This window comes from Pseudopipra pipra, chromosome 10, assembly GCF_036250125.1.
Source record: "Pseudopipra pipra isolate bDixPip1 chromosome 10, bDixPip1.hap1, whole genome shotgun sequence".
Lineage (NCBI taxonomy): Eukaryota > Metazoa > Chordata > Aves > Passeriformes > Pipridae > Pseudopipra > Pseudopipra pipra.
In genome coordinates, this window is record NC_087558.1 from 13,439,899 (window position 1) to 13,584,077 (window position 144,179).

The 144,179-nt window shown below is 37.7% G+C and overlaps 3 long non-coding RNA genes across 9 annotated transcripts; 1 reads left to right on the plus strand and 2 right to left on the minus strand.

Annotated features, from left to right (window-relative positions):
* The first annotated feature begins 5,880 nt into the window (after window positions 1-5,880).
* On the plus strand, window positions 5,881-80,867 carry LOC135419672 (uncharacterized). Its single transcript, XR_010433088.1, has 4 exons — window positions 5,881-6,092; window positions 53,682-53,840; window positions 55,228-55,312; window positions 77,503-80,867. It is a non-coding gene; the product is annotated as an uncharacterized LOC135419672 (long non-coding RNA).
* On the minus strand, window positions 28,671-33,317 carry LOC135419671 (uncharacterized). Its single transcript, XR_010433087.1, has 2 exons — window positions 31,819-33,317; window positions 28,671-29,482 (listed from the first exon to the last, which is right to left on the minus strand). It is a non-coding gene; the product is annotated as an uncharacterized LOC135419671 (long non-coding RNA).
* Window positions 41,307-88,490, minus strand: LOC135419670 (uncharacterized). Of its 7 annotated transcripts, none has more exons than XR_010433082.1 (9): window positions 88,329-88,490; window positions 84,638-84,789; window positions 81,935-82,105; window positions 74,335-74,404; window positions 58,231-58,292; window positions 54,544-54,643; window positions 46,606-46,741; window positions 46,093-46,242; window positions 41,307-45,997 (listed from the first exon to the last, which is right to left on the minus strand). It is a non-coding gene; the product is annotated as an uncharacterized LOC135419670 (long non-coding RNA). The 7 variants fall into 7 exon arrangements; XR_010433080.1 differs by having other exon boundaries at window positions 41,307-45,986; window positions 88,329-88,489; XR_010433083.1 differs by lacking the exon at window positions 84,638-84,789 and having other exon boundaries at window positions 41,307-45,986; window positions 88,329-88,488.
* Between the last annotated feature and the right edge of the window lie 55,689 nt (window positions 88,491-144,179).

Consider the following 144,179-nt stretch of genomic DNA (forward strand, 5'->3'; position numbering starts at 1 on the left):
TGCTGATCTGTAATCTTAAGGGACTAAGAGCAACAGTGAGCCTTGGTGTTCAAGTTTTTGAGGGAACTTTTAGCTGCTGCTGTGTTTAGTGAGATTTGCATATTGGATTGGTCCCATAGTGCATTCTCTAGTCTGTGGATCCTAAGTCAAAGCACTGACCTGCCCAGAGTGAAGAGACAAGTTTTAAGGTGTTCCTAGGACACTTGCAGGCAAAACACATCAGTGCTTACAGGGACTTGGAGGGATTTTCTGGATTGCACTTCAGAGCTGTGTCCCTCCATACCATGGAGTGCAGGAGTGTTCAGCTGCCTCCATGTAGCAGTCCAGTACCATTTAAGAAGCCTTACTGTGTTCTGCTATTCCAGAAAGTTCTCGTGTCTGCCTGCCCTATATCATCTGCCATCTTCTGCTGCCTTTTTATTGCTAAATAGTTAAATATCCATTTAATACTTGATGCCTGGAAAGCTGTAGAAATCTCGATGCTGTGGTCTTTGAAGTCTTACTCTTTCCCACTGCTTTTCTTTTAAAACACTCAGTTGTCTTTCACAGAGGACACACAGACTGGAGCCAGAAACAGCAAAAATCCTAAGAAAGATACAACTAAATTGATTAACATTTTTTGTTCCGTGGTGACTTTTATCCTCTCCTTTCTGTTATATTTCATGTATCAAGTCAATCTTGCTAAGCAGTTAATATTAAAAAGTAGATTTAGTTCTACTAATATTGATAAAATTAGTTTCGCAATTACTGACTTTGGATTTCGCACATTTGCAGGATGAGACTGTAACACAATGCACTTGTCAGAGCAAGGGATTCTCTCCTGCTTTTGGTTTATTGCATAAATACTAGAGGTATCATCCATGTTCTTCTATTGATTTTTTTTTAAAAGAACTTATTATGGAAACTATATATATTGGGGGTTACTTGATAGAATCAAATATGATCAATGAATCTCTACTGGAGAAGTTTTATAATGTCTATTTTTTATAGATTTACACTGTTAGCTGCTAATATAGCATTTCAAGTTTTCATAATGTGCAGCTCCTGTCTGTTTGGAAAAGGCTATTAAATGAAGTAAGCAATGTACTCTGATTGATATTTGAAAAAAAATAAAAAGTCTGTTTTTTGGTTTTGGTTGGTTGTTTTTTGTGAGACATCTCTAGAATCTGAAATGCATTTGGGAGCTTGAGAGGTGCCTGAAATGCAATGGTTTTAAGAAGAATTACTGAGTTCTCAGCATTAGTCCTGTCTCAGGTTAGTTTATTATATTTGAAGTTTGGAATTTAAACAATATATTATCATATTTTGATGATTCCCACAGTAGAATGAAAATAAAAAGTACTTAAAAACAAACATATACTTAAATTTTGGCAGATAAGTCCTTCTTAGTTAACACTTCACAGAAATTGCTTGTATGTACTTGACAACAGCATACATTTTTCATAAATCTGATCCTTGTGTTCTCAGGGAAAATATAAGGAAAGAAGAGCAAAAAGGAATATGACAAAGATGACATCTTGGCAAACTCACCAAACTTATTATCATCTACAGTAAAAACCCAGAATATCAATCAGGAATGTAACTTCGGGTCATTCTGTACTACTCTTTCTTTTGATCTTTAGACTAGACCAAATGTGACAATTTTTTTCTTTAAATACATGAGTAAGGTAGTCCATCGGATCTGCCCACTGAGCCTAGTTTAAATTCCTGTTACCCATAACACAAGTAATAGCAGTGCCACTGAAATGAGCCTTTATGTCTTTCCAATTACCAGAAATACTGGTGCTGGTACCAGTACCAACCTCCCTCTTCTGAATCATAGTGCTCTCTGCTCATGGTTTATGTTATTAAATTCAGGGTGTTTTGCTTCTATTTTCAAGTCCTCACTGCTGGTTCCACTATGAATGGTCACTTAGATCCTTTTCTTGCAGTACATAAAGGACGTCCCTGTGTGTAGTTAGTGCACTAAGCATAATTTTGTTTTCCTCTGGTCTTATTTGCAAATAAGACATTACCCAAATGGCTCTGACGGTAAAATGACCTCTGGTATTGTGTTGTTGTCCAGGGTGCATTGCTGCTGCAATTCAAATTGTTGGCAGGCACCATGTCCTCCTTCTAACCAGGGGGAAAGCTGCTTCTCTTAGTAGTCTGTAGTCTGCTAAACTGACTATGGAAATAACCCAGAATCCAGCATGTGAGAGTGAGGAACAATTTGTATGTGACTCCTGAGGGAGCCCAGTAACAGGGACAAATAGGAGAAAAGACAGGTAATGGGGGCAGGTCTTTCCATGTTGTTTCATGTGCCAGGACACACTGAATGTTGTACTGCTAAGCATGCAAAAGGATCATCTTGCAGCAGCCATGGTGAAGGTATCCTCACTTCTCAGTTTAAAGAGCTCTCTACATTTGCACCCTCTTCTTTGTGATGATGTCCAGCTGTGGTTTAGGGTGCTTATTTTATGAAAGTGTTGGCATTTAACAGGTGTGGTATAACCAGCACTGTGTACCATGCTTCAGGTAGTCTGAATCTTATAATGAATATCACACAAATAGCGAATACTACACATCAGAAAACAATTTCCATGTATCTGTTGCATTTGGGTAATATCAGTTTTTGCTGAGTTTATTCTGTTTGTTGCCTAACTTTTTGTAGCACAAAATTTACATGTTATGTAGGCATTTCAAAACATCTGAATTTGTTTTAGTTTTGTTTTATTTAAAAGCTATTTCAGATTGCCCAGACATATTTTTGTCCCATATCACCAGCAGGACTCTTAAGCTCAGAATATATTATTGTTTTCTTGATGTGTTATGTGTTATCTGACATCTGCTTTCTTTGTCATGCCAAATCCTCCAAGCAATATTTTGAAAGACCTGAAAGATATTTTTAGTAAACATCTTCTGGCAATAATGTTTAATTTCATCACTACTCTTAAAAATTTTGTCTGCATGATAATTGCTTCTTAGTTTCCATACGGTCTCTCCATTAGTATTTAGGATATTTTTTTCCTTTTTACTACACACCTCATGTAGCCGATGCCATAACTTTTAGAAAGATAGTTATAAAAAGGTAATAATCTCTGTGATTTCCATTCCCTTCAGGCCAACCTCCTGAACAGAAGAAAAACTAAACTGTTGATGCATGAGAAAACAAATACAGTGCTTTTATATGTACTGTAGTTTGAGTTTTTCTCTATAGCACTCCCTTAAAACACTATTGCATAGTTATCCTAATTACATGGTTGCTGTCTGGCCAGCAAAAGAAGAGTTCAACAAAATAAGCTTCAGCAATTCTCTGAAGACTGCATTGGACTTTGGTATTATTTTCTCTAGTTCTGACCTTAACCTGGGACTGAAGGTTATATGAAGACAAAAATAGACTCAGTGCTGTCTACTCCAAATTTCCTGCAGTAATAAATGTTGGTATGTTTGTGCTAAGACTTCATTTTCTACAGAGCCAGCCGGAGTTTCTGTCCAGGACCTCAGTTTTCGCATTCATAAACAGGGTTACTCACTGATTTGAGATCTGTGGATGCCGTGTGCGTGTAAAAGTTATCCAGCATCATTGCTCATGTGTTTCTTTCAGGGTTTAAAGGGTGCCATCTTCTACCAGCCTTTGCTTGGAAGTACTTAGCTATGCAAGACTGTGCTTTTCATGAAGCTCACAAGTGGAGCTATAGGTCATTGTGGAACAGGATGCTCTGATGTCTTCCTCACACCAGGGCAGAACAATCCTCTTGACTGGAGGACCCATTTCAGCCAACTGTGGGCAGTCCTGCTTCCAGACCCTGGTCCAGCTATACAAGAAAGACCAAGTGAGCTCAAACAAGGTGGCAGCATCTGCTGATCAGCTTATTTGTCTTTTCTTTCATTTCAGCTTCCCAGAAAATCTTGGCTGGCATCAGATGCTGATTTTTTTTTTTCTTTTCCTGTTTTTAGCATGTCACAGACAGGGAAAAAACTAAAAATGAATATTTGGGATGTAGCTATGTGATCTTTGGGGCATAAGCAAGAGACTGTCCCTGTGCTTTAGGACAAGCAGGATCTGTGAATATATGAAAGATAGGGACAAGTGTGAGCTATTACTCTGTCTCTCAGCTGGACACACTAGTGTGAGCTCAATACCATGCTACCATTCGGACTACTCAGAGTATGGGCAAACCTTACTCTGCTACAAAAACAAGCAGAGACTTGCCTTGTAGTCTGAGGGGAAACCAAAAATCTATTCATGTAAATTAAACTTTCATATTTTTCCTTTCAAGTAGACAACAATTCAGAGAACTCCAGAATCCAGACAGTTCAGTTTTCTTCCAGAATATAGTTTTTCATTTCTCTGGATTTCTTTATCACTTTATCAAAAAATAGCCAGGAAGCGTGTGAGAAGACAAAAGCAAAATTTTCAGGAAGAAATGATACTCATGAAAAACATTCTGATAAATATAAGTAAAGCTGGACTGCCTCACTTCAAACCAGCTTCTGAGACAATGGACGTAACAAGCATCTCTCTCTCCTCAGGGGAACTGTAGGCTGCAAAGTGAGAATGGGCTGTGTGGTTATGTGTGTGCTGGAATCGAGGTAGTGAGAAAAGAGAGAGATGCCTTGTTTAATAAACATATGCCTGAAGTGTGAAAGCTGCAGTAATTTGGTTTCTAAGCCCTACCCACATCTCCAATTCACAAATTGTCTCTTTCATATGGATATAGAGTTGACCTTGCAGGCTATTAGGCTTCAAGTGAACAGGGTCACTCCGGGCCCAAGCCACCACTCAACCTCCCCCACACATACCCCAGTTATATCTTTTTACTATCTCTGCTGGACACCGCACCTTTCTGTAATTATAAATGTCTGCTTTCTGTCACTTCAAAGGTTTCCCAGCACTGGGAGTCCTTCTTCAAAGACTTTACATCGCTGAAGAACCTCTGTCATTGACAGGAGGTCCGTCTTTGAAGTTTTTCATGCCATTTATTGATTTCCCCTTTTTAGGATGTTCATATTAGAAAATATTTCACCATGTTTGAAAATCTGTATATTTTTATGTTGTTGAGGGGCTACCTCTTTGAAGAAACAACACCGTTGGAGCAGTGCCTCCATATGAAGAAATCTGATAGTGTATCTGCTGCCTGCTTTATGTCCCTTCAAGCTTTCACTTAAAGGAACTTCCTGTCTTTGTTTCTTTTCTAATTGTATGTACTATTTTAAGTACTTAAGTCAGTGGGAAATTCACATATTACCTGTGTGAATAGGCCTAATCTGATCGTCCTATACACGTGCTTTAAACTTTTCATGTGCTTAATATCCTATTGACTTAGCAATGAAAAAAATTAAAATAATAATTTTGGTTTGAGCAAATGAAAACAATTTATGCATATTTAAGTGAGAGCTGTTTGGAAGTATTGTACTGTTGTTCACATAAGTCTGAGTTTTCTTAAGGTATATATACATAAAGGTATAAAATTCTGCAATTTGAAATGGGAGGATGCCTTGGTTACTTTCAGGTAACCATCATTAACTCTTTGCTAAGTTGCCAAAAGGACTTGGGTGAACACTCGCTGTCAGCTTCAGTATAAACTTATCCACTAAGCATAAACTGCTTGGAGAGTGATGTGAGCAGGCTGAACATTGGTAAGTTCATGGAAGCTGCTCAGACAATTCAGCTGAGGCAAAAAATGAACACCTGATGGGTGGAAAGGTCTTCAATGCTTCAGCTATTTCTGAAGCACTCTCTGATTTTGTTCTAATGGGCAATTTTGATAGCTCACATTTTTGGATACCCAAGTCATATTAATTTTTTAGAAGTATCTGACCATTGGGGCTTTTTTTTTTGTTTGGTGGGAGGGGTGGAGGGGGGTTTGTTGTTTTTTCTTTTCCTTGAGGCTTAACTTGAACCCCTTTCTTTATTTCAAGGGTGCAGGCTTTTTTTGTATATACCAACGGGACTTTTGTCTTTGAAAATGAAGGAAGTTTGGACATTTCAAAGGAGAAATCCCTTAAACCAGCTGCCACTTTGCTCATTTCAACCTTTGACACTATGAAGAGTTTCAAGGACTTGTCTTCTGAAAGTGTTTACCTTGTGAGGTGGCTTCCTGGGTACGGTAAGTTCACATTGCTCATATATTCTTAGGGGGAAACTTTTGACCTTGGATTACTTCAAAGGTCTGCCAGATTCTCTCTCTCCCCCACTCCCGCCCCTCCCATTTTGTCAGCTCTCCTGTCTTTGCACATAGGTTAATGCTGGCCTTTTGTTCTTCAGGATCAAAAGCTAGTATTGCCTTATTCTTTGTATGCCCTAAAATACCATCATCTGGTCTGATCCATTGAAAAACAATGAAAATAAATGACTGAATAGAACATTCTTGAAGAGTCATAGTGTGTTTGAGAACAGAAAAGTGCTTTCCCCTAATGATAAGGTTGACTTTAGGCAGGTTTAAAGGCTATCCTCCACTGTGTCACTGTGCAAGATTGCAGTGGTTCATTGTGCCTCAGAGATGTTCTGTTAGCATGGAGCTGATCCTTGTGTGCACAAGAGATCTCACAATTCTGTAGTTCTCACACGCTTGTGGACTGGCCCTGCATCACATACAGTGTGAATCTTTTGTAGTGAGGAAGCATCAGGTCTGTCATGGCTGTAGGTTATATGCAGAGAACACGCTGACAGTGTGTTGCACAGATTAGATGTATAATATATGCTTAGCAGGACCATCTTGCCTACTCCATGTTCTGTATTCCTGTGCAGTAGATGCAAGCAATGCAGAGCAGGCATTGCCCTTGGCTGTAGACTTTTGTTCATGCTCCCAGGAAACTGCAGGCTTAGTTGGGCTGTGTGACACAGGAACTGGTGGGTGAATGACTGAAGTTGTACATTTACCCAAAACTCATTGCAGAAGTATATGTGTTACCAAAACACTTAGAGCTGTCACATATATTTAAGAGAACACACAGCTTTGAGAATGCAGAAAGATATCTTTTATGATTCATACAATACCTTGGCAAAGATCCAAATAATTCTGGCTTTTTTTTTTCCCATTAAGTTTTAACAGATCCATTTAAAATATGGCAAAACCTCAGGTAAACTGACTGAGGGGATAAGTGGCACAGAGTACCCACATACAAGCATGTCATAAGGATAATAAAAAATAAGCCTCAGTCAGAAACCCTGAAGTTAATGTCCTCATACTGTGGCAATTATGGTCCAAGTCTGTATTCCATGGCTGCAACACTCCTATTTAGAGTCACAATACCATGGTCTCACATTCCTTTTGTGATATGAAAAAGTTGTAAAGTTACTGATGGGATTTCAGTTTATGTGTAAGCCACCTTCTGCTACAGTGACTCAAGAAAGAAATTCTAGAGGTATGTCGGTAAATGAAAAATCTGGCTCCTCTACTGGAACAACAGGAACCTAGAACAGGAAACATATATCATCATGTTATTAGGAGAAGTTAGTTCAGACTAAGAACCTGATGTTGCCTTGGCCAAATAAATTTTACTTTTCCTGGGGTCACAGCTAGAGAATAACCTGACTTCATGCTCAGAGACAGGAGGTTACTGTTCACCATAGCAGCTTTAGGTGCTTCCTATCTCTACAGGCTTAATTTGACAGCCTCTGCTGAAAGTACCTGCAAAGTTGCTGTTCCTGAAGTTATCCTGATTTCCAGCTCTGCCTTACTATGACTTCTTTCGTAGCCATCTGGAGCTGTCTTCTGTTGTTCATATACCAAGTTGAGCTGACACTGTGGCAGACAGGCAAACAGTAGCATTGTACATGTTTGACATGTTCCAGCTGAGACTTCCCCAACTACATTTTCTGAATATTATCTAAAATAGTTTGGCAGTTTATGGAATTGTTACTGCTTTACTGCTACTCTTCCTAATTAAAGTTATCCATAATACTTGATAAGACTTTTACTCCTTTAGTGTCACCATCTGGATACAAAAGGACTCTTCCCCCTTCAATTAATTTTTGGGGCTTGTGTAGTACACAAGTGCTTGGTACTGCTATATAAAAGAAATGACCAACCTTTCTGTGGCATCAATCTTTTTATAAGCTTTTAACAAAGAAGGAAATTTATGTAAATGAGATTAATGTTTTTTTCCTTCTAGTAAGTTGTCATTGACATTTCTTGAATATTAAGTAAAGAGGAAGAAAAAAAGTTTGGGGTATATTATTTATCCCATATGTTTACAGTTTGCATAGAATAATTACATAAAGGATGGCTGCTTGTAGTGCTCTTCTCTGTGCATCATTAATGCGATAACTCTTGGCACTAGATTTAAACTGTAGCATTGTAAGACAAACATCCCCCTTCAGCTGCTTCCATTATACTGCATACTATTATAACATGAAAGGGGGATGTTGTACTTTATCTCTTTATATATTATAAATATAATGAAGAGGATAATTATCAAGGCTGTAGTGCAATTTCATGGCATTGCTGTCAGTTACAAACTGCTTGAGCTGCATTCCTTTGGTATAAAATGTCAAGAAAACCACATGATTGAAATATAGTCATCTAATTAATTTCCCTCTATTATTACTTTCATGGGCTGTGTCTGTGCAGAACACTCACTGATGGTTAATAAAAAGAGAATGAAATGTAGACAGTCCAGTTTTAGCTTTTAAGTTCTGAGTATCTTTCCAGCCCAAACCTTCATTATGCTGATAAACACAAATTAACAGACTTTAAAAAAAAAAAAAGCTGAAACTTTGTCTGGCATTGTGTAAAGAGCCTTTGCTGAGTGTCTGTTTTATCATCTCTTTCTTCACTAGTTCAATTCAAAGCTGAGTGTTTGTATTTGAAACCTTATGAGTCTTGCCAGTTTCTTGATTTGGACCGTTTCTGCCACAGCCATAAGGCACCATGTTCTCTCAAGCACTCTTCCTTCTTGCACTGATGGCCTTAACATTTGTTAGCTTTTTACAATCCCAGAGATGTCACTGGGCCTATATATACACCAGTAGGAACAGTGCTGTTTGTATGAATGCCAGCCACCTTTTTGATTCTTACTCACTGAAATTGTATTAGGAAAAATGCAGAGAGAGCTCTGTCCAGATTTATCACCTTATTTTGCTTCTAATATTCAAAAGCAGGCTGTTTAGATGTTGCCAGTGACTGATAGGTAGCTCCAGCCTGAAGGCGAGTGCTGGCTTCTACTTAAATATCTTGCTACTAAGAAATTCCAGTGCAGCCTGTGCAAATTTGTGCAAAGAACTGAGAGCATGCACACTATAAAAGTAGAAGCTAAAAGATGGGCTACAGTTTTACTTGAAGGAAAAAAATTTGAGGGTAAACCGTCATGTTTCAAAACCAATGGCAGCCTTCCCAGTTTTACCCTTGTCCAGATGTTCTTGCTAAACTTCTTGCCATTTTGCATTTCTTGTTTTTTAAGAGAAATCATAGTTTTTCAAAATCCCTGCAAAAGTTCATTAGCATTGATAAGTTCTGGTTTCCACACATGACACTGCCTCCTGCAGGCTAAGCTAGAAGTACCAAATATAATTATGGCAGACCATAAATAATGAATGTACCTATCAAGGCTTTGCAGAATTGCTTGTGTCGTGAACATAAAACATTCTGAGAATAGGAGAGGCAATTGCTTGGTATCTGTTGTTTAATTGTCTGATTTATAGAAAGGGAGCTGAAACTATGCTTGGGCCATGCAGGACATTACTTAATTCTGGAGGTCTGTGGTTTTAAGTCATCTGGGATAGCCTTTTGTGCAAAGAAATCAAATGCTGGATTTGTTCCTCTGCTGCTGTTGCTGCTGTGCAGCAAATCCTCTGAGTTCTTCTGAAATCACTGAAATAGCCAGCTGTGTACCTAGAATGGTTGGCAGCATGGCAGGGAGCTGCTGCCAGGTATTCCTGGTACGTTTGGCAGCTCAAATGAGGAATGAGTTAATATCTTTTTCCAGGGCTCAGTGTTGCATTTAAGCAGAACCCTGCACTGGAGGGAGCCGCATCCCTTCAGTCATATTGCCTCAAGGAATCATGTCTCAAAATGCATAAGTCCTACTAGGTGTCCTGGCAGCCCAAAGTAGTTGTCACTTAGCTGCTCCCCTTCAGGGGAGGAGAAATCTTTCTGTTAGTATTGTCAGCCAGTTTTGGTAGCCAAAACACTGGGTGAATTTCAGCCAAGGTCCTGCTTTTCCATCTCCTCTTCTGTCCTGCATTTGTGTACCACAGTAGAAGGGCATAACAATGGATACTGTTCCCTTCCTATTCTTTGATGGTATTAAAGCTGTGGGACATCTGGACGTCAGCTGGTCTTCAATTTGGAGTGTGCAAAGAATAGTGAAAAAGCTATTAGATACCAATTGGAAGAACATAATTTTACAAGGTCATTGTCTTGCTAGGTCCATAAATGAAAATGGAAATGCGTAAGTATCCATGTTATTTCCTTTTTATTTTACATGTGGTCCACTTAGTCCAATGACTGGGAGGAACCAGAAGCATCTGTTTCAGAGGGAAGGAAAATAACTCTATCATCAATAGTTAGAAAATAAACTGACCTCAGAGAATGTTTTTCTCTGACATTCAGGAGGCAGAACTGAGATTTCTGTATGAAGCTTGTATCTTTCTCAAACTTATTATCACAGTCTAGATGCATCTTCATATTGCATCTGTTATGTTCAACAAACATTTCAAAATACATTTTAAGAGGGTGACTTGAACTACCTAATTTTCTAAAGGCCAAGTGTTTGTCTTGGTTAAGCTAGTGGGTGCCTGGAGTCACGCTCTTGCAGTGGCTTGAGTTACTGTGTTTGAAGATGCTACTTACACTTGAGTGGTTGGAAAAAAAATTAAAAAGCCCCTCATCACAATAGTGAAAATTAAAGCCCCTTTAAATCTCAGACAGGGAACTGGGTTTTGGTAAGAAACTCAAAAAGAAAAGGAGTCCAGCATGTAAATAGAGATTACATTAGGGTCTGATTTGAAGGTGCATTTGGAAATTCACCATATAGGCCATCATAAAACAAATCCCCAAATCAGTGAGGTTATACGGAATGATTCCCTAATCTGAGCATGGTATGATGTTTGTAAATGACCGTTTTGTGTATTGTGCTTTGCCAAGCTCATTTTGTATGATCTTCAGTGTTACAGGCTTGAAGTGCTTGGTCATTATTTTTATCTCAGGGAGTCTGTGGATTTTATGATCTGCATTCCCCTTATGAACTCTCCAAGTCTAATTTCTTTGCTTACCTTCAACTGAGGCATTTCATAGTTATACAAATATGTGTTTATCTCTTTCTCTGCTTGAGGCTGTCCTAAACTGCCAGAATCTCGTGGATGGCTAATTTCAGTGATGTGAATGCATCTGCAAAGGTGGCAAGGGATAGAACAGGGAAAGCATTCTGTAATACTTTCGGGAGTGAAGGGAATACCAGTGAAGAACAGGAACAAGAATGTCAGAAAAGCCAAAGATGTCATCCACCTCTGACAAATTCAGCATAAATTTCTATACAGACTCCCTGTTGTCCTGGAATGAAAAGCTGGTTATTTGCAGGACTTGCTCTGTGTATGGAATTTATAACAAAAGTCACTGTCTAAACAGCTCTCCTGGACCTATTTCACTTTCTTTGGATCTTGGCTTACAGAGTGATTCTCTTTGTGGATATGTTTTGCAGTTGTCCATTTCATTAATTCTATTTTCCCTTTTCCCAGAAATTGGGTGCTTTTTCTTTCAGATATCATTAAATGTCTTTCCTTGAGAATGTTGGCTGCTTTCAATGTGCCGTTGGATCCAATAGCCAATACCCTAGCTCACCATCTGGCACTTGATTTTTTCCTGCCCTTGTGTTCATGAAAGAATAGTTTGTCAAAAAATGAAAATAAAAAGAAAGAATTTGATGTGTTATGGATACGTTTTCTGGAATCTCCGTGTGAGCAACTGGCGAGACAGTTGATCTGGTTTTGTTTATATTGCTTTGGAACAATCTCTAAGTATCATTTAGCTCTCTTACTTATTATTTAGGACTAGTTTAGAGAAGTAAATAATCCCTTTGACCTCAGTGTTACAATTAAAATAGGTGTATAATATTTGGCTTTACATTATTAGGTACTCAAACGGGTAAGCAGTAGCAGGTAGGAGCAGATTTTCCCTCTCTTCCATGCATACATACATGGAGTGCTTAACAACAACAAAAATTAAATAGAAAAAATAAATAATGCTGTGGCTTCCTTTCGATGCACCAGAATGTCCAATGGAGTTATTTATAGTGTAAAACCAAGTCAATGCTTGTCTTCATTCTGGAACCTTTGTAATAAAAAGTAATATACTTTGTATTTTTGTCTTTGCTCTTTGGGATGCAATAGTCAGAAAACCAGCTATAACTTGCAGTTTCTGTGAACTAAATTAAAGAAGCAATTTAAAACACTGAGGCAAAGTTTGAGTACAAAGGTCAGTATAGATATAAGGAAGAAAGAGTATCATCACATAGTTTTCATTTTGAAATTATTGTTGTGTTGAAAAAGAAATGAGAACAATGCAGTACATAAGCAATAGGATGGTGATATTACCCAAACATGTGAATTTTCGGCATGCCTTCATACAGTGATGAAGCTCATATCCAGAGTCTGTATTCACACTTGGATGGTTATGACAATCAGACCAAGAAATTTGATATGAAACTTCCTCATAAGAATGACTTTAAAAGCACAGTGCTAGCTGTAGGATAGCTGCAGATGGGGAAGGATGTCTCTCTCCAAGTCCAGCGATGTTTTAATACTAAACATGTTTTTTCTCTCTACCTCACTCAGCTGTATCCTCTGTGCCGTTATGTTTGAGTTGGCCTTAATAAATACAAATAAAATAAAATTAGACCCTTGCCTGTAAAATCTGAGAAAACTGTAAAACTGAAATGTAGCTGCATGGCTCTTACCTGCTGGAAATGAGAAAGGAATAATTAAAAATTTCTTAGTGTTTCCATTCTGATTCTAATGAAAACCTTCAAGATAGAAGAATGTTGGTGTTTGGGGTTTTTTTTTGTCCCAGATATTTTGAAACATTACAAAATACAAAGCTGGAGCCTGGCATTTCTGCAGTCCAGGTAAAACAGCAGGAGCTATTGTAATACAGTGAGAAGGATTCAATAAATCTGAAACTGTTACAGCAACAGTGGGGTACTTTCAACATAATTCCCATTTCTCTGGGAACAATTTTGTAATTGAAAGTATTTATTTATAAAGTAACTACAGAAAGAAGTAAGAGTGGCAGTGTTTTCAGTTCTTAACTAGTAATCATAATCTAGTTCAATTGAGTGTAGAGCAGCTACAGTAGCACATCAGAAACACAAGATAATAAAAGAGTTTGAGCTGAGAATGCTGAACATCTTGTTTTTCTAATTGCATTCATCTCGTAAATGAACAGAAACTTTAATTGAGGAAAAAACTTATGATGGGAATCACAAAAAGCTGTCTTATGAGCCTTAAATAGACAAATGTTATTTGTCACAAATCAAATTTATTTTATTAGATTGGTAAAGTGAAAATAAATCCATCAGCAGAGCTTTTTGAAGCTACAGATGTGTTGAACTTTGATATTTTCTTCTGGTAAGGAGCTGTTTAATGACAATTTTTTTCTATGCAGATTTCTGTATTTAAGATATAAAATCAATGTACTTTATTTCATTTTTAAAATATTACAGAAAAATTTTAGTAGTGAATTTGGAGCAGTTATTGGATAATAATATATCTTGGATTAAATAAACTTCAAGATCAAAGGCTGAGGAATTGATAGCAAAAAAATACTGTGAGCAGGGTCTGCATGTTTCAAGACAATTATGTCTTTTGAGAAATATTAGACAACTTCCTAGATCCTAGCCAGACACAGGAGAGATTGGTAAAACCTTAGCAAATCATATCCCATGACCATTGCAAATGTTATTGAAAATATATGCTAAGCAATGATGCCACTTATTTTGAAATATACTCCAAATTGATTTTGATTCCTCTCTAGTGAGACAAAGACAGAGGTTGAATGGTGGGACAGTGCTACCCACGTGAAACATGGAAATGGAAAAGAGTATTGTTTATTGCGCGTAAATATCTTGTATCCAATTTCACAAAGTAGGATATTACAGCCTTGCTATCTGCAGTTCTCAAATATTGGGCAAGATCACGTGTGCAGTGAGAGCAAAAGGGTTTTATCCCCTTGTTCTGCTGTTATTCTGCCATTTTCTGAGCAGAAAGGAGGGAACTGGTTTTTCAGATATGGTTATACTTCCATTGATAAAATGGAAAGATTTAAAAAAAACAAACCAAAAAACAACAAAAACCAAACAAAAAAATCAACATCAAACCCCAACAAAACAAGAGAAACAGAAAGAGACAGAAATAGAGGTTTGAATCTGCCTCTGTAATTTTCTCTGCAAAGTTGATATGCTGGGCTGCTGAAAGGAAGGCAGTAGGTAGACTAGAGAACTGGGATTCTCCTTCCAGTTCAGGAAGATCTAACATCACCATTTCCATCCTTTATTTTAAAAGGTTTTTAACAGTGTTGTGGGGTCACTATCTAGGCATATTGGTCCTTAGTTTAATTACATTGCATCACAAAAACCTGAGAGATGAGTGATGTTTCCAAACACACAGACTGGATAAAGCTACCCCATCAAATTAGCTAATTACACTATGTGCTTATCCAATTTCAGCATTTCACACTTTGCAGAAGAGTAGGCAAAGTCTCATCTACCATGTCAGCCTCTACACGCTACAATCCTTAAATCCAGTAATAAGCTTGGATGCAAATGTGACTAAAATAATATTATAAAGAAAAAGCTCTTACAAGAAGAGCTTACTCATTGCATACAGCTGAATCCTGTTTTCACAACAAATCTATGTGTTCACTTACTTTTAAAAAAACATCCTGAACGATGTGAGAATTGGAACTTCTCTATAGGTTGATTTGTTCCTGGATTCTGGGTACAGTTATTCCAACAGCACGGATTATGCCCTTTTTACACATGGAAATTGAGCAGAGGAGCACAAGCTATTTAACAATAGCTCCCCTTGTGGACAAATTGTTTTGGAATAAAAGATACTTTAGTCTGGAATAATTAGTGCAGCGATTATTCTAGAACAGAATAAGTGCACTAATTATTCCTACAGTGTCTACACAGGGACAAACAGAAAGCTATTGAATAATGGCTTATTCTGCAATAGCTATTTTGGCCCATTTCCTCATATAGGCAAATCCTGTTGGTGTTGTCAGCAGGTAATGAGCGCATAGATGGAGAATGTGGATGGATTGCATTAATGATCTCTTCCCATTAGTGTTTCTTTGTGCTTCACTTTTGTGTGTTTGCAGAGTTAATTGCTTAAAACTCCCTCTTAACTCAGACACATTTCTAATCCTAACGTCCTAGTTCTTATACAGAGACCCTCCAAACTCTTTTGTGGGTGATCCACCACCAGCCAGCTGAGCGAATCAGTGCCCATATCTGACTGTAAAATTGTTGGTTTTCACTGGAATGTATTTGTTTTTCTGGTAGGTGTTAAAGGTTATGCTGCATTAAAGACCATTTATACATTTTTACCCAGATTGCTTTGCAGAATAGTTTCATAATCCTTTGAAAAGCTACTAGAAAATTCACCCATGTGATTACTGTTTCAAGAAGACAGAAGATCCACCTGTGTGAAGAGCTGAGGGAGTTACTGGTGAAAGGGTAAGAGAAATGTCTGTTAGATCCCAAACTGTATTTCTCCCTTATATTAAATTAACGCTCGACATCTAGGTAGCACTTCATATCTTAATTTCTGAACTAAGCACGTTTTCACCCAGGTCACATAACCATCAGTATCAATATTAATGTCTTTGGCTTACTCTTCATGAGCATGTTAAGTTTAGAAGATCATATTTTCCTAGAAGAAAGAGTTGTTCCTGTACTGGTGTGTGATGTGCAGGGCACAGCTCTCACTTGTTCTCTTGCTGACAGGTGGGACAGGGAGGAGAGTGGGCTCACGAACTGACATCAGGGACTTCAGCATCTTGGTCTCACCAGGCACCCAGAGAAACTAGTATTTACTTTCAAATTGAAAATGAGGACAGTTTTAGAGAAAGTTTTCAAAAATGTCACCTAATTAAGCACCTAGTTTAAGCACCTTGTATGGTGATCTCAAACTGTACCGATAAGGTACAAATAATTTCTGTCCATTTAAAAAAGAATTGCCAGGCAAACACAGCAGACTTTGTCTAAGCTCTGTATAGGTTCTGTTTATATTATTGTAGAAACTGTGGCCTAAGTGTAGAACTGGAAGGAAAATAAGCCTCGTTTTTCCATTCTCACACTAAGTTACTGTATAAGCTTAGGCACCTCAATCAGCCTTTTGGGGCCTCAGTTCTGCATGTATGCAGTGAGATGAAGATAAAAGCCATAGTTGAAGCGTTGCATTATAAAGGGTTTAATAGATTTACAATCAGATCTGTTATGGAGAAGTTTAGCACTTGAAAAGCAGGAAGGTTGCAACATGAGATGAGTGAGAAACAGAGTGGGATATAAGGACTGAGGCCTGCATGCAGTCTATGCACGTGGGTAAATGCTTATTTCATTACAAAAAACTGTTTGAGGAGTACTATTATTAAGGCCTATGAAAAGATAGTCTGAAAGATAGGGATGTCTTTGTTCTGCTGGACAGTATGGCTTTTAAAAACGTTTCCCTCAATGACTAAATATCCCTGCTAAATTGACTACTACATTCGCAGTTAAAATCAAGTTTCACTGTTCATAACCTTCTCTTTCTAATACTGCATCATAAAACTGTAATTTAGGTGATACTAGTTTGCAAACATGAGTTTAACAACGTGCCCATACTATAATTTCAATAGAGCAAATTCATCACTGGTGAAGTGCAGCCTCTCAAATGACGTGGTAAGTGATAATATTTAGAAATCCGTTTTCATGTTAAAAGAGGGGGGAATATTAGGAGTAATGTCTTTGTCCCTCTGTTATCGTGCAATTCTGCTTCTCTTTGCTTATTGCAGAAATGGTGGAATAGGATGTAGATGGGTCCATAACTGGAAACATTCTAAAAATACTCTACTGGTGCCAAACACTGGAAAAAATACCTTATTTCTCTTCATTTAGAAGTAGAGAAATGAGCTGTTTGGTTCAACAGAAATTCAGGCAAGAGAAAACTAATTTTTTATTACTCAAATGATCTGAATAAAATATTATACCATAGCAATATAATGTCTTAAGGTTACAATACTACTTTGTCATGAAAAACTTTAGGCACTATACATGTTTGCAGCTGCAAAAGTGCTCATAATTTGTCCAGCTGAAATAACATTCTGAAATACAGCAAACCAACAGATTCTCTGGTGAAATGCCTCCTCTGATTTGCAACAGTAAACAAAAAATCCAAACAACTGGAGACTGGCTTGAATTGCATCCAGAAGATTAAATTGCAATCCAGACCTGGCCTGATCTTTTGTACTCTCTTTTCTTACGAATCTTTTATGATGCCCAAGGAACAATCTCTTTCTATGTTTTTGTCATTACATGCACCCAAATCCAATCTAGGCAAGTGAGTGGGTTTCAGCTTTCTCTGTAGAACCTCACTGAGTGAGATGGAAGAATTTTGCAGTTCCCTGTGCAGTCAGACATATCAGAAATTTTCGTGGTTGGGATCCTCACTGTTTTTGGGGCAGCTCTGGCAGAAGAGGGAGCTAATTTAACTCTTCCCCTACAAGAGTTTGCCATGTGACATTTTTTGTCCTAAAGTGTTCCAGATGCTATAAGTTAATCCACGTACTTAAAAGATTAAAGATAGGAGTGTTTAGATGGTATTGCAGCATGGACAAGGGAACAGAAGGTGGCTGACAGGAGAAGGAAGGAAAAGATGCATCCTCATTATTTATAATGTAGAAAAAAGCTGCAAATTTAACCAAGTGTTTTCTATCCCATGTGTTCTCTTTTTATTGCTCTCTAAGTGCAAAAATGTCTATAGTTGGGTCCCCATCTGGAACATTATTTAAGATCTCAGAGAAGAGATGAGGGTCTGACTCTATGATATTCACAGGTGTGAAACTCTCTTCACACATGCCTCATAGGTGGGAAGCCTTACCAAGCAGTCATGGGAATGTTTTCCCACTCCCCTTTCTTGGTAACATCACACATTTTTATACAATCAGGCCTTAGGGTGCCACAGATTCCTCCTTCAAGACACTGCTGAGCTCAGCAGTGCTGTTTTGTTCTGCATGAGTTTTAACTTGGAGAGAGTGAGGCTGCAGAACAGAAACAAAAGTGACTTAGAGCATCATGAGCCTTGTGGGAAACTTCTTTCCAAAGAGTTGCAAATTATCAAAAGATCAGAAGTTTGCTTTACCTTCCTAATGATCTGTAGAGTCTGGAACTATGGAAGAGAGGGAATTTTCTCCTTGCAGAACAGAGATCTTTATTTGAAGTGATAAAAGCTCTGGATGTGTTTGCTTTACTGTGGGCAGCACTGGTGGGCATGCCAATGTTGCCTTTCTTTGGATTTATAGGGTTTGTACTACCTTTTAAAATAACTATCAGTTATGGAAATAAAACATGGGGAGATTTGTTTGTGGGGATTTTTTGTGTGTTTAGGGGGGGAAAAAAGGAAAAGGAAAAGTCTGTTCTGGACTGAGCAGAGACAAGTCACATTATGCAGCTCCGGGAATGTGGACCTCATCCAATTTAGGTAACAATCTCAAAAGTTGCTTGGGTTTTGACAGATCCAGAAATTTAAAGCAAGGTGGGGGTCAAACTTTCAAAATTTCATAAATTATTGTCTTATTTTCACAGAAATTCTCAAGGTCTTTGTGGAAACTTATTCCATACACTAGACACTTATCATTCTTGCTGAAAGCTTGTTGACCAGGTTTTAACATGGTTTCAATAGAGATCCCATTAAAAATTATTGAATATATTTTGTGTAAACTGGTGAGCACAGTTTGAATCCTCCCAGCCTTTGAACTCTGTTGCTGAAGAGATTTGCTGCTGTGCCACTGCAGTTCCATCTCTCATGAAATAAACATGCCCTGTTGAGTCCCCCAGATGCTGGGCAGCGAATGAGCCCAGTGTCCTCCCACCCCAATAGCGCTGCCTGCAGGACAACCAGCATTCCCTGCCCTTTGCCACCATGGCTGGAGTGCAAACAGCATACAGGCTGTAAGAAGGACTGCAGATATGGAGGCCAAAGACTCTCGTTCTGCAAGGATCACCAGCACAAAATTCTGTGGTCACAGATATGTGATTTTTCTGTCTCTGAGACTTATTTTTCCAATCTTTAAAATAAGAAACATACCCAGAGCATATTCACAACAGTTGCAGTAGTTTGCTTCTTTTCAGCTATTTCTGAACCTCAGCTAGAACCTGACTTGGGAACAGCCCCAGTGCAGTTCAGGGCAGAGGCAAGCAGACCAGATTAAACCACCTCCAGCAGTTTTAGCAGACTGACAGTAGATCTGAAAGCTAATCCCTTTGACTTGGCCCTGCTACGGTCTAGGAAGTAGCACATCTCAGATAACAAGCTGATAGGGGATATTTTTTACTGTAACAGTTTGTGCTGCACATAAATACACTCTGGGAGTGTTTTTATGGATGCCACTGGAATTTGTCATAAAACAAGGTGAGACAGTATCAGGAAGGCTGAGAAAACGTGACCTTATACAAAATGGTGGTGAATGGTACTAATGCATCCCAGTGCTTTACTTATTTTTTCCTAATACAAACATCTTATTTTTTTAGAGTTACATTTAGATCATTTAAATTCATAGCTTTGGGCCAGACCTGTGAACAGTTCTCTTTGTGTTCAGGCAAAATTCTTTGTGTCTGTATTTTTAGGGCAGCATTTCTCGCTTATAATCCAAACTAAAAGGACAGATTCTGCTTTAACTTGCATTGGCTTAGACTTAGAAATGCTCTGCCAAAGGTAGTACAGTTGCTCCAGTTTTATGCTGGTGCAAACGTGCTGAAGTCAGTTCATAAATAACTTAGCTTTGTGTGATATTTTCTGAAGAATTCATTGGTATAATAGTCTACATCTACGCAAGGAACCTGGGAACCTGTCCATGGCCACATCCCAGCTCCTCACTGGAGCAAGACCTTGGTACTTGCTGTCCTTTCTCCCCTCCTTTTCCTTGGACGAGAAAGCTGGGGAATGTGTGCTGGATGGAGCTGAGGCGCATTTCGACAGCTGCTTGGTTTGATGAAGAAACACTGAAGACCTCAGGGCACAGGATGGCACACAATGGCACACACTCAGAAATGCAGCCATACAATGACAGCTTGTGGTAAAACTTTGTGTGAAGTGTATGGTCTATGAAGTGCAGAAAGCTTGGCCATTGTGTTTCTTTTAAAGCCTCTGTAGCAACTGGACAACATCAGCACTCTGAAAGAGTGAAGGTGGGAGAGGAAATTTGACCACACAAGCTCTGACCTTCCTTTCTGAGCTTTTCATTGTGGCAACAATTCCCTGGTGACTGGTAATTTACTACAGAAGATTCCTCACCTGCTGTCATCCTAGCCAGGGAACAAGTAGTGCCTTTAGGTATAACTGACTATGCCAAGCAGTTCAGGCTCAGTGCAATTATGGACAAACCTTGTAAATAGACATTTAGAAAGTTATTAAGTGCATAACCTCATATAGAGTGTAGAATTCAATGGTGACTAAAAATGTATTTTAGGTTACCTGAATTGTCTAGAAGTGAACTTACCAGTTGAATACAGATCGTGCAGGGGGTTGTGTAGCTGGCAGGAATAAGAGATCTTGGCAAGTTATGGGAAAAGAAAAATGAAAACATAATGGTGAAAGGCAAGCAAAGAGTTTGGCTGTGATACAGCATGAGGATGCTCCCTCTCACTTGGAAAACAAAGGTTAGGCTAACTCCACTTCCCCAGTCCCAAGGCTGGAAAATGGATGAGTCTGTATTTCAAGTGATCTTCCCAATGATGTCATGTCTTGATTTCTCTCCCTACCACTTAAATGTAAGACATTTTAGGGAGAATATGACTGCTTTAATGTGTTTCATTTTCTCAGTATTGAATAATTTTCCAAAGACTCAACTTTGTTAATGTATCCTCAAAGCATCTCCTGATTTCAAAGGCCCACTAACTCTAGATCAGTACAGGGTAGGCTGAGATCTGCATGGGTTTCACACTGTCCTAAGTGCAAATGATTCCTGTTAGACTTAACAAAGAAAACTTTGAGTTTGGGATTCTGATCATAAAACACGTTTTATTCCATAGGCATGAACAAAAGTTCACTGGAACTTAATTTGTGGCAAGCCATTTTTTTAATGGAAAGTGGAGATATTCTGTTGTTTTTGAAAGAGAGCAGAATGCTGTACCAACTTGGGAGAGTAGCTTGCTCTTTCACTTTCATGCTCATTAGGGAACTGGGCTGTTTCTTGTGTGAATGTAGATAACCTGAATACAGATGACAGATCTCAGTTCTTATACTTCTGATGTTCACATTTTCTTGTCTCTGAGGGGTCACCTGAAGTACTTCGGAAATATGATTGCTTCAGTGGAGAGGGAGACTTCCGTAAATGTGAGGAAGACATTTATTGTGTTTATCTAGTAAATAGTTCTCTCTCATGCATAAGGTAAAGCTTTGCAAATGTAGGGAATGTATACTTTCAATAGCAAAATGTCCTAATTATTTTGGCATCATCAAGGTGTATTTTATGAAGGTGGATATTGTTCCAATTCTTAACTCTCTTTGGTTTAATTCCAGGAGACACACAGTCTGTGTCTTTTTGAATTTCAGTGTTACTCTTTCCTTTTCATAGCCAACTTTTTTTCCCTTTCTGAAATGTGTAGCTTGGAAACGAGGTCCTTTTAATGAAGCTTTTGAGTCTCACAAAATATGATTAATCTGATTAGTGGTTCAGACTCTTTTTATGCTTACATTAACTAACACAAAGAGCCCCCCTACAGGTTAAAGTTTAAATGTGGATTACCAGATAAAGCTAGTCCTGACGAGGTTTCTATGGTGCAAGGAAAAATTGAATTTGCCTTTCACCTCATTTCAGCCTTTGTCATCCTGGTTTTTGCCCCACTCCCTCATTCACAGTGAGGATATTAATTTTGCAGTAAAATCTTTAAGCAATTATGCAGATAGCTTGGAAAAAAAACAACATACAAACACAATATGAAAAGCTTAACTGAAAAATGGACCCCAGATATTCATTAAAACCAGATGGCAACATTCCTAGCAGCATAACTTTGGATGTTTGGACTAAATTTGTATTAATGTGTTACAACCAGACGACAAAAATGAACCAGTGTCATATGTTTGTACGTATGTATGTATTTACAAAGTACTAAAGTATAGTACCTAGTCCATGAATGTCCTTTTTGATAAACAGCTAAGAAAGACTATCCTTTCACACACAAACACATCCATCTTTAGATAGCATTCCTCTGTGGGAGGCTTCCCTTCAATTTAACAGATAATGAACTTCTTCAGATGAATCAGAAAATTGATAGTGAAATGAAGTTTAGTGTTTTGCAGTGCAGCATCTACCAATACAAGGATGTTTATAGTTTCAAAATGTAGTTTATTAAAAACGCTCATTTTTAGAAAAATTTCTCATCAGTCTAGTAACCCTAGCTAATTTTTATCCCTAATCATTTCATTTTGCAGATTATTTTTGTTATTTCTCTTTCATAAATGGCTATAGGAAATTGGAGAGACATAGCACCTGCAAATGGAACTTAATTAAAAGCATGATTGTGTGCAGAGGCTTCCTATATATTTCTCTCTGAACAATGAAGGTGGAAAGGTGTTTTTTCTTTCCTTATATGGCGTGCTCCATATGATCCAATAAGGCACAACTAACATAGCTCACCAGCCAGGGTAGACTACAGTTTCCCCTCAGTGCACACACATAATTCCCATTACTGCTAATGGGAGATGCATGTCCCTACACAGAGGCAAGAGGGATCTTATATGTACATGTCATACATATGAAAATATCTGGCATGAAAAGAGGTGTCTAGTCCTGACAAATTGCCAGGAGGCATTTTTTTTTCTGTTAATTATAGTAATTATTTATCATGCATTAAAATAGTGCCCTAAATTTGCATGGCACTATGTGCAACACAAATAAGCTGTATTCATTGCTGAAAGGAACATACAATGAAAAACTGACAAACATGCACAATGTGAGGGACCGGTGCATCATCTGGAGTTACAAGAAGTAGTGATCCCCTTCCTGGAGATCAGGATTTTAAGAGATTGGAAAGGCCAGAGCACTTTCTTGGGACAGGGGGCAGTGTGAGCCCAGCTGAAGAGCCCTCATCTGCCAGAAGCAAGGTGAGGGGCTCTAAGCAGCCCAGTGAACTGAAATCAGAGGCAGGGGAGGGTCTGCCTGCCCTCCTGGGAGTGGTGGCATGGACTGTGAATGCCATCACTGATGAGAATTAGCAAGGGGATCAGAAGAGGCGATGTGCCTGCAGTGCAGGGAGAAGGTGAGCTCAGCAGCAGCTGAAAGGCAGGGCTGAAAGAGAGAAAGCAGCAGCATACAAGGTAAAAGATGAAAGAGCTTTGGCTAAACCTGATGGAAAGGCAGACAAGTCCTGTGGAGGGCAGCTTAGCCAGGAGTCAGAGGAAAAGGTCTTTCTGTGACCAAGAGAAAGGGTTCACCACTGAGTCTTGTATTAGTCCTTGTGTACGTAGTCTTGGCCTTTCCCTGTCATTGGTTCTGTCTACGTCCAAAGAAATATAGTTTTTATCCTGTTTGTAAATATGTTTTATATGCTCACATATTTCTGCATTTTATGTCTGTGTCAGTCTGTGCACTATAGGTAGTGAATGTGCTGACCAGTTGCTATAGGTTTTGTGGAAACTGGTAGCAAGGGAAGATGTGCTGTTGTTCCCACTGAGGGAAAGGTATCAGGAGTCCTCACAGGACAGAGATTGTCCCAACTGGGGCAACTTTCCATTGGAGCTTTGCAGTCCCTGAAGTCCCAGGGAATCTAACTACGAGCACAAAGCCAGGGGAGAACAGGCATCCTTCATTCTGCCGTTCATGGAAGTGCTTGTATTGTAATTGAAATTTAATCTGAGTTCATGAAATGTTTATGAACCTGGAACAATTGTATAAAGTTTCAGTCAGTTGCACTGCAATTTGATTTGCATATTTGTTTTTGGAAAGGAGCATGGGCCTTCAAAAACTGCAAAAGAGAATTTTTTTTCTTTATTTTTGAATTTTGAGTTGATCTAAGGTAGGTTACTGGAATCTCTTGGGTAATCCCCAGGATTAAGAGGAGCTATTTGGACTCCATTTTCTCAAAAGAAGTAGCTACAAGCTTTCAGCTGTTGTGTTACCTTTGAATCAGTTGAAAAATAACTGATGGCAATAAGCAGTGGCAGGCCTCCCAGATTGTCAGCTGAGGGCTTCGTTATGTATTCTTTCCCCCAAAAGGATTACCCAGGAGAGTGCAAGGGAGAGTGCAACTGCCTGAGTGCTGCTCTAGAGACGCTGGAATGTGTTTAATTCAGCAGAAGCTGAAGGCAGTTAGAATATTACACATTCGTTTCCATAAGGAAAAAAAAACATCAGAGAGAGATACTATCTGAAGACTTTAGATTATGTGGCTTTTTGAGCTACTCCGGAGATGTAGGTAGTTTAGAAAAATCTCTTGACCTTTTCAGGCTTCCTCCGCCATGATGGTTAGACGTAGCTGTGTAAAATGATAGGTAGTTTACAGCTTGCCTTCCCTGGGGTGAAGCTGATTTACAACATGCTTTGTATGTAATTTGGCTGTAGAGAGACAGCTTTACACCCAGCTTTTGCGTTTTGGCTATGATGAGGACTGTAAAAATGCTGTAATCCTGGAATGTGCATGTTCTTAAATTGTTTCTTCTTGGAGATGCAGGACTTGCTGAGGCTGGTGGTAGGCTGAGGTAACCCACTGACCTAATATCTAGACCTAGACTGATTAGATAATCTTCTGAATGAATGCATAATTATTTTCCTGAGTCAATGGAGTTATTGTGTCTGAGCCAGTCCTGACTTCCACTCAAAGGAAAGATTGGGCAGCTGCTTCCCTTCCTCCTCCTCCTCCTTCTTCTTCCTTGAGATCACTAATTCTTCAACTTAATCATGCCTTGAGTGATCCTGAAGTAGCAGGCCTTGCAGAGATCTTAATTATTTTCTGGAAGGTGGGGAGGTACACATCCTTTTTTATAAGCATTGACAAACTGTTGCTGTTGAGTTGTTGTGACGGTCAAGAAAGACACAAGCAGTCTGGTTTGGAGCAAAATCCCACAGCAGTGGTGCTCTTGGTGCTGGGCTGTCTATGCTTGTCCTCTGCTGGGTGCTCTAACCCCTTGCAGCCTGGCCCTCAGCTGAAAGCCTGGCAGCTGCTCACCCCACTGGCAGCAACACTGTCATATTCTGGGGACTGAGTCCACATGATAGCTCCCAGCAGCCACCTGTAATCAACATCCATTATCCTCTTACCTGGTAGGACAGAGTGCTGGTGCTGGGCTAAGCACTCATGTTTTGGACCATTTGGTTGTCAAGGTTAGAAAACATGGGCTATGAAGTCCCACATCTCATGAGATCAGGATGATCTCATGAGCTGAGTATAGGACAGCTTGATTTGTAGGAAGGCTTGGAGTAGGATCACCCTCCACCATGGACCAAGGGGGACCAGGACTCAAAAAGGCTGACTGCTTCTCTTTTCTTCACAAATACCTTCCATTCACCAAAATTTTTAAATATCTGCCCAGAGAATTGACATGTTGGTGCCTCGTGGACTACCCCTAAGAATCCGAGCTGGCAAAAGTAATTACAGCATATGTTATTATTGTGCTTAAATTCTAATATCTGTTTTTAAAAAAATAATGATAAGGGCCTGCTTATTAACAGGTATTGCAGAACAGCAAAAAGCCAATTTTGGAAAACAACTCCAGCATAACACTGATGCTAAGTATATTTGCAAAAGCCTAAGCCTACTACCCTAAATATTCATTAAATTATTGCCTCAGTGCATTTGAATAATGAATTACATACTTGAAATAGAAAAGAAAGTACTGTATTAGCTATGTTTTCCTTTCTGTTTCACATATATATATCTATATATATATATATTTTTTTTGTGTGTTACAACAAAATATCTTATCTATACATGGAGAACGTGTGTGTCTGTCTTCCTGTTTCAGATGAGAAAACTGTCTGTAGGTTCATTCATCCTCTCCTGATTCTTAATTTAATAGAAAAGTCAACCTGGCCTTTAAAAAATAATTTGCAATATAATTGTTTTTAGAGGGGATTTTTTAGATGACTTTGAAAACAAGCTGTTTAAACCTCTTTGAATCTGTCAGAGTTAGTCAGGATAATTGATGTTGATATTACTTGTAATGTTTTCAATAATGTTTTATAGAAAAATGGACACATGTTTTATATTTGTGATTGCATATATTTACAGTTAAAGAGGTGGGGAGCAGAATTTGAAATTTTAGCATTAGAAGTGAAAAAAATTAACTCAGTTATGGGAAATTTTGTCCAAACAAACTTTACTGCTGGCGAGTTAGCAGTGTATCTTTCATTCCCCTCCCCCAATCTGTTGATTTTATTTTTTTCCTGTCTTGGCTTTTTTTTTCTTTCAGTTTGTTATGTGTTCACATTTCTGGGCTGATGTTTCTTATTAAATTACAGACACATGTTGAGCTGAATCATTTAATCTTGCAAGCTGGAGTCCAGTTTTCTTGCATAAGAAAAATCTCTTCAGATTCTTTAGGACAAAAAGCATCATGTCTTTAAGTTCTCCGAGAGCATTTAATAAAGCATGAAAAGATATGACATCAATCCCACTAAAACACAAGGGCAAATGAATGATGTTACTGTAAATCTTTACATCAATCACGCCCAGGACTTTCGAAACAATATAGTTTTGTTTGCATTTCAGAAGTGACAAACAACTCTTCTGACTGGCTTAACATAGTCACTTTCCATTAGTCAAGACCAGAAGCAAGTCAGAATTAAAATGTGGCCCTTGGTTGCCAGGCAGCCGAGTTGTCTTGACATGGTGGTTAGTTTCCTTTTCATCGAGTGACAACAGTGAAATGAAAGAAGTTTTGAAAAACTTGATAATGGTTTTCAAAGGAGGAGGATAATTGGTGGGGCTAGCTTGTGCAGCTCTGTGTGGAAACTTTCGTCTGTGGTAAGGGAAGACTGTCACTAAAAATTTAAACTCTTGTACACAAACTTGACCTGGAATCTTCTCCAGGTTTTCACTGGTTCATTTGTAGAACACTTCTCTCAGCCCAAGGGGTGCTGGGATGAAAGCGTTAGGACAGATGGGTAAAGCCCCAAAGGAAGAAAAGAATCAATAGTTGTGATTTAATCCATCAGTGAAAGGGAGGAATTAAGTAAAATCCTTAAAATGGGGAATTTGTAAAAGATCTTTTGATAGTACCTATAGCTGAAAATAATTTATCATCTGATTGCTGTTGAAAGTTAATGGCATTTGGACTTAGAAAAGCATATTTTTGACACATTTTGCCAGATAGTAAGCAATTTTCCTGCTGTTATTTTTGATATTCTTTAGACAATAGATAATTTAATTCAAACAAATTTCCCCAAGATGACAAAAACCTAAAGCATAACAGGATGATTGCAAGATAAGCTTTTGCTGCTGATGTTAATAATGCAAAAGCTAATGGGACATTAATATTAATAATAATATAAATTGATGTGAAGTAATATTTGTGTTAAACTGTTATAAAAGTCAAATGTATGCATAGCTGTCCATATCATTCATTTGTTAAAAGAAAAAAGGGGGGGGGGGAAGCTCAGCAAAATGTACCCATAATGAAAGAAGGGACCAATTAGGATTGGATTAACATTCATGGTTATTTACAGTTGTTTTTGTACTTGTTCTTGTGCTCTGACTTCCTAAAATTTCACAACCCAAAGATTTAGAAAAATGGGGTTGTTTAGACGCGAGGTGCAATGAAGTGGCTGCAGCCATTGTGCAGACACCACCTCTCTCATTATACCCTCTCAATCAACACTCGGCACACAGGAAACCGCAATAAAGCCCATCTGCCACGGTTAATCTGCAGGCAAACCCACACCCATGTCTGTGCCCGTTACTCTCCAGCCTTATTATTCTCAGATCCAAAGCTTCATAAGGGATCAGCCAAAGTCCATTAAAGTAAATAATAGCTAGAAATGACAGGCTTAGCAAGGATTGGGAGGAAGTTGAAGACCAATCTGAGCTGTGAGCTCTGATTAATAGAGAAAAGCATTAGGAGAAAAGGGGAGAAAAATGACCTCAGCCTGCTCCAAAGAATTCCTGAACCTTGGTTGTTAGGGCAAGTGCTACCATCTGAGACGTTAGTGATCCTTGAATTTCCTTCACTTTGATGCAGCTCAAATGGGAAAATTTTGAAGGTTCAGCAAGGCCCCAGACCTCAGCTGGAAAGCCGTCTGGAGTCAACCCTGTCAAAATTCTCTTGTGGAAAAGAAAGCCTTTATTAGCTAGATTGCAACAAAAACTCCACTGCCTCTAATAAGAGAATGCATGCTATAGATTGCATATACATTAATTATTAGAGGGCCTTTAATTGTTCTCATCTGTATCCAAATGTGTGCAAAAGATTTTTTAAAACCAGCCAGTATGTGTTTAAAAAAAAAGAAAAAAAAGGCACAAAACCAAAAAACAAAACCAAACACCTTCTCATACCGTTTTTCTTTGTTCAACTCAGTTTTTAATAGAAGATTCAGTTCATTGACAAGTGAGAGGATACCCTGCCTGGGAGGACTGGTAGATAAAGTTGATGCTTGCAAGGATGTTGCATGTAATGCTTGCTCTCCATTATGTACATGAGCATATTATACAGAAAACAGCACCAAGTCAACCCTGAGCAAAGATTTCTTTTTCAAGTGCTGAAGAAAATTACTGCTCTAAAACCAGGAACTTGGGCAGTTGGAAAATATTTTCTGCTGTTTCTTAGCGTATATTACCTATCTCTCTTCCAAGCATATGGTTGGAATATGTTTTATTTTGGTTACTGGAGAGAATGAACAGTCATTTACTATGCATCAGAGTATTTACTTTTACTGCTTTTTAAAAATCCATTGTGCAATTAAGAAAGTGCATGTGCCACTGCGCTTTTGCAACTTCAGCTGAGCAAAGCCCTAACAATAAGGAGCTTGTAAATGATTTTAGATCTAGTAGCTAAGGAATAGCATTGAACTGATCAATATCAGACAGCAACACAAGCAGAACTATTAAGAAACATCTGGTGCAGCTGTACAGGTGTTTCTCTGTCCCTGATGAATTTTTGGGGGAAGATATTAATGATCTGAATGAGGGCTTCTTGTCAGGGCAGCTCTTGTAATGATACATTCCTTCTGAAAGTTTATGTTACAGTATGCAATTTTCATAAACAAGATGAAGAGGATGCTGGAGAAAACGATGACGCTGCTGTGATAGTGCTGATCACTTGGCTGAAGCTCCACTCATGTGCACGTGATGCAATTTTCATATTTTAATCCTAAGTAGAACCAAAAATGACAATTATGAAAAGACAAAATAGATACCACCAACAGCTGTAATTGCTATCTACACTGCTCAAGGATGGGCAAAAGATACAGTAAATCAATATTAAGATCTCTACATGTTCAGGTATCACAAGGCCATAATATAACATCATTATAAGGAAATCCTAATAAAATTTGGACAGTTATTTCGAAGTATACAGAGTGAACATGGAGTGTGTGTGCAGCTAACTAGTTCTCTGTAGTTTCAGATGGTGTCTTAAGAGAAAAAAAAGTCTGCCTTTATAAAAGTATAAGTGTGTTTCTATAGGAAAAAAACAAACGTATTTTAGAAAAAAACTTTTTTTTTTTTAATAGATGGATACTAGTGACAGCTTCAATATTTTTCTGTTGGTCATGTTGGAATGATAAGATTGTGAAGGATGAAGTGTCACTGGCATTCTTTTAAAGTACATAAGATACAATGCCTTTTTTTGTCCTGAAACAGAGGTGACATATTTTATTTGGAACATTGGGCCTAACTACTGAAACTGTGTGCCTTCTCAGAGAATTCCATATTAAAAATGAAAAATATCTCCATGTTCAAGAAAATGTACATGATTTTCGGTGGAGTGGAAGCAAAGAATATTACAATGTGGCTTATGCATAAGGTTTTGTAGTAATTAAAAGACAATGAAATATGAAAATGTTGAATGTAAGCAGGATCTGTATGCCACTAAATATTCAAGACACTGAATATATTGTTCAGATAACTGAACAAAAAAAAGCAGTAAACAAACTGTATGTGAACAGAGAAAGCAAGCTATTAAAAGGAACAAATAATCTCCTTTGCTTTTTTTTAATTATTCTAAAATAGGCACTACGATATTGCATAGAAAGCCTGCATATAGAGTCTGACTTTAGCAACAACCTTTTAAGATGTCTTTACACCACTATCAACTTTTCTGCTTAATATAAAACAGAGTGAGCCTGTCATTTATCTCTTGGCATATATGTGATGCTGTCCAAGATATGTTTCCTTTTGACCATGCTCAGTGCTATCAAACAGAGTTTTCTGTACTCCTCTCACAGTATTGAAAGCAAGGGTCTTGTACCTTTGGGTACCTTGGTTAGTTTTCTGTCCTTTGTTTCACTGAAACAAATGCATTTTCACATATACTTTTTCTCTTGTTTCCAAGTACAAGGCTGGCTAGTACTAATGATATGTACAATAACCTCCTCTCAGAGCTCAGCCTCACACTGGAGATACATTTGGGTTTTAATATAGACCCTGTCCAGTGCATAAGGAGAAGCTGAACTCTTTAGCAATAATGTTTGCTGTTTGTTTAATGAAGGTATAAATAATACTATAAATTTGAATGGGTTTTGGAATTCATTAATTTACACAGAAATAGAAATAATAATCTCTCAGCAACATTTGGTCAAGTAATCCATCAATCAAAAGAGTACATAGCTGAAGTCAAACACCTTTCTGTCTGTGAGAATTAAAAAAAACCCAAATACAAACAAGAAAACAGATTGTGGCATTGAATCCATATTTCTCTCTTTATTATACAGGAACTCCAGTTTACAATTTCCTCTTATGTTATTGGTTAGCCTCCCTTGGATATTTCTTAAATATATCTGCAGCTCACAAATATTCTTATAAATTTTGTTTATTTTACTCTAAGCTCCTTATTCCTTACTAGAAAGAATATTTTTAGTGACACATTTAGTGTAGGCTTGCTGCTTATAAACATGAAGTTGTGCATGCAGAGACAGATTTGCCCAGTTTCCAAATATAAAGACAATAACAACTTATACTCTTCTGTCATTTTCTGTTAAGTTCACCAAAAAGCAGTGAGTTTTTTCCCTGTAGATCACCAGGAGATTGTATTTTCTATAGTCCAATCCACAGAATGATGTCACCTCATGTTTTGTTTAACACCTGGCATGTTGCACAGTCCTATATATGTTCCACATAACTGGACAGTTTTAACGAGTGACTGTCTGAGTGTGTTTCAGTGGTGCAAATGTGCAAACTGCAATTCTTGTTAAAGTTACTTCTCTTAGTGAATTTCTGCAGGAAAAAAAAAAAAAAAACAGCCTATGCTGGTAAGATGATAGTGCTGTATATTTGTAATAGAAACTGCAGTGAATAGATACTGCAAGAGAATGAAAATCTCTCAGTTCTAACCAAGAGCTAATGGTAAAATTTTCTGGTCATCCTTTGGCATAATTTGGGGAAGTTGGGGCCAATTCACTTGCCATAAGGCATCTCTGGCCTTTAGGTCCACTAGCATTTTTGACACCCATCACCTTAGGGAGCCAGTTCTCACTTTGCCTTATTTACTTGTGGCAAAAGCCCCATTTCTCATTCTATTACACTGCAAGGAGTAAGTGCAAAGCCCTTCTCTTCCTCTTTTTCTCCCATTCATTGTCATGTCCCATAGCAAAGAGCTTGTGCAGGGCACTATTGCTAGAACCATCGGGAACTTTTGCATCTGCTGCCTTCCTGAAATAGAAGGAAAATATAAATATTTGGCCCCAAGATAATTTATTTATATGGGAACAGAAATTCTTTTTAGAGAATCCATGTCAAGGACTCCCGTGAGTCTTTTAGACTCCCCAGGATTACCTCCAAGAGAGCAGGGACTTCATTTCTACTGTAAACACGCTTGCAGTTCACCACAAACATGTCAATAATGGTAACAAATGGCCCCACGATGTGTCGTACATCGGGAGCCAGGGGAAGCGCGTGCAAAAGCTATTTTTAGAGATGAAGCAGGAAGGCTCATTTTACTTCATGAGTAACACAAAGATTAAAACAACTAAATTTTTAAAAAATTGTACCCAGGTTTGTGGGGTAGTGTATAAAAAAATCTGTGGGAGGAAAGGGGGAGAAATAGGAGAAATGAAGTGCTATTTATCCTGTCATTATCTTACCAGTCTGTGTTTCTTTGGACAGTAATCACGGGACCCAGATGCTACGGGTAAGTGATATTTTCCCACAAGCAGTTACTGGCTCGTTGGCAGCTTTTGTAGGCAGTTGTGTTGGCAGCCTTGGAGCTGCCTCTGGCTCTGTTTTGTGGCTTTGCTCTTGATGGGCTGCCTGGGCTGCCCTGTGCTGCTGGATGCCATTTCCCCATGTCAGCCCATGGGCTTTCTGGAGCTTTACACTGCGCAAATCCCCCGTGAAATAGATAAATGGGTTCTTCTGAGGCAGAAAGGGAATCTGTTTCCTGGCTGTTGTAGACATTAGGTGAATTACTGCTTCAGGTACTTGGGGAAACTTTGTCCGTTTTGCAATTTTTGGCTTCCCTAAGCTGTAATATTAGTCACAAAGGCACAGCCAGGTACAAGCCCAGGTGTTAGTCCTTGCTTGTTCCACTCCTCTCAACCACACCCCGTTGGGGGGGGGGGGGGGGGGGAATGTTTCTTTTTTAACTGTCTTTTATCTCTGCTGCTGTATTTGTGGTCTTTTTAATTGTACCCTATTTATGATATATTAACAACACCACACCATCAGAAAGTAAATACAGTATCTCAAATATGACTATAAGAGTGAAAAAAAAGATGAGTTCTGTACTTGGCAGCAATGGCAGATTCCACCCCCACCCCACCCCCACTTTACCACTTTACCTGTAACTTGATCATGCTTTAAAATATAAAGGTATATAAAATACACTGTTTGTAAGTAATTCTGCATATTCTGTCTGGAACTTGTAGATACAACTATCTTAAAATGTTTTTAAACATTATTCCGTCTTTTAGATACATGTGTGGCTGTGCAGCCAATATACAATATTTCTTTTACATATGTATTATTGAACAGAATTGGAATAATTATATTTATAAGTAAGACTCCTGGGCTTTTTAATAAATCAGGTAATAATACTGTACATGTTTTTGTATTGTTTCCCTTTTTTTCCCTGGTTTGATCTACTTCATTTGCAGCTGAATTGAAAAAAGTACATTTCTTGAGTACGTTAACTTCTCCTTTGTGGATTTCTAGTTTCCAGCTTATTAATTTTGGATTTCTTTTAATAATTAGTAAATTGCGTATTTGTCCAATTATGACAAATAAAATGCAGAAAATTCTATTGCAGCTTCACCTGCAAAAGCAGATCTGTAGAGGTTTTTTTTTTCCCCTGAGTTCTCTGTGTGCTTTCTAGTCTGCTAGTTCCCAGAAAGCTGTCAGATCACTTGTTAGATTTGACTGGAATTGTGTATCATTTTGAGATTACTTCTGTCCATGGAATCATTTCCTGGAAATTCGTATACTGAAAATGTTTATTAATTGGTTGTTCATATCCTGTTTGTTTGGATTTTTAAATAGAAATAATGAACTCACTAGAAATAAGAAAACAAAAACCCTCTCAACCAATTTGTGTGAGCTCTTTTACACTTTGATGTCACCAAATCTGTGTAATTCTATCTGTGTCAGGAAATTACCACATGCCAGAGATTCCTCAATGAAATGCTGACAGTCCATATTCCTAAAAATGTATGATTCTTAAAATTTATTTTTATTAGTCTGACATCAAAGACCACTGTGGATTTCTTGGCCATTGTGAACTGATTGGCAATATTTTTGTTCAACATTAGTTCTGCAAAAATCTAAAGGAAAAAATTAATCCACATGCAAAAGGGTGCTCTTGAGTTAAATTTGCAAATTTTTTTTTTCTCTTTCAAGTCAGACACCAGTAAAGGCTATTCTAAATCCAGACATATTTAGAATATGTTTTTCCTACAATCTGGTATTATCAATTTTCTTTCAGGACACTGTGGTTTGTGACAAAATCTCTTTGTGGTAACCAGTCCTTACTGGGTTTCTGCGGTTCAAAGATTTGTGCCCATTACCTAGAGTTTGCAGAACTGGACATGTAGATTATAGACTATTTGTCCCATAGTATTTAGAAGTTTGGTTTGAAATGCTGTGAGATCAGTGGAAACTGTCATTTAAAATGTTTCCAGCTTTTCTGCATAGGTGAGCTTATACTACACAAAACCAAATTAAACAAACAAACAAAGAAATTGACAAACAAAAAACCAAACCAGCAACCCCCACCAAACCAAACAAATAAACAAAACCTGCTAAAAGCAAGAAAGCCACAGGGTCTACTGTTCACCCTGCACTGTGGGCGCAGTTGTTGGACATATCCCTAAACTATTTCTGGATCACTACTTTCCAAACTGAATCCCCCTTTTTTTTAATGAAGTACCTGAAGGATAATATTAGTGTTTCATATTGTCCATCCACATGGCTGCTGGCTCCTGTGCTTTCCTCACTAAACTGATGTAATTAAACAGGGTTGTTCATTTTCTTCCCTGCAGTGCTTCAGTCCTGAAAAGTTTCTTCAAAGAAACTCTCGGCCTGGGACTGGAGCAGCTCTGCAGACTGGAGCTCTCACTGTACTTCAAAGCAGAGAAAGTCTCGCAGCTGCCTGGAGCCCGCTTGCCCCAGGAGGTGTCACTGTTGGGACTAGCAGGGCAAGCTCCAGAGCTGCTGTTTATTTTTTAAAGGCTACATTGACCATGAGGTAGGAATTGACCTGTATTACACCTCCTTCCCTACGCTCAGCCTTCCTAGTGAAAGCTAATCACAGGTAAAATTAGCTGGTGGCTTATATGGCATGATGGACAAATAAAAATTTTACAAAAAGACAGTGAATGCTGGGTACTGTAAGAAATACAAGCTAATCTAGGCTTGTTAAAGTATGATTTTTCTTTCCTATTCTTTCAGTGCTTGTAAATTATACTGGAGAAATTGTAATGATATAACTTTTTTTTTTTTTCATTTTAATAGTCTTCGAGGTGAAAGACAGATGAATTTATGTGATGTGAGATTTATTGTGTATATGTTAAGATCTTCCTAGATAAGGCTCTTAGGATATTTGGTACTTATTAAATCCTTTTCTATTTAGGAAAAAAAAAAGTATATTTATAGATCACCCAAGGGTTGAAAATTTTCTAACCATAAGTATAATGCAAATAATCTGTGTGACTTCCTAAGGATTTATTAGAGACTGTAGACTTTAAAAAAAGAAAAATAATTAGGAATTACTATGATGTGTATTCTACACACACACACACACACACACACACACACACACACACACACACACACACACACACACACACACTCAAAAGTCTTAGTAAATTAAGCTAAGGTTTTGGAGCAGCCTACCACAATCTGAGGTGAGTTGCTTCCCTGGTAATTATATTTGCCATCAACATTTTGCACTTTATTTCTAGAATCAGTTCTTCTTTCAGCCTTCAACTTTGGGATTTATTTCACCAGATCTGTCAGTTTGCCCATTCTCCGTGGGTTTTTAGAAGTTTCCTATCTACACAGTAATAAGTTAAAACCTAGTGAGTTGCATTCTCTGCCTAGTAGATATTTCTTGTTCCTGTGGTTTGTGGTTAATAAGTAGAATAACAAGAATTAAAGGAAGAGAGTCAATTTAGTTTTAAGTATCTTCAAACTCACGCTTTATATTTTCATTTAAAGGATACAACAGAAACTTTTTTTTTCCCAGACAAAACTGCTGATATTAGCATAAAGCACACCGACCACTGCCTGAAACATTAGATTTTACCTGAATGGGGGATTTTGAAGTTCTTTGTCTTTATGTTGTCACTGTGAAAAGCCCAGAGAAGCAGGGTTCCTTTATCATTCAATAACTTCTTTTTCTTGTGCTCTTGATTTAATTTCTCTGACCTTTGATGTATGTTTTAGTCCAGTTGTGAGAAATGCATACATAAAATGCCACATGCATATGAGAATTCCAAATGTAAATGGATTTAAGCCCCAACTTTAAGGGGAGCCCCGTCCACAAAAGGAAAATGATTACCCATTAATTTTTACACCTATAATCTTAAAATGTCTCAAAATGTCATAGAGGCAAACACATCACAGCTGGGATAAATCTTGCTAGTCTTCTTACTTTCTTTTAAAGAGCAAAGTTATACCTTACATGATGGCTTCAAAAAAGCACAATTTTCCTATGTTTTGCACCATATATTTATCAGTAATCCGTTCTGTGTGCAACTTTAAGATAAAAGCTTGTAGCTACTCCACTGCTTGCTTTTCCAAGTCACTTAAAAATGGAAAAATTGCAGCTGGAGAGGCTGGCCAGTAGAGGCCTCTCTAGATTTGCCTTACGATTAAGGACTCTGACTGCCTGGAATCAGTAGCAGTGAGCAAAAGTACTTGAAAAGATTCTGTGGTGTGTGTGGGGGGAAAGATCACTTTTTAATGCCCTTTTAAGTTGCAAGATGTTGATTAATGTTGCCCTTTACATTAATGATGTTTCAAGTAAAAGAAAACAAATTTAAAATGGATAAATTCTATTGAGGATGCATTAATTAAACAGAGACTTTACCATATGCTGTGGCTGGAGTGCTTGCTGGCCTTTCTGTTGTTGTTACCTGTGTAAAATCCACCCCATCCTCTACATGAATGCCCAAGCTGAATAGCCATTTGAATGCAAGCTTTAGTTTGATTCGCCATACAAGGGGTACTGTGTCACTGTGTTTTCTTTCTAGGAGTCACTAAGTGATTTCTATATCTGTTGTCATGGTGATATAGCAAAGCAGGGGAAAATGGGGGCAACTCCAGGCTTTCTCTACACCCTCTGCACTAAGAACTAAGATGTTGTTAGCAGGCCTATAAAACATTGGGCTTTATCTGGGCCTTCTTTTTGTTCTCTGATTGTCAATAAAACTCATTTTAAGGGTAACAAGGACATCTAAATGTCATCTGTCACAGTGTTAGAGAGATTAAGTTTGTTTAGGAACTTGTGCTGGACAAAAGGCCACTATTTGTTCGGCAGATACAAAGCAATGTTGGCCATCAGCAATCGTGATTTAGAAGGAGGCTGTGTGGAGCATCCAGGAAAGATCAGCTCAGTTGCAGGTGATATAAGAGGCTCCTTGACATGACAGCATTTAAAACAACACCAAAACAAATATGGTTTTGAGTTAGGAGTGGTTTTATCAGGGTTTTGTTCTCTTGGGCTGTTTTTTATTTGTTACTTATCAACATTGTGGACCACATGTTACTAGAGTAGCTACATAGACCTGAGGGAAGAAAACAGCCATTGACAGTGGACAGCCTGTTTAAAAACATGACACACACACCTGATAGTCCTTGAATGAATAAAAAAAGAAGAGGGAAAGGAGGTTTTTCATGGAAAATCCAACAATAATAGGTGCTGCATTAACTCAGCATTTACTTAATAATGAGGCTAAATGGAAAGTACAGATTAATGAAGACATTGGTGTTATTAAAATCAAATCCTGCGGTTCATATGCTTTTCCTAATAATGAACATTGTGGCTATTGGAGAGGAAGAACAGGATTTTTTCTATTAATTTGGCACACATCCCAGATCTCATTCAACCAGAACCTATCCTGTGCAAAATGCAACCCATGGCCTTTATGTTCCACAGTCTTGCCATTTAATATTTGCGTTAATCCAGAAAAAAAGCTTTTCTTTTTCCAAATTAAAGAAAAGCAAAGGGTGATCTTTAAGCCTAGACAATAATTAAGTAACACAGACCAGCCATGTTGATTTTAGCACAAAAGTTGGTTGAAAAATGTCCCTAGAAAGGAGATGTGATGGTGTTAATTGAACTACAACTACATGTGATTCTAACATTTGTGTTTGGTTAGTAATATGGTGTATAATGCTGACTGAAATATTTTGTGGGTTGTTGTGTATTTAGTGAGACATAAGGGAGAATATTCAGGACATTTATCTTGACAGGTAAAAATATTTCAGTCTCATTCAATGAGATTACTATAGTTCGAACACCAAACAAGCAGGATTTGAGATGCAGCTGAACAATGGAATTGGCAAAGCTGAGTGCTCATTTTGCAATATGCTCAATGTGAAACGTTAGTTTGACATGTGGAAGGAAGCTGCATAACCTACTCGGTGGTGGGTTGTGTGCATCGTGGCAGTTACCAGCTCCCTACTGAAGTATTTCTCATTATGATGACCCAGCCATGCTCCCTGAGGGTCTGCAGGCTAAATGGAGGAGGCATACAGCGTGGCACAGGAATGGGGGTATGACCCATGGGAAGGGGTCCTTGTCCTCTTGGGTAGGCCAGAAAGGAAAAGCATGACAGAATGTGGCTTCTCAGTGAATTAGGCCTTTCTCTCTAAAAAGCTGCTCCAGATCAACCCATCGGCTCAGTTCTTCATGTGGATATGAGTAACTCTGGCTGAAGAAGTAAGAGCCCCCAGAGCATGCTGTCTTGTCTTCTGTTTTCCCCATATCACAAATGTGCATTCATAGTGAAATTAAATGCAAACACCACAGTAAATGCCCTAGAAGTAAACCTTGTCTGATATGGGAAGTATATTGTCTCATCCCCTCTCTGGGTATGTGACAGTAAAAATTTATCATGTGCAACCAGGTGTACAGTAAAACTCACTACAACATTTTCAGCCTTTGGACTGTTTAAAACAATTTCTTACCTAATTGCTGAAAAGTTGTGTAGAGGTTGTTGCTATAGAGGGCAGAAACCACTCTCACTATTTACTTGAGGCCTGACATCCATCCCTGCTTCAGAGGGCAGCCAAAGGATGCTCAACGGGAGAAGATCAGCATTGCTCTCTTGTCTCTTTGTGTATCACTATGTCCAGGGAATGTAAAATTGTGGCAGAGAACCTCTCTACCACCTACAGCTTCCTCCTGTGAAGGAGGCTTTCCCATCCAAGCAATTTGCATGGTTTTCTGACCTCTCTGTGACCAGGCTCTTGCAAATTACTTATTCTCAGGAGAGCAGAACCCAGGCTTTAGTATTCAGTATTGGAATCTGTTGACAGCAAAAAAAAAAAAAAGAAAACACCATACTGCAACGGTATTCTGAGAAAAAAAAGAGTGGGTTTTTTCATTTTCAGATTTCTTTGTGTTCATGACCTGCCACTCTCCTGTTTTCTATTATTTTAGGTATGTAGTCTGCTATTCATTCAGCTTCTCTCCACAGTCTGCACTGACCTTCAAGACCAGACTTGGTCCAGAAGTCAGGAGATCCTGTCTCACTCCTCCCTGCTCTAATTCCACTTGCTTTGAAGAAGACATCTCATTTTTTTCTCTCTACAGCAGGTGTAGCATTTATGAAATGTTCATGAGACCTTGTTGGACCCTTGTGCAAAGGGCAGTTTTGTGATGTGAAATGCCCTCTTACTGTGGAGCAAGCTAAGACAAAGGAATGAGTGAGTGATGCTTGACTCAGGTATTTGATCCTTGCCCACTTATCTTTACGTGTAAATTTAGTTTTTACATTTTCTTTCTCTGCCTCTGCAGTGAAAATTCTGTGCAAGCTGTCACCTTGGCATCACTGGGACAGTTAAGTGCTACTCAGTGTGAGAAAGGGCTGCAGAATTAGGCCTCAGTTAGGAAATGTTTTAGGGGCATCAAAAGCCTGACCCCTTCTCTGACTTCAAAGAAGTTATTGCTAAGTACTATTAGACTGTTCAAACTGGGACACTCGTAATAGTGCCGGGAGCAGAAAGTGCACCAGGTTCAATACACGTTTCACATCGGTGGGGTCTCCAGGAGCAAGGCAGCAGCCTTTGAGCTTCTCGTGAGCTGTTGGGAATAAGTGGGCAAAGGTGCCTGTGAGTCTTCAGGTGCACGAAACTGCTTCATCAAGGCCTGGAGGCAGATTCCCTTCCCTGAACTGAGAAGCACCTGGTGTCATTCAATGTATTTTTTTTGATGTGAAGTAAAGCCCAGGAGAATCAGCCCCACTGGTTGGTGGGTGCCTTCAGCACCCACTAAGTGGTCAGGAGCAGAGGGCATTTGCCCATAGTTGGCAAACACAGACCTCTAGTTTTAAGTTGAGAAATTGTTTGGTTGTACACAGCAACTTGAATGTCGTGGGAACATTTTAGATGTTATTAGAGAAACTACTCAGAAATGAAAAGGGAAATAATAAAATTACATTTTGTTCTTACCTGACACAGCTATTATATATGATTATATTTGGTAAGATGATTTCTTTGGTGGCACTTGTTTCCATGTTATTCCTGCTTGTGGTTTAAGTAGTAAAAGAACAATGAATTAACTTTCTACACTGAAAGGAGAAAAATGTGTCACCTTCTACTGTAATAGCGGGGAGTCAGAAAATATTTTTATTATTATGACAATGATTATATGACTGAGGGATATGTGACTGTTCAAATTCCCTTAGTAATGAGTTTAATGTTACGTTTACAGAACCATCCCAGTTAAAGAAGTTATTGCTGTTTAAAGTGAATTATTACAAATAATAAGAAAACATTAGCAAGACAGCAAAAATGAGTTTTACTATGGTTTTATAACTGTTCAGTTACTGTGAATTGCTAAGATTTGTAAAGATCTTTGAAGATGAAAAGCTCTGTGTAATATTATTATACTGGCTGGGAGAAAGTAAAAGGAAAAAACCCAGTTCATCCTGTTATAATCCTTTTAGAAATTTTAACAAATCCAACAGCTTTCAAGTAGTGGAAATATTTCAGAAAGTGCTACCACCACTACTGCTGTTGCTCCAGGCTATATTATCATATACCATAGTGTGCATGCAAGCAAAGCTTAACTAAGGTCATTCTAATGAATTTTGAACAGTTACATGGACCTAATTTAGCTTTCTGTCCTGTATGAAAGGCAACCTCTTCATGCTGCAGCACCCAGAAGAAACCCCTGAGTCGTCTTATCAACCTCATCTGCATTTTTCATCATCTGAAAGAGCTGCAAGTAATGCTCAGTCTATGAACTCAGTGCACATGTGTGCTTTTTCCATCTTCAGCATAGGGGCTGAACAATAGATTTTTTTCAGCCTGAAAAGAACTGAAAATGTATTTTATTCTGCTATCTCCACTTCTGGCTCCAGTTTCATTCTTTCGTTTTTGTTACCAGATTTGAGTTCTTGGGTACAAAAGGACAACGTTTCACCAAATTCCTTTGATATCAGCTCTCTGCTCCATTCACAAGAGAGCTGCAAGGCTTCAGCAGCGTTCCAGGGAGCCCTTTCCCTGTTGTTGATAGAGAAGACAGGTTGAAATCTTGATCTCATGAGTTCACATCAGCACTACATGGCTGGGGAGCTGGTCTAGCTGGGCCATGAGCCCACTGCACTGCACTCAATGCAGAAACCTTTCTACCCGGATGAAGCTTCTTCCAGCCTCACTTCCTTCCTCCTACAGATGCCACAGAAGAGAGTTTAAAAAAGTTTTAGTGAGTAAACACAGCTCATCATCCCAGGAACCAAGTCAGAGTGTCTGAAAGTAGGGAAAGTCCCGGAGATTTTGTGTTCTTTACAAAATATTAATTCTTATTCTGTCTAATCACTGTGGATATTCTTTCCTTTGTAAAAGTTTAACTGTGGTAAATTCTTGCTCTTAAAGAACTCCAATGTTGATGAGCTCCAGAATAGGTGGAAATGAGAATTTCCTTTTTGAGAAAAATGAAATGCAAAAATGAGAAGAAAAAATTCTCAAGAATTCCCAGTTCCCAGTTTTGGTGCAAATATTAATTGATGATCACAGAAATATTTTACTTCAATAGCATTTGACTGTGTCTTTTTATCTAATATATGATATAATGAAAGAAGCTTAATCAACAAATTAAAGTTTAAACTCAGTATTTTACTTTCTCTGAAAAATATTTTTTAGATTTATAACATTTGTAGATATTGTTGTAGATACTTTATTTATAATGTTTCAATTTTTACTACATTGCACTATACAACAGAAAACTGAAAAATATTTTATTTAGCTCTCTACCGTAGCTCAATTACTAAACGAAAATAATAAGTTTCTTGTTATCATAGTTGCATTTGCCATCTTTTCACTTCAGTAAATCCTTTGTTCTTAGGTGAAGTTTTTAACCTTTCCCAGCCATTCAGTGTTCATACTTGGATAATGTCCTTCTTATGTGTCTCCTTTCCAATGTAAATAACCCCGCGCTTTTAACTTCTCTTCAGGTGAGGTTTTTGGTTTATTTTTTTAGATTCTTGGCTATTCTTAATTATCTTTCTATTTTATCAGCTTCCCATTTATCTCTGCATTATCCCTTTTGCTCAAAAATGAGTAGAAATAATGATGTATTTTCAAAAGCTCTTTATCATTGATAAAGTCATTTAATGATGTTTTTATTTTCGCTATCATATTCTTGCACCATATTTGCTTTTTTTCACTGCAGTTCAATACTACCATTTGTGTTGTCTGTCTTTCTGAATTGATGCTAAATGAAAACATTTTAAGAATCACTAGAAGAAAAAAAAAGTAACCAAAAAAACCCATATATTTGCACATTAAAATATATTTATTATAATGACACCTCTTCACCTATCTAACTTACATCTCTCTAAGGGTGAATCATAGTCATCTTTGGCTGCTCATGGTTTATATAACAAAACCAGGTGCATTCTGCATTGCTTTTGATTCTGCAGCAAGAGCACATAGCTGTAATTTTACACAAATCCCCAGCAAGATTTTGCTTAAATTGCTCTGCATTTGTGTACTAGCTTTTTGCATTTCAGCTATCTGCATTTTCTTCAAGGTATAGTGAATATTGCCAAGCTACTAAGATGCTTAATGGATTCTTACTGAAATGTGACTGTCTTTTCCACAATCTCACAGGAAATTGCAGAAGGACTGAAGGCACCTGTATGTGAGACTTTAGAATAGTTTTCCTTAGCTTTAGGCATCCAGCTCTACTAGGAGGTTGATCTCTCTAAGTTTCCTATCCTCCTTGAAGGGGGCTGTGCTCAAGCCAACAGATTGCATCTGGTGGTGGTGGTTTGCAGAGAGACAATAGTACAAGCTCCTGTGAGTAAATCTCAGTGTTACGGGTATGGCCAGTTGTATATTCTCAGTCTTGGTTTGTTTCATAAAGTTCAGTGGACTTTATCACATATGTACTACTAATATTCCATGATTTTTGGCTTCTTTGTCTGTATTGAGTTGCAAGATCAAGACATATTCACCTCAAGGCAGAGCTGTTATTTCCAAGTATCAAGCATGAGGAGCTTTTCCTGTGGATACTTTGATTATTTTGGTTCTTGGAGCCCTTGCCTACTTTATATTTTTTATCCAAGTTACTCAACGTGGCAATTTTTTACTTCTCATCTTCCAACTGCTAGCTTAGTCGCCCTGATTTTTTCCTAAGCATTCCATGGCTTTTTGTGTGTGATCCCTTTTCTCTAAATAATGAGCCCAAAGGGTCTGATCCTAGACTTCCCCTCTCAAGTGGCACCTCAGGAACTTGCCTGAGATTAAACATAATGTCAGTCTAGTGTCTTAGATGTCTACTGTTTGCTACTGAGTCCTCAGACCTGTCCAAAGAATTACATGGCAGTACATACCCTCAACTTCTAAATAGCAACAAATGTTGAGCAAGAAAGATTTGAGAGAGCTGAATTATCTCGTTAAATTAACTGGAACATTTTAATTTTTACCAGAGTTGAGTGAGCTTGAGTAAATATGACGAATTGGACGCTCACTTCATTTAGCAGACATCAAACACACACAGAACGTTGCCCAATTTAATTTAGCCCTGCCAAGCTGGGAAAATGCTTGTACAACATCAGTGAACAAGAAAAGGGCTAAAATTTACTCTCGGTTGAGAGTGCATGCATAAATTTCCTTTACTTAAACTGGTGTTGTGTATGTACATATAAAACCTTCCCTCAGGGAAAATCCTCCAAACACCTGCAACCAGAATTTGTGCTACTATGAGTTATTCCCAGTAAAGTAAACAATAGCTTTCCCTATTGTTCTAAATAGGCAATATGTAACTCCTGTCTTACAGTCCAAGGTTTATCTCCTTTTCCTTTCCTGTCTCTTATCAAACACATGCCAGCACAGTCACTTGTTCAGTCATGCTCAGTAGAGTGGTTGGCTTTTTTTTTTTTGGCTTTATCCCCTGAGCTTAATGGGCACATTTTGTGAAGAGTGAGCCAACCAGGTAAATAGCTGCTACTATGGAGCTTAAGAGCTACAGCTCTCAAATTAGGAGGTGCTTTTTGTCAAATAGGCCTCTGTAGCTCTAATATTAGTAACAAAACAAGGGCTTTTCAGACAAGAAAAAAATCTTTAGTCTGACTCTGTATCACACTTAATCTGTTGCCTTGTCAAATATGTCAATGTTCATATTATACAGCAGCATTCATCTGTGGATGCAAAAGTGCTTTACAAATATTACCTCTTGAATAGTTTTAATTTATACTTAACAACCAGGTTTGTGAGATGGTACTCGAAAAGAATCAGAGTGAACTATTTAAAAAGTTAGTATAAATAAATTATAGTGATTTACTTGCTTTCCTGTTGCTCTATGGAAGGTTGTTGGCTTGAGATCCAGAACAAAGCTACCAAAGCATTTTTCAAAGAGATTCTTTTCTCCTTTTGTTTTAACACCATGTCCACACACATCTACATGCCTGTTTAATTCTAGTTTTAGCTTCTCTTTTGCTGTAATTTGTAAGTATCTTCTGGTAGAGCACCAGGAATGAGGTACACAGAAAGCAGAATACAGAATACAGCCCTGTGCAGAGGCATTATGGTCTCAGATACATACATCAGGAAAAAATAGTCATCCTTTTTCCCCAACTTGTTTATGGAATTTTATTACTTTTTTGCATGCTTCAGAAACATTAGCTAGAAACATTACTGAAGGAGTTCCTTGCCTTCAGGCTATGCAACTTCTCACAGTGTTTTAAGGCATTTTTATTGATTTTTTAAGCAAATTTGCTTTGAGCACAGTCTTTCATTTTCTGTTTTCTGAGGACAAGGCTGCAAGCCTGTTTGCAGAAGGCAGATGTCACAGACACATGCTGTGAGTTTTAAACTGGTCCATGAAACGCTGCAGTAGGATGGCTTTTACTATTACCTGTCTGCAACCAAAATAATAGTGAGTTACTTTCCTTCTTACTAATAACAAACTTATGTTAGTCATTCTTTATCTCAATTTATAAGCTCATTTGTTAGTTTAAAATTATTAGGCTTTTTGAATATTCCATTCCCTCAGTATTTCTGTAAGAAAGACTAGTTTTGTGTTAAAACAATGCACTGAGGCAAAGAAAAAGCTGCAGGCAAGCTGTCTTTGGTGCTCTGGTTCTTGGTTTCCTGATTACTGTGTTCTAGGTCTTGAGTATCAGAGCTGGTACGTGCTCACAACGCTGACAACTGTAGGGTATTTCTCCTTTTGAAAACTAGAATTTTGGTGCCCAAAGCTGGGTTCCCAAACTGAAACATTGAAAGTCAGAGGTCTTTGTTTTGACTGGGGATGTGCACAGACAGTGAGTGAGTGAGTGAAACGGCATTTAAACTGTGTATTGAGGAATGGCTGAGCAACGTGAAGTTGTTGCTGTGGAGCACATTTATTCTTGATGCTAATTTGGTGAGGGTGCTCTCTTGCCTGCTGAGGAATGCACAGGGGCTGCTCATCCTTGGACCACAAGGTTGCTTTGAGCTGTTTCGTTTTCAGGTCTGTTTAGGATAACAATTCTGCCGACAGCTGGGTTCTGTAAGAAAGCTCCCATTCAGGTACATAAGGTTAAAATAATTAGATGTGTTCCTCGGGCAGAGATAAACATTGCCCTTCTATTTTTTGAAAGCAGATGAACTTACTAGGCCCACTCTAATACTCTGGGGTTGTCTCCTGCCTGATGTGCTGCCACCGAAGCTCTAAAACCGTCACACACAAAGGCACCACGGGACTCCCACCATCAACACGAGCTCTCTGCCTGCCTCTGGCGCTGGCTGTCAGAACTGCTTCATCTGAAATCAAGGTAAAGAATCAGCAGCACTAAATACTACAGGACAAAGGCATAAACTAGCTTTGTAACCCTGGGCAACCTGGATGTTTGCTGACTGACAGTGTGAATGACAGCCCAGTTGTCAGTCTAAGATATCGTCCTCTAATCATTCCAGATGTCACCCGACAAGATGATGGCTACTAAAAAGGGAATAATTTGGGAAAAGTCATAAAGCCCATTATCTCCTGCTGAAACCATTTCTCTTTGCCATTTCTGAAGTCTCTGCAAAATAGATCCAGAATCCCTTATGTAACACAACTGGTTTATTGAGAGTGTCCACTCAGAACTGCACTGAGTATCCCATTACATTCCTAGAGAAACCTACCCCTGAGCTATACCACTCCTTCATGTCTTGGCAGGTGACTCCAATCTGGCCACACAGTGTAGCTGAAATATTTTCACCTGTTCCAAAATACAACAGGGAGCAAAAGGCTGCCATAGTAGCTGCTCGCAGACACAGCCTAGCAAATCAGAGAAAGAATGGAGTTAATCACAACAGAAACATAGTGCAGTTTCTGGCTAGAATTCTTATTAATATTTTTCTCCTTAACAAAGAAAGAAATGTCTGAAAACATTGTTAAGGCCTTTCCATTCTTGCTTAATTTATTCAATTGCATTTTAATTTCAATATGAAGAGAGGACTTTATTCTGAACTAAAGGCTGAGTGAAGGGCTGCATATAAAACAAAAATAACAAATAAAAAGAAAAAATCTCTTTTGAGAAGGACAACAAATTATAGCAGAGGAGGAGGAGGAGAACATAGGAAAGGCAGAACATTATGGTGTCTGAATCTTGAGCTTTAAATTTTGAAAACATAGTCTGAACCACGGAAGTTAGAATACAGTTTGTCATCCAGATAAAACTAGAAATGAACCCCTAGATTGTTATAGCAGGCTGTTTTAAGGGCATAAACTGAAACTGGAAAACATTCATTAATTACTGTGTCAATTCCTTCCAAGATCTATCAGAGGAGATTCCAGACTGTGAGCCAGAAAATTCTGTATCTCATTCATATAAAATATCTCAATGAAATACACTGAAAGATTGCTGCCAAACTTTGGTAGAGAGGACAAAAATGTGTTTAGGGCAACTGTTAAAAAATCTGTCTCCTGTAGGCTGCATTGGGCCTGCTTCTGCCATTTTCACTCATACTGGCTGATAACTGACCAATCAGTTGCAATGAAGGTAGTGGAGTAATTTATGTTGTAAGGAGTTAAATTTGCATGAATTTAGGCAAAAGGTTGTAGTCATTTGTCTTAATGAATAATTTCATGTTGCTTGCTATCTACCTGAGCAATTCTAAAATGATCGGTAGGGTAATGTGGAGAACAGAAGAATCCCATCTAAGAAAAAGTAAGTTTTCTGACTGGCAGTTACATTTCTATTGGTGCATCATGAAAATAGATTCTCTTCCTAACTAACTAGTTCCCCTTCCCAAAAGGTGTGGTAGTTTTGAAGTTTTAGCTTGTCCAAAGAGCAGCTTGAATCTAGCACCAAAGAATTTCCCAACAGTGACTTGAACAGTTTTACATAACAAGTTATGGTAAAAGATCTAATGAAGCCCTTTCCCATGCCACTTAGACAGTATTGATGTCTGCTTGTAATAATATTTTGGCTGTTGAATTGCATCCATGCCTTGCTTCAGCTATGGAAAGTTTGGAAACACGGAGACTTTGTGGGAGCCTGTGAAATGCTGGAAGGTTGCTACACCTCCAATGGAGTATGAAATGAAGGTCATGATTTCTCTTTGTCATGGAGCAGCCCAGAACAACATCACAAAAAGTATTTATTTCAGATTTTGTATAAACTGTTCTTAACTCTCTCTTCAAACTTTAAAAAATTTGATATTGATTCTCAGTAGCTGCAAATCTTAATTGTAGAATGTTTCACTGATATGCATGTATACATAGGTGGGGGGTGTTGTGCTTACATAGTCTTGATTCCTTTTAAATCTTGAGTAGATATATTTTTATACAAATCTACATCTTGTTCATTATTATGATCCCCTTTCTAACTGAAATACAATTTTTTTCTAATATACCTTCTCCCCTGTGTCTTGCTAAGTTTAGCTAACAGACACAACAATGCGCTAGTAACCAGTAACTTTTTTTTTAAGTTGACATTTGTGCTCAGATGGTAGGAATTTAAAATTAGGAGGCTATAAATTCTGCCCTTGCTTGGTAATCAAGTCCTGTCTAATAGCAAAATTGTTGCAGTAATTCCACTGTGACATGCTAAAATTAGGAGCCAGTAGAAATAGAATTGTATGTGTGTGTATATACATGTATGCATATGTGTGCCCATAAGTACTTCATTTCTGTGGACTATTCTAGTCCACTAGGTAGTGAATCTACCTAGTTCTGTATATTATAGTAAGGGATTTTGATTTTCTACAAAACTGTACATGGATTTCATGTTTATAAACAGGTTTGTCATGTCAACAATAAAAATCCACAAAAAAAGTGAAAAAGTGAATTGCTTCCAATTCATTCTTTAAATATAGCAGACATAACCTCTTGTTTCACAGTATTGGAGGGACACTTTGTTTTGTTTCAGAAACTTCAATAATTTTATGTGTTATGATGAAGTTTTGCTTGAAGTTCTGCTGTTGGTTAAAAGCCTGAAATGCACAGTGAAATCTCAATTTGTAAAATCATTTAACTGGAACTTAGATCAGTGTTTGAATAGTCCCTCTGAACCTATGCATCTTGTGTAGCTCTGGTCTGGATGGAAAGTTTGAAAGGAAACACCAGGCATATAAGAAGTAATAGTGAACAGCAGATATTAAAAAAAGGTATGTGTGGAACCAAAGGGTTATTTTTAAGCTGTTGGTTATTAAATTTATTACTGGATACTGCTAGCAGCAATTGAAAAAAACCCAAAACAAAACAAAGCAAACTTCTCTTAGCTCTGATATTTCAGCTATCCATTTCATATTATTCTATTCTTTAGGTCATATAATTAATACCACAGCTCCAGTGAAGCTGAAGCAATTCTAGGACTGACTTGCAATTGTCGTTGATTTTTCTCTTATGAAATTGTAAAGGAATTATAAAAAATGCTGTTGGTTATCTTTCATCTAGTCATGTAATGCCCTTAACTCTGGTTTAATTTTTCATTACTATGTTTTAGTGATATGTTTTGAACTGCACATTGTACATACCACTCGGTTTTCTATGGAAATTTTGTCTGCCTATGCTCAAGACTAACAACTCACTATGTGTCTGGATTCAAAGAAGTGATACTAAATTTTTATTTTTTTTTTTAAATCACAGCTAACATTTTTACAATTAGAAATGCATTGCAGTGCTTTGGCATTACACTAAACCTATATGACCTTTGAATCAGCCTTCAGTGACTGAACAAATGCAATTTGCAATTCCTTATGTGGAGTTAAGAACCTCTTCTCTGGTTTGGTCCTTGAGCCAGCACACTGCAATGACTGCTCTTCTAGTGAATATCCTTTTACTCTGATGCCTTAAGGTCCATCTGTTTTATTTTTATTTTTCTAATTTTTACAAGCTTTATAAGTAGTTATATAGCAGAAGTAGATTTAGAAGCAGCACGACTTATTCCCTTACACTTAGCACAGAAACTACACACATTCCCCAACCCTATTACCCCATTCCATGCTCCCCATATCAATTCTACCCCCTAAATTCCAGTAGAAATGTCTCTCTTTAAGATAGGCATCTTCTGTTAAAGGATATCTAATCCTGGCCTGAACTGCAAAAGTACAGTCAAGAACTGGGTGAATACATGCCCCCTGTACCCCGAAGAAGATGAAGATTGATGAAGAGGTGGTCTTAGAGACCCTATCCCCAGTTCCCAAGGGGTGTGATTGAGGGTGGTCCAGGGCAAAAGCCAGTGGGTGGACAAAACCTGGGGTTGGACAGACAATATTATAAATTGTAACATCTGTACAGAGGGGCACGTGCGTGTCTTGTATTCTTATGCCTAGGCACAAAATTAAAACCCCTTTCCTTATCTCACCTTCAAAACTAAATTGCCTCAGAGTTTTTTTCTCCCTGAATTTTCTTTCAGGCATCACTCTTTAATCTCATTGATAGTCATCTCTGTTTTGTCTCATACTATCCTTTGAGAGGGCCATGAGGGAGCTGTGAAACATCCTGGCTTAGAGCAGTCTCCACTGAAGGAAGTCCAAGCATGCTGGCAGCCAGTGATTGGAGAAGTACAGCCAAGCACAGGAATCTTTATGTACAAGCCTGGTTCCTCTCCTCTTCCTCCCGCCTCTGCCACTGGCTGCTGCTGGAAGTAGGACTCTGCCTGAGAGACCTTTGCTCTTATCCAGTTGTTCTTATGCTAAAACTTTTATGTTGTGCTTTGATTTTTCTTCTGTTTTTGCAGATAGTCAGATTTCTGAAGGATAAAAGGACGAGAAGAAAGTTCCCAATTTTTTTCACACTTCTGTACTTCTCAGTTTAGTCTGTTCACTGCCTAGAAGGAGGAAAGAAAATGAAAAGGAGAACAAATGTCATGGCATTCCTGCCTTCCTGAGGCTGGTAATTCAGCCAGTTGCAGTCTCAGCCTCTTATAGCTTAGTTTTCCCAATAGTTTTAGGAACATTCCCTGCAACCTTGGTTCTCAGATGTCAGAACTGATAGAGAACTATGGGAAATAAGTTGGTACCTAGCAATCTTTTGTAATTTTTCCCAAAATCTTTGAAATTTTTTGTGAATTACCCATAAAAGACAGTTTTTCTAGAGCAAGTTTATTTATTATCTATCAAAATACTTCTGTTTATCCTTCATTTTCTTAATTTTTGCTTACTTGCTTAAGCACCGTGCCTTCCTGTGAAGTTTGGATAGGAATATTCTTGAATGTTTTGCTAGTGTAAGTTCCAAGATTGGACCCATTGCTACAACGTATGGGTTCTTTTGAAAAATGTGAGATTTTAACTGGTTTTTACTTTTCAGCAGAGGAGTCCAACACAGTAATCCACAAATTAAGAATGATCGAATGCTTTATTTGGTAGTTCCCCTTGGACATGTATTGTATTTAAAGGTTTAAGTATGCCTTGATGAAAGTCTTTGCCTTTAGCTGTTCACTGCTATTTTATCTATTTCTTCAGCTGTGAAAAGCTTTTTTGTTTGGTTGAGGTTTGTTTATTTCTCACTGGTAAACTTTTCTAGTATTTTAAAATTCTGCATTACAAACAGGTTTGAATTTTGGCTTCTCTTTGGAGTATTTTACAAGGACAGAGATTTTACACACTAAATTGCTTTCCATAAAACACAGCTGTAAAAAAAAAGTGAAGTCACTCTGTCTATAGTTTTTCCTCTTGAAACTTATTCTCTTTAAAAAGGGTCTGTGTAATTTTACATAATTATTTTGGCAAGAATGTTTATTGCCCAGCTGGGTGAAATTATTAATGTACCTCTCAAGCTGTATTTTCAAAGATCAGTAATACGTATATAAACCTCTTTGAGGGTCCTTGATATGTAGGATTTTTATTGGAGACCCTTGTTTCACTTCAGAAAAAGGATGACACAAGATGTTTACTTTAAAAAGTCTTTGACATCCTCCTGAGAATGTTTTGATAGAATGGCATACATTTGGTTACAATTAGTAAGCCAAACAATTTTCCATTGTTATCTCACTGTGTTTGTCTAGAGCCTGTAAGGAGCTTTCAGAAAATATCCATCTCCATGTTTTAGTTAATTGATTGCATGTTCAGTAGGATTATTCATTTTTATAAAGCTCCTTGTCCTTTTAATTTTATCACAGGGATTTTACACAAAGGCATGTGGTAGAAAGCAAAAGGGAAATACTGGCACGGTTAAGCATAAAGAGATATTGTAGTTGTATCAAGGCTAATATTCCTGCGTGTGGGAAAAAATACCAATGTGTTCCTGCTGCTTCTGGGTGCAAGATGTTATACCTGAGGGCTGAAAGTAATAGTTGCTGGTGTGAAAGTATTCACCAATATCAAGTGCAGATGAATGCTTTTGGACCCAACTGAAAGCTGAGTTAGTAATACTTTAGCTTAATATTTGAACTTGTACTTTTAGTATAATAAATGATGGGTGACTTAATTTTATTTAAACTTTATTAGCAGTGTGATTAAAGGACTCAGATCCTTGTCTGACACCTTTGCTATGTTGTGATTTCTTTGGTTATTTGCCATTTTATTTATAAACTAGAATCTCATCTTTTCTTTTGTGTGTTAGCTGAAATATGTCTTTCTGTTGAACATCTTACTTTCTAAATAGAGATTGGCAAGTCTCAGCTAAGATCATTGTCTGTCTTTTTTAGGTAGTAAACTTATCTTGGTATGTACATCCCATCTTGCTTACAGCTGTTTGGTGGTTACATGGTTAAGCTGAATATAATGTGAATTAGTGTCTATGTCACAGAAATTCCCCGTGCAATTATCACCCCTTGGAACTGCTGCAGTGCCAGGTTTAGGCCTGAAAGCAGAAACTGATGCTTCTCTACCTCCTTTTATCATCCTCTTTTTTTTACACTCTTTTTGGAGAAATCACTGGTCACAAATCCTGTGATGGTAGGTACACGCTGGCAGCAGAGAAATGCAGAGCTTATAGTGCTATTCTGCTTGATAAACCTGTGTCCTTGAAGTCTCCTGCATCTCTACCCTGTCAGACTGGTAAAGCCATGCTGCTTTTATGAATTCCTGGTGGGAGTGGTCAATACTGAATTGAATAACTCCCTTTTGAATTATATCTTTAACAAAACAATTCTTGAAAAGCCTGCTCGATTTTGGATGGGTGCACAGGAAGAAAAGAGATGGTACTTGAAGTGCTTTCTGCAGTTGCTGCCTCTGCTCCCTCACCAGGATGGGAAATGACAGAGTTGCACAGGGCTGTCCTCTGATGCTGTCCTGTCCTACACTGCCTCCAATCAGCTCTGCAAGAGGAAGTCACTGTTGTGGGTCTCTGCACGACTGGCACACAACTTGCACCTTGGCCAACTGTGCACCAACACTTCTGTGCAATGAAATCACACTACCTGGTGTCTCCAAAGTTGAAATCAGGAGTTTGGGCCCCTCAGTGCATGCCAACATCAAATTCAGGCCTTTTAATCTCCTTTTCATCAGAGCTAAGTTATGTCAGTTCATGTTCTCTAGAGCAGTTTGAATTCAAGTTAGCTGGTGATTAAGGTACTTTGAGTGAATTGGATGCTGGTAGGAGTGTTTGTTCAAAGGGTTAACTTAACCTTCCCCAAGGTTGTAACGGACACTGGAAGATCAAAAGCTCCTCCAGACTGTCAAAGAGAGAGGAAAAAAAGAATTACCTGCTTTTACAGTTTTCAGTCAATGTCTTCCTTCTGGAAAAAAATCTGTGTTTAACATACTTAAACTTATGGTACGAACTACTCATTTTGTTTCTAATTGTAAACATAATTTGTTTGGTCTTTCAGTTCTTTGGATTTATGCAGTAGCCATGTTTGTCAAAGTATTTGGCACCAGTGACATCATTTCTGTTGAAATACCGGACAGTGTGATGAGTCTCAGATGTTAACGCACACCAAAAGTCGAGAACGAATAAAATATAAAGATCAACTGTAACAGCTATGGAGGTAATAAAAAGTAATTCTGTTTTCTTCTAATATTCAAAGATAATTATTTATATTTGTTTGAGGTTTGTTTTGCATAAATGATCAATTAGGGACTGTGCTCAATACTCTGCATGTACAATATAAGGGCAGACTGAGATGTGAATTTGGATGAACACTGAATAAAGCATTATTTAACTTCATGATTGCACTATTTCCTTTGTGTTTTTTTCCAATCTTTTACACTTTGCATGTATAGATTATGATATATGCAAAATATGTGTACTGAGACCTAAATGTGCCTCTTTCTGAACTGCCAGAATGTAACGTGTCATTCGGATAATGGTCATGCATGGTTATGTCAGCACATCATGTTTTCTAATGTACTGTAACATGACATGCCAATGTAACCAAGAGTAGCACCATTTCCTAATGACATGTCATGTCTGTGAAATGTAAAAAGGATCTGACTTACTGAGAATAGGGGTTGATTTTTTTTAATTTTAGAATAAAATATCTCTCTGTGCAGTTTATCCAGCTCCAAAAGTAGCTTTCGTAAAAGTATGGTTTAGGTGCGTAAGGGGAAAAATCATAAAGGTACCCAGGCATGGTTCCATATTAACCACATTTCTACCCAAGTGTTTCATGCTTCCCACGTTTGGTGTAGGAAACACTAACAAATAATACATCCAACCATCCAGAGCACTCTCAGATGGATAAGACTTACCTGACTGATATTGTCGTGGAAAATCAAGCAGAGGTGCTCCCTTAATTTTCTTCCAACAATGAACACTTTCTTTAGATCATTGTTGTCTAAATAGTGTTCACTGTCATGAAAAATTTTCATATACACAGCTAAAAATTGACTTGGAAAATGTCTACTTATTTGTCAAATATGTTTCCTTAATTTATTGCATCAGTTCTCCAGGCTTTATAGGCATAAGACAAATTGTATTAAAGCCACAGAGAGAAAAAAGAAATTTAGACTTTTCATATTGGAGTATTGAGTCCTATAAAAATGAATAATCAGTTTGATGTATAACTCATATGTTGCTGTCTTCTCTTAAAAGACTTCACATCAGAAAAGAAATATAGAAATATATCAAAACATAAGCTTGTTTCAGTTCTCAGTAGATTATTCTTAATCTCTTTATTTGGACCGAAAGTTTTCTCTTTAGTCTTAATACAAGTTTTCTGAAACCTGAAAGCAGAGGCAGTAGTGATGGCATTGTTGTGGTGCAATTTTCACTGTGCTGCTTGGTTTTGAGCCATATGACATTGATATTGCTGAGTATGAGGGAATTATTCTGAAATTATTTGGATTTTTCTTAACTTTTCTTTCAGGCTGCGTGGTATTTTGGGAATAAACATTGAAAAACAGATCAACTTATATTATTCTTTCTGTTTACAGGACTGTACTCAATTTACATTCTGATGTTGATACACAAAGGCTATAGGATTTTGTCAAGGGCTTCTAAAGCTGTTAAGACTTCCAGGTGAGTCTTTCAGATACCCTTACTAAACCCAGCATATCTACAGGATTTTGTTAGATCTCATTTTCAAAATCACTTATGTTATTTAGGGGTCTAATTCACTGTTCTGAAAGCAACTTGGATGCTTAATACATTAGATCTCCCTGACCTTCAAAGGGACATCTAAGCATTTATGGTCAGATACTGAACATAAGAGAAGCTTGGTAGGACTCTTTTTATAGTGTTTCATCACCTCAATCCCTTTGAAATCACTTTAAACACTTTCCTTCAATTTAAAAAATGGGGCATGAATTTCTAAATCATATGTGTACTTATGAAAATATTACCTGTAATTTATTTAAACCTTGTGAATACCCCAGAAGAAGATGTGTTGTGGATGCAGTGTGTTAGTATAAAATGTGTTCTATGAATTTTGGGACAAATCCTGGTTTTTGTCACTAATGTGTCATTTTAGTCATTACTTGCTGAGATGTATCATTAGAAATCTCAGTCACATAGGCCATGCTTAAATTACATATCAGATGACCCAAATGTTTAAGGCAAGATGGTGTAATTCAGCATCACTTTAAGCAATTTATGCCACTGAAGATCAACACCCTCAAAGTCCTGCATCTTCCTGAGTGGAATTATTTCACCTTCTCAAGTCTTTTCTTACATCTTCTCATTTTAGTCAGGACCCCCTACCTTCCCATGCCCATCTTATCTGACTGGCTTGGGGTACTGATGCAATTACTGTCTCCATATACTCTCTACAATTAGTCTTAAAAAACATAAAAATTTCACCTGAAACACAAACGTACCTGTTTTAGATAGTTTGTGAAAATAGTGAAGGAGAAAATCTCAAGGGGGTAAAGAAACAGAGAGAGTTTTGCTGAAGGGTGAACAAAATGTACCTGTTAGTTACATAAAGTTATGATAATACAATATCCTATTGTGTAATAAGATATGACACAATGTAATATTTTTTGTATGCTTTAGTGTCAGTTTTAATTGCTGAACATTTAATAGGTTTGCAAACAGAATAGTTAGATTTGCCATTTGCAGTTTTGCTTTTCTTTTTTTTTTTTTTTTTTTTACTTCTATCTATTTTCCAGCAGTCATTCCCTTTCCTTTCCATTATGGTCAGAAAATTGTGCTATGACATGCTGAAAAATGTTTACTAACGTTATTAAAGGTCACGTTCAGAGCTATTGATTACAGACGCAGTGACTTCTTGCCAGGCCACTGTGTTTATGCCAAACTGTGTCATCAGGCTCTCTGCTAACATAGCTTTAGTGCAGTGGCTTTTCATTGTTTCTGTTTAAAATCCATGGCACTACATTTTCCAGAAACCCTGTATGTGATGTTGGGCTCACACTTTGCAGCTGTCTCTGTAGTTCTTAGAAAGGTGAAAAAGCAATGACTTAACACTCTGTACCACCCAAGTCAGGTTTTTTTTTTTATGTCTAAGGTCACCTTATGTTTGTAGATCTTGGAAAAAGATCATGAATATTTATGATGGCATCAAAAAATCAAGCAGCTGCAAATTGTTTACAACATTTTTAAGAATATGAAACCAGCTTCTACTATAAATCAAATACATCTGTTAGAACTGGATGAAAATTGAAAGCTCTTCAGTTCCATCCTATCCTCTGAGCATTGAAAAATCACTGGTGGCATGATGTGGCATGTGGGCTGTATAGACAAAAGGTAGAACCTGAAGTAACGTATCAAATTAATCATTCTAAAGATGGCACATGAAATTAGTTTAATGAAATATTAATTTGAAATAGATGCCATAAAACTTTGTGGAAACTTCCAAAATGTAGAATCATAGTCTGCCTAAAATTTTGTCTCATTATGCTTTTTTCCTGCTTTAAGAAAAATTCTTCTGTAACACAGCACCTCAGATCTGCATATTTGAAGTGCACATTAAAAATGTGCACAATACTTTCTTCAAATATTTGTTGAATTTTTCTTCTACAGAACCATGATTTACAATCTGCTGCAAATTTAAAAGCTAGCTGGAGAAATAGGCAGAAGCAATCAATTTTAAATCTTGGCACTGCTGGTAAATTGGTATTTAGATGGCATTTATTGTATGAAAACATCAAAACATTTGGTTTTGTTCAAACCAGAGGAATAATGTGTGTGCTTTAGATGAGCTGCACTACTTGCCTAAAAATTATCTTGAATGAGAGGGAAAACTGTTCATCCCTTAGGACTATGATTTTCAAACTTTTTCTTGCCAAGTACTGCCATCAGCAGCAGTGGTGACAGCAGCCTCAGCCTGCAGCTCCACACGGGCTCACATCAGGGTGCAGACTCTTGTGTGTCTCTTGTGATATGTGGGTTGCAACTTGGGAGTGTCTGTATTAGAGCTCTTAATTCATTAAAATACAACTGTGCTAATAAATAAACTCTCTGATTTAGAGAGACTACAATTGCATTTTACCTCTCCTTGAGAGGTTTCATATTTTCCGTATTTGGGGTCTCCATTTCTTCCTACCACTTAAATGGTATTTGTACTGTCGCTCAGTTTTTCACTGAAGTACTTTTGACTCGGAAAGTGTGTGGGATTTTAGGTTCTTCCTATTTCATGTTTTAAGGATAATTCAAAGACCTGTATGGTCAGAGGTACCCCTACACTTTGCATGAAGATCTTTTTGAACTGCCATATAGTTCCCTCCATTCGACACTCTGAAGAATAAACTCCCTTTCTTTTCCTGCTGCCCAGTGTTACAGATTGTCACAGACTATCCATCCCTGAGCAGCATTGCATTACAATTCAAGTAAACCTCCTTCAACCAGCATGCAAGACTTCATCAGAAGGCAAAACGCTAGTCTGAGAGGATAATAACTGAGACATTCTTTTAATAAGGACCATTTTTAAATGTTAAGAATGACTTGTTTTAATTGCAGGAGAGGAAAGGAACTCCTACCAAGAGTCAAAGAGATCCCCCAGCGCTCTCTGAAGTCTTCAAATTGTCTTGTATAGAAATGCCTGAGAATCAGAAATTAAAAAAAAAGTTATAAAAAATTTCCAGCCATTTTACTGTAAAGTTCATCTGAGGAGTTTATTCTCTTCAGAAGTTAAAAATTTGGCTTTAGTTTAAAATAGGATACTTGACTACCCTATTTACTGAAGGCAAATCACAAGACTCATTTTACAGACCCAACTTTTGCTGAGTTTGTGTAAGCAGGGATGCAGAACAATTATGATTAAAACCATTCTTTTCAATCTACTATACAATATCCACCTGTTCTGTCAGACAGCAGGAATGTATGCCACAAATACAGACTACTGTGGTGACAGCAGCAGGTGTATGGCAGCAACAACTAATCAAATCAGCTGAATCGGAGGTGTGAGTCACATTGCACTTCTGTGCAATGAAAACGACCAGAAAGGAGAGAGCTAAATGATGGTGAATTTTTGTTTTGTTTCATTTTTAAGAACTGTCTTTAAATTATAGGCGGTGCAACTGCAACAGTACAAGAAAAAAATAATGAAGAATTGAAAGGAAAATGACACTTCGTTGCTGCAAAGGACAGGCAGAGTGAGATAGGTATAAGACAACCATTGTAATCACTCTGAAAAAGCAAGGCATGGGTTTCGATTTTCCTAAAGAAGCAAATGCAAAAGAACTCTTGTCTGTACCATATGACTCATGATGCTTCTTTACTAGGCTTAAAGAGAATTGAACTTGAGTAATAGCACCATTAGAGCTCTTTACCAGGAGCTAGTTCCTGTGGTTTCACTGGGTCCAGCTGCTGATGACTCACAGAGGAAGTGGCAGAGATTAGGTGCACAGGGAAAAAATCAGAACAGCTCAGAAATAAAGCAAATCAACCAAGCATTACCTTTTGTGCACAACAGAACAATGGCTTAACAACTAAGGTTCAAAATGATCCGTCTTATTCCCCTCATTTATGCTATTCCTGTTGGAAAGACCACCAGGAAACATGTGAACCACTGTGGAATACACACTGTAATCCATGGAACATCTCAATTAATATTCCCTCTTGACTACAGCTAGAACAATACATAGCATCAAGCAGTTTAATCTCCGGCAATAATGCCTTTTGTAAGATCAAGAGGTCTTTCCCTTGAATTAAGGTTTAAGTGAGGATTTTGAAAATTAGTTAGGTATTCTGCAAAGCGTCTAGTGGTGGCTACAGGTTCCATAAGTAATAGCTAGGTAAAATGGCTAGACACAGACTGGTTTTCATTAGAAATGTTGTTATTAGTAATTTCTCCTTTGTAAATTCACATTGGGTTCCCTGTAGAAGAGAGTTAATTCCTCCAACAGGCTTTGTTATGAACAGATATATCCAAGCTCATATAAAATTTAAATGTTGCCTCTAGTATTCAGTTTTGTGCTACAAAACTATGTCCCCAGCAGCAAAAAGTTAAAATACGTAACTTAAAAGGGAGGATACGGGAGGAAAAATTCTGGATCTTGTTTAAATTACTAATGTACAGTAGTAGTCCTGCTGTTGGATCACATCACTACAGTCTTGGACACATAGCTCAGGGGATGTTTTCTTCTTGAAAACTGCAAACAGTTAAGGCTCTAAATTCCTTGGGGAGGAGTTCCATCTGAGTTGATATAGATTGATAATGTATCTTATTACAGAAAGATAAGACTACTTTGACGAGATTGTACCACTTCTTTAAAAAAAATATTTGAAAAGTATGATTAAGTACTAAAAGCACCCTAGGAAAAAAATATTGCAGATTTTGCTAGGTCAGCAATTTATCCTTGTTTTTAGAAATAAATTGGAATAGATAATTTCACTTACATTCCACTTTCTATTTTGCATAAGAATTTCAGAGGTAAGATCAGTTAGTTATTATACAGAGATACATTTTATAAACATTTGCTTTAGTGATTAATGTAAAACAATTCACAGCCGTCTCTTTAGAATATTAAGTAACACACTGTACTTTATGTGTTTACCATGAGCTGGCGTTTCAAACCCCACAAGGTGACTGTGTGACACTGGTACATGGCCTCTGCCACACAGTTTTGAAGAGGCCCATACTACCCTCAGCTTCAGTTGCGCTCCAGCTTACGCAATAAGCACTTGAAAAAATATTGCCAGTAAGAAAGATGCTTCTACTGGTGTTTTCCCGTATGGAGAACTAAGCACGAATTCACTTCTTGGCCTCAGTTCTCCCGATGCAGGGCTGCATTATCTGCAGTAAGCAATGAAGGCTGCATTTAAGATATCGAAGACTGTGCTGTGCATTTGTGATGGCTGGCGAGGTGCTGCTGTCTGCAGCGCTGTGGGTGTGTAGGGTGCTGCCATGGCTGTCCTGGGCACTGACCTGGGACACCGTGGGATTTGGGGAGAGCTGCACCAGCTGTCCTGAAAGGCATGAAATGCCTCTTCCCTGCATGCAGCCACATGGCCTTCACGCACTCAGAAGTACATGGATGGATCAGGTCAGTTAATTTACTCTTCTCTTTTAAAAGTCAGTTATTTTATGTTTAAATATTTTCAGTCATCTCATTCACATTGACTCTTTGGCATGTATGTGAAGATGAAAGGGATGAAACCTTACTCCTATCAATGCCATAAATATAGATTATGGGAGGGGGGAAAAAAGTTAAATGGAGTTAATATGCAGTAGAAATTGTTTATTTGATACTATTATACTATCCCTTTAAGATATGCTAATATGAACTGGCTGTCAATACAACATCACTTAGTTGGTTTTCATCTGGACCTTAGAGCACAACAAAATTATTAGTACATAAATCTCTACTAATTTACTCTAGATTATGATTCTTTCATCAACATGCACATATAAATTATATCATTAATCATAATGATTTCTTTCAGTACTCATACATAGTTTCTTGGGAATCCCACTGTAATTCAGCATGAATTAATGTCCACTTATTGGAAAACACTACCTACATTGATATTTCTAGGGAAAAAAGCCAACAACTGTGATGCATCTTAAACTACAGCCTAATTGACCGGGGTGCTGGTAAACAACCACCAAAGGAGTGTCACTGCAGGTAAAGGAAAGTTGTCTTAAAGGCAGTTTGTTCCAAAGCTCATTAGGCCAGATGGCAGCCTGTCTTCTAGGAGCACGTAAAGCACTTATGAGGGAACGGGGAACTTCTCTCTCCTTCACCCTGCCCTGGGGGAGAATGGTGTGAATACGCAGAGTGAGGGGAAAGCTGAAGCAGGAGGGCATCACTAGATGCTGGAGAAGGCAGTGCAAAACCATCTGCTGCACTTTTTTGACAGGGCTGCATCAGTCTTAAGGGGTAACACTTTCTAATTGGCCTCAACAATAAATTGCACTGAGAGAAGCAGCAGTATCCATCCACTTTTCTGCAGAGTGTTTTTTAGCCATGAATTATATGCTTGGAAGTGGCTGGCCCATAGATTGAGCAGGTTGAGGATCCATGGGTGGAGTGCCTTGGCCTCAGTTTCCCCCTCCTAAGAAATGCAGCTGCCTCCTTGAGAAGTGCTGTGCCCTTTCTGGAGGTGAAGTAGGATATTACTTAATCTAGCTATCAAATATATAAATGGAACATACATATATACATATGCATGCTTCATAAGTGAGACAGTGAGGGGGAAAAAAAGGAACTTCTGACTACAACGAAAGATTCATTAGGAAAAATGAACTAATCAGTGCTCTCCAAGGAGAAATTCATTCTGTTTAGGAGGCCGTACCCTCTGCTGCTGCACGTACTTAATATAATTTATATTATTATTTAAATCACTGCGTAAATTTTAGATACTTTTAAAAATCAAGTTAATGGACCATACTTTACTGCTTAGCATCATTTATATCAAGAATTAGTGGCTGTGGAGATAATATACGTTAACACAGAGGAGAAAACACAAACAAGCAAATATCATAAAACTCATCTGTAGCATGAGCTTAAAATACCACTGCAGAAATGAGCCCTTGGAAGTTGTGTATTTTGTGGTACAGCCTTTCCTTTAAGTTGTGTGCACCCTTTTGTGTAAGTACAAGGTATTCTTGAAATTACCTACCACCACACAGGGGGCCCAGCCTTGCACCAACCTGTTATGGCAGAATATTTATTGTTCTGGGAAATATCTTCCTCTCCTCACTTCGGATACAAAGGAAGACAAGAATACAGCATGGCTTTCCCATAGCCATAAGAGGAAGTGACAATTTAAGGAATTCTTGGGGAGAACACAGGCACCTATAAAAACTGCTTGGGAGCTGAAGAAAGAGTCTGAGACACTTTAAACAGACACAGCCTAGAAACAAAGAAAGAAGGAAATAAAGATAATAGGAAACTGGAAGAGTAAGAGGATTCTGGCAGCTGAAACAAATCCAGGGCCTTCTGCCCCGGGCTCTTTAAAAGACAGAATATATTCCCTGAAAATATCGTACCTGTACCAGGCAATAAAACAGCTGTGCATCATTGCTTGCTTCAGGATAGCTGTGCTTTATTTCATTCCTCTTTTTTTTTTTTTTTTTTTTTAACAAGAAACCCAGTAGCTTAAGCTTTGACACAAAGTCTTTGAGAGCCCTGGATTCCTGTAAACGTCATGCTGAAGCTCACGTCAGCGACGTGATCGGTCAAGCTGCCATGGGAGAGTGTTACAGAGATGGGATGGCCAAGGGGGTGCAGCAGGCACAGGGGAGGAGAGAGACAGACCCTGGGAGGTTGGCAGCACCTGTGGTAGCAAGTCCAATGGTACACAGGTAGTGCAAAGCGATGGTGTTAGCACTTCTTGTTTCATATAATCATAAAATAGTCTGGGTTAGAAAATATCTTAGAGATCATCTAGTTCCAAACCCTCTGCCGTGGACAGGGACACCGTCCACTTCTCCAACTTATTTTATGTTGTTCCTGAAAATCAGGAGTTTAGGTAAACAGTGAGTGATATACTTGGAGTAGAAAAAAAACCCAACCCACAGCTGAGTCCAGGAGGTGTGAGAGGGAATCTGTAAGGCAATGAGCTAATCAGGGACAGTACTTCTTATCTCACTGGAGAAAGTGTCACTTATCCCATCAATTAGGCATCTCTCTCTGTGGGGAAGATAGAATGTTTCTTCAGATTTGAGCATTACTTTCTGATTAATTACTTATGTACAATTTCACTAAATATGGTCTTCCAATACAAAAGGTTTGAAGCTGAGAATGCTCTGTTTGTGCATCTCGTGACTCAGGCCTAAATTCATCCATATTTCATATTCCCTCATTTGCAGTCTGTTTCTTCCTGCCTGACTTATAAACTTTCTACTTAGTAAAAGTTGTGAGGTTTTTCCATCTAGCAAATGAAGCTCCAGGTATAAATTCTTTGCTGTTGCCACAGTGCAAAGACAGAAAAAAAAGTAAGCTTTTATTAACAGATATGAACTTGGGCCTCTGGCGTCTTACAGCAAGCCCTGACAAAGTAGCTGTAGTCAAAATCTAATTTTAAACACAGAGAGCAAAATCCATAGACCACACATTGGCACATCCTCTTAGCATTGGCTAAACTTATATTCTGCCAAGGAGACGGTGAGAAAAGCTGTTTACCTGTGTGCTGATTTATTCCTACTTAAGGTTTGTTCCTTTGGGAAATGCAAGTCATTTTTTACAAAGCTGTGTTTTACCTTGCAGTTTGGAACCCAAAAAGTCAGTTAATTCCTGAATGTGATGTTGGATAAAAATGTTTTTCTTTCAAGAAACCTGCAACAATTCTGTTTTGCTTGACTCATTTCAGATAACGGTAACTGTTTAAACAATTGCTGTACCTAAATTATTAGTTGCTGCCTGAGTGACTGCCTGCATTGCTGGGTCACCTGACAGTTTCGTAGGAGCATTTTTATTGCCTGTACGTAAATAATTTTCTTATTAATTCACAAGCTGCTGCCTCAGATACTCCCTTTGTATCATCTGTGTATTACTTGGGATCTGAAGCTAAGTGGGTAGATTGCTCACAGCAACGTATTTCATCCATGTCCTTTGGTTTCGGATGCAGCACACACTTCCAGCTGTCCGGGAGCGCCTCCATTACCCAGTCTTGTGGTAGAGCAAATAGCATTCTGGCCTCAGTCTTCGAGCAGTAGATTAGTGACAGCAGTAGGCAGACAACTTTTGTCCCCAGGGAATATTAGAAATCTAGAGCTAGAAATAGATGGATTAACTGAAATGCAACCCAACCTCTGATCTACATTATTGTCTCTCTTCTTTATCTCACAAGGGAAGCAGAGATAAAGAGTGATAGACACTGATAATGATGGAAGTCCGCGATAATACACCGAAGTGATAAACTTCTTTGTGGCCCTCATTGTGCCCAGTTGTCTTCAGCTGGTTATGAGCTCTAGCCTCAAGCTATTTACACCATGATCAGGCTAGTAATTAGCAAAATGTTTAATATAATATAGAAGCAATTAGGAGGTGATAACACGCAATTAAGATGTGTTTTCAGATTAAAGATTTTATAGTGCTCTCTTTCTTGAAAAGATAAAGTGCCTATCTCAAAATGTCAAACTGCAGTGATTTAATCTGAGTTATTTTCAATTAATATGCATGTATTCTTGCGATGTGTTCACCGTTGTTATTGACATTGATAAATTAAGCTCATCCCAGCAGAATTTATCCTTGAGTCGCTCTATATTTCCTGAATGTCAGTTCTTTATTCGTATTTTTTTTATGCCTACAAGCTGTGCACGATCTAACTCTAAGTCCCTTGATTCATCCCTGGGATTACAGTAATGTGTCAGTCTGAGTGGAACAATAATCTGAAAGGGCATTGTTATAAATAGTGTGTTAGAATATAATTGTTTGTCATGTCGTTTCTCCCCTTTAAATTCCTCTGAGTCCTGTTTAAGTAATTTAGACAGCTAGAATGACAAGAGTCTTGAGACTTCACTTATAGAGTTGTCCAACCAGTCTTCAGCCTACCCTGTCTTTTGAGACTGTCTCATCTGCAAAGTAGGAAGTGCAAAGAACAGATGAGTTCCGACTACACTGTGGATTTGTTATGAGGTTTTGCTTAGGCCATTTATAGAACAATGTAAATGCTACTGATACTAATTTTGCCCAGGCTAGTCAACAAAAATGCTTATACAATAGACATTAGGGTGCTTCCTATCATCATTAAATAAGTTAAAATCCTAAAGATGCTTTTCGATAAAATTCCTAATAAAATAATTTTAAAAAAAAGACCAGAGACAGGAAAGACATAGGGGTTTTGTTATTGTTTTTAGTGGTGCCAGCTTTTTAGCAAAAGTAGTAGTACTTCCAAGGAAAAAAATTGCTAGATATGAGTGTCCAGTTAGATCATCCAGTCCAGTTCCTGGATCATGCAGTGTTATTCTTTGTAACGCATTTTTCTGCTGCTTGGTGCTCTCTAGGTTTTTCAGAAATGCAGCAAAGCATCCAAATATCAGAGGATTTGCATACAGCATGTATCAGAAAGGATTTTCTCAATTTAACAGTTATTTCTTCTCCTGTTTCTGCTAAGTATTTCCCCATAGTTGATCCTAACACTTTCCAAATATTTGTGTTTATGTATCTTCTCTTGTTCTTTCTATGGTTCACTTTATGATATTTAGTTCATATGTGGTATCAAAAAAGCAAGTTAGCTGACAGTCTTTGCTAAGCAAGGCAATTTGTATTTGGCTTTATGTCATCCAACTGTGATTAAACTCTTTTGAGACTATGGATTTAGTAAAGTAAGATGATATAACTCGTCACAGCTTATGCTGACTGGCCAGTCACTGTTATCATTTAGTCAGCTAACCCAGTTCTTCACGGGGCTGCTTGAACACATTGAAATGTTGCTATTTGACAATCCGTGAGTCACTGTTGGTCAACCCAGGCATATTTGATTCTCACCTATAAATAAACACCTGTAATATTCTTCATTAATTCTGCAGCCCAACTTCCAGCCTCTCAGTGTCTCTCAGGTAAGTCACTTGGGACATAGAACAAAATGCAGCTCTTGAATGTTATCTGTGAATACCACGGTGTCGTATCCTTCGACTCACCTTCACAGAACTTTAAAAGACAGGCAAAGAAAAAACCAACACAATTAAAGAGAGCTGCTAAAATCTATAGAAGTGTCAACTGATACCACTGTTCATTATACAGATAAAGTTATTGACTTTTACATATATAAATGATCTGGGAAAAGCTACGTGAAGACTTGAAAAAAAGACTTTTTTTTGCCAAAAGGAAAAATACGATTAAGAACCTCCACTGAAATTTGTTGGTGAGTATGTGAACATCTCACTGCCCCTGAATCAACAAGGGATAAGATTAGCTTTACTCTGCTCATTCACCCTATCAGTACTGAGGTCAGACAAAAAGCAGTGACAATGTAGCTGGAAAGTCCTAATAGCCTGGTTTGTCTTTGGTCAGCACCAGAGGTATGACCAGTTATGTCCTGTCTACACTGAAAGTCTTGAACCAAAAAGAATTATAACATTTCCTTCTCCTGGTTGATAAGTAATTCTGTGGGAGTAGTTTTGCTCCATGGACCATGGCTGGGACTTGCTGGATGTATCATCCAGAAGGGGTGCAGCAGTGGGTGTGAGGTGGAGTCTGTAGCACGGGGACAGGTATTCCAGCCTGTCCCTGCCAGGGTGCTTCAGGCAGCCTGATGGTGAAGTGGGTCATCTGGACTCCAGCACATGAGATTTTGGGGCAATTCCTTGTATGTTGGCCAAGCAGTGCACGGAGGTCAGGGGAGCAGTCAACGTCACCTTTTCAAAGATCACCCCATTGTTCCTGCTGAAGCACAGGAAAGTCTCCGGTTTCCTATGTTCTCTCCCTGAACAAGTAGTGCAGTACTCCAGAGGTATTGACAGAGGGAGGTAGTAAATAAGGTTGGAAAAGTGCAGGATAGGAATAAAAAAATCTTAATGTTGACCATATAAGATTAATACATAAACAAACAGAGCAGCCACACAGATGTGTTAATGCCATTGGGATATTAACTGAGAGAGGTATTTCTGTTCTGGATTTGCCTCTAGCTACAATTATAAGACCATTTGTACAGTATATTTTTGTTTAATATTTTTCTTTACAGGCACTCCATCAATGTCATATACAGAGTTTACTGAATTATGCTGCTCGCATATTTAATAACAAATAATCCTTGCAGGAACTATTATGGACTTAAGTGTGGTTATAGTAAGGATGTCCAATAGCTACTTTAACTTATAAAAATATCCATTTTGCAAAGTTGCATACTTAATTAGACTGTAGCCTAGAAGTGTATCAGTTTTAATTTAATTAATTTAATTTAACAAGCTCTTTGACTTTTTATTTAAAATTATGTGCATTACAAAATTTTCTCAAATAATGTTTGTGGTCATTATATTATCCCCTCATAGATGAGTTATGTGACATTTAAAATAATTTTACAAACTGTGCTAAAGTGAGTTTTGATTGCTGCTTCTGGGTTAATTTCTGCATTAGTGAATTCAGAATCGGGTCCAATATTTCATGCAGATGGTCTTTCTTGTATGATGTAAGAGGAAAGTGAAAAATTTTCACTTGATCAACAGTGTTAGTCAGCAAAAGAAAAGGTAGTGTTCTTTTTTCTTGTGTTTGTTTCTCTGTTTTCACATTTATGTAATGCACATTTAAGAAAAGAGAGGAAAACAGATTTTTGCAGCGCTACCTTTGAACCTTAGAGTTGCTTTACAACACTTATTGCATTACTAACAAGCCACAGGTGTACACTACAGGAGCGGGTGAAAATGTAATTGAGGGGTATGATGACAGTTAATTGTCCATAATGTATTTATCCCAAGATGCACTTATGCATCTGTTATATATTTAGGTATTTGTTACTGGTAGCTGTGGTGATACTTAAGCAGAGGGGCATCTATATCTAAAAGACAATAAAAAAGGAAAATGCTATCAAGGGGCCCTAAAGTGGCAAGACAAAGAAAGTTCGTCTCTTTTTCACTGTCTCTGAAATGAATAGGTCTATTTATTTCAATGGGATTTTTTTTTTCCACATATGCCATACTAAGGTTTGAGTACAAAACACTTGACTCCTGTTTCTGGGTGTACTACAGAACTGAATTACTTGATTACCTGCAGGCATTTTACTAGTGATGTATTTTGATATTTGCCTTTCTAATATAGTTTCTTCTCTGTTTCAGCTTATTGTTGTTATAAAACAGCCTTGCACAATAGACTAAAGTAGTGTCTATTCACCCATTGACACATAGAGGATTTATGTGTGGGAGTAACCCACAAACTTCCCCTCCTCTTTATTGCCTTCCCTCCATGCATGCCTTGAGAATAGATGTGATAATTAGTCATCTACTTTTATCTATATTTGTATGCCATCCAGACATTTAAGATGAGAACAACAAGTTACTGTATTGAAGCAGTGTCCTGAATTCAAAATGCAGTGATACAGCTTGGATGACTTTGGAATATTGTACATTTTTTGGGCCTACTTCTGATCTCTGTGAAATCAACAGCAAAACTCCCACAAGAGTCAGCAGTGAGGCAAAACAAGACTAAAAAAATGAGGTTATGGTTTTTGGGATTGTTCAGCAGGAGTCAAATAACTGAAACCAAACCATGTATCTTTAAAATTCAGTGTAGATTAGACTAATAAAATCATTTTAGGGCAGTGGTTGGTATCAGTAAGAGTCACTTGGTGAATAGCTGATGCTTGCAAAGGTTAGAAGGTAAATGGACAAGTTGTATGAGGGGATGGCTCACCCCACATCAGGCAGAGCGAGCACCGAGATGCTCACCCTGAGCTATGCAATGTGTTAACTTTCTAATCAGTCTGTCTTTCTTGCTGTGCTGCTGGCCTTGCATTTGGATTTGCTTGCACAGACTCCCATCAACTTTAACAGGATTCTGTAAGGGGGACAGTAGTCCCACTACATATAAGATTGGGGCCCATATAACTACATTATCTTAAAAGACCAGAACTCAGTTCATATCAGAAGCTGTTTGCTCATTTGAAACTGGCTAAACATTAGCATCTTAGAAATATTATCTGAAGTTGCTGAACACTGATATTAACCTGCTGCATGCTTGGAGTGCTCTGATAAAATGCATTTGCTGTGGTAATTGTTATATTATGTTCAGAAAAGTGCCAAGAACATAATTGCTTGCAAAATGACTGTGCAGTTCAGCTTTAATCTACATGGCAAAATTGTTTACTAAAATAAAAAAAAAAAATCCAAGTCTTTGCATGAACAAATATATTCAGAAGTAGACTCTTTATTAAACTTTTAACACCAAAATTGTACTCATAGTTTCTTTTAAGCAGATGCTATTTGTAGCATTTGCTGTTTGTTAAAAACAAAAACGAAAAGCACATAGCACCCAAGAAAACGCAACAAAAAACAAAACCCCCAAAACACAACAAACCTAAACCACCAGAGGATGATTTCCTTAAGAATGTTCTCTCAGGTATGTCCAGAATATTAATTAGGCCCATCTATTTCTGTCGGATAATAACAATGTCCAAGAACTGAATAGAATCTGTGACCTGTGAAAGGGCCATTCATATGCTTTAGTCTGCCTTAGCGCATTCCTTAACAAGTGAACATAGACCTTTTTCATAGTCATCCTAAATGTTTCAACTGTGTGTTTCATGGTTTGGTTCTTGTGTCTCCAAAACACATAGCTTTTTTCCCCCCCCCTCTTTCTTTCTTTTCTTTTCTTTTCTGTCTCTTTACTCTCTCTCTTTTTTTTTTTTTTTTCAGTCTAGTGGGAAGTATTCCATGCTCTCCTCATTTAAATGCTTATGCCTTTATGGTTATTTTTACTGCCATACCTATGGGGCTTCTTACTGTATTGCCTGTAGCTGAATGATATTTTAAAGGAATTAAATTTATTCAGTTTAAATCTTCAGGGGGATACAACAATATCTTAAACAATTAGCAATAATTAAAAAGCATCTATTCGAACTGTGCAAAAAGCAAATAGATTTAATTTAAATACAGTAGTCAGGCCTAAAGGTTTTTTTCATTAAAACCAGGAAGGGTCTTGGCTCATTCCAACCCTTTCTTTTTTTTAGGCATCTTTTCAGCAGTTACTTTTTTAAAGTTTTTTGGCAGTTCTTGGTTCAGAGCATTTCCCAGAGGGTTTGTGTTAGGCATTCCCAAAGCCTCCACAGGGCTGACCTAGGTATGCTGCTTCATTGCCTAATCTGAGACCAGAGGTTGAGCTGCTTTGGAACCTTAAGAGCCTTCTCTGTTTCATGAGACTTTTCTGTGTTCACACTGGCTGTACAAGCATATCTGCATTACCGTAATCTAATGGAGATACAATCAAATATATGTATTTGCTGTGTATCCCAGTAACTATAATTACAATAAACACCAAAATGCCATTAGAAATATTTTAAGGTCTTACCAACAAATCTCTGTTCAGTGTGTGATCCTTGGATTTGGTTGGATTTGCTGTAGTGACTCTCCTTTGACACAGCAAAATGTGTGATCAGAGCCATTTTCACAAGAGGCATCGGTGCCAGAAGCAGTTTCTCCTACTACCGGTCACCAGACACAGTGGAGGGTACCTTCAGGTACCTTCAGGTGGGACTTCAGAAGCTACCTGTGGCTGGACCTCAGTCAGAGCTCCTTCACAAGGCAACCCCAAGCCATCCTGCTTGATTATAATGCATGTTTGGGAATGTAAAGTCAAATACGGGATGGAACCGGGACATTTTAATTTGTGCTATTATGACTGAATTAGGGTCAGCCCTTGCTTGTCTCTGATTTCCTCACTCCCTCTCTGTTCAAAATTATGTTCACATTTTTCTTGGAGACTGTAGCACCAAAAATGCTTCTGGGGTACAGTGTTACTTAAGTATTTTTGGTAGCAGTTCTTAGTTAAAGGTGCTCATCCCTACCTGAATACTCTTGGTCTCACAGCACAGCTTATTCAACAGAAAAGAAACATGTGCTGACACGTAATGGAGATGAGTGCATGGCAGCCAGGGACAGGGAGGATTCCAGAGGGCTAAGCCTGAGCAGCAACTGCTCATGCCAGTGGAGAACTGCACTTGTCCTGGATTGTAATCAAAATAGCATAGATTCAAACTGACAAAGTTTTGTTTGCATAGTTTATCAAGATGCTTAAAGACACTTGGATTCAGGTAGCCTTTTTTTTTTTTTTTTAATTTATCCAAAAATGCATATATTCTATTGTGGTTTGGGGTTTTTTTCAGCTTGAAGTCTGAGAATATATTCATAAGGAGATGTAAGGGAAGAGATAAATTCTAGACAGTTTGTTGTAAGTGCCAAAGAAACTGAGTAAAATTTCTAACAGTGCCTCACATCCAGTGGAAAATGCTTAAGAGTCCACAAATAGAAAAAGGTTAAAAACTACTGACCTAAATAATTGGTTCAATTTTCAAGACTGCTGAGCATCCAACTGTTCTCATTGATTATAAACAGATGATGATAACGAATAACAGCTCCCATAGTTGATGAAAGGCATCTTTTCTGGGGAACTTGTCCACAGATGCTTAGAAGAAGGATACATCTAATACAAGTCTTTGATAAGGAGGAACATTTCTCCCTTGGTTGTCTATTTTGTATGCATAGTGTACATAAATATTTTTGCTTTCACACTATCTTATGTTTCTTAGAACTCAGTTTAGAATTGAACTGTAGCTGATAAGAGAAAGCATAAGACAAGATCTTAGTTTCATGGATTGTATGCTGCCTCATGCTTCAGTCTTGAAACTGCTTTCATATTTACTGTATTATTTGACCACCTTTTTAAAACTTAGTAAATTCAGCATCCTATAATACAGAGGAGTTAGAAAAATGTATAAAAAATCTGTTAAATTTCATACAAGCTTTAGATCTTTTCTTGGTTCCTGCATCCAACAGGTTTTGTGTTTTGATTCCATATTTTTTGGTAAATACAGAAGAGCTGTGTTGTTTACTGGGAGAAAAATTATACCAAGTGTTACCAGGAGAAAATTGAAGCTTGCATTTTAATTTAAAATTCTGAACACTCTCCTTAAAATTTTTCTTTTTGATGTTGTCATTCATGTACTTCAGATCTCTTGGATTTTAGAGCTTTGTTTTAATTAATCTTTTGAACGTTTTTGCAGGATTGATGTGGGCAGTGAATTTTTTCAGTCTTGTTATGCAATACTAGTGCTTTTGTCTGCCAAGAATCTAAGCTGAAAATGTCTACAGTTGTTTGGTCAAGGAGGACTGGATTAGAGAACACCTAGGCAAACTTGACATCCACAACTCTCTGGGCCCTGGGAGCTTGGGGTACTGGTGGACGACAAGCCATTGGTGAGCCAACAGTGTGTCCTGGGGGCCAAGAAGTGGCCAGAAAAGGCACCAAAGGGTACATTAGGAAGAGCATGGCCAACAGGTCAAGGGAGGTGATCTTGCCCCTCTACTCAGCTCTAGTTAGGCCGCATCTGGAGTGCTGTGTCCAATTCTGTCCTCAGTACAAGAGAGATGTGGAACTCCTGGTGTGGGCCCAGCAGAGGGCAACAAAAATGATTAAGGGACTGGAGCATCTCTCTCACAAGGAAAGGCTGAGGGAAATGGGTCTGTTCAGCCTCATGAAGAGACGTCTGAGAGGGCACCTCATCTATGTCCATAAGTATCTGAAGTGACAGTGTCAAGAGGATGGAGCCAAGTTCTACTCTCTGGTGCCAAGCAATAGAACAAGAGGCAATGGGCAGAAATTGATGCACAGGAAGTTCCACCTGAATATGAAGAACTTCTTTACTGTGCAGGTGACCACACACTGGAACAGATTGCCAGGAGAGGTTGTGGAGTCACGCTCACTGGAGGCCTTCAAGAACCATCTGGATGCAATTCTGTGCCGTGTGCTCTAGGATGACCCTTCTTAAGCAGGAAGGTTGGACCAGATGACCCACTGTGGTCCCTTTTCACCTCACCCATTCTGTGATTCTGTTAAAGGCTTGTCAGTGTATTCAAAACATCTGTCTTGTAAAATAATAACCTTGGTCCATCTTGTAATATTCTATACCGCTCTGATCTATCAATACTTTGGATAGCTATGGTTACACCAAAACTAGCTTCTTGCAAAAGGGTGCACATCCTGTAAGTGAAGGCATTAATTTGCAGTACTGACATTAACTGGAACCAGTTTAAGTTATACACAGACGAAGCCATCTGATTAGAACCCCACCAGGACAGTATTTGTATAAACTCTTGATTAAATCAGTAATCTACTTTCAGGAACTTTTAAAGACGTTGAGCTGAACTCCTTCCTCCAAAATCCTTAAGACCACTGCTTAAAAACAGATATCCTGCATTTGGAAGCATTTATAGTCAGTGTCCCGTTTTCATATAACTTGCTAAGCCTGTCTATATGAGCAGTGCTGAGCATAACCCGTAGCTCCCAAGCCTAGTGCATATGAAGTGGCAAAGTAGAATAGGATCTGGACCTAGTTAGTCACTGACAAATCATAATGGAGTGGAGCAACAAAAAAATGCTCAGATGGAGAGGAAATCTCCACGCCTCTCCTGGTCCTTGTGTCCAGCAAGGGAATTAAGCCATGCAATGGGTGAAGGCAATGACAGCTCTGCAGGTACTGCATTGGCTCTTCTCATGTACTGCTCCTTTTCGTGACACCCAAATGCACTTAAAACCATCACTTTCACATTGTGACTTAATAATTAAAATAAAAAGAAGTTGTTTAATAACTATATATGATCATCCTCTCCATTCAGAAGAGGGAGCCAGAAAGCCAAACTCAAGGAATCCTGAGGGCCATAGAAATACGAAGACTGCTGAGAACACACACATGCAAATGGCAAATTTGATTACAACGATGGGCTGTCTGCTTTGCAGCTCCTGGAAGCCCACCCTCAGCCATAAAAATGCAAAAATAGTGCAACAGGCAATGTGGCAGAACAGGGCTCTCTGTATTCATTCACAATTAGGTGTTCTATTCTGTTGTCACCAGATGCTGCCACGCACATTACACAACAGAAATGGGATTAGCAGGAATAACAAAAACCTGTCAAAGCACAAAACCATGGCCTAGTAGTCCTGACAAATTAAACAGCCTACAATGAGTGCCAGAGCATGAAAATCACTCACCCTTCCTCTTCTATCTCTCAGAGGTAGGCAGTGAATGCCTTCTTAAAGGCAGGCCACCATGCAACCAACACTAGAAGTAGAGGAAAAAAGGCATTTTCATTTCTGATTGAGTGTAAATTAAGGACAAACCACCTGACTAGTGAATATCTGAAAGATAGATGTTTCATTCTGTTAAATACGGAATAATTTACATGCCCCTGGTATGTCCTAAGTAGCCCATGTTAAAAACCCTGTTATGCCTAACAATCCATTTTTATATGTAGAAGCTTCTGTGGAGTGCTGTTAGTTTTATTTGTATTTGTGTAATGCAAGATCAAATAGGCCCAATAGCTGTGTGAAACTCATGTTTTGCTAACGATGCTCATGCTGGTGGGTCATCAACATGGGATGCTGGATGATTCAGAGGATGAGTTCTTTATGTATTGCTCTGAGATGACTGCAGTCTTTATATATTTTTAAGGTAAGAACAGGAAGCTCTGTTATAGCCTGTTTTACTTATCTAGAGTTTAATAATGGTGTCATTAAGCTGAGCAACCAACTATGCAATCCACTTGTCCATCCTGCATCAAACTCTTGTCAAAAGTGGTGACTTGTAACAACCTTTTTCATGTACAAGGCATCTCCAGATTTTGTGGGTTGCCTGTCACTCATCCTACCTTAATATTCCCTGTAGATGGTGATCATTGTCCATTTCTATTGCATCTGTACAGCTCTTCAGCTAGACATTTTTCTCCCAGCCACCCTCAGATATTATTTTCTTGTCCTAAACTTGGTGAACTTTTATTCTTCCCATAACCTCAGCTGTGCGGTTCTTAATTTTTACTATGTGTGATTTCTAATAACAGAAGTTATGTCCACATCCACTATAGGGAAATAGGAGATAAGTAGCTGAAAGATCAAAATCTTTAGGCAGCTTTCTAGATGATACTTTCACAGTGTTATTTTTTCTCCTTATACTTCTTTATCCTCTCTTTTCTTCCTCCCTAAGAGGTGGCAGATAAGTCACTCAGCTTTAGTGCTACTGTAAGTTTAGATGACCAATTCAGCAAGGGTGACAAATGCTACTTTCTTGCCTCTTTCCTGACCCCATAAGATTTCCAAGATTTCTTCTGGGAATTACTTACAGAAGATGTATTTCTTCATCTGTGGCACAAAACCCATTTTTCCCCTTTATTTCCACCCTCTGAGAAAGTCCTTGGAGTAATAGGTAAAATGTCAGAAATAATTAAGAAAAATACTGATATACACTGTGGCAGAGAATTATACCTTTTGAGATGGTCATTGCCATCATCTGTAATCAGTCCCCTGACAATATAAATACCAGCTTTATCACTTGGTTTAGATGATGATGTGTTGAATCAATGTTGATGAAGACTGTATATTGGCAACTTCAGTTAAAGGGAAAGAATAGTTTCAATTGCGAAGCAGAGAACATAAGTTCAAAGTAGAGTAAGTAATTGATGCAGAATACAGACATTCCTTTATATAGTATATATTTGATGCTAAAATCAAATCCTATTTCATTTCATTCATAAAAAATCTCCCTCATCTGTTTCATTATTAATTTTTCTTTTACTTCAAAATTGGATACCTCTATGCATGGAAAGTAAACTCTGTAAGAGTGCTTTGGTATCAACTGTTAATATGTTTAACATATTAAGCTCCTAGAACATCATGTCTACAGTGGCAGGAAAGGGGCAAGATCCAAACTCAAGATGTCATTTTAATATTGTGGAGTTAAAAGTAGGTAGGTGCTGATTACACCTTAAGGAATTTTCTGTGATATGGTGTGTCCATAATATATATATAATAATATTGTCACAGACATATGATATGGTACATTAAAAAAAAAAAAATGGACCAGAGTCCTTTCTTATGGCATATCTAGGAAATGTGTAGTATACCTTGGGGTTTACTATAAAAGATGACAGCCTTGGAGATAAAGGGGATTGGAAGATAAGAAATGGAGATTTGAAGTTAGCATGATAGAAAAGGCAGAAGACAAGAAAAACTACAGGAAGAATAGATATGTCAAGAAAATATGGGGAAAGGGCTGACAGTAGCGCAGTTCTGTCCCTAAAAAATTTCTGACTAAGAACTTGCTTTTTGCTTGTCATGGAGACCATGTATCCAGTGACTACCCACGTCCAGGAGCAATGTCTTTACTATTTGGGCTAAGTGGCTGTTTGGATTATTAGGTGTTTATGTTCTTAAGAAAGAACCTTTTTGTCCTGCATCTTAAAAGAAAAGGTCATATTTATTTCTGGGGAAATCATGTCATGACTAGATTTATAGTACCATGTACTCAAAGATCAAATCGCATAACCGCAAGCATTTATATTTTTATTTATAGGAAATAATATAAAGGAGCAAGAAGCTTATGTGCAGCTTAAATGTTGGACATTTATCTTTTTCAAAATGCATTAGAAAGGCAAATGGACTTGGAATGCCAGTTAAAAAGCTAGGATCACTCACTATAGTTTATTACTTTTTACATTTAGGTAGAGTCAAAGTACAAGTTATAGTGCCTGCAGTTCAACTGCTCTACTATATTTTATGAGGTACAAGGTAGCAATTGGTTGCATAAGGGACTAAGGATCTGGCGCTAAATCCTCTTCAACTTTTAAATAATACTTCCATATTCTTTGATTTTTTAAAAAAGCCTTAACAGCTATGTCTACATAGTAAATAGGTACCTTAACATGCTTTGGAATGGATCTCCATATAAAAAGCCTTGCATCCACATGCAAACCTCTATAGATCACTCAAAATAATTTTGCAGACCTTGAGAATTCTAGGATATTGGGACAGTGCTCAGGGTCAGAGTTCTCATGGTCTACATGAGACTTAAAAATTAGCTGGGTCCAAAATTCTCAGCAGGGGTATGCTGTGTTCACATGATGTACAGTCCCTCAAGCCAAAAGAGTATTAACAAACTAATCTACTGCCTCCAATCTTTTATATAAAAAAACGCCTATTCTTCCAGAAATTTTTCTAGAGTTTTTCTGGTGTATTTTGACCTCTCTCTTTCTCTGCCTTTAAATTTCTTTTCTCCTTGTCTGTCTATTCAAAATAAAACTAACAGAGGAACAATTGTCCTGTTTGCATCACAGATACAGCAGGTCTCTGATGACAAGCAATAGCTCAATGTTCATTTTCATTACACAGGCATGAAAATCCACTGAAGCTGACTTGAGAAGTCGACAAGTTGCTGCCTTCATAGACTTCTGTGTTCTGGAAGCATGGAAAACTCCCTGATGCCTGAAACGTGCATGCACTCTTATGGAACATGATATGTGAGTATAATCTAATATGTGTATGAAGGAGCTGAAGAGTACATTGTCTTTTCATGTAAATGTATCAGGAAAGTCCCCAGAACTAATTTCTGGAAGCAGTTAGGAAAGCTGACAGAGCATAGCAGGACTGGAGACTCTTTCTTGTTGCTCAGCAGACTGTGTTGAATGGTTGGGCTGAGCAGAGCACCACACACATTCAGTCAGTAAAAATTGTTGGCATCACCTGAAGATGATTGTTATCTCTGGAAGACTCCTTGTCACGTGGATAGCTTTCATGCACAGTATGATGTGTGGTATGAAGCGAGTTTTGCATGTTTTCAGCCAGAATGCAAACCCAAGAGCTGCAGAGCATATCTGTGCAGAAATAGCTAAGGGCACCTGGCAAGAAAACAATGGTTCCTGGTGGCCCAAAACCTAGTTCTGCTGGAGCTTCTGGAAGTGCCTCATCTCCTCAGCTCACTGCTGGCTCCACACTTGGAGTTCAAGATTGAACTTCTAAATTAAATCTTGTGACCATCTCCATTGTTTATGCTTTTATTCATGTTGAGGAACTGTCTCAAGTGCATGAACTGGAATTAATTTCGGATAAAAGTAAACCAACCACATCTGACACACTGCAGATAGAAATAGGTGCTTGATCTGTGGGATTAAACAAGAGACAGTCCGAAGTAAAAATAAATAAATTAATTAAAATTGCCAGTAATGTAGATTTCTGGTCCTTACTGTCAAATGTTTTGCTCTGCAGATCCACTTCTTCTGGTCTGCACTATTTGCCAATGTGGATGTAAGCCTAAAAGTTCAACTGAGCTTTTTTTCTCAGTGTAAAAAGAAGTTTCTGATGGCTTCAGAAAATGTTCAGTCTATCATGATTCAGTCTTAAAGAGTGAAATGGGAAAGATAAAACTTTAACATCTTTATCAAACAGTACACATCCGAGATAAAAGCCCGAGCAAGTCCAGAGTGTAGTAATATTTTAGGTGTTACTACATTCCAGGATTCTTTAATTGTCTTTAATATATACATGTATTTTAAACTTGCATATCAGAACTGTAAAAATACACCAAAGCTGATGGCAGTGCACATGATCAAATCCTCTTAAATATAAGCTCTGCTTGGTTTCCCATATGATTTTTAGTGCCTGTTAATTGTTTAGGGATCAGTTTCTGCTGTGATGCTGCTTATAAGTGTATATATAAAGGTAAGGGAGAACATCACCTCTCTTGATGTGGCAGACAGTTGCTAAATAAATCTCTACTAGGTGGGTGCACTGTCACCCTAAATAAGGCATAAATCATAAATTAAATTTTAGAAATAACTATTTTAACTAGGGCAGTGTGGTGCTGTGAATCTTTTATGAGAAAGGAAAAGTACATTTTGTAGTGTTTTGTTTCAGCAGTTTTAATAATGCTTTTTATTTTCAGTGAGGACTTCAGGTCATTTGGATTGTTTTCATTGAAATTAGAAAGCAAAGTACTCCTGCCCAAATGAAAATAGATTTAGGGTTTTTCTCCCTTTCTTCAAAAACAAATGTACTTAGTAAACAACATAGGAATTGCTTAATACACTGAGATATCAAGCTATTTTTGCAGAATTGCAGGAAAGCATGATAAAACACAATTTGCTATTACTGCTGTTGGCAGTACTTTGAACTGGTGAAAGAGATGCATTCCTTATTTTTCAGATGTATTTTGCTTTGTGTCTTAGTAGGTGACAAATATACAACCAGTTCTATAAGTCCTTGAAAGATTTTATATTCTCTTCAGTATTTTAAAATTAAGTTTGATCCATCCTAAGTTTCAGCATGAGTCCTCATTGGCAGCATGGCGTTAATAAATCATCAGAGCACCATTGATCAACTGGCTTATTTAACACTGCACAAACAGCAAGAACTTATACTGGGCCACAAACCCCACTCCATGCCTTTGCCATTAGGAGAGTTAATTATTTCACACTGACAGGTTATTAAGTTCTCTCTAGCTCCAGAATTAATATGAAAAATACTTAGAAGAGACTTTTGGGCAAAGAGCAAGTTGGGTCAGGTCTGATCCCAGATCAGGTTGGTCTGTTCTGGGTGAGACAGTCACTACTAGAATAGTAGCTCTATTCAGAGACTCAGCTTCTACACCTGAAAAAGGGGGGAAATTATCCTGGTCCTTACCATGTGGTTACCGATTGACTGGGCCCCATTCATTTTCAACCATTTTCTATTCCTGCTGTAGGATAGCTTTTCCCAAGTAATCCTTAGGCAATTATCTTAGACTTCAGCCTGACTTGGCTCATTACATTTCTCTGCTCTCCATTCCCTGCTCATCTTTCTTTGATGTTGCATTTTTATACATTACTTTCCCCACATGCACTTGTAGGATTCAGCCTGTATTGGCCTTATTATAACTTTCACTATCTTCATAATGAACTGGCTCTGTTTTCTCATTTCATGTAATGAAAAGAAACCACTGTCAAATAGCAACCATTAATGGCACAAATTTCTATATCTCACTAAACAGAAACACTCAGATCTTCACCTGATAAATTTAGTGCAATTCGATCTAACTTTGTCTCCTTCAAAACAGCAGCCTGGTATCCAAATTAGGTCTTAGATTAGAATTGTCATCAAGACTGTCTACTCTAGGGAAAACCAGAAATATTTGGAGAATAATTTAGCCCATACAAAGTGAATCCTTAAGTACCAGGTGAAGGTGTGTGAACACCCTCCATGGAGCCAGAGAGCAGCCTTGGACCCCTGGAGTCCTGACTTCACGTCCTTTACAGAGGAACATCCACATAGGCCATATTCTTCAGTCTGCCAAAAAGGTAATTCAGAGAAGATAAGAAAAAGGATCAGAAGATCATGATTGCCATGGAGAGGAAGAAATACCCACTATTTTTTCTGATACCAGAAGTGAGGGGATTAAATGAAGGCAACATGCACAGCCTCAGAGGGGATCACGATGGTTCTGCACAGCGGGGGCCCTCATGCTGTGGGTATTGATCCTTTATGGGGGCGTTCAGTAGGCAACTAGAGAAGTTCATGGAAGAGAAATCCAGCAAGGTCTGCCAATGAGAATCCTCTAAGATGCAAATTTTTGGCGACTGGCAAAGTTTTCTGGGTAAATATCACTAAATGTTTGTTCCTTGCTTGCACTAATTCCCAGGCATCCACTTGGTCACTGTTAAGGCCAACTGGGCTGAATGCATGTCTTGCACAAGCTGGTGAGACATGTTTAATACTATTCAGTACCTCAGTGGAGTGAATCTGTGTCTCTGTTCACAAACTGTGGTTGTGGGTTCCCTGTAGAGGAACATCTCTCCAGACTTACCAAGGGGCCTGCTCTGGTGAGCCAAGATGCACATGTGCATTAGTGTTTGTTAAAGCAAAGTTTCTAATTGAGTTTTAAATGAATGAGCTGATAGAAATGCTATCCAAATGATCACATTTCAGTTCAGCAAGACTGAATTTCTTTTCATTTGAGAGAGCTCTGATCTAATTTTGTGTCTTCCCGCCGGATTTTTATTCCTCCCAGTCGGCAGTGTAATGGGTTACATTCTGGTAAAAGACACAAATATTTTCTGACTGCAAACCATCATGTTTCAGTGGTTTCAGCTCTTCAGATTGTTATCAGCAACTGTTATTACTACACTATTGTAACCACCACTTTTTTCCAGATTGAATGTGCTGCTATTTGAACTCTGATCCCATGGATGGAGCGTGAACAGCACCTTTAGTAGGATGGCAAATGCTATCTGTTAAACTGTGACCATTAAATGGACATAATGTCTTTGTATACATTGATCACTGAAAAGAGAAAATAAACTCTCTCTTTTTACTATGAATGAAACGTGAATTAAAATATTTAACCATTTTAAAGCATGGAGAGTGTATGTGCTAAGTTGTTTGTGGGATTGATTTCTATTAACTTTTTTAATTGGAGGTTGAATTCAGGTCCAAATGGGTAATTCTTAATAACCATATAAACAACTAATCACACCACCAGGCAGATCTTGATGTATCTTCAATAATTAATTCAGTCAGATATCCTTAAATAATTCAGTGATTTTTAATTAAAGAAAATACAGTATTTAGTTGATTTTTTTTGGTCTGGGGAATATTTATCAACATGATTCCATGCCTTTACTTTTCTCTAATATTTTTTTTCTTTCCCTGCTTGGTATTTTATGGCTTTTAGATTCTTTCTTAGCTAAATATTTTTCTAAAAGCAGAGACTTTGATTTGTAAATGTGAATGTGATCAATAAAAACCTATGGCTTCAAAGTGTCCTTATTTATATTTAAATCCTTCCTCTCACCTGCTGTTTGTTGCTTTTTAGTTATGTCACCAATCCCACTGGAGCTCAAAAAATTTAGCTGGTCCTCTCTAAACTCCCAGACATGTTCTTTTCCCATGTACTCTTCTGTCCCTGCAGCTTCTGATGTAAAACAGATTTAAGTTTGTGTAGAGCAGAGGTCAACATGAAAGCCTAAAACAAAACAAAACAAAAAAGCTGGCATTCAACTTTTAGCTCTGGTTCTTATTATAACTCAAAGCCCTATTTTAGTAATTTTAAAATGGTAGTATTGTTCTACATCCATACACTACCTTTCACTGAGTTTCTTAATGATGGTGATGCTGAGTTTAGATAAACTTCTAGACTAGTTAATGGCCACTTGGATGAACTTCAGCCAGTTATGCCACAATGGTAAAATTGACAAGTATTTTTCAAAATAATCTCTGTGAATTTTACAATTTAGATTGTGGCCAAGGGCAAAGCTATGAACTCATTTCTCCCATTCCTGAGTAGTTATTTGCACAATCATGACTTTGGTGAGCCTTTGGTATGGGTAATGGGAGTAGTAGCTACATGAGATCACTTCAGTGACATATTTCCTAAAAGATTTTTGCTAACTGCTTCAAATTTTTTTTTTTTTAAGCAGCACAACCTTTTCTCTTCTGTAGTTTGCAGTATCACATTCCTTTCTGAATGGCTCAGTAAATAATCATGAGTTAAGTGTTGAATGAGGATTAAATATGGCATGCTATGGCTCAGTGTGTTAGTCCACTTACCAGTATTGTAGATATGTACCCAGCCTTCTGCATTTTTTTGGTGTTAATCAGATGGAAATAGCAATTGGAGGTGTAATTCAGTGTTGTGCTTAAAGTCATTAAACCCTGTGGTAATGGATAAATCCAGACCCTGCTGTGGCCTTATAAGGCAATTTGGCAAAGAAACCGGTGCTATTTTACTGAGCCGATTAGAGCTGGACAAGGACTGTGTCCCTGTTAAGGGACAAAGCCCCACTGTGTGAATTTGCTGCATTTTAACCTACGTGGAACATGTTTAAGCTGACAAGGATCTATACTGAGTGCCCACCAGCCTCTCCTCTTCTTGGGAGAGGTGTGTACCCAGAACAGCCCTAGAGCTGCTCCTTGGTGAGTGCCAAGTGTTTGTCTTTCTGCTCTTCAGTTCAACATCCATCTTGAAAGTAAATTTCTGAGGAAAAACTAGTTTCTTTCACAGGAGTTTCTTTCATGGAAAATGAATCCTGAGATGAGATAGAAGGTAAATTAAGGTATTCACTGTAATAATTAATTATAAATCAAAAAAGAAAAAATACTGTAAAGGTTTAGGCTTTATCCCATAGTGTGTTGGTAATTACACTGAAGTTAGAAGGATACAATAGATATGTGCCACTTTGTGGGAGCTCAGTAAAGACTGTAATCTGTATTCTGCTCATACCAAAGTCTAAGTCTAGGTCTTAGCTGTGAATTTGATATTAATTTAGCACCTCTTTTGCTTCTGGGTAAATGTGACCACTCTTTTCTCAATGGTCATTTATTGCCCTTCTAATAGAGAGGCTTTTTTGTGGAGGTGGAAGATGGAGTAGAACATGGAGAGCAGATAAAAAAGTCAGTGGTGAAATGGAGTCCTCTGGAAAAGCAGAGGGACGATTTTTTATGCCTGATAGCTAAAAAAAACATCATGGCCCTAGGGCCTCCAAATGTGTTTTATTCTTTTGTCTGCGATAAGGAATTCGAGCTCTTTGAGCATTTTGGGGAAGGTCAGGTGGTTAATTTTGAAGCTGTTTGCCACAGCTGTGTAAATCTTAGAGAATCCCGTGAGGCCTTGAATTGCATATTATAAACTCAGAAGCTCTGAGGTGGGCGTTGTAAAAGGCAGGACTTTTTCACAAGAAAACCGTCGATGGCGAAGTAGAGTCAATTAGAGATGATTCAGAGATGGAAGGAGAGAATAAACTGGCATGCAATTTGGATCAAGGATGCCATGGGGTGTTCAAGCAACAGATATTCTTTAGAATCCATGGAAAATTTAAGATTATTTTAATACTTCTCATTCCTTGCACAAGAGCTCAGTAAAGCATGCCAAAATGTAGAATATTTGAGAAATTTCAACAAATCCTATTGTTAACCCCGAAGTGTTTAAAAATCATCAATTCAGTTCCAAAAAAGATTTAGACAAAAATAATAGAAACAATACATGCAGTGAGTGTGTGTGATAGTGTGGCATATTTTCAAGCATTCTGATAGTATTATAAACCTTGTCTTTTTATTGTTAGACAATATATTGCATATCCTCCATTGTTACATACAAACACTAAATAACTGAGACTTGCATATAATTTTAAGCTAACATATCTTTTTGCTCCAAACTCTGGCAATTTATCTTCACTCTTGTTTCCATAATAATTACTCATCCACTTGTTAAAAAGTTAAAAAGTTCCAGTCCTATTCCTACCCTTTTGCACTACAATATTGAAATATGGTTGCTCATAATTTTGACTCTTTTTTTGTGATGAAATCTCCATAGAAAAATTCTGGTGCTCTGGTTAGAGTCGAAGGTGATCACATACAGTCTTGCATTTGTGCAGTGGACTTGTTTGAGCAATGTGGAGGGTTACCATGTGAAAACAGGTAAAGTTGAAGGACGTGGTAAAAGATTTTTTAGTTGTTTTGGGTTTTATACATAGGAAAACAAAATTTTCAAACTTTGTACCTTTGTTGTTGATACCATTGTTTTGTGGGATATTCTGCACAACTCTAGAAGTTAAGCTTTGTATTTCAATGGACTTGCAATTCTTCCTTTGGAAATACAAGATACAGCCCCAAAACTGCTACAGGTCTTCATGTAAGTATTAGATCACATACCTGTTGAAAGAAACATTCTCTCAAGAAGGTTGTTCATAGGCTAGATTTCCTCAACATCAAGGGTTCAGGCTTTAGAGTTGTCATATTCTAGTTGCTGTTGCATAGAAACATGGCAATGCATTTCATTTTATTTGCTGGAGAGTCAGATTCTGTCTCCTTCTCTGTTGTCCTTACATAACTACTTTACAGAGGTTCACCAAAATAAATATGGGTATTGCCTATCTCCACTCACAAGCAGGATAATCAAGACATTATTGTTTTCATGCAAGTTCTTGTAATGCTTAAAAAGCTGCATCATAATTACTTAGATCTCTTTTTCTTTTCTTTTTTTTTTTTCCCTGCCTTTGGAGTTAAGTAAGTGAAAATTCTGTCTTCAGAATCTCAAGTTTCAAAAGAAACATAACTCTGAATTTTGGATCATCTGACTTCCTTTTCCAGTGATGTGTCAAGTCTAGTATTTCAGTGTGAAACACTGATGTGACAGACTGCCATAATGCAATGTGTTTAACCACCTCAATGATGCATCAAGTGAAAGGAGTTCCCAAAGATTCAGTTCACACATGCACACACACACAAAAAAAATGAGGGATAAACAGTCTGGGGAAGCGGAACATAAATCTTTTTCACATAGTTTGGCACAAATTCAATTATAATTTGTAAATGTTCAATCAATTAGACCACTCAATTGTTTAACTTATAACTTTGAAGGCAGATTATCTTTTCCAAGAGAAAAGCTTCTCTTAACCGAGAACTTTTATACTAACTGCTCCAGAAGGAAAATGCTACATTTGCCATAGAATATGAATAGAGTTGCAGGAGAAAAGTGTGTAATACCGTGATGTCTTTGGCTGAATTTCAAGATTTTCATAGGAATAGGCTAGTTAAACCTTCAAAGTTCCAAATGACACACAAACATTTCCCTTCCCCCCAAAAAAGAACAACTCACATTTTTTTCCTTTACATTAGAAATAGTAATATGGGGTCTTTATCCTATTTAACATTTATAGTGGTAATTCAATATTAATTGCAGGTACGTTCACATTTAGAAGGTTTTTTTCCTTAATTTTCAAATACTTTTCCAGAGTCTCACACTCATTTTACCTGTAGCCTATTTAAGTTCAAAACCTGGCAATTTCTGTACGAGATATCGTAATCTTCATGCATTATCAAGAGTCACTTCACAAACATTGAAGATTACAATGGCAACTGGGTGCCAGGAAGGGAAGCCTTGAAAACATGGAGATACAGAAAGCTGAGTGAAATGGGAGGGAGATACACACCAGGTGAGTACACAGTGTGCACTGTTGTATTTTTTGAGTTCCAACTCCACCACTGGGGGTGAAAAATATCTTCTATTAAACATTTTTTCCTGCTGCAAGGACAGCACATGCCTGCCAGAGAGCAGGAATACTGGTGGGTTTGGCAGCCTCATGATGGCACCAGAAGAAACACTGAGATACTGGTGCTATGTCCCCTCTGCTAACTTGCAGGACAAATTCGTTGAATACATTTTACATGGACAAACCAGAACTTTCTGCAGTCTGGGAGCAGTTCATGAGTGGCTGTGGTCCACTGACAGAACAACAACCGAAATATTGTTTGAACAGAAAACATTGCATTTGCTCCCTTTCCTGTTGAAGGCAGTCTCTGTGTTGGCTGCACAACAAGTTTGACTGAGCACTGAACATGTAGACCAAAACTAAATCATAACCAGAGTCTGTCTGAAATCTTGTCTGCCAGCAAGCACAGCAGAAATGATGTCTGTCCAAACACTGCTGCCTCTGGGTTAAGACGTATTGTAACCATGAGCTGCCTCACTAATTATAGCTGAATGCAGGAGTCTTGGCTGCCTGCTGGTGACTGCATGTAACCTTTTCGAAAGCACCCAAATATCTTAGGAGCCTGAGTCTCATTGAAAGTCAGATAGCTGAAGGGTGACTAAATAAAAAACAGTCTAAATGCAGTGAGATTGCCTGGAATGGTCTCATAAATTTCAGAGCTCTCCTTCTACCCAAGTTTTGGCAATTGTACTCTGTGGAAGTTACATAGTGGCTGGCTGAGTGTTAAACAGTGTTTAGTTTCCTGTATCAAAAATAGCGTGGCCAGCAGGAGCAGGGAAGTGATCCTTCCCCTGTACTCTGCATTGGTGAGGCCACACCTTGAGTATTGTGTTCAGTTCTGGGCCCCTCAGTTCAGAAAGGATATTGAGGTGCTGGAGCGGGTCCAGAGAAGAGCAACAAGGCTGGTGAAGGGACTGGAGCATAAGTCCTATGGGGAGAGGCTGAGGGAGCTGGGGTTGTTTAGCCTGGAGAAGAGGAGGCTCAGAGGTGACCTCATCACCGTCTATAACTACCTGAAGGGAAGTTCTAGCCAGGTGGGGGTTGGTCTCTTCTCTCAGGCACTCAGCAATAGGACAAGGGGACACGTGCTTAAGCTCCGCCAGGGGAAATTTAAGTTGGATATCAGGAGAAAATTCTTTACAGAGAGAGTGATCAGGCATTGGAATGGGCTGCCCAGAGAGGTGGTGGATTCACCATCCCTGGAGATTTTTAAACGCAGATTGGACGTGGCACTGAGTGCCATGATCTAGTAAATGGACTGGATTTGGACCAAGGGTTGGACTCGATGATCTCGGAGGTCTTTTCCAACCCAATCGATTCTATGATTCTATGATTCTAAATCTGGCTGACTCTTGGAAGAGTTAGTGGCTGCTAATTTTTCTCAGCCTCCCCCACGCCTGTTGATCTGCTGGGGGACTTTGCACTGGCCATGTGATACTGGTCAGTAGGTGTGTGGTGCTGTATGCCTGTGCCACATGCTATCTGAGGTAGTGGTGAGCATGGAGTGCTCCCACAAAACGTGCAGCATGCCAGCTGTCTTTAGTTCAGTGAGGACTGGAGGATTTTTTCCCTGTGGATCTTTTACATGCAAGTCAGGCTCCACATAGCTCACAGTCAAAAAAAAAGAAAAGAAAAAAAAAATCCTTCACTACAGAGACAAATAGCAACATGTGGCTGGAAGATAACAGAAATGTACATGCAAGTGCAAAAATTAAATATGGAAATATGAAAATGAGGTAGGGGATTTTTTTAAGCGAAAGAACTGATTCACTTCTCATTGCTAGAAATTACATGGGGTTTTATTTCCTTTGCAGCCCATCTCAGAAAAACAAAATACGAAAAAAAATGTCCATAGATTAGATGCACCACCACAGTACCCTCCCTTTTTAGTTGCCTTTGTTAGTGGGAGTCTTTTGCAAAACTTTGCAGCCGGATGGAGAAGCAACAAAAAAAAGATAAAGGTAAAAGAGCACATTAGAACCAAATGTGTAGAATGCAGATGTGCAGCCTTTCTGCCTTCCCTTCTCTGCCTCCAGTATTGCTGCAGTGTCATACCTTCCCAGGGAACACTGGATTTGTTTTAAAAGACTGTTTCTTCATCTTTCACTGTTCTATTCTGCACCTCCTCCCTCCCTCCGTGTCCCTTTTCCCTGTCCACAGCCCACATCTTTGCCAGATATTTAATGCAAAAATGATTACCTCAGCTTCTTGCAGGCTCTGCCCCTGCTCTGTGGTGGTTTAAACAATCTGCCTGGTTGTAGAAAAAAAAATCACAGTGCTCAGCAATGAGGCTGGTTGTCTCTGAGCCACATCATCCTGGAGGTGGCTGTTAAGAGCTGCCTCCAGGAGCAGCAGAGAGATAGAGACACAGTGTTCAGTGTTAAAGATGCAGACTGCTGGGATCACTCTGTTCCTTCTCCTGTTAATGACTCAGTCTGTATTTACAGAGGAATAAAGTAGGGAAAAAAACATCCCTGGTCCTGTAATTTTCATTAGTCCCCAAGAAATCAAGTTACTGAAGTATTCTTTGATAGGGAAGAAAATTAGTTATCTATGCTTCCTCTTCCTGTGCAAGGATTTTGTATGAATTTTGCCCATATTGCATTTTAAAATGTGTAGTTATGGGACTGTCCCTCACCAGGGGCCTTTGCTGTGTCAGGTACAATTAGAAACCAAGGCTAATTGAGGTCAATATTCCATTATATGAAGCACAGTGATAGGGAAAGGAGTTTTCATTTGAAGGTAACTGTCCCTGGCCTGTGTGTGGAGGCAGTCCTGACTGGAAAGAAACACAGGCCCATTTTGAACTTATACACACCAAATTTTTGGGGCACAAAAGTAAGCAGTGACTTATTGAGTTTTCCTACCAGAATACATCCCAAAAACTTCTAGTGCTCCAAGTCTGAGGTGCATTTTTTTCCCTTTAAAATACGAGAAAACACTTTCTATTAAGAAAAAAATAAATCTATATAATGTGATAATTAATTAACTTCAACATTATCTAAAAAGACAGCTTTGGCAGCTTTCCATTAAAAAAAAAATAAATGAGCTAAAATTGGGGTGATTTATCAGTCCAATACTATACAACATGAGCCTCATGACAGCCTACCCTTTATGGAGGGGAGCAGGGCTCTGCAGTTCACCAGGAAAGGCCATTAGAAATAATTAGGGAATCTGGTCCCATCTCTTCCCCATCTGACTAATAACAAGTTGTGCTTCAGAGCATGCTGTTTCAAAGATTGGAGAAGGCAGGACTGAAGTTAAGCCTATAGGTGTACATGCCAGTGATGCTCAGGCAGACAGGGAAAAGAGAGAGAAAAGAATCTGGTCCTTTTTGTGTGTGTGCTGTAATACCCAGACTCCAAACAAAGCAGAACATGAGAGCCTTAATGTCCTTGGTGAGCAAAGGGTCCTGGCTAGCACTCCCCTTGCTTGGCTATCATTACTGTTATTCTCCATGTTTTTTGTTTGGTGAAATCTGGAAGAGTCAGTCCCAGCTGATGGTATGACTGCGGCTCGAGGCACCCAGAAGAGGTTTGTGCTCATCAGGTCAGTGTCTGATGGGCTTCCATGGTGATGTATCCTGGTTAAGAAGGTGCTCAGGACCCTGAGCAATGGGTATATGAACACAGAAGGAAATAATCAGAGACAGAATTACACATTTTCTTATAATTCATATAAGTCTAAAGAAAATAGTTGTGCCTTTTTTTTGACAGAGTAATATCATTCTCCAAATGAGGCAGGCATCATTTTATTGCCCTCCATTTGTTTTTATTGTCACCCATGTGGCCTGCTCCCATAATTTATGCTTTACTTTGCACAGATATTTATAATTCTCCAGTTGTTTCCACTATTTTGAGAGTTTATTTTCTCTCTTCTCTCTTTTTGTAGTTACTTTTTCCTTACAATGCTTCTCATTAAAGTTTTTCTTGCAGTTGACTAGCTCCTTTCCAATAACTTTTACTCTCTAGAGAGCACCTATAATTTTTCTGGGCTGTTAACAAACTTCTGATTGACCAGCTTTGAAGAGTGTCTTTTACTATCTCAAATATACAAATTGTGTAGTTTAACTTATCTTCATCTTCTTCCACTTTACAGTACAGTGCCTCTAAGCACTCCTCCTGGTTTCCTCAGGTCAACTGATCGTATTCAGAGAACCCGGAAGGGTAACCTGCCTTGAAGATTAATGCTACCTGCTCATTTCCTGATCAGGAAACTGTTGACTTTCATCTCCTCCCTACCACAGGTAACTCTGGATATTCTTTCAATACTCAGTATTGTATGAGTCAGAAGGAGATTATGAGATAGACGGTTTCTTGCCTTTAAAGGGTGCACAAAATCATAAATACTGTTCATTTTGCCTACTCCTAATTGGCTCCAGAGAGGTGGAAAAGTGGAGATACAGACACCTACATACCTACTTGGAAGGTTTCAGTAATGAGAGGGGATTGGTCTGGTCCATCCTACACCTCCCCATTATGTTGTGAGGGCAGTGAACATCTTGAATTACTGTGAACACTGGAGTAGATTATCCTTCCCTAGCTTGCCAAGGGCTTGGTGGAGACCTAATCAAAGTAGTGTGCATACTTTGAAACCAAAGGCAAATCAGATCCCTTCTTTAATACACTGAGCATTCATTACCAAAGTTCAGATCACAAATTTCTTGGAATGATGGCTTAAAGAAGACACAGATAAAAAATGAAGGAGATCATTTCAGGTATATAATGTATTCTTTGTATATGACTCCTCTTGAGAAACATGGGGAGGATGTAAAAAACTGCGCAGAATTAACATGCAGTAAGTATGCTCATACCTCATATATTAAATAAATAGCTGCTCTGCTAGAGAAGTATATACACAGAGTATATGTTAATGTTCAAAAAATATACGGATAGGAGGTTGTTTCATGTGCCTGTAAAGACTTTGTTGTCAACAGACCCACAGAATATTATGTGTCATTCCAGAAACGAGATCAGGGATCAAAAATGTTTTCACAGTTGCAAAAGTAATAAAGAAAAGCCTGCAATCTCTGCCTGATGGCAGCAGTAAATCCTGGCGCCCACTTTCTCTTTTAATAGGGATGGGTGTTACTGGGTGGGTAGGAGTATATTTTTATCTCAATAATACAGTCTTTGATGACTTGTGGGAGTCTTCCATGGACACTATGACCAGAAGAACTTTACCAGTTTTTATGAGAGCAAAATGGGCTAGATGATATTTACTCAGTTCTTTGCTCTATTTCGGAAAAACTTTGTAGTTATCCATCTTAAAAAAAACCAAAAAAAAACAGAAAAAAAAAAAAGACAACCAAAAAACCAAAAAAAAACCCCAAACAAAAAAACCCCAACAAACAACCAAAGGAAAAGGGAAAAAAAAAACCAAACACACTTTCTGCTCTCTAGTTCTTGTAGTTTCATTTAAAAAAAATAATCTATGAGTACAACCCAATGATGACTAAAGGTGAAGGATATTATTAGCAATGCTAAAAGGTGAGAATTGCTATATTGTATCAGGGAAGAGTCAACATATTGTTGCACCATATCTCTGGCAAGAGCCAGGGTCTAAATATTCACAGAATTTTGTGGTAGCAAATGAGGACTATACTGCTTCAGACCTGTGTCTCTTGTTATTTCCCAGTAATTCAAATTGACTATTGTAATGCTGGAGATCCTTGTATCATACAAGCATCAGATTTCTGTTTATTCTGTTGGATTTAGCCTGACTTTGGTGAAATAATATGATATGGCATATTGACAGCCTAAATGCGCAAAGTGAGGAAAAAAAGGGATTCGTTTTATTGTGTTTACATCTCTTTATTATCACTCTTTTTCCTTGTGTTTATAGAACAAAGAGAACAGAAGCACTAGGTCTATATTCTCTGAACCAGCCATGGTTTCACATACTTTTATTCAAGTTCTAGAGGATGCTGTGTCATTGTTTTATACAATCCCAGTAGTACCACAGTACTTCAAACAGGCATGTGAAATGCAATTCCTTCTATCCCCACTATTGTCATTTCCTAGGATATTAGAAAATATCTTGAGCCCAAAAAGTGGGATTAAGATGTCCTCCACATCTTCAACAGCTGAGGTCGTTGGCTCCTGTCATTTGGTTTGCAGTTCTTCTTGCTCAGTCTGAGACAGGTTACAAATACACTCCCCCAGACTAACAAGCAAGCAGGTCTAGAGGCAGCTGTTTCTGCTGTTGTGTCCTAATGAGTGAGCCCTAAAGAAGGCAATTTCTTTTCTCTTATCCATTATGTAGCATCAAAAACTGAATTCAAAACTTCCTTAAGTTTTAGGAGGTCTTCTGTTAGTGCTGGGGTGGGGTTTTTTTTTTGATAAATTGTGCACCTGATGCAACTCAGACCCTAATTACTGTAAGTCAGGCACTTATTTCTTTCCAGGACAAACCCTTTTGTGTTATTAAAATACAAAAATGTCTAACTGACTGACTTCCACAGAAAGGGGGAGGGGAAGGAGCCACACATAACTTGAGTTACTCGAGCATAAGCTATTTTTATTCAATTGAGCCCTTTAGTTCAAATTAGGATCATAGCTTCCTTTGAATGTACAAGCTACTTTGAGTTCTTAGTTCAGTGTTGAAAAACTAACACTTCCAGACATCCCTGACAAGTTCAAATAAAATCCATTAGGTTCTTCTGAATATAAACCTCACTGAAAAGTTGAATTTACAAAAATGCCTATCTACAGTGTATATGAATCTTTACAGGAAAACAGGAATACAAGTGAAGGCAGCATGGGAAAAGTCTTGTTTGTATTTTGCATCTTAATACCAGGAGGAGTTGTATGTTATAGCAACAAATTTCTAATGAATTCTAAGGAAACAGTGGAAAGTTTGTGATGATGAAGAGTGGTATGTGCATTTTCTCTTTTTATATCCGTGTGTAGTAAGAGGCAATTGCATCAGTGTCAAGTTCTCTTAGAAGACTATTGATTGGTTTATTTATTTGTCATATATAGCAAGGAAAATATAACATATTTCTTTATAGATTAATATTCGTATAATAATAATAATAAATGACACAGGTTTTATGCTTTTATTCCACTGTCTTTATAAAGAAAGCCACTGTGTTAACAGATGGGAAAGTCAGAACTGACCAGGAAGAAAAAAAAAAAAGGCAAGAACTCTTGTCTAAATCTAATACATCTGAAGATGGTTGTAATTATTTCCTTCTCTGTGACTTACAGGAACGTATTGAAAGTTAATAAAGATAAATGTAACATTTACTGAGTAATAAAAGATTGTGGAAGGAAATAAACAAACCTAGGATATAGTGCATCTAAGTAAACACAAAGGTTGTAAAACCTTCAAACTCAAATATCAAGAGCACTGCAAATTAATGCTGCACACAATAGACCCTTTGGAAGCTAACTTAATCCACCCCCATGTATCTACATGAGGGCCATGCATAACAATGCATGAGCTGGATTTCCATTAGAGTTTCCTCTGCAGGCTGTCAGTTGTTTGAAGAAATAACAATTTCCTAGGCATGAAAGCTTTTTCAGAATGTTCCCACTGATGTGTAATAAAAGTGACTTTACTTTTTTTCCTTCCCCCCTCTGCTTCAGCCCCTCCCCCCGAGATGTGACTCTGGGGGGGAAAGAGGATGGACTTAGACCTTCAGCCCCCTACCAGTTTACCTTGCCTGGATTATCAGTGCAGGTGTTAAAATAATTGAAGGTGTGGTAGGAGATACAACCCCTAATAGCTTTTCCTATATGGAGATTACCTAGGTAGAGAATGCCAGAGTACCTGAAGAATAGGCAAGTGAGTACCTTATTAACATAGCACCATTCAGCGGCAGCTGCATATCTGGAAAAAAAAAAACTTTAAAGAGCCTATTCATCTATGTTAATGGGCCCATTGCACAGTACATTGTGTGGGAAATTAAGTCTCTGGCTGTGAACTTCCTGTGCTGTGCAAGCTGCCTTGACTCTTTTTTATTGCTTCAGTGTTATTATCTCCTCCTGGAAATAAAAACAATCATGTTCTCACATTTGAGAAGCCAAAACATTCCCAGATAACAAACTGGTTGAAAGTTTCTTTTGTTTCCCTTATTAAGTGAAAAAATATGTTTTGAAATTAAAGTAAACCCTAAATTAACATCAAAGCCCATCAAATTAGCTGAGCTGTCATACGCATGACAATGTTGGGTTTTCTTTTTTTTTTCCCCTCCTCTGTAAAATACACAATTTAAATTGCTTTCCTATTTATTGTTCCTTCCTTGGAATTAATTTTTGCCACAAAATATGTTAATTTATTCAAATGAGACATGATTTTTGAATGTTTAACTGGCAAAAGAACTGCTTTCCTTCTGAAAGACTGAGGTAGAAAATAACATTTTTTTGAAAACATTTCTCAAAAATATAGCCCCTTTCCATTTTAACGCAGAATGGACCAATTCTTTAGGACTAGGTCTGGGAAGGTATATAAAAAAACCTGCTTATTCAACTTCTTTTCAAGCTTTGTCATGAATTTGAGAGTAATATCTCAGAGTTGTGCAGCCTATATCACCTTCAAGAAAGAATTATCATCAAATATTTAAACAATTTTCCATCCTCTCTTTATGATCCAAGTGCTGCACATTGCATCATCGTCATCATTATCATCATTATCTTCATCATGCTCATAAAAGAAAGGACTAATGATCAATACTAACTGATTACAACTCAATTAAGGAGGATCTTTTCAGTGTAAATTTTTTTTAATCTTGCCTCTTCTAGTCCTTCTACATTTTCAAGGTAACTTAATATGTTCCGCTATTTAACATGTTTAATGAGCATATTGGAATATAAGTAAAATTGTTATTTAATGTGCTGTGTTTCTTCCACAGTACATACTCAACCTCCCTTGGGCAAAGCGAACATATAAAAAGCAGCCAAAAAAACCTCCAAATCTTGCAGTTAGGAAATGGAAGTTCTTGATGTAAACTGCAATAGAATTTAGCTCTTCAGATAAGCAACTATCTAGAAGCCCTGTAAAAATGGCAAGGAGAAGCTCCAAATCAGTTACCAGGCAGTAGAGAGAGGGTGTGAGAAAGCCAGCGTGGAGGCAGCCTCCTAATACAAATCATCATTTTCTTGTCTGTTTGCACAGATGTCCTTTGCAACCATCCTATTATTTTTCATCAAAATTTTATCTGTGAACTCTTTGGGGCAGGGGTAGTTTGATGCACACGGTACCTTGCTCTGTTTTCTATGCTTGATAGTGCTTGACAGTGTTATCATAATGCAAATTATTGTTGTTGCTGGTAGGGACTGCACTGAGTGCTCTTCGAGTATCTGCATGTCTGACAAGCTGTAATACAGTAACATCAGAGAGGAAATCAATATTTCATATTAGTTAATGATTTAATTATGGAAATTCTTCCCTTAATGCCATTTGTTAACTAAAGTCACCATAAATTGTATTCTGTTCAGCTCATCTTTCAGTGGCACTCTGAATGACACCTTCCTGACATTTAGATATTGGAATATTAAACAGATTTCTCTTTCCAGTCCAGTCCAACACTTTGTTCACAATGCAGGCCATCTGGGAATGTGTACCCATTAATGATCTGGGAGGCACTGTTAAGAGTTTGCATATTTTAAAAAGTCAGAGAAAATTAGAACTGCAGGAAGACCAATGTATCGCACTCTCTTTACACCAGTAGATTTGACATCCACATGATTACTTTTTTCCATTGGTATCTTGTATGTTTTTCCCCTTTGCTCATGTATTTATTTTTTAAAATAACTTGCAAGTTTTGGGGTTTTTTTTAAGGCTAGCATTTTGCTGTTTTTTTGATGTGTTATTGGGACTTTAAAAATATGGAGTGAAGTTCCAGGCTAGCCATTCCCATGTAGTCACTTCTAAACAGCAATATTGTTATTATATAGCAAGTATGCTGTTGGCATTTCAAGAATCACAGGGGCGCCAGTAATTTGGGTGCAAGCAAAATTTTTTGAAACAGTTCCTGTAAAGATAATTCAGATTAATGGGCCATTTACAGTCTTGCTAACTTACTAACAGGCTATGTGCTCTAGGTAATCAGGGTGACATTACTGCCGGCACAAAAATGACATCTCGTCATCAGAAATTTTCTTCATTGGCACAGAAAATGCCAGGCACATCACCTCTGACTGTGTGGCCACCACATCTATTAACCTTATTGATTTGGAGTCATGCTGTGCCACACTGGAAAACTACTCCCTGCTGAAAGACTCAAGTGGATCAATCCTGAACCATGAACAAAAACTCAATAACTAAATGTAGTAGGCACCTTTCTCCATTAAGTATTCCTCAAAGTAAATCGCATTAGAGAACATCACCATGAGGAACTTACCTTGGGATTCTGTGATCTCCTGAACACTAACAGGGAAAATAGCAAAATAGGAAGGAAAAGATGTGCATATTGCTAATCACACTTGATTTTGTTGTCAAATATCTGTCTTCCTGTCATGATAATTTGATTGTATATAACTCAGTCCCCCTTTCTAAACCTTAAAAATCTACCTTGCTGTTTGTTTTTCATTATAATTGTCCCTAGTAAGTCGTCCAGTGACAGATGATTATGCAAAAGAAAGTTTTCTATCCTTTATGAACCCTTCATCATTTTCATGTATTTATCAGCATTCATTTTTGAGGGCGTCATTGTGATGGAGCTTGAAAATGAAACAAGCCATCTAACTCCTTTCAGCCTCATACAGTTAACAAAGAAGGCAACAAAAGGACTTCCAGAGCTTCATATTTCCTGACAAAAGATAAAGGACTGGAGCTAGCTCCATTCATATTTAAATGTTCCTGGCTTTGGAATTAAAAGTCCATCTTTCATGTTACCATTTCCGTTCCTCACTTTTTTGTTGGTGTTTGCTGGCAGTGAAAGCTCTGCCCCAAAACATTAGTGTGACTCTTCAGTTCAGTCTGCAGAACTCCTGTTCTTAGAAAATATCCCTTGTCACAGACAACTGAAACTTTCTTAAATAGCATTTGTGCATCACTGTAGCTTTGTCCTGGAAAACTGATTTCAGACAAGAAAAGTGTGGGTGCAACAACTGTCTGCACATGTGAGTAGTGGCTGATTACAGCTGAGTAAGTTTACTAAAGCCAGCAGGACCCCTCTCCTCAGGAAAAAATTACTTACCTAAGTAAGAGGTACAGGAAGGGACAGGGTCAATTCTGTTGCTCAGTACTGTGGAAGCAGTTTTTATGCCCAAGGATCTGATCTGAAAACTTGACAGCTAAAACCAACACACATAGGGTTTAATTTTGCATTGATTTTGGTGCCAATAAACAGAGCAAAGTTCAACAAAAATACTCCTTGCACTGTGTTCAATCCTGCCTATAGTCTGTATAAATACCTATATTACATATTTTAATATTTTATTTCAAAGAAAATTCTAGATTATGCAAAAAAGGCAAAAGAAAATGCAATGACATATTAGAAAATATTATCAGTTACTTGGGAAAAAGTGACTTCTCAAAGCCATGTAAAAGTCTGCAAAGTATTCTTTTTATTCCTTAGGAAATAACCCTGGGTTTCTAATTAATATCATGAAATTAAGGCCATTTATCTGAAAAACTGAAAAAAGATCTATATATGCTCCAAAGTTCAGTGTTTGTCCCTGAGCTCTAACATGGGATATACTGTGTGAAAGTCTAACATGGGATACACCATATATCATCTCTATTTAGAGCCCCTAGGCAGGAAGTATGGATAAAAAAAATAATCAAAATTACTGTTTTTCTTTACTGAAAGCCCTCTAAGGAATTCATTGGAATGAGTTCTGTCTGCCCATCTAATTGATAATTATTTAATTAGCAATTTATAATGATAATGGGATTTTACCCCCCACCAGTCCATCTTGTCTGTAAGAAAAATATAAGACAACCTTATGTATTACTTTACCACTTTTGGCAGTTGGCGCAAGATATTGTGGGCCAGCGTTGTGATTCCCTACAGTTAAACCATAAAAGCAATGTATTCACATATTTCCTTTGCCCACAGTGTTTCCTTTTCTCATTACCGTGGGTGACTGGCATTCTCACAATGTGTGTGGGTGCACAGGCTTGTTGTGTCACCGTGGACAGTTCTAAGAGCAGCTTCATTAGTTCTTTTTACAACAAAAGCTAGGTTTTTTTTCCTGCCTTCTCTTTCTTTCCCTTAGTTGGCATGCGGGTTGAATTTTTCTTGGACCCCCTGCTTGACTTTTTTTTTAGAGCTCCTTTTGAACAGTGCAGCAGTGTGAACACTAGGAATTGTAACTGATAGACTGTTTGCAGGAGAACTCATGAAAGTTCTCTTTGTTCACTTCACATCAACCAGGTTTATGCAGACCCTCCCCCATCTCAGCCAAACAGGGAAAAGGAAATCCACTTTTAATTATACATTGATGGGAATCACTGTATAGTGAAATTGCATCAAGTGGAGAATGCCCACTTTATTCTCTTTTATCTAAGAATCCAAAAGAAGCACTGGTGTAAAAAAAATAGATATGCAAGCATAGACTTTGCAATATAGAGCCAGGCCTGCCTAATTTAAATCAATCTGCCAACTCCACTTCCAGTCTTGATTAAAATTTTCAGCTGAATCTTTGCACTGTGAGAGTGTCTTGTCTTTAGTCCTTGAGCCTTGAAGGTCTTCTTTCTGAGATCTTACTAAAACGATTTCCCCAAAACAATAATTTTTTAATGTGAAAAGGCAGAGTTGTAAGCATAAGACATTTTCAAAATCTGAAATGATAATATAGATGTTTTTTCCCTCCCTCAGACAAGCATATTGAAATTGTGTAGAAGAATCCTAAGGGCAGAAAGAAAGGAGATATATCTGGTGGCAGAATTAAAAGATTATGTAACCTGGCAAGAAGTATAAGCAAACAAGAGAAGCACTTTTTGTCATTTTATGCTGTTGTGCCCACTGAAATTAATGGAAAAACTTTCAGCATTACTTACAGGAACCTCTGAGATTATAAATCATTTTAGTAATCTGCTAATATATATGTAATGTTAATTTTCTTAGATTTTTTAAGATTAATATCACAAGATACCATTAATATAGAGATGATGAGGCAGAATATTCATCTTTACTTTGTGTACTGTTAAAGTTTACTATGGTTATATTTACCCTTTGAATATTCCTGTACAGAAAGGAAATACTGGCATTTTTCTCAAACATTTAGTCAGGAAAGGAATATGTTTGAAAATGTTCTTGAAGGTCATTTTTTTATGTTCTTTCTTAAATCACTTTATCTTAGTTGTTCCAAATTAAATTATTTTATAAAATTTAGTAACTGGGTTTTTTTAATATTTCCTGACAAAAAATGTTAAAACCTGCAAAAGAAGTGTTGTGAAGACCAGAGAAACAGCAGTCTACATGGAAACATCTTATGATTCTGTCCTTACATGTTTAGGCAGAGTCATATAGAGGGACTGGGATAAGACAGAAGAGTTCTCCATGTATATTAGGAGAAATTGTGGCCTGGCAAATGAAAGAAACCAGGCGATGCTGATAAATCTCAGCTCAAAGACATAATCCTGATCACCTCAAGGTCAAAGACAACTGTGCAGTTCTGTCTTGCAGAAACACCAAGGATGTGTTGAGCTGTTGACCGGCCCTTGTCTTAAGGAACCAAATCTAGACACTACATCTAAGCAGAGCCTAGGAAAACTCCACCCAGTTTCCACCACCAATACTAGCATACACTCCTCTGCTGCATGACCAAGTCACAAATGTGTGACTAATAATCCTTCTGGCCCTGTTCAGACTGGGGCTTCTACTCCTCTGTTGTCTCACCACTGTCCCAGATTTTCTTCAAAGGACCTTCAATAATAAGTTTATTACTTCCTCAGCAAAAGTTTGCACAAGAGGAAAGCATGTGGGTATAGCCAGGAAGAATGAGGAGCTGAATAAGGCAGAGATTAAAAGTTATGTTGGCTTAAAAAAAAGGACCTGACGGAACTGACTTGGAACTAGTTCATGACTAGTCTTCTAGTTTAGATTAAGAACAGCCATGAGCCTGATCAGTCTCCTCTGAACTTCATTTCTTTCCTCATCTGCAGTCCTTCAACTTATCCGCAGAAGTGTGTAGTGACAATTGAAATTCTAACAAGACCAGGAGTTTTCTACAGTTTTTTTGATTTATTTATTTGCCAGAGCCATGAGTTTCCAATATCAATGTAACACTGTACCCAAGTTTGTGAGCTTGCATGAGTCAGTCCATCAAGGGTCTGCTACACCAGAATGGGAACATCGTATCTTCCCAGATGCTCATAGTTTCAAAGAGTAAGGAAAACAGGAGATATGTAACAGCTAAATACTAATTATTTTGGATATTTTTTTGGCAAAAGAAATGCACCTTGTGATGTTATACCACATGAGGCTATTTGAAAAGGTTCATTAATCACCAGGAAAAGAAAGGAAGGACTCTTAAAACACAAGATCCCAGTCAGATCCCAGGACCAAATATAAAATAATTCAGAATAGGCAGCAGGTCAGCTTCCAATCAAATGAGATTTCACTGTAGCCAACCACTAAATGACACAGAAGTATGGAAATTGAGGCCAAAGTAGCTGGGAAGGCTTAGCCATGCAAAGGAGCCTCAAGAAAAAAAGACTACAGTGGAACAACTGATGCACAGCAGGAGTTGCCTGGAAGTGGTGCCTCTCTGCCCGCTGTGAGGCAATCATCCAGGGAGAAAAAGATGGGAATGAAACTGACTTGGGAAAAGGCTGAAGGCAGGGGCCTGAGAATCAAAAAGGTAGCTTAGAAGTATGGTGAAAAGTAAACCTTGGGTTTGATTGTTCTGGTTTGCTTCCTTTTTACATCTACTGGGGGTTATTTAAGAGAGTCCTCAAAGATCAGTCTAAGGTTTGCTGCTGAGAATAAAGCCACTGAGATGGATAACTTTCTTACAACAAAAGAGTTAAAAAAAAGTAAGTGGGAACATTTTCTTGTCCTGACTTCGTTGTCTGGATTCTCTATATCTCTCCTAGAATAGACTAGGGCCACTCCTTGCTTTCAGTGAAGTTGTTCATTCATTTATTGCTGAATGAGTTCAGTTTAGAATCAGGACTCTTTTCTTTAAAGTTCAGAAAAATGTAGTTCAGCAAGTTTCCTTCTGTGGAGAACTTAGGATCACTGTTTGAGAGAGAAGCCCTTGAGGCTGACGTGCTTTAGTTGGAGTTCTGCTGAACTGAATTTGCACATTAAGTACTGTACCTTGCTCTTGCCTGATGAAGCATCCCTTGTTTAAGACCACATGTGTGTGTAAATAAAGGAAAATGGGATACAGCCTCAGGATTTATGCTGTGTCATCTGTGAACAGGCCATTTGGGCTGCATGGGGAGCCAAGAACTGCTGGGTTGTGGATATGCAAGCCTCAGTTCTCAGTGGTATGCAGTGGAAGGCAGTCCCATACCACTAGAAAATTCACCAAGCCAGACTTCCACAGCTGGATTTTTCCAGTTTAAGCTTACTTTGGGACTAGGGCTGGTTTAAAATGATTTAAAATATGTAAGATATAAGCCTATAGGTTCTTCAGTAGTCTTAGGTCTCTCTGCAAGAGCAAATAATGTAATATTATTAATAATGAGGGGACAGATTTTTCCTGCTTGTTCATATTGATGAAATGTTGCTCAAGTGCGTTATCCTTACAAAGGTAAGGATGTGTAATTGGACTTCAGATTGACAAGCAGCACTAACAATTAAATGCCCATCTTGAGCAGGTGTCCTGAATACAATCACTTCAGTTTCTAGTGACCGTTTTCACGCAACCATCACCAGGTTTGTGGACATAGAAATGAGATCAGAATGTGTTCACTTATGTTTCTATACTCTGCTTGGTTGTGTGGAGCTGCGAAGACTGACATCTATTAATGGAAAAGCCTTTGACAATGACACGTCTCTTTTCGCAAGAATCTGAATAGCAGTGACAGATCAGGAACCTCATTTTGATGCTCACTGCATATTTTTCTTTTCTCCTCAGTTCAGACATACTCGTTTCATTAAGTTGGGTCAGTTAGGTCAGGCAGCCTTATAATTATCTCCCAGAACCAAAGCTCTGGCTGAACTTTTAGTTCAGAACATTGTGTCTTTGCCGGGACCTGGTGAGGTTATCCTCCATTTCACTTCAAAATTACGAGGATGGATTCTTCTGTGCTTGTGTATACTTTGTATACCTGCCAAGTCCTCTCCTTCCATTCCTTCAGGTAGTCTCAGAAGTGACTGATTATAAATGCTGATCTGACTCTGTAAGCTTTCAGCAGCACACCTGAGGTTCCCATTTCCTTTCATGGTGAACAGTTTTTCTTTCTTTCTTTGACTTTTTTGAGGAACTGATTCCAAAGATTTTATTCACAGTAGTTAACAGGTGTGAATTGGTGTTTGCTAGCATAAGTGTCGTGCTGGGTAGCCCTTTGTTCCCTTCCTGCTGCTTCCCTGCTCTATTATGGCAAAACTTACTTTAATAGGAGTTTTTTTAATGGTTTTTACAGTGTGTATTTTTAAAGTATATTATGGAATAAAAGTGAATACCTATCAGAACAATGTGTTCCTATGAACCTCTAACAATTGGGTATATCTCTTGATTTCAATGGACACACTCCAGAACAAGGGACTTATACCACCTGAGCAGGAGTGCTAGAATCTGGCCCTCAACAGATGCAGTTTTGTTTCCACCAGCATGTGCCAATTAAAATTATTCTGCTGTAATAAAATATCAGGAGACAGAAAAGTAACCGCCGTGAACTGAGGCGATGCTGAAGAGTTAAGCGCCTTTTCAGCTGACACAGATCCCCTGCTCCATTGGCGATCAATGGTAATAATGACATTCGCTTTCCAAGGTAGTGCTGGGCTGCTGAGGGCTGATTCTGATGCCAGTGGCTGGTGTGAGTCGTTGAGGGATATTAAAAGAGCATGTTGGATGGGCGGCAGGAAGATCTGAAGCCACTAGAGATGTGGAGCAGAAATAATAGTAGGAGTGGTAAGAATGGCACCATTTCCAGAATGTCTGAATTAAGAAGGAAGGCAGGAGAGGCTGAACTGCTTTTGAAATACTCTGTCGGCTCAGTACCAAGTGATTGTAGATCATTTCAGCTATCATTTCAGCCTCAGAAATTAAAAGGAACTACTGAAAATTTTAGTTCTACAAATCTTAATGAGAGTGGTTTTAGCCAGCAAACAAAGCCAAAAAAATGTTCCTTCTGATAAGTATTTTCCTTTCAATTGGAAGATATAAACTGCAAAGTCTTTACACCTGTTTCATGCCTTTGTAATATGACCCAGCCATGGGTGTTCCTCCCAATGTCCATAATTTGAGAAGACACTGAATCCTGGGCTGATATTTAAAGAAATTTCTTACTTTAAAAAAAATGGTATTTTTTTTTTATGTTGCCTATTTCTCTTTACTGTGGCTAATGTGGCTTGTTTTAATAAGAACTGCAATCCTTGTATTTCCTGAGCCTTTCAGTAATTACAGCTCAATTTCTGAGCTGTGACACAATTTCAGTTGATTGCAGTGTTACAGAATTTACAGGATTTTGCTACTTTAGTTGTGACATTTGTCCCTCACAGCTCAATTTGTTTCTGTTTTCCTACTTGAGGATTGTAGATCTAGGTTTTTATTTTTCATACGTCTATTTAAAATCTCATTGGGATGGGAGAAATCCAACATCAAACAGTAAAAAACCCCAAAACCAACCAAACAACTGACCAAAAAACCCACCCCAAGCAGAAGGGTTTTAAGAGTAAAGAAAAAATGCATATGAAAAAAGGGGAAACTTGCTGCATCATCAACATGCCAGGGCACACAGCAGTCCTGTACTCTTCAACCATGTTTCTTTTTTCCCTCTTAAAATCCCACCTCTGTTAAGAACTCTCAGACTTCTTGAGGCAGGAAGGAACCTTTATAAAGAAAAGGTTTATCCTGTAAAGTAGAGAGCTCTTCAAAACCGAAAACTTTTGTGACTCTGCAAAGGTCCATTCCAAGTAACCAGAAACCAAATCTAGAAGATCCAATTTGTAAATTAGGGCATTGGAAATGATACACCAATTTACCAGTGGCTGGTGACATGAAAAGTCTGGCAGAAATTAGCTATAGCAGAAATTATTTTAAAAAGAAATCAGTCTTTTGTTGAAAGAGAAATATTTTGCAAGAAAAATCTTACTTTTTTTTTTTTTTTTTTTTTTACAGAAACGTTTGCTTTTCCTCTGAAGTCCAGTATGGATTCTGAAGGAGGAAGAATGTGGTTCCACACTCCCTCCCCACATACACTCACACTTGAACATCTAGAATCACTTTGCCTGGAACTAGACTTTTTGACAAAAAGCATTTTCACAAAAATGGTCATATAATTGTTTTCAAATAGTTAGAAAAAAAATCAACATTTTGAAAGCTGATGCAAGGTAACTTTTGTCCTCTATACAGCTCTATTCATATATTCTTTAGCTGTCAGAAGCAGAACTGTAGTTCAGCAATTACCTGTATTACATTCACATCTTCCTTTTTCTGTTAAATCATGCACACACATTTTCAATTTATTAGCGCTGGATAAGTGGCCAACTATGTCTAGAAGCCTTGTAATGTGTAAATTACTCTAGCCGGTTCTAAGAAGGAATATGTGTCCATGAAAGTGAATTACTCACAGATCACAAATGAAACCACCTTTTCAAAATTATTTCAGATGGTCTAATTATCTGCAAAATGTAGGATTGGTTTTGTACTGTTGACATTTGTTAATACCCACCAAAAATGCTTGTGGCATTTTTGTATGCACAGCAGGAAAATCAGTATGGAACTGGAACTTGTTGTTAATAAAACTTGAAAAGCACAGCTTAAGGTCTTTGCTGAACTATAAATGGTTTAGGCCTCTCAAACCTACATACTGTCTTAGGGTGAGAACATATGGAAAATACACATGAAAAAGCAATTACAGAAAGATTTGGGTTTGGGGTATTGATATTAATTAGAGGTGAATAATACTGATTTGAAAACTTGACACTTCAGAAATGGCAAAGCAAAGCAATCACTGACATGTCTGGAATTCATATTACCTGTCCAAGCAATTTTCTTTCTCCTTCTGTAAGTGCACAGTATTGTTCATTTCAATAAGATATTACAGACAGAGACTAGACATTCAATTCCCCCTTCTTCAGACAACTGGGATTTAAATATCCATTCAGTTCAGTAAGTGGTATGTCTGTCATGAAACTCCTTTTTAACTCTATGTCTATGGTTGCATACACATGGTTGATATATAATTAATAGGGATTTTGCATCCTTCTGAAGAGCAGAAATGTGTACAGTAGTGGATTTTTTTTAACTTGAGATACAGGCAGTGGATCACTGGCACTGAATATCTATAAAGATGACAGTGCTACTTGAGCAAGAAAAAAGATATTTTACAGAGAGTTAGATCAAAGACAATAAGACTGGTGACATACTGAAAATTAGTATCTACTTCTGTCTGATATTAAGACTGAGTAGGCTTATCTATCACTAAAAAAAGTTGCGTTGTTATCCACTGATATGCTTCGATTTGACTTTTCTTGAAAGAAATTTAGTACCAATAGTAGGTGTATGCTGGGAGTCTGTCTTCTTTGCAAAGAAGACAGATCTGTCTGATGTTGTGACCCAAGTGTGGTTTTGTGTAGGTTAAGTCTGGTTTATTTTCTGCTCATCTTCAGGATCAATAAAATGGGTGCGGCAAAGTCTGCTGAAAGTCCTGAAAGGAGTTCCTGGAGCTCAATGTTGAAACTATGAACAGAGCATTTAAGTAATGTCAGATCACAGCAGAAAAATTAAACTTTAGAATCAGCCTTTATCACTAAAGCTACCAGGAGTCTCTTCCAGGTTTCCTCTCACAGGACATGAATATAAGAAGCTATTTTGAACTGCAAAGTCAATAGAAAAGATTTTGAAAGAAATAAGAGAAAATCAACAGGATCCATTTATAAGGATCAGATTGTATTTCTCCAGATGGAATATAGGGAAATTGCTGAATTTTAACTTTGACATCAGGTACGTTAGTTAAGTATGAATACAGTTTCTATTGAGAACAGATACAATTTTGTAGGAGCTCTATGGACAACATGAGATAAGATCATGTGATCAAGATATTGTATCTGGGTTTTTCTAAAAGCCTTATAAAGGATCCCTAACTCACAAAATCTTTGAGAAACTAAATTCTTAAGAAATAAAAGAAAACAGCTTGGATTAATAACCAAATAAAAATAGGAGACAACAGGGAGAAATAACTTTTTTCACAACACAGAGTTTGCTGACAGAAGCACAGAGAATCTGTGCACTCTTTATATTCATAAATAACATTTGTCAGGGAAGGGGGATGATTCAGGAGGTGCCGCTGTTTATAGATGATACAAAATTATTTAAGGTTGATGTGTCTGCAGCTGACTGTGAAGGTTTGGAATAGTATTTCCTAGCCAAGTAGGGGACAAAATAGTATAGGACATTCAGTGTGTGTTCCAGTTGCTTGAAAATAAACACCTAGTCATCTGAGGGGGGACATGCCCAAGTGAAAACGGCAGAAATCACACACACAGCCAGTCCTTAGCTGTGACATTACATGCCTATGTTTGGGAAACTGATATATTCTAACACTTAAGGAGAAAAACAGTCTTAGGCCTGTGTAAAAGTGGCTTGCAAAATTTTCAGGTAAGAGGTTTGAAGTCAACGTGTTTGATTCTCTGAAAACACCAATAATGGTCAAAATTGAAAATTGATCATTAGATTATTAGAAAAAGAAATCAAAAGGGGTATGTTCCTGCAATGCTCCTGCATAAAACTGCTATAAACATCAGGAATACTGTGTTCAGTATTGATTTTTGCATCTATAGAAAACTATAGGAGAACTGGGAAAGGATTACAAGGGAGATGGGAAGAATGTAGCTGCTTTCATATGAGTTCGAGTACATTAGGACTCTTCATCTTGCAAAAGCCATGTCAGAAGAGAGATATGACAGAAAACTATGAAAAAACATGAATTATGTCAGAATGTGAGCAGGGAATCATCATTCACTATTTCTCACAGTATGAGATGCAAGGCTCCCACAGCAAATGAGCTTTTAAGGTTTAAAATGGAGAAAATGCTGCCAGTTGTGGACTTCATTTCTATAGAAAACTATGGAGGCTAAAAGTATAGATGGACTGAAAAAACAATAAGACAAAGTCATGTAGTTTTGGTCCATCAGTGGTTCTTAAACAAGATGACCTGGAGGCAACACTGAGGTTAGTTACTTTATAAGTTAGAAATATCCAGAATGCAGAAGGAAAAATTACTTTATGCATACCACTGCCTCTGCTTTTCTGTAGCCAATCACTGATGCTGGAACAAAGGAGCAACTATGGAAAATAAGCATGACTTATTCTGTACTTTTATTACAAGATCCCTCCCTGGACCCGTAGTGCTCTGGCTTCTCTGTAGCATAAGAACATGGAGTAAACAGGCAGGGTTACTTCTTCAACATATATACCATTGAAATCCAAGAATAAATTTTTAAAAAATCAGAATATGTTAAGAGAAATGAAAGAATCCTTCAAGAGGCTTCCTCAAAAAAATTCATTGTCTCATATTTGACTATATTAACTTTGAATCACAGAACATTCATAATCCTCCTTATACTGGCAGTTAGAAACAGCCTGAAATCATCAGTGACTTAGAGGTACTGCTGGAAGAGAACAGCTTTTGAGCAGTTACAGAAACTTTACACAACCGGTCAGGACAGCAGCTGTGCAAGTGAAATTCTGGAGAACAGTAGGTGCACATGCTGAATTCAAATACACATGAGTTAGTTCTGGTAGTAAGGATAACACCAGTACAGGAAGAAACAGAAACACAGGGAAAAACTATTCCAAAGGTCAAAATCTTCATGGATTTCAATAACGAGAGCTTCTGGTTGATTCTATAACTCCTATCTCTTGTTGGCACCTGAAACCCCCATGCAAAAACACTTCCACAGTGCTCTGAAATGTTGTGCTTGCCCCTCTTATACATCCTTTTCCACTCAAGCAAAGGCCCCTAAAGCTTGTTCATACTTTTAGAAAGGAGTTCTGCCCGACTCTGGTGTATTCCAGAATGTGCTGAAGGAAGCATCTTTGCAATCTGGCCCGCTGAGTGAGCTCTACAGGGTTCATGTCAAATCAAATGCCACTAGAAAGGCTTTATGGGAAGTCATTTTTCTCTGACATTCCTGTGAGATGTTTCCTGCCATCTGGGATTATTCTGAGCTTTTGCCTGTCCAGGTAGATGTGTTGCTCTTTGCAAGGACAAGTGACATCAATTGACAACCTTTAGAGATGTAGCTCTGCTCAATTCACAGAATACACATGAGCAGTATTCAACTTAGAAATTGTTACAAATTAAGGTAATGTAATAGTTACAGCCAAAATCCTAATCAAAACATGTGCTTGTTCAAACCACAAACAAACAAGTTAGAGGATAAAGCAGGCTTCTAGTATTTGATATGTCTGTTTCCTGGGGCATTTGTGATTCATTTGGGAATCTGGATAAGCAAGGTGATGTGCCTCAAACCAGGAGGACTAATGTGTGGGACCTACAATATGCCTTAGCAGATAGATTGCAACCTCAGAGAGTTTATAAGAAATAATAAAAGCCTGAAAAGGAATGGGGGACTTGTAAGAACAGTTTAGCAAAAAGTGTGAGCCTTGGCACTTCATAAAGATAGTGATACAGAGAATTGGCAAAAGTTGAGCAGAGTCAGACCTTTCAAACCAAATTAAACAGATGGCAAAAGCTTTCTCAGTCATATGAGGAGAAAACAACCAAGAAAATCACTGTGCACTGAGGAGCGAATAGAAATTAAATGCAAACTAGGTGTGACCCAAAAACTAAATCAGGACTTTGAGAATAAAAAAAAAGATCAAAATGGGAAAATGGGATTAAGTAAAATATGAATTTATTTTTTTTGGAAGTCATTCAGATAAACTTGTTATCTCATCCCTTTTATTTTAATGACAGCTTGATTGTTGAGATAAAGCAAATGCAAAAGATTCAACCTTTCTGCTCTTCAGTAAAACATTTGATACATTACTACATGGGGAATTATTAGTTAAATTGAAAAAGATAAGAGCAAGTATCAGGACTGTAAGATAAGTAAAGAAGTGATTGAACAGGAGACGAGAGTGAGTTATGTTGAAAGGATTTCTCTCTCTCCCTGGAGGAAAGTTACTAGTAGAGTTCCTTTAGGATTGGTCTGGGGATTAATTTTATTTAATATTTTCCTTAATGGCCTAGGCAGAAAAAGTAGGAGTGTACTAATTAATTTGCTGATGATACAAAACTGGGAGATGTCATGAATACAGAGGAGGATTGGAATATTATAGAGGAAGAATTAAATGACCTTGAAGACTGAGGTAGTAGAAATGGGATGGAATTTAAGGTCTTGTGCTGCAAGGTCATGCACTTAAGGACTAATGAAAAGAACCAGCTATGAACTGTAGGCTCATCAGTAGGAAATGACAGAAAGAAAAACCACCTAGTTGTAACAGTCAATCATAGAATTACTATGAACTACCGGTGCACTTAGACCGCAGAAAAGGAAAATACAATTTAGAGATATATTGAGTAAAATATTTTTAATGAAGCAAGGAGAGTATTTATGCCATTGGCCAAGGTGCTTGTTAGACATACCCTGAAATTCTAAATCCCTGTGGTTGAGGTGCAAATGTTCTGGGGGTTTTTTTAACAGCTGTGAAGAGGTGCTGACTAGTATGAAGATCAGAGGAAAGGATGACCTGTCTGAAAAGAAGCTGTGCCCAGCAAAACAGAGATCGAGAGGAGTAAAAATTGATATCTGTAAGTACATATAGTAAGAGGTAAATGCCAGGGTGAAACAAAAGCTCTTGAATTCACGTGATAATTTTGACAAGAGAACAAATGGACTTAAAGGGGCTATGAATACATTTGGGCAAGAAATGGAGGAAAGGAGTGTGGGAGTAAACACAGAGCGAGACAGATTTATTTGCTGGGCTTATGTGATGTGATTCATGTCCTGGCACACGCTTGAACCTGATGACTCCTGGTCAGCTCTATGCCCTATTTTTCAGGCAGCCTTGCTTCACAGTCCTTTGCTTGGCTGAGTATATTTTCTGGCACATTCTCAGTTGTACTTGTGGATATATTTTATAACATAACCTCCTTGATATAACACAAATATTAGAGGATGTCTTTAGCTTATCTGTTCTCTTCTTTCCTGAGAGGCAAAAAGCAACAAAAGCCCATGTCTTGCAATGACCAGAACAATGGAATGAAGCAGAAATACAACTGCTGTTTCTTTACAACAAATTTGTTGTATTGCAGCAAAAGATACAAAATAAGAATAAAATAGTACAGAAAATAAACACTTGAGTCCCATCCACTCAAAAAAGACATTCAGGAATAAGAACAACAGCACTGAAAGACAGCCTCTAATTTTTGTCTTTTTGTTTTCATTCTATGTGCACATTTTTGGAAGTTCCTCAAGTATATTTCAAATTTAAAGCTCAGTTCATCAACCAGACCATTTTCCTCATGACTTAGTACTGCTGTTACTAAGTTTTCTTATATTCATGTAGTTCCTTCTTAGAGAAGAGTAATACTTGCAATATTGATAGGAATCTTTTTCTGTGAGGACTACAGACTGTAATATTTTATAGCAATAAGTTGGTTCATTTCTCAGAATATACATAGTCCCTTTTCTTAACCAGACTACAGTTGTGAGCGTATAATTCCTGAGTTTTATGGTATTGTTATCAACAAGAATAATTGGGGTGGAGGGAGGGGGGAAGCCCTCAGTTTTCTCTGTTGAGTGACATGACTTAATCATAATGAATGGAAATAGTCTCAAAGATCTGCGCTGTATTTGTGGTGTAAAATCAAAACAGTCATATTGTGCCTTTAATGCTATCTCAAATGGATATTCTCATTATTTCATTCTGAGAAATTCTCTACCCTAGTACGTCTCAAATCTCATTCTAATATTATGAATTAGCAATGCTGAGGTTGAGAAGCAGCAGCAGCATATTCTGATGCTGAGTAAATAATGACAATCCTGTGTTTCCCAGTATAGGGTCCTTTCTTTGTGATAAACTAGTAAATTGAACAGGTTTCTCACTGATTAAGGAGTTACAACTATTGAAAATTTGAGATTTTTTATAATGACTCATGCATCTGACAAATATTGAATTACAACACTTAGTCTGTGTAACCAACAGCTTATTTCTTTTTGTCGTGTGTTGTTGTGTTGTGTTTCATCAACTTCAGAGACGATACAAAATAATGCAAAGTGACACCATGAAATACAATAAGATGTGACATAACACATTAGAAATTTAAAGAATGAAAAGCTTCAGTCAATTCAGGAAATAGGAACCCTATCAAATTTATTGTGACAAGTAAGAACAGTGCAAACACTAAACACTGTTTTCAAACCAGAGGGCACCATTGTTTTTTGGCCACCCAAATTGCTTGCAGACACTGCCGTCATCTTTATTTTTAGTTTAATCTAATAGGCACAGAGCTGCGAGCCTTTTCGGTTTGAGTGGTGTTTTTATTGTTGGGGGGTTTTCTTTTCCCATTTCCCCAGCTTGGCATTAGTATCTAAATATCTAAATTGGCATCTGAACGACTTGGCGTGATTGTCGGCAACTTTCCATTCCAAACAAACCCGTTCCCTGACATTTCAAAAAAATGTATTGCTAACGTGTTTCCAAGGATTTGTAAAAATCCAATTGAACGCAGGCTCAAAATGGGTGAACAAAAAATCATCTGTGTTAGCAGAAAAGAAGTGTTTTCAGTTCATAACTAGGGTATGCTAATTGAAAATCTAGAAACAGGCTGCTTTCCTGTAGAGTACTAAAGAGAATTGGAATATGAAACAAGTCTCTTAAATCTGACTACTCCAGACTTTTCTTTCTCACTCTTTCACTGTCATCTATTCATATCTGTCTGGTGATATTTAGGTCTGCATTAATGGATTAAAGTCCACATTGATCTCAGTTGGAAAATATGAGTTGCTGTTGCTGATCACCCTGTGCTATTGCCAAAGCCTTCTCCTTTGCTAGTAAAGTCAGATTCTATTGAAGTCTATCCCAAACAGTCATCTGTATAAACAATGATATGTGATTCTAAACTTCAAGCACATTTTCTGACCAGCTGTACTAACCATTTTTATGTAAGTTTTATTTAAGGGCAGCACTACCATGCCGTGAAGTCAGACAATGAAGAGATTAAAACTATTTTTTTTTAAAAAGCCATTTTAGGGCCTGGGTGACTCATTTGATTGGACACTAGCCTTTCATCGCAGGGAAAAGAAGCTCATATCTTGCTCTGACTGTTGTGTTCAGAAGTAATCTTTATGGGATGCTTATAAAATGTTTATAATGAAATGAGTACAGGGATTCTTGGTTTATTGTCAGTACAATGAAGAAGAACAGGGAGCTGTCAACTAGTGTGCTTGCAGGTGAAAATTAAGTCTCCTGAAAGGGATTTTAAGAAGTGCAGAGCTCATACAGGCACCTAGCTAAGTGAATAATATACAGGTGACTGCTAAAAAACGCATCTTTCCTGACAAATGAAAATTAAATAGTGTAGAGAATCCTTCTAAATCAATAACTGCTATAAAAATCTCTGTGCAGATTTATTTTTGTGCACAAAAGGATAAAATCCAATGTTCATTGAAATGGATGAAGAAATAAATGAATTAAATATATGTTCTTCTGTGCTGCTCCTTGCTGACACTTTTAAAAAAGTAATGATTCTGGACCAGATCCTTAGCTGAACAACACATCTGATTAGCTCCAATAGGTGGATTTTGTGTAAGTCAGATTTTCCAGAGCTAAATCTGCTATTATTTGAGCTGCTTGTATTACATCAGCTGAGAAAGCAGCTCAAATATGTTCAACTACATTTTAATGTGAGTTGGGATCCAAACTGGTACAGTTGTAGCAGAAAAAAAAAGGCGTGTAATGAATTTAAGGCTGTTTGAGCAAGTTTCTTGACTTCATTGCCCTCAGGTAGAATAAAACTTGATACTGATGGGATTTGATACTGATGTGATTTAAAGCCAGCTTTTAATGTATTTATGTAACTAACCACAGCTCATTTAAAATCTGGCCTGTAAGTGTTATTGTCTATTTAAAGAATTATATTCATATAATTTCATGATGCTGAGTTTTCAGTACACCCATAAAAACAAGTCCCAGGAAAGCAGTCTTCCAACTTTGTGTATTTTTTAACTGTAGTCAAAGAGGAACTTAGTGTTTTTCAAAATCTGGTTGGAATTATTTTTTTTCTTATAATTTTAATGATTATTAGAACTAGGCAACTTAAAACTGAGTTTTAAAAGTTGATAGGTTTTCCATGAGGTAGTGGTTTGATGAAACATTAAAAATAATAAGCTCTTTTAAAAATAAACTTAGTTTCAATTTTTATTGAATAGCCAAATTATTGTCAGCCAATGAGGTGCCACATATACACATACAAAGGTATGTATGTGAACATATATAATGGATTCACATTACACAGATAACACTTTTAATGTAGGCTCACTCAGCTTTAGCTGGTTGTGAGAAAGGCTCCAAGAGGTTTCTGGGGCTGTACCTGTTATCCTATGGCATGGATGCAGACATACTCCAGTGAACAGCTCCATTCCCGTGCTCTGCTGGTTCTGCACTCTTCAAAGCAGAGGAGGGACCCCAGATGTGGGTTAAGTGATGGAAGAGCCATGAACTTCATCCTTAGCCAGGAGCCTTCAGAGCTGGCTGCTTGCATTTACAGAAGTACTGCTAGCATTTTCTTCTGTACAGGGAAGTAGTGTGGGAGGCTGCAAGCCTCTTCTCACTCCCCTGGGATAGTCTGGCTTCAAACTGTGCCTTCCAGAGAGCAACTTGAAACTGGCATGGCCTGCTGCTTATATTGTAATTTATGAACTCAGCAGTGAGTAAAATTGTTATGTATTCTCTATTCTTGCAGTTTCCAAGTGCAGGTTCCTCTGTAATAGCCTGCCAGTTTAATGAAAGTAAGAGTTGGGAGGGAGGAGGGCTATGTCCATTTATTCCTTGGTTTCTCTGGTACAGCTGCCAAGAAGAGAACAAATTGAAGTAGTGTCTTTTGTGATATGGACATCTGCTCACTGAATCTGGACAAGCCCACCATGTTAAGTCACCAGAAAACCATCATGTGGTAATGACTTCCAATCATCAAAGGCCTGTCCAGACTTGAACCTGTGACCCAGAGGTGGAAAGTTTTCTATAACTGAGCCTTCCCCTGAACTCACCAGTACCTGACCAGTTCACAGTCAGAAAAGAGTAAGAACAGTCTGCAGACAGTACTGATTTCCTGCACCAGATTCTGGAATCACTTTTCCCCCTGTGTTTTCTGCACCTTTGATGCCCTCACCACCATACAAGTTGTATAGCCAATATAAAAATTATCTACACCAGCTCTTGGTGCAATCCATTGGGGATGTTTGTTTGTTTGTTTGTTTGTTTAATTATATATTTTTTAATCTGTACCTCTTCATGCTGGCTTCCGGAAAAAGCTGCCTGACAATTTGTAAGGATACTTAGATGATATAGAGCTGACTATTACAAGAGGTGGAGGATCGGTTTCTTAATGCTTTCCTGTACTGGAATTAATACTGGAGCAGGAGAGGTCTGCAAATTGTGTGGCAATTTGAAACAAACAGGAAACTGAAAGGCAAGTGTTGTTTTCATGGGCATTTATATGAATATGGATCAATTGGTTTTGGAAAGCAGTAGAAATTCTGATAAAACAGCTGAATCTGACCCATACGTTTACATACTCCTTTTACTGGTTATACTTTGGCGTATTCATGTGTTTTTAGCAACAGCTTCAAGCCACACAGCAGATGTGAAATAAGTCACTGGTACTTTAGGCAATGTTAATATTGCTAATATTTATAAATATATTTTAAATTCAAATTTAACTGATGACATGAGTTTTCCTCTTATCTTTCCATGAATTAGAGGTTCCAAACAGCAAATCAGCCATTAGGGGACAGAACTTTTTCCCTTCCAGCTGGAATATCAATGAGTTCTGAGAAAGCAATATGCAACTACTGCTACTTTCAAAGTATCTCTAGAATGTGCACATAGATTCAGGTCCTGCAAAGGCAAACAACCTCTTGACCTCACCCTTTCATTGATGGGAAAAAGTTTATATGCTACTGAGGCTATATTTTGCCATATTTCAGATTATTACAGCATGCAAAACATATTCATCAGAAAAAGAAAAAAGAGAGAATTAATGAAATCCTAAATTCTCAATTGTGTAACCACCCCACCGTTCTTCTAATTGTTTTTAAATCCTCAGTAAGAGCTCAATGCAGGGAACTGAAAGGCTGAACAAAAATATTTTTAGATCCTTATGATGCTAGTTTCTCTCAAGTGTCAAAGAGATTTTCAAATGATGAAGCCTTTTGCATTCTCATGTGGGTACTCTGCCTGGGTATACAAATGAAGGGAAAATAAAAAACAAATAATAACTGAACTTTGCTGTGGTGTCCAGATTAGAACCTTGTTCTGTGCAGAAGTGATGGGCACGTAAGCCCTTCGTTTCAGGAGATCTGTCTGGCACTCATCAGGCAGTGTTACTTGATCACAGCTGGATAAAAATGCACACCCAGGGCAAATCTGTAAACACCAGCTTAATCTGCATGGGAAAAGTTACTGTCATCTCCTCCGACAGAAAAAGCCTCCAGGACATTCCAGCAGTAACAGTCACTTCAGTTTGTTACAAATGTTGTCAGATTTAGACACAAAACCATTATAGATGTCAGAAAGCTCTAACTGAAAAAAAAATAAATGTATTGCTTTTTAGGTGTTTTGGTTTAGAAAAATGAGGAAAGTCAGTAGTTTTATCACTATGACCAAAACAGTGTGTGTGAAGGGGTCTCTATCAGACAGCACGAGCTAAACAGCTACATTTTAGACTGTAATTCACAGTTTCCTAGGACACCTTAAAGAAATTTTTCTTTTGGGAAGGGATTGTAATTGGATAGTATTTTGCAGGAGTCTTCTTAGTGCATAAACTAAAAACAACTCTGTCTTTAGGAGGTGCCAAAACCTGCTTTTGGCTTCCTATAACTCTGTCAATGGTCATATCTGCAATTGCAAGACCAGAGCCCATGACTCTTGTAATCAGCCCCAAAAAACATCCCAAATCACTTCATCATCAGAATAGCTATAAACTAATGGGGGGGAAAAGGGCTTTAATCAATTCTAGGCAGTTTAGATAAATAATGCAGTTAGAGATTCATAGCTTGCTTGTCTTTTTCAAGCAGATATTCCCATTTCATTCCAAGAAAATATGCATATATGAAAAAAAAAAAAGAAAAAAGAAAAAAGTAGGTCTTGGGACTCGATTTGGCTACCCAGGACTGGCAATGGAAAACTTTCATTTAAATTTAATGTGAGCTGGACCAGACCCCAGAGTTTCCAATGTGAAAATCCTATTGCTACAAATTCCCTCTACGACCTTGTATCGTCCCTTCTACCTTCCCATGCCCACACTCATGCATAACAGAGCTGTAGAATGACTTGTTTCTGCAAAGTGTTAAATAGGAGGAAAGGGAACATTCAGAAGAAAACTAGGTATTTGGGGCTTTCTTCAACCCAAGATTAATGTCAAGAGATTTTTCTTAGCATTAGTGTCAGTGCTAGCCAGGAAAAATGATCCCATTAAAGGGCCCCTCATGAATAATTCATGAGGCCCAATTTAGTGTTAGTACTGAGGGTGAGAGATAAACAGGTGATAGAGTTTGTAGGGAAAACGTTGAGCTTGACATGGTATTTTGGCGTTATTAATATTATTTTTTAAAAATCTCTATATGTATTAGAGGAAGGAGACATAACATGGATTTTAAGACTCAGGTTACTGTTCAACTTTGAGTTGAGGATCTGTGTGATCTGTTTTTCCAAATCATTAGTGATGAGCTATTCCCCCTAAGTGCCTTAAAGTAAAAAGCTCCATAGACAAGCTGGCAGTTTAGGGACTGTGTTTGGCAACAGGATTCCTCAATTCTTTGCTGTTCTAAGTTCATTGTGAGTATGGAAGAATAGTTACAGAATGTAGCAAATAAGGGTTTTTTTCTCACCAAATTAAAAGTTACATTTTTGCAATAATTGTGGTGGTTGAATAATTTATGTCCAGGTAAATGAAATAGCATTTAGCACTGATGTTTGCTGAAAACCTTTTTTGTGTTTAGTGTAAAAAGGTGAAAACAAAACTGATGAAGAAGAGGTACAGGGAGGCCTATGAGCATGAGATTATTATCGTGTGTGTGAACTGTCAGACTTCAAACTACAACTGTCTTCTTTAAATTATAGCACGAGTTGGTAGATTCCAATCACACAGAAGTTACTAGAGATGGTGCTATAGCTGGGTCAGCGGTCTCAGCTGCTCAAAAAAAGCTCCTAGTAAGGCTGTAGTAAGGAGCCTTTCATTTAAGCAGTATGACCTGCTGATTTTCATGCATTTAGAAAACCAAAAGAAGAGATGCGCAGTTGCTCATGGTGGCTGGATGTTGTGTCTTTTCCATGCTGTCCCTTGTAAGGGGACAGCATACACAATTAAAATCTTTGTGTCCATGTTGTGCCATTGTTCTGCAAGCCTCTCACTTTCTAACCAAGCTAATCGCAGGGAAATGACTACAAGCCACTCAGTGGGATTGTTTCATACTGCACATTTTGCAGTCCTGACTTTTAGTTAGAAATACCAATAGAAAGAGGAATTCAAAATCCCTAGGAACTCTGAATAGACAAAATTTGACAGCTTACTATGCATATATGTGCTGGGCCTGGCAATGTGATTGTTTCCATTTTATCATACCCATTTTTGCATTCAGCCATAGGAAATGATTCTGATTTGCACCAGTAGAATTCCATTGCTACTTTCAAGTTGCAAGGAAAGCAAATGAGATCAGCATTCATCCCCCTGGGTTTATTCTGTTAAATATTTACTGAAGATTGAATTCTACCAAAATGCCACTAGGATTTTGCTCTAAATAAAAATTATGTCATTGGACTTTTGGCTTCTATTGCCATGATCTGTGACCTGTCAATCCCAGATGCTCATTCCCATGCAGTGGCTGCAGTTTGCATGGTTGAGCTGGTTTAATCCAAAACTAGGATGTCTCCACCAGTGAGTGATTGGCCTAAAGGCATGAAGTGACAGGACAGTACTTCAAATTTAATTTACTTAAGTGATGTTACTGGTCTTTCTAGAGTGGTCACCTCTGTGGGACATTGGTTTTGTAAGCTAAATGCACATTTCTCAGTGTATAATAATCACTATACCCTTAAGCCCCACAGGGTGACATAAATCTACTTTAAAAAAATTCTGTAGTGACATGTCCATGTGTATGATAATTTAAATTCCTATGGTAAAAACACCACCTATTCTCCAAGTTTTTGTTCTTGAGAAAAACACCAATATATCAAATCTGTAGTGAAAAGGTTGCGTTTTTGTAGCTGTGCTTCATGAACTTTGCAAAAGTTTGGCAAATAAAAATATTGTCTGCTTTGAAATTTCTAGTTTACCATCAAAGTGCATAAAAAGTGAAAGTGAAATGCAATCTTATGATCCAGACGCTGAGGTGAATAATGACACAGCACACAGAGAATAGATTTAAAGCATCAGACTGAAAATGTATTAACTTGATTTTGTAATTCTATGCCCCAATTAAACAGTCCTGGGGTTCCAGCTGTAGAAGACAAGGCCTTCTGCCAATAACAAGAGATGGTTTTCCTTCTACCTGTGCTCTTCAAGTCACCTGAGGGATCAATCTCACTGCTTAGCAGGAATAAGGATAGAAACAAAGGATTCCTCTCTTTTCACTAGACTTTAAAGTTTCCTCCTTTGGCAAGGATCACGGCCAACTATCACTGGGGCTCCAAACCTGAGTTCACCTGGGGATCTACTCCATGTATTTGTTGGCAAATTAAAAGCATGATGAGGACACACTGTTCAATGCTCCCTAAGGAAAGAAGGAGGAACAAGCATGGTCAATGAGATTGGTTACTTCCTTCTTTCATGATGGTGAACTGAAGGTCTGGTGAGAATGGAGTAGGCAGGATCCAGTTTTCACTGCAAGGATGGTCTCCCTCCGTCTCTCCCTCCATCCATCCCTCCTGGTCCTTACAGGCTGCTGGGAACATATTGTTTTGCTCCTCTGGTGAAGCACTATTCCCAAGGAGAGGAAGGATTCTGATACGCTGATATTTGGGCGTAGCTTTCTCTTCTATAAAATGAATATGTAGCCCAGTTGTACAAATATGTGTGTGTAAATATATGTTTTCTTCTTTGGATGGTTGATAGCCATGTAAATTGTGTGCCGTATGTGTTTTTTTCAGGTATCAAAAATATGCACTTTTACAAGTTTGAGAGTATCTGTGTTTTCTGTTGCATTTGAGGTGCTACATAAACATTATTCTTCTGTAAAAATGCTTCTGCCTTGGATTATGCTTGGCACCAATTTACATTGTGATATTACTGACACTGCCATTTAATTTGCCTAGTTGCCTATGGTCTAAGTGTAGGTAATTTGCAAACCTTTAACAATGTTCAGCTTTCCTAAATGGTAGGGAGAACTGCAATTACACTTAAAAAGCACTGGTGCACTATGTGTCAGCAAAAAAAGACCTACAAAAGACATAATTACAATGTAATTGCCCACAAGTTCATGAAGTAAACATACATTATTAGAAGGCACTCATCTATTCAATTTAAGTGACATTACAGATAACATATTGCATAAATAGGAAGCCATTTTGTGACTAGTTAGTATAATAATAGGAGTTGAAATTAAAATGTGGTATATGTATTCCTAAGAGCACTTCAAGCTTAGCATCTGCTCTATAGTGCCTTGCATTATGCTCCATTTCCAGTTTTAAACATTTGAATATTCTATAAGGATATACACCAATAAATAATGACACTATTAGGTACCTCCTTAAAAAAAAAGTTTCGAACAAGAGTTTAGGCTGTCTAAGGCCATTCTAATCCAAGAAAAATATCAGAAGCAGGAGATGGTCAGAGGCACAGGGAAAATTTTCAAGAGTTGTTTTTGATGAGCAAAATTGTTCAAAACTATGCAAAATTTAAGCTCTATTTAATTTTTGTAATTTGAACACCACTGTAACCAAAGCAACATGAGTGCAGACCAGACCCCATTCCAGACATATATCCAAAGGTAACCACCCAAGATGCAGTACCAACATCCTCTTGCCTCTGCTTGATGAGACTTTGGTGTATGGGGATCATGGTTCCCCCGCATTGTGCCAGGCAGAGGATCGAAGGTGTCTGCAAACTTTCATCCTAAATTGCACATTTTAGAGAATTTGCCTTTGTATCTTTTTAATAAATTGCAGTTGAATATGCATGTGGATTAGAGTTGGTCACTGGAAGATTATGGTTCTTCTGGATCACATCCCCTTCTGAACTGCCCCCTTGTTTCTGACAATTTCTAGGAGAATAGGCTTTGCAAGGATTTAGGGCAAATATTCAGCTTGCTCTCACAGAATCTCTGGAACACCCATTCCTCACGTGATGACACCATATCCTCCTGAATAATTTTGTTGGTTTTCCTGCTTGCTAACAAAGTAGTGTGTATTCCAAGTTCCCAGTCCCTGGAGAGAGGGTCCATCTCAGCAAAGAAGTAGAGCCAGAATTTTGAATTTGGGGCCTGTATAGTTGCCAAAAGCAAAGATCTCCCCTTAGGTTATGCATGTGCTGTTACAGAACTAATTAGTGTAAAAAAACCCCATTTTATTAAAAAAACTCCTTTATTATTAAGCTCCTATGTTCTGTATTCTCCCAGTGAAAAACACAGTTCAGTTGGAAAGTCAGGCAAATATCTTAAGGCTGCTGAAGCAGATATTTAATATTTTGCTTTTCTTGCCTGAACTTACAAGCAGTCTGACTCAATGTACACCCAGAGTAGATTGTTTACTTTTAATTTGCTCATGACATCCTTCTTTGCCAACTTTTACAAACGAAATAATATCATAGATTTTTGCTTGGGATTCCACACTGTTGAACACGCTCAGATTTTTTTTTCTTTTTCCTCTTTCATTGGATAAATACAATTGTGGATTACAAACTTTTTAAGTATTTCCTTTTGAAAAACATTTTCTGATACTTGATATTGTACCAGGACTCAACCTAAATTGGTTTAATTCCTTGTACCTGCTGTGTAGTTAGATGAGATCAACTAGACAGACCTTTCCCATTGGTTAAAGGTCAAAAATAGCCTAAAGACATGTTGTTTACGGCACATCATATTGAGAAATATACTTTTCATAGAAAGTATAACCATATTTTCATTAGCAGTGATAAAATAGCTTAAACAGCTCTGTGGACATAATTACAGGGGATTATTTTTTAATCACAAAACTATTTTTAAATATAGAAGAATAAAATTCACCGGAGAATATTTTCATTATTATTTTTCTATAATTATTACAGATTATGTAAAATGTTGTTCTATTTCCCAGTATTTGAGTACATTTGAGAAAACCTAGACACTTCAAAGTAAGAGTCATATTCTGATGACATTTGTATAAGTAGCTTTACTAATGTATGCCCTATGCAAAATTATAAAGGAGTCCCTGATGGCTGAAGCTATAACTGATATTGTTGAGTTTTCTCATTTTAATTATGCTTAGATGACAAGATGGAAACTAACTAGTTTATTGAACTTTTCAAATTATTTCATCTTTGTAAAAAAGAATTAAATTATTAACAAATTTAATGCTTTGTAAGCTTAGTTTTTAAGTGTTTTGTAATCTTTTTCAAACAGAACTGAATGAAAAACAGATTAAGTACATCTTTGCAAAAGGTATGAGGTATGAGTTTTTAAAAACCTCAAGTTAAAAAAAAAAGAGGGCAAAATTAAGATATGTAGGGGCTGGGTTATTGGGGTTTTACTGGATGATGGCTTGAATTTTACTCTGAACTATAGTAGTTGAGATTCAGTGGTCATCAAAATGTTGATACAATCATATTTTCAGACACTGATATTACTTTTTACTTCTTTTTTAGGAAACGTTATCAAAATTCTTTCCTAATTAATATAAATTTAACAAGAATGAACAGGAAACACTGTAGCATTCGCTTTTGTATTTAATATGCATAGTTTCCTAGGAAAAGATTTATTTCTATGATATTTTCTACAAAAGGCTTTGCACCTATCTTTTATATTGGACCCCAGAATCTCGGTATTTTACTTGAAAATAGTTTATATGCACCTACCAAAAACAATTGAGGGGTTTCTTGAAGCATTTAGGCTGGAAAATCACATTTTATTAAGCTGAAATGTTGACTAAGTTTGTTGAAAATTTCAAAACAAGCCAGTAATATTTTGTATTTCAGAATTCATGTTCATTGGTAGGGGACTACTTCATTAAACTGACCTTTCCTTTTGATGGGAGAACCAAAAAGACTCGAGACTTGGATGTAACCATTATTTCTTTAAAATTGAGGGTTGTGTAAACCCAGATTTTTCAAGAGTGTTCTTATATTAACTAGAATTTATAGAAACAATGGAAGCAGTTCCCATGCTGTGATTCAAGAGACCGGGATTTAAAAGCCTGTGTTCCTTCTATAATTGGGGTAGACACAAGAATCTACAGGAAAGGATTCATCAAAGTTAAATAATTACAGGATTTCTTTATAGGGAAAAGGGCTGCAAGAATGGATCATGTCAAACAGTGTATTACTATTGGAGTGATAGTTACATGTATAAAATATGAAAAATATGAAGGTTTTGTGGTATTAGTTATATGGTAGGTGGCAAGCCAATGATGAGTTTGTCAGATAAAAAAAACCCCAAACCTATAAAGTCCAAATGCAACACTTGAAGTAAAAACGGACATGACTTTTCCAAAAATAGAGACATTGTTCTGTGGTGCTGACATCCTCCCAACAGTCATATCTGTTCACACAAGTCATGTCTGAGAAGAGGGAATAACATTTTCAGTTTTATATGGCTTGACATTGTCAGACGACTAGACAGGGAAGATCTGGTAATTCTGTAATTTACAACACTGGATAATTAAAGCACTGAAGGCGAGGAAAAAAGCCACAAAATTATGATGAAAAATGACTTTCAGACATTTGTGATGGCAGTTTGCCTCGTGAGTGAAATTCCCAGAGTTTTCATAAAAGATGTGCTCTCCAGCCTTGTAAAGCCTGTAATTTTATTCCAGAGGAGTACTCTCAAGTCCAGTGATGTCCAAAACAGCTATTTGTCCAAAACATCAAGACAAGGCATGTCTTGATGCTGACTTTTGAGGTGCTTTGGCAAATCATGATTTGCCAATGTTTTGATGCATTTGTTGTTACTGGAAACTACATTTGTCCTGAGATGTGAAACCAAAGTGAATGGTAGTATCAGATAACATACCATTTTTGAATACGGTATCTTAAGTTCATGACTGTTTCATTGTTATTGGTTTACCTTCTTTGATAATTGTTTACCAAATTATTTAGTGCATATTTTAAAAGAGCACTTAAATGAAATGCCTGGATCTTAAACATTCAGCAGGTGGAGACTATGTGTCTAACATGGACAGCAGAGTCCATGTTTGTATTTTATATGACAAGAGCACTAACTTGATAATTAAGTAAATATTGTAATAAGTATGGCTCTGACATCCACTTGAAGGTTATAACTCCCCAGGGAACAGATGCTTAATTTGCGGCCGTGATAATAACAACCTAATGAACCTCCCATCTTACTGGATAGCTTAATAAACTTCAAAGAAAACAAAACAAGAATCTATGAGTAAAAGTACATCCTTAGCTTTTCATTAAGCAAAATGAGCATGAGTCAAGGCCCAGCATGGCTTCCAAAGTTAAAGCTACCAGCTACAAAGCAAATGTATGCAGAGAAATGTACAACAAAAGACATAGCTTTTAAACCTCCAGTTGAGTTTCCATAAATGTTGCTTACAAAAGCTACCATTCTCTATGTTAACAAAAAGTTGTGGATATGTTCTTCACTAAATCCTCTTTTCTCATATAATCCACCTTGTGCACTTTATCTCAAGTGTGTTTTATCTGATCTAATCCTGGGCTCATTCATTCTCAGATAGAAGCAACAGGATTATTTCACACTTAAACTAGGCCCAGTCTTTCTGTGGGTCCATAAGAGGACACCTGGGTAATGAGAAATTATCTGTGGAACAAAAGATTAAGCAGGTGCTAGGAAAAAATATGTTCTTTCAAATACAGCAATTTTAAAGGAAAAGATAAAACATTTTTACTCAGAAAAAATGTTCATAGGAGGTACTACATTTTTTAAAGGAATGAGATTACCATTAGTACCAATGTTACTTGGCACAAGTTTTGTTAAAAAAAAAAGGAAATTCTGTTTTAGTCACCCTAAAATGACATTGATTTCCCTGGACTTAATCTCAGTTTTAAAGGTGTGAGGTGTGCAGCATTAGTTTTATCCAGGTCAAGGATGTCAGTCATATCCAGTTGCAGCTTCTTACTTGTTCAGACATAAAAATAAAGCCTTCTGCTCCCCCCCAGATATGGGGACATGGATTAGTATGAACCAAATCCAGTCTCCTTTGCTTGACTCAGCAAAAACACTACATAGAAAATTCATATATGCATGTGTATCTATTTCATCCGTGTCTATAGCTATATCTATATATCAATATCTGTACTTCCCCTTTAGCTTTTAGAAACCACTGAATCATCTTAGATATTGTCTTCTATCTGTTTTCAGTGTATATCAGACTCTTGATATGAAGGTGAGAAAAGAAAGCAACAATTTACTGTTTTAAAACAGTGGACCAGTTCCACAGGAGTCATAAACTGATATAGTATGTAATTATTTCCCAGTCATTCCCTTGTTCCCTGTTGTCATCAGCCTCCTCATATATAACATATAACAGCAGAGAATTTGTCCCTTAATTCCATGGGCTCAGTGGGACTCTGGACTGATGACTTGACTTTCTGAGTGGTGGTCCTTTGAGTTTTCTTCTCTCCAAAGAAATACAACAGAAGTATAGTATGTAAATAGTTTCACAGGATTAAAATGAATACAATACAGAATTATTACGCTAGAGATTGAAAACACACACACATTACGAAGAAAAATAAGAGGAAAAAAAAGAGTGGACGTGATCTAAATCCTCAAGCCTTAGAATACCAACTAATCTTCTGATCATCTGGCTAATAGGGAAGAAATGTCCAGTAGGTTCTCACACAGCTGGATGGTGGAAGTTTATTTCTTTTTTCTTTTGTAATATAGGGTACTACATGATGCTGGTCACAGAATGAAAGTTTGAATGGTCAGCAGACGCAAGAATTTTATGGTCTGAGTCTTGGTTGGGTGTAAAGAGGGATCTGGAGATTACACTGGGCTTGAAGTCTTGGAAGTGAGGATCCTAGTGCTGTGAGTTTTCAGTTTCCCTGATGCATGCAGGGCAGTGAGAGTGCTCAGCACCTTACAAGGATATGGATCTATGTCTTGGTAGTAGTAGAAAGCAAGACTACCAGGTCCAGAAATGTGTTTTCCTGAAGCACTTCAAAAAAGAAGTCCAGCTTTAGCATTTTAAGTTATTACTTAACTCACAACGCATGTTTTGTAGAAGCAACACAAGACTTCAGCCTAGAATTTTGTTGTGAAAGTTAAAATGTACTGAGAACTGAAGCAAAAACTATAAATTCCATTTCTTTTGAATTGTGTACAAATGCAGTTTTATTCGTTCTCAAGGCTTGTAACCACTTTTCAAACTGACTTACAGATGAATCTGTATGAATAGCCATGTTTTTAAGTGCATTTCTGTATAGACTGAAAATGAATAAATAAATAGATAAATAAATGTGTTTTTATGTAGATATAAAAAGCCAATGTGACTTAAAAGTTCATTTGTCCCAAATAAGAATTTTCTTCCTTTAAATACTTTTAAAACCCAGAATGAAATAAATTAAATCAATTCATTATGTTTTTGTGAAACTAATAAAAGGTTTCAATTTCAAATGTAAAGGCATTTTCCTAAGTGAAGTAATTCCCAAATTCATTAACTGAGAATGGTAGTTAAACTTTTGTTTTCTTGTGTTTGGGACAGATTATTTATGCACTATTTTATCTTACTATTTAATGCAGTATATTCTTTCCCAGGTAACCTTCTGTTAAGATCCCGTGGATGAAAGGAAAATGCAAACACAGAGAAAGGCAAAATCAAAATAATGCTAATGCTGAGGAATGATGGTATGAAAATAATACTCCTTTTTCCCAATAACCATTTGACAGCACGGAAACAGTTTCTTTTACTTTCAATAAGGAAAACTTTGCTCACCATCCTCATCTCCCCAGCTCCTTCCAGCTGGTGGGACAATCCCAGTGCACTGATCAAAGGGTGGAGACTGAGAAAAGAGAGTAAATGAGTAAATATCCAAATCTCCATAATGTATAATTAGTAGCCTTTTTAGAAATAACTGAACATGGAGTAGCAATTCTCTGTCACATGCAGGAATTCCTCTAACCAAGGGCACATGCAGATTGATTTAATTAGTTATCCTTCTGGAAAGTGGGGGCAGTAATTCAGTACCTTCAGTTCAGGGTTGTTTAACCCAGGATATATTATCCAGGACCCATGTAGAAAAAATATCATAACCATTTTTTTTACTTCGCATTCAGCAGCAGTTAACAGAAATGCAAACAAAGTCAGGGCCGTTGACTAGGTAAGACGAAACTTAAAATTAATTTAATATCTACAATTTCATAATTATTTCAAAATATATAGAAGTATAATGTTAGTAAGACCCATTAAATATCAGTAGCCTCTGAAGATCTCATAGCTCTTAAAAATATATTTTAAAGCAAATTTTTGCTTTTAGCAATCTCACAGTAGTACATTTTGGTCAACATAAAGGAAGTTTATTAACCTTATGTAGGTGGATATTTCCATTTCTTTGTTATAAAATGACCCTTTGAACATAGCTATGCTCTTGACTAACCCTTAATTTATATATACAAGGTATGTGACTGTAGGCACAAAAATAAACACTGTATCCCTGTCCAGGGGGTTGGAACTCGATGATCTTTAAGGTCCCTCCCAATGTAAACCATTCTATGATTCTATGACATGACATTCAAGGAAAACAATTAGCTTTCTTGGCTTGTTTCCTGAACTTCCAAAAACACAATTATAGAGAGGGGACAATCATAAAACGTTTAATGGAAAAAATATCATCCTTAAGTACTCAAGACTCAATGTGAAAAAAAAATGTACTTACTAAGGATTGTAAGTTGTGTATCAGTTGCTTTTCTCTTTTATTTGAATAATTCAATAAAATAGTGGCTATTTCTCTTGGAAGAATTCAACTATTTTAAAGTTTCAGTCTGGTTGAAAAAAAAAATCTTTTGAAACTGTTTTGGAGCCATCATATCTAAATACTGAACTGAGACTGTCACACGTAATTTTTGATTAGTTAAAAATTATTTTCTCTTTTTTTTTCTGTATGATGCTCCTCCAACTATGCAAGTTGGAACAAGTTATTACAGTTTGGATGTGAAGTTTAAGAACTAAAAAATTGGCTTGCAAAGTGATGCAGGAATAAGTAACACATATCCATAGACCATATCTGTATATATTAAAATGTATGTATACTTATATACAATTATATGCTATAATCTATTTATCTCTATATTAAACTGTTTGTTCTTCTGACCAATAGATAGTGGTAATTATCTGTGCATAGGTACATGTATGAGAAAGGGAGAACAGATGTCCATGATTATGTAAGTTATGGTAATTAATAGGACATAAATGAAACAAGTTTGTTTTTGTTGATGTGTCACTTGCACACTGCTCCTCTTGAGCATTGGGTTACATCCTGTACACGATCGCCTCATTGTCTACTGTCATAAAAATTCCAGTTCTCTTTCTGAGCAGTCACAGAATGGGACTTGCCAGCTGTCATGGAAAATGTATTCAGTTTCATTTCCACTTAATTTATCTAATCTTAATTCTATTATTATTTTATTACAATTATTTAAGTGCTTGGGGCAACAATCTAAAGTAAAAACAAATAAACAGTAGGAGTTCCAGATAATTTGTAAGTGATCTGAAAGGTCTAATGGAAACAAGATCATTATTGCAGTTTTATTTTTTGAAAGGTTAATATTATAGAAGCTTCATCATTGCTGCTATAGTTAACAGTCTGTCAACACTGACACGTTAAATTTCTGCTTCGCAAGATTAAAGGCTAAACTCTAAAAACTCACCCTGGACAGGGAAAAAAAGAAGTTGTGAAATAGTGTTTAGATGATCAAAACCTTGTAACTACAGAAGATCTTCCAAGCCCATGATTAAGTCCATTTCTGATCTGCTCAACACTTGCATGTGAAGGCACCTGCTGCCTTCCACGGCTGTAATGAAATCTGAACACATGCTGAAAGATCCCATTCCAGTGTGTGTTTTATCACGTTGAGATCAAGTTGTGTTTTGCCATCCTGGGCTCAGCTGATCATCTCTTCTCTCTCTCTTCAGCAAAAGCCACGAGTAGCTGCATTCAAAGCAGTGCATAGAAGTCACCTGTCTTACATTTGAAAGATGGGTTTGTTGGGTTTTGTGCTTAATCATAACCATTGGCTTCTATTTAATCTCTGAACCTAGTCACAGTTGCTCTCACAGACGTGACTGTCACCCTCTCTGCTGAGTCTGTGTAAGCACAGAACCCTTGTTGTCACTCATTATACTTTTCCGTCACCTTTGTTGCCTTGCCTATATCTTCCCCATGACATGGCTGGTTTAGGGTGCCTAGCAGAGAAATTTAGGCTCTCTTTTTTTTTTTCTTTCTAATGCAATGAACTATTTATTTCTGATGTCCTAATCTTGTTTTAAGATCTTTCTTTTCTCTTTTTCTGTCTTTTTTTACTCAGCCTTTAGAGAGTATGGTACATGTTTCACTATCTGTGCAGTAAAAGCACATAATAAAAATATATAAAGGAGGTAATAAATAAACTCATTCAAAATTAAGAAATTATTAATGCAAAATTTTAACCGTATTCTAGAAATTTCTATTAATAAGTATGAAACTAGTAAATTCGAGTATTTTAGTGGTCACATAATCACATGGTGGTTTAATTTAATCCACTGTGTAATAAGACATTTGATTTGAATAAGAAAATGTAGTAAAATATCCTAGGCTTGATCTAGCCATCACTGAAATTAATGCAAGGTTTTCTGGCAAGAAAATGTAAGGGGAATCACCATGAATGGCTGAATGAGGCAATGAGAATTCAAAAGAAAGGTTTTGAATGACATCTCAGCTTCTAACTTCTGGAAATTTCAGCAGCATTTAAAGAAATCTGGATTTAACTGGTGATAAACAGCTTCAGATAGCAATACTTGTCTAAGATGCTTTTTCTGTCCATCTGAGATGAGCCACAGGAAAGGAAGGCAAAATTCCAGAGTGATGACTTCATAAATGGTTTATTTAGAAACTGAAACCTGACTTTGTTTTCTTGCAGAAACCAAATGTGTTAGTTTGATTTGGATACAGTATATTGACAAAGGGTGGTTTGTTTCTCCTTTTTATCTGAACCTGACTGTGGAGATAGAGAAAAAATAATCCATCCTGAGAGTAAACAATGATCCAAACTCATTGTTTGCTTGAAATAGCTGACCTTGCTTGGCAGACGTATCTGCACAGATGATGGTGCCTCCAGAAGGAGTTACAGAATCCTGGCAAGTGGCTCAAGGCCTGTGCAAGCAGTCACAAGGCTCTGTTCAGCTCTGATCCAGAAGCTGTGCAGCCCTGGTAGGCAAGTGGTGTGCCTGGGGAAGTCTACTCTGCAAAGCTTGGCCCACATCCCCTCCTATTTGAAGTTCTTCTGAGGGGAATTGATATTCTTTCTCTCCGAGGGCAGCAGGGAAAGGCACAATGAGCCAAAATCCATGCCCCCTGTAGTGGCACAGCCTGCATCAGTGCAGAGTTCAGGCAAACTGGGAGCTTGCTGATGGTCACTCTGCTCATGGGCTGGAGCTCCCATGCCCGACCCTGTTTGCTGACGATGGGCGCTACGTCTCTTCCTCTGGTTGGTGTGAGAAAGCTGTGAGGCTGTGACACAGAAATCACCTTCTAGCTTGCTATTAAGAAAGTTTAGCAAATTGACTGCTGCTAAAATAAGAGATATGAAAGTGCCATCTGCAGTTCAGTCACACGGGGCAAATCTCACAGGCCTTACGCAGTCGGAACACCCATGGAGCGCGCTCAGCAGGAGCTGACCCGCAGGATAATAGGGATGCATACTGAATGAATTGGAAGTAACACCTGGCCTTTGTCTGGAAAATTACCATTTTTTTAGGCCAGTCTTCAAAGCTGAACATTTCTTTAGGACTCTGGAGCCATTGAGGAGGCAGACAAAAGGAAGAGAGTCATGGAGAGACATGTAAAAGCTGTAGGCCCAGCAGAAAGGGCGAAAGGGTATGCAAGAAGGCTGAGGGAACAGAAGTTAAAACCTCAGCATAAAATTCCAGTTCTTCCCATGCAGATCAGTTTTTCCAAGGGTGAAAGGAAAATGAATTTTCCAATGCATTTAAGTGATTTCATTACACAATTACATGCTTGCCTAAACTTTAGCCACATACTGTTACCCATCCTTGCAAGTAATCAGTTTTCGGGCTGTGTTTTACAACATGTACTTAGTTTAAACGTAAAATGCATTCATGTCTGTGTGTGCAAAGAGACACATTCACCAAACTCTGTGCCCAGTCTCTCATTCTAGAGGTAGGGAATGCATCTTTTCTGGGCAAACATTCATACTGTAGAGGAAGAATGCTTTATCTTTAGAAACATCCAGCATACATTTATTACATATATCTAATTATGGGAAAATGCCACTCTTCTACACTAGCATCCAAGCTTCCAAACAGATGCTCCCTCACTACACTCCAGTGCAAAAGAAACCATTACACAGCCCCTGGAGGCGTGAATGTGGAATACTGGGCAGTTACATTCTCACAGATATCTCGCTCTAGTCTGAGACTGATCCAGCACAACATATGAGTAGGCTGAAGTTGGTAGAACTACTCAAATGCTTAAAATTTCACACTTTCTCAAATGCTTACTCTTCTGGATCAGGCTCTTGTGAATAATTGGGCCTGCAGCTTCTTGGACTTTTTTTGGGAAGGGGGGGATGATCAGGTCGTAAAAATGAGAATGCCATCTTTGTAGAGACTTAGCAGTCACAAACTGCAAGCTGATCATTAGCCTAGTTGCATGTCATCCTTCCCTAAATCAGATTAGTCACAAATGCTTATCAATTGAGCCCTAAAATCCCGATGTAATTTGAAAATATACAAGTTTTTATGAAGGTTATCTTGGAGGCTCAATTAAAAAAAAACCAAACATGGCAGCTTTTAGTATATCTGGTGACAGCCAAGAGAAATCAGGGAGAATTTCTGTGTAAAGCTACAATCTTTTCAAGAATAAGCCAGTTAGATGGCCTATAGTGCTGGAATCTGCTGTCGTTGCCAACGGCCACCCTCAATATTTCTGTCTTGTTTTGTCTTGACTAACTCTCAGCTTTGTGACAGCTATTAGTGTTTTGAGTGAATTATGCAGCTTTGATTTGCATAGGCAGGGAAAAATCCTTCTCATCTGCTAGTGGTGCCAGGTCTACCCAGCCTAAGTAGTTCTGTGCAGTCTGGTGTGAGCTGTAGAGGTTACATCAGCCTCCAGGGTGGACCATTAGTCTTAGGAAACCTCTACAAGCATTTCATGGATGACAGGATGCTACTGTCCCAGGAGAGCAAGCCTATGCATAGGTATTTACTCAAATGTGTATGATATTCTTCAGTTTGGTGCAAAGCAAGGAGCCAAAGCCATGGTCTGTTAACATACCAGTGACACACTGTGTTAAATCAAGAAGCTACTTCAGAGTTTTCCAGGCAGTATTATAGCCACAACTACATATTACACCTTTGTAGAGATACTTTTTGAGACACAAAGTATATAGTATGTCCATAATATGATCCTAGTAACAGGTTCATATGTACAATATGTCTTGGTTGAGCAAATAATTTCTGTTTTTTATTTCTGTTCATCTGTCTCTTCTACTACCAGAATTGATTTTCTTCCATATTGTCACTCAGTCCATAATTAAAGGAGCAGATCTCTATTTCTTTTTCAACCACCTGTTTCCTGTTTTGAAATGTAGGGTAAGTGATAGTGTGTATTTTTTTCCTAAGGGGAAAATCTTATTCCTAGAGCACAAATAAGGTTGTTTATATCTGCTTCAAGTGCCAGAACTTAACATACTTATGCTCTAGTTATCCAGCTGACATTCTGTATTTATTAGATTTTTAGTACAGTATGTGGCATTATAATCAATGCACTATTGACAAAAGCACTTGGATCACACACTATTTATTTAATTTACTACACTGACTCTCATTTAGTAAACTTAATTCATACACTGTGTTTTCATGGCACATTCAGATACATTATTCAGAAAGGGCACATGGATTGCACAGTAAACCACTCTAATGTCTGTTATGTCACAGGCCTTGCTATAAGCTGCTGATTATTAACCCATTCTCTACTGCAAACCTAGCTTGCTGAACGTGTTGAGCAGTAACTTGTGATGTTGTCCATAGTTCTGCAGCATTTTTAATGTCTACTGAAGTCATATCACAGAAGCATTCTATTGTAATGTGCAGGCACCATAAACACTAGATCTCCAACATCTCCAACATTTCCAACCAATCATATCAAAGTAGTCTGATTGTCACTCCTTTTCACATAGGATTCTCCCATTAGTAAACAGTCTTATATTACAGGCATAAAACACTGTTAAGCATTTTAGCTCTGCCAGACTAGCTGCAGCTGTGTCACATTTGTGTTTCCTTATTTTATGTGTGCCAGTTATCTAGATTAAAGTTGGAATAGCATAGCACTCCACTAGATGACAGGCTTGGTTTAAAGCCAGGCTGCTTAGTGATGCTTATCAAACAATTTTCAGCTACATACAGTAGCATTATTCAAAAACCTGAGAAGACTCTAAATTATCAGGCATGCCACAAGAGATCATTTCATTTTTGGATGGAAGATTAAAACATTCCCCTCACAAATACATGGAATCTCCCTAGTTGAGGCATCAATGAAATAATCTGATTTAATATTTTCTACCTCGTTTTGAATGAATGTGTTTTGAACATACACAATCTTACTCAGTCACTTGGGACCTGAGATGGAGAATGTGTCAAATCAGTGGCCCATGAACTTCAGAAAGTCCTGCTTTCAATAGCTCATTTTTCCATTCTTTGTTCTTATGTTCATTTAGTCTTTGTTTGCTGGTTGTGGTTTCTAAGCTATTAATGACTGATTCAACTCCAGATGATGGGCTACCCTCAGGCAACTATGCATTAACTTGCAGCCCCATTAGATACAAGTTCGCCTTGAGCCTTCTGTCCATTAAGGTGAGACACCTTGTACTTGTAGACCATCATGTGTATTAGCAGGAAGAGTGTGAGTGCTGATTGTGATACAGCCCAAGAGTGGGAATTTTTTCCTGTATGCTGATGACTGTTTGGACTGACACCATGACTGGCCTTCTGGGTAGGCTGTTATAGGAAGGAATATGGTTTAACCATCCAATGCCCATTATTACTCATTGCATGGAACTTCTTTAAAGCTAGATTACCTTTTGCATTAGAAAAGCAATTGGAGGAAATTATGTGAAAGGTGGACTTGAACTACATTCTAAACATACAGTTTTGTCTGTTGCTGCTGTGGAAAAAGACCAAGAACTGTGTGCTGTACAGAGAAACAGGCCAACAGCCTGACTGCATCACTGCCACCTCTGTCACAGCTTGGGATGTCTGTAGTGACCCAGGTTGTGCTTACAGATGATTTCTTGCACACTGAGGAGTGACGGTGAGCTTGTGTTAACTTCAGAGAGACAAGGCTCATTGCCTGTCCTTACTGAGGGAGAAAAATGGCTGCTCACTTGCTTTGCCAACATTGTTACAATGGAAACCTTCCTGTGAAAAAAGCAAAGAAGCAAAATGCATCCTGATGCTTAAAAAGGTTAAAGAGCTAATGGTATGATCGGTGCAAATTCTGGCTCATTCTCTAGTGTCTTCCAAGAAAAAATAAAACCTGTCCATTAAGCTTGTGTTTTGTGCATGTATATTTTAATGTCTTGTAAAAATATCCTGTACATTTCATTTAGCAATATCTGTCATGTTTTAACAGGACCTGATTGTTCATATTCTGGAGTGAGTGGAAGTGTTCTCACTGATATCAGTGACAGCAGAATCTGGCCCCTAATTTTTAGAGGATTGAAACCATTCTTAGAGCAGCATATGCTCTGCTCTCCACTTTCTTTGATGGCTTCTAACATTCTTTTGATGTGGACTCAAAAAAAAAATCGTTTTCTTCTTTGGATATATGTGTTTTAAAAGATGAAAAAAATTGAATAGTAGAGTAAAACATTTTGTGTTTCAGGCCACAATCCCATTTAACTCAAAAGTTGCTAATAGCTATTAGTTGAAAGAGAAGAAAACATAGAATTATAAAAATGTTGAGCTAATAAAATTAATGAAAATTAAAAAGACAGTCTTCAGACTCTCAGAAATACAATACTCTTTGGTGTAGACACACATGATATGCACTGACATAGCATAAAAATGTCACTCATGCCCTGGCGTCTGTCTACAATTATGAGCTGGATATTCAAGCAAGGGTTTTGTGAGCATCCTGATTCTGCTCCTCTGCACTCTGCTGAGAGAGTAGTTAGGAAAAATGGATAGATAGGAAGGTAAATACCATTTATAAATAGAGAAGCCCAGTGCCCTGACATGCTGATGGTGGAGGGAGGGGTAGAGGCATATCAGGATTAGATTTGCTTAGCATTCGCTTTCTCAATGCTATAATGAGAATAAACTCTGATGAAATCTACATTAAAAAATAAATCCAGTGGCTAGAGAATTGTAAAAGATGTGTGGCTGCGAGATGCTGAGAAGTCACAACTCTGATTTTCACGGAATATAGTTGATGGACCAGTGGATGGAATGTAATCACATTGTTGAATGTAGTATGTTGGAAAGGTGCTCCAATGTTAAAATTATATGTGTAGTGTAAAAGCTATGAAAGAATAGAATAGGTTATAATAAAGTAGAAAAGAACAGAGTAAAACTTCCTTTGAGAGGTTCCTTTCAGAGGACTGCAGCTCTGAAATGAATTGAATTTTCTTTTTCTTTTTTTTTTTCCTTAGTGATTAATTATTATCAAATATTCTTTAAAAGCTGTGACATCTGTTAAATGTAATTACTTTCTCTTCCATGTGTAAATCAAGGTTTTTCTTTATGAATAAAAAAAAAAAGAGGAAATTTATACTTAACTACTTCTATCTGCAATTTGCAAGTTAAGGTGTATGTAAAGCCTGTGGCTATACTAAAGGCTCAGTTGTGCCTCCTAGGCACAGTGTTAATTAAAGGGTGATGTGGATTCGTACCACTCTGAGGGGAACTCTGGAAGGGATTATACCTTAGAGAGGCACAATGCCTCCAGTGCACCACAGCATGTAAGGAAAATGCACATGCTGTGCACCACCCACGTTGGTTGCTCAGCACCTCTGTGGGCCCATCTCCTTCCCACATCCACTTTGCTGAGGTTCACACCCAGGGGGCAATGGGAAGATGCAGTCCTGGCACTCCTGTCCAATTCCTGCATGCCAAGGGAAAGGTGGTGTTGACACCCTTTTCATTGCTGATAACTATTCAGGCTGGATACAACCAGGCCAAGGATAAACAGAAATTGCCAAGTGTCATTCCCTAGATATACTTTCTCTTTTTACTCAGTGTCAGGTCTTTTAAATTCTGACATCATGCATGATGTTTTACAGCTTCTTACATCTTACCTGAGCCCATCCTGTAGAGCTGATTTTGGATAATTCTATATCCAGCATCTGATTTTGTTCTCCTTGATATTTTTCATCAGGGATCATCTTTCCCTGGGGTAGCTCTCTTGACACCACTGTATCTTTAGATAAGATTTGCCCCTGTGCAAATAAGATCAGCATCAAACCTATAGACCTTTGGTTTAAAATATTGACAGTATCCAAAAGACATTCCAATCTCTATGTAAATAATATCTATGATTAATTTAATGCACATTTAAGGGTTTTTCAAGGCTGTATTACTCACTGGATTAAATGTACATTTTGGTAATATATTATTGTTATTGTACATCTAATAAATCTAATTCAGCCCAGGGTGATTTTTTTATAACCAAGTAATAGGCCACTGAAAATAGGATTTATTATAGAAATGCCAAGACACTCTTATTTATAGTATAATAGTACAAATTGCCACTATAATAAATACTCTTCAATTATCAAATCATCAGTCTTTTATGGTAACACTGACAAATGATTCCCCAGACAGGATGATATTACTAATGTAATGTATTAACTTTCAATTTTAAATTGCTTATTAGATCTGGAACAACTGTACAATATATGATGTACTTTAAGTAGGACTTGTGACCTAGATCTGCATAACTGTATAGCAAAATGTGAGTACACGTAGTGCTTTAGACTGTCTACATATACAGCGTGAAAACAGTATCACTCTCAGTCCACAATTCAACACAGATCCGTAGATTGCACACACTTAGAGGAAACTGTTACCAAGGAATGTCTACAAGGAAAATTTAAAAATCATGCCAAAAATTTTTGGTAATTCATTGTTATTATTGGTCCCAAGAGAAACCCAGTCAATTGTGAAGAACTGATGAAAATAAAAAAGAATTAATTTCTTTTTAAATTCAGTCTTTGAGGGTTCTTTTCTTACCAGCAGGTGTTTGTTTCATAAGAAGATATTCACTGTTACTACATAAGAAACAATATTTAATTACATATATTTGATCTGGAAAAAGTGCAGAACCAGGGTCCTTTGTAGAGATTCTACATTTGTATAAAGTAAAATAAAATAAGCAGGCAGGATTAAGAAAATGTAATAAAAGTAAGCTTTGTAAGAAGTATTTATTTGAACTATGAGATTGGCAAGTCTAACAATGTAAGAAATATACGCTTAGCAACTTTTCATAGCTTAGATCTGCAGTACTCAGTAGATGCACTTTCTTTCTCAGTTCAGTCCCATATTTCAGTACTAGAAATCCAAATAACTTAAATCATTAGTAGTCTCAGAATGAGGTACTATTTAATTTTACAAATTTTATGCTTCAACATCACCGGTAATTAATTCAGAATTTTAACTGCTCTTTTAATGCATGAAGGCTTGATTGGAAATAAATGAAAATGTTCTATTTGTCTTTCTGGTCAGTTGGATAATATTTATCTTGTTTAAGAGAGATTTAGCACATTTTTTCCATAAGCCAGTTAAGTGTGGTCATTGTTGGTGCCAATGCATTGTAGAGATTTTTAAAAAAAGCTAAATAGTTTAGACAGTGAATTGAAAAATAATAATAATAAAAAAAGTAGTACTCACAATGGCATGTGGGTAGGATTTTTTCTTTCTTAGGTCTTTTACTGACAAGATACATTTTTCTGTCATGGAGAAAATCTTAGTTTCTTGCTCTTACCTTACTCTGCCTCCAGCACCCAGTGTCATAAGTCAAATGGAGCAACTAACTGGTTGATCAAACTTAGGGCAGCTGGCTATCACCCCAGACCACATTATAGGATGGAAAAATTCATGCTGGATCTCAGTCAACAGTTTCTTCTCTGTCTGTCTGTCCACTCCCCGCCGGTTAACGTAGTCTCTTTTCTTTGGAAATTCCTGCACTTGAAGACACAGCTTTATCCCAGGTGGAGATTCCAGTGTTTTTACACTCTCCACCTGAAAAACAGTGACAGATATTTCTGCAATCCCTTCTGCTCACATTTGGCCAGCAGAGTGTATCTGTAATTTTATTAATTTACATTGACACAACTTTAGACTGGGGATTAAGTACTCATTAGTAGGCAGTAAAAGTAGATGTTTATATCTGGCTCTCGGTCTTTATTTTACTAGTAGAAAGCATCTCTATTTATGCCAGCTACTATCTCACACATTCATAAGTAGACATCTGAAGTGCAACACCCTTCTCTCTCCCTGTAAGAATGTTCTCTCTTCAGTGCATCTGAATAAACTATACAACTGCAGAATGCAGCAACTTAAAGTCCAGTTCAGCATCCCTTGTCTGGTCAAAGCTTTTCTCCAAATGAAATTTGAGACGGTTGAAGGACCAGCAGTTGCTGTGAAAATTAATGTGGCACCAATAAGAGTCTGAAACACCCAAGTCCCATTCTCAGAAGTCCCATGACAGAATTCATCATGAGGGCTTCATTTTGAGATCTAAGTTTTGATTTAGGTACAAAAAGAATTGTCACTGATTTATACCTGCAGTTACTTTTGGAAATGCAATTATACCTATTATCCCAAAGCCAGAGACCAAGTCAAAACACATTCTAAGAATCAGAGGCTAAATGGATGGTGGTGAGGTAAAGGCCTCATACAGCTGCCCATGCTCAGTTCACACTTGATCTCAAGTGCATTGAAGGCACTGTGAGTCTTTCCTTTGACGTCAATGGGCTTCAGATGAGGTCCTGAGCAACTTTTTAAAAACCTCAGACAAATCAAAACCATTTCCTTTGGAACAAGACTGTTCACACCCCTTTGTGAAGACTATTTCCTTTCCAAACACAGCTTTCATACAAAAGTCACATCAGCTGAATTTCTATTTTTACCAAAAGTTTCATTTTTTAAAGAAGTATGATGCATGTTTTTACTTATATTTCATCTATTAACATCTAAGCTGTTTTTGTTCAAACTTTCAAAAATATCCCCAGCTGGGCAGGCCAGACCTACAAACAAAAATGCAGAACATTTTTAGAAAGTTATTGCCATTTAAAACTCCCTGTTTTTAAATAGAAACTCCTTGCAGATTTAAGCATAACAGTCACCACATTTTATGTGCTAAGGGGTTGTCCCTACACACTGCCAATAGACTCCAATAGATCATTTAGTCTTCTAAAATGTATCACACTATAGCAAATGTTATAACTTGTATAACAGAACTAATATAACATTAACTCTGATACAAATCACTGCACTAAATACTCTATAAATTTATAAATGTTTCCAAAATGCAAAATAAATTATAAGGTATGGTAGACCTGGGGAGAGTAGATCTACTTGTTGGCCACCATTTCTGCCTGACAGTTTTCTGAAAGTGATGGGGAGATTCTTGGATAATTTTGTCCATGGAAAACAATCCTTGTGATGACCTAGAGAAGAGTTAAATGCTGCCCTGGTGTTGAAGACTGTGAGAGTGGTGAATGTGTGTTCACTGCCTGCAAAGAACAAGGGTGCAAAGACATGTTCAGAGACACCACATTGATGTGCAGAAGAGGCCAAGCAGAGTACACTGATTCAAATCTATTCCCCTGTGTAAACAGGCCTCCCATAAAGTTTTGCACAGGGACATCACTGACCAGTGGGCTGTGGAAATTACCTGGGAGATGTTCCATCCCTTGCTGAATGCCACAGATTTCTATATTGTTTCATAAACACAACAACTGACAAACTTAACTGTTAAGACTCACTTGTGCCAGTGTTTATCATCATTTCAAGGGATAAGAGTATAAGGAGTCTTTGCTTCTTGAACTGAAATAACTGTTTATGCTGATGGAGAAACTATCTCAATTAGATAGCAGAGTTACCACAGAAAAGAAAAAAAGTCAGATTAGATGAGCTGTGTTTTCTTTTTCTGCTCAAGCATAGGCATGAAAACCCCACCTCAGTGATCACCATCTTCTGTTTTATGTGATTGCAATTTTACTCTGGAAAACAGCACTCTCTAGAAGTTGCTTCCTGAAGAATCTCCTAGGAACACTTCTTGACAAGTCCACTGCTGTGTTCCTGTTGTATTGGGCCTCCATCCTTTGTGAGAACACACATATCTGTGTAAAACAGATGGATAAGGTGATCTTCATCTGCAGTCTCCCTCCCCCATCATTTTCTGAGTATTCTGCAAACATTTACCTCTCAGGGGCCCCAGATCTGTGATTTTTGGTGCAGGAGCAAAAGCATACATTTTGCAGAGGAGGAATGTAAATCTTGTGGGATAACTTGTGATGCACAGTAGTCCTTAGTAGAAGCTAAGTAAGTAAGACAAAGCCAGAAGATGATTCCCTGGAGAAGAATAGTCCAAGTTATCTAGTAGACAATCTTGGGATGAGATAAAACAAAAAAACTGAATATAGTAAAACAATCTGAGAAACCTCTCCCAGAATGAAAACAAAAGCTAAGAAGCCTGATTGAAAACCACTGTCAACAACTGCTTCTGGACTGCATCACTTTCTTCTCCTATGCTAATGAAAGACTTACTCTGAGCAAAAATTGTTGTCCAAAAAGGACTTCTTCTAGCACCTTAAATGAGGCCAGTAGAAGGGATAGAGATGACTAGTTTGCCATAATATGTGAAATTGCCCCCAAAATATGTACTGTGCCTCAGATCAAAAACAAGCAGACCAGTAAGTATAAAATAAGCTTTGAAGGCAGTGCAGGGAGTCAGAGGTTTTTTGGTGTGAGGGTCTTAGTGGCCTCAGCTGATGTCAATTTAAAGAGACAAATGATTATACCAGAGGCAGAAAAAATAATGTGGTATTATTCCCCGAGGTATCAATATCTCCTCAGACAGGTTTTTTTTTTTACTTAAGCAACAGCAAAAAAAGGATTTGGGTGGAAGCCAAAAAACAACCAAAAACCCCAAACCAAAAACACTGCAGTTCCTCTGAGTGTGAATTTAACTAACAAGTTGCGAGGCTTTATTATGCTTTTTTAATCCCTTGAAAAAAACTGATTTGCTTATCTGGCTAATTGGGATTCTGCTTGTATCATGACAGTTCAGAAATCCTAAAGGAAAGGGCTATAAACACATACAGAAAGAGAAGTATGAGTAGGCAGTCATCCTGTGGGTTTAAGAATCACCTTAGCAGATACCAGATTCCCAGTTCTAACTCATTTCTTTAACAGCGCTGGTGAACTTCAAAGAGAACAGCACAGAGCATGCTGAGTCCCAATTACACACCTCAAAAGTAAATGGTACTTCAATGGAAAGACTTTGGAAATTCTAAATGAAATAAAGGCCAAGATACCCAAATGCTCCCTGAAAAATGTAGACCCTTTACTGATAACAATTGCTTCTTTGAAACACATAGTTATTAATACACAAAACTACATCGTTTGGTGAAAAGTTTCAGAAGGGTGTTAAGAGCACAGGGATATTACTTCTCTTTGCAAAATATCAGGAAAAAAGTGTCAAATAATTTTGGTGTGTTTCTATTGTTTTTTAACAAGCCGTCTTTAGAGACATGAAGTCTTTTCTGAACATAGCTCGTGTTTCAAAGGAGAAATGGAGTTAGTACAAATAATTGGTGCACATTGAAGTTGTGGAAGCATGAGTTATTTTATTTTTTAAAAAAAGTCTTTAAAAGCTGTGTAAACTCTCTGTAGTTAAATACAAGTTCAAAGAGTTGTCTTTCACATCATTTAGCAAAAAAGCATTGCAACAAATGTCTTTGATTGTTGTGTTGTTTTTTTCTTTCTTCCCACAGTGATGAACAGATTTTTCTCTAACACCGTAATCCAGTACAAGGAAACAAACCTAGGAACGTGGCCATAAAATTGATTCAAATAAGTAATGGATAAGGAAATATGTATAATGAGTGGCCTTTAATTTCAATTGTACAGCATCTCTAACCTTCATGACGGTGCTCATATGCATATTCCTGTCACACATACTCACCTTCCTACAAGTAAATCCAGTATCCAGTGAACTGGCTGTGGCATGCAATGAAAATATTAAAGTAACTTCTATAGTCACCAGCACACACGATGTTACTTAAATGGAACTATTTTCACAGAAGAATTGCTATGCTACAGTAGATATACCATTATCTTGGCTAACATATATCAATTATATAGAAGCATGTGGGGGTGTGTGTACACTTTATTAAGCCTTTGCATTAAGCTGACAACAAGAGTTTGTGCCCTTAACTCCATAGGGTATTGATGTTTTACCTAATCCTCCCTCTAATATTGCAAATAGTTCTGTTTTTCTTCTAAGAAAAGAACTAGAATAGGCTTTTCCCAAGGAAATGGACACAAAACAGGATTGATAAAGTGTGTTAAGCCTCTTGTATTATTATTTGGATTCTAAACTGGATGCATTGAAATAAGATGTAGGAGATGAGTCAATACTGAAACACATACCAAATAATTCATGGTGAAGATCTTCATAGCATAAGGTCTAATTTTGCAAGACCAAATAATGTTAAAAAAAGGTTAATTTTGTTATGCAATAAAAATAATCACTGTTTTCATTTCTTCAAATATGTCAGAATTATGATTTTTTAACATGTTCTTCAGTGTTCTAGAATTCCATTTCTCTCACTGTTTTTCTGTTATATTTTTCTTGATTTTGTTTTCCATAGCATTTCTTAATTCATTTATCTCTTTCAACCCACAACCATAATATTTGTCCTAATTGTAATCGATTTCTTTACTTTTTTTCCCTTTCTTTGCTTTTGCAATGGTTCAGTCCACCATAATTCTATAACTTACTTTTTAGAAGAATGGGGATTGTACAAGTGAAGGGGGAAAATTCACATTAGATTTCATATTTAAAACAGCAGCTAAGCTTAACTGCAAGTGCCATGATCTGAAATTCTTCAACCACACATTAAGACATTTTTAAAACAAGCACCTATGAGTAATGTCCTTTAATGAGAACATCCATATTAAGTTAACACTCCTTTGTGTTGTGAAAGATAGCAGAAAGTTGTCTGCCTTGCCCACACTGGCAGTCCCCAAGTACCAGACCTGAGCTTGGGTGCTGATTGCACTCAGTGCCAAAAGACGCAAGACGAGGAGTCAACAGCTAAGACTGCAGGGCAAGGGCTCAGCAATACCTGTGAGCCCCACTAAAGCAAACATTTAGATGTAAAAGAAAACATGTGATTATAAAAATTATATTGATATCTCTGCTTGATTAAGCAGTCATGATGCCTACCGAGGGCTCTTATACATCTCAGTCTCAGGTGTGGTTGATCAAATATGGGCAGAAGCAGCTTTGGATACAGGATTAGTCAAAACTATAAACCTCTACATTAAGACAGATAGCAGCCACAGCAGTACTGAAGCTAAAACAGAGAAATCCCGCAGCAGGGAGGCAGCGCACAGTAAAATGTGAGGAGCGCTGAAGTGTGTGTTCTTCTCTTCACCCCTCTTTTTTTTTTTCTTTTCCATGCTTTTGATCATTTTCAAAATAGTTGAGAACTGCCAGTTAATTCTGAATTCAGATGAATGACAGCAGTTCCTACATGTCTTAGAACATGCAGGAGGATAAGGGTTCCTGTAGGTACAGACCTTTGGGGGGGGGGGGTTTGCTACCATAATTTTTTACTTTTTTTTCCCCTGGAAATCTTGGATTGTGGACCACAATTCATTAGTCATTCCTTGTGGCTCAACAGCACTTTCAGCATGATCCAAACTGCAAATGTGAGTCACTAATTATCTTTCCTTTGTTTCTTTAGAATCTAGAATTTTTATTTAGTCTTAAACAGTTTTATTACTGTTTTATCAGGTGCACAAAAATCAAAATTTCTTCTTCACTGTTAGCTGAACATGGTGCACATTTTTATTTTTTCTTACTGTTTCAGTTTTTCTGTAACACAGAATTATCTTCTTAGTGATGCCATAATGTGTCTTGCTGTTTTACAGTAAATCACCAGTTTCAGGACAGACAGAATGTCAGGAAAACTTGTTTTCAAAGTTGCTCTAAGAAAAGGATTTTTCAGCTCAAACTTAATAGGTCTTGTGCCTAAATGATGTCAGCATTTTTTGCTATTAGCAATTTTAAGAAATTTTCTCTTAGTGCAGTGGTACTAGGCTGGTACAGACCACTTTTAGATTTCAGGTTACTTGGTTCAAGCTGCAGTATGTGAAACTTTTCATAAACTACAGTGCACTC